Raw genomic sequence first — 144,179 nt, forward strand, 5'->3', positions numbered from 1 at the left:
TGTATTGGAATGATTTTAAAATGCCCTGTAAACCGCCCTGAGTCCTTCGGGAAAGGGCGGTATATAAATCTAATAAAATCTAAATCTAAAATCTAAATATACAGTTATATACAGTACATTAGGGACGCGGTGGCTCAGTGGGTTAGGACGCTGAGTTTGTCGATCAGAAGGTCGGCAGTTTGGCGGGTCGAATCCCGAGTGCCGCATAGCAGAGTGAGCTCCTGTTACTCGTCCCAGCTTCTGCCAACCTAGCAGTTCGAAAGTACGTAAAAATGCAAGTAGAAAAATAGGGACCACCATGGTGGGAAGGTAACAGCGTTCCGTGAGCCTTTGGCGTCTAGTCATGCCGGCCACATGACCACGGAGACGTCCTTGGACAAGCGCTGGCTCTTCGGCTTTGAAACGGAGATGAGCACCGGCCCCTAGAGTTGGAAACGACTAGCACGCATGTGCGGGGGAACCTTTACCTTTACCTTATACAGTACATTGCATACACTATAAAGTAAAGGTAAAGGTTCCCCTGCACATGTGTGCTAGTTGTTTCCGACTCTAGGGGCCAGTGCTCATCTCCGTTTCAAAGCCAAAGAGCCAGCGCTTGTCCGAGGATGTCTCTGTGGTCATGTGGCCGGCATGACTAGATGCCAAAGGCACACGGAACGCTGTTACCTTCCCACCGTAGTGGTCCCTATTTTTCTACTTGCATTTTTACTTGCTTTTGAACTTCTAGGTTGGCAGAAGCTGGGACGAGTAACAGGCGCTCACTCTGTTATGCAGCACTCGGGATTCGACCCGCCAAACTGCCGACCTTCTGATCGACAAGCTCAGCGTCCTAACCCACTGAGCCACCGCGTCCCTTATATACAATTATATACAGTACATTGCATACACTATAATATGCAATAATACATACTTTCTCTGTATCCACTCTTTCCATCCTCTATAGTCCACAGAGAAATCGCTAGGACAGATTTCTGGATGATGCAAATAAGAGAGAGGAAGACAATAATTAGCCTTTTATTAGCAAAACTAACATTTAGACTACATTAGCCCCTCTGTTTAATGTCTTTGATATACAGAATGGGTGGAATTCAATATTTTAGACATGGATACTCTGTGGCATATGCCTGTTTGCTTAAGTTACTTTTTACATAGTTTAAATAAATATGTAACACAATACATATTTCAACTTTATAATAAACAGGAGCCACTGAAGAAAGTGAATTGTAAGTTAAAGTACCTTTAAAACCAGTTTGTTAAACTTGGTAACTTTAAGAGGTGTGGACTTCAACTCTGGCTAGGGAATTCTAGGAGTTGAAGTCCATACCTCTTAAAGTTGCCAAGTTTGAAAAATGCTGCTTCAAGTTTTCTAAGAAAAATTAAGGGCTTCATACCAACCAACCAGACTTGGGGTATTTCCATATACAATATCTGTGCTGTTCCCAAATCCCCACTGTGCAACTAAGCCAGTTATAAACTAGAAATGCTGGAAATTGGTAGAGGGTTTGAGGGAGGTTCTTTTTTCACTGATGGGAACTCTTACCTTACATAGTTTTTTAGGTCCTGGCTTTTTTTTCTCCCACATAAATACCAGTTTTATTAACAAATATCTGAAAACACCGTAATAGAAATAAAATAGGAGCATCTTGGAAACGTTACAGATCCTCATAATCGAGATCATTCCGTGTTTTTCTTTTTTTACAAGGTGCCAAATAATATCCACAACTAGGATGTGAGAGAAATTCCCTCTCCCCCAATGAGCTGCTGGATTTACTGTACTAATTCCTGGGAAAATGTTACATAACAGTTTCCTTGTATGATTGTAATCATGGTAATAATCAAATTCCACTTTCTTTTCCTCTAATTGCTAACAGCTTCAAGTTTGGGCCACTATGAGAAACCCATGTTTTGGTTGAAGCGATAAGAACTCTCCTACAATCCCTAAGTCTTCTCCATGCTCCTATTTATACATGTTGGTCCATGAAAAGCAAAGCCAATGGGTTTTATTATAAACTTATTGATTCCAGTTGTGATAGACTTCTTCTCCAAGATGGTCCACTTGTTCTGTGCTCAGTATTGTCACAAATGAAATTGCGCTGCTGCTATTCTCGAAACACATCAATTCCCTAAATGTGTCATCTCAGACCATGACATTAACTCATAGCACAGCAAAACCCTTTATGCCTCAAAGGCCTGGGGAAACGGTGAGATGATTCAGTCCTGCACTTAAAAAAATAAAAGCACAGCTAATTTGAAAAAGCTAGCTAGATGAGGAAAGGAAAACAGAGACTAAGAAAAATGTTTTTGCAATGGTTTTAGATATAGGCAGAACTCTTCATCACTGCTATTTTAATACTGATAGTAAAGGAAAGATCTTAGAAGCTCTTACACCAGTTATTGCCTAAACTGAGAAGACATTTCCCCTTCTGCAAAGGAAGGGGTGAAATGCTGTGTGGAAGGAAAGGGATCTAACTGAAGCAGATAAAGGTTCTTAAGGGAAAGACTGCTTTCAGAAACCCCCCAGCAGAAAACATGCCTGTGGATTGAAGGGGGGGGGTGAGTAAGAGGCTGTCACTTTCAAGAAAGGATGGGTATTTCCTTCTGGTGACAGGGGCAGATAAGTCTGAGTTCTACTTCAAATGAATTCTGCATAAGGCTGCCTATTAAATTTCATAAAAAGTTCTTATTTTTTTTTACTTATGCCTTCCTTTCGTATCAGATCCATGCCTTGATCTGCACATTTTCTGGTGAGCTTTTCTATGTATCCATTAGCTTTCAGAATATACTACTTGTAACACCTGATTTCATTTTTTCCTAAAAGTCTTGCATCAACAGGAATAATGCATTAAGTATGCAAGAACAATGTGCTGAACATTCACCATGTCTTATGGACCTGGAATTAAGGGGTAGGAAAAGCCTTCCAGAACTTTTTCGCTTGTAAACTTTCCAGAAAGACATGATTGTAAACTGTTTGCAGCTCTTATGTCAGTGAAGAATGACAGTCCAGAAATTTAGCATTACTTGCAGGGAAAAACCAGGTCTCCAGTGCTCTTTGGAAGGCTAGGAGGATAGAGGGTTGCTAAATTTTTATTGGGGTTACAATGACAACCAGGATTGCCCAGATTGCCATTGTTAAGTGATGTGATCATGTGATATCCTACTTTATGACCTTATTTCTTAGCAATGGCGATCCTGGTCCCAATTGCTGCCGTAACTCAAGGACTACCTATATTTCTGCATATAAAAAGGTATGCTGTTGCGAGAGTCCTTGGCAGTTATAATTACTTAAACAAGCCATGATGACTTTGGTTTTCTATAAGTCTGGCTTTGGTATGTTTAACCAACATTTATTATGACAAATCCCTGCTGGTGTGACACAAAGAGGCAGCCTGAATCTCAGCAGCTGCTGGGAGCAACACATTTTTGCATTACAATTAGGCCCAGAGTTATTGAGACTAGGGTGGCATAAAGTGAAATAAATTATTATTAATCTGTGTGAAATGCTAAACGAGTGTTCTGTGTCGGTGACTAGTTGCTTCTGATACTGAAAATAATGTATTATTTATTTTATCCCCCATGAATGTGTAAAGCTCTCAAATGTCCGCTGTTCTGTCAAAAGAGGGGAAAATGTTTCTTATCTTTATATATCTACCTTTCCTTCTCCAAGCTAAAAGTCTCAAATTTTCCTTCATAAGAAAGCTGGTCTAGGTTCTTACTCTCTTTGGTTTATGAACTGCTTCTAGCTCTTCAGCATCCTTTTCAGGCATGGTGACCAGAAGTGCCGACGGGATGCTTGCTTGTTGGGCTTATGGCATTATCTGAGCTTGGTTTTCTTGTTAAGAGACATTTCATTACATCATCATCAGTGCTCTGATGGGTGCACTGGAAGTTTCTTGGCAGTTTGTACATAGGAGCATGATTTTACTAACTTTGTGGGCAGGAGGAGTGTTTTTGTTCTTGACACAATTGTGATGTTATATAGGGTGATTAGGTTTTTGGTTCCTGCTTATCTGGATGTTGGCTAATGGGTTTATGATAAAGGAGGATTTATCCTGGGTTGTTTGACTTTTCTTTGACCTTTGGTCATTCCTACTAAATGTTTTATAAATAGAATTTATCCTGTATGTCTATCGAGGGCTGCTTAGACAGAACGGCCAGCTTCTAAGAATTTTCTTGCTTTCTTAGATTTGGCTTAATCTAAAACAGTGCTTTCCAACCTCAGCGGCTTTAATGTCTGTGAACCCCTAGAATTTTTAGTGATGGCCATGTTGCTAAGGAATTCTGGGAATTGAAGTTCACAGATCTTAAGAGTTGTCATGATTGGAAAACACTGCCTCCAATTGAAATTGTGGTGTCTTCATTTTGTGAAATGAATGTTCATATGCCTTCTGATTGTCAATTGATGTTTGTGGATGTGTTCTGCTAATTTTCTACCTATTTGCAGTCCTTAAATGACTGCTGTTTTGCCTTTTTTGACTACTGGATCTTTGGATTTGCTTAGTATATTTGGAGGTGTTTTGTTGGTTTGTGGGGTAAGGTGAGGCAAGAGATTTCAATAATCTATTAGTGGTTTTTGAGGTGTTTCTGGTGCATAGAATGTGTCCTGTGACAATTATGCTGTGATTGATTGTGCATATATAGATGATTTTATAAAATTGCATGGGTATCCATTGCCGTGGACATAGGTAATCTATTTCTGCTTTTTGAAGTTCTAGTTGACTGCAACGCATGTTTGCTCTTGTGAACAAAGTTCTTATGCAACTTCTCTTGTGTGCTTTTGGATTGGTCAAATATTTGGATTGGTAAAATATTTTGACAATGTTTTCTCTGCTGAGATAATGTCCAGGAAGAATTGAATTTTTTTTGCTTCTACTAACTAACATCTCTTTTCCAAACCTGCTCAGAATACGAATATAGTTACATGTCAGTTGTGGAATCTATGAAATAAATGATTGCACACTTACTGTAGATTCAATTTGTAAATAACACACAGTACAAAGCCCTAGACAGTAATCTAATCCTTACTGTCCTTGTGAGCCAAGGCTAGGAGATCTGAGTGCTTCGGTGCAGTCTATATAGTCCAATTCAGCTTTAGAGACTTGGCAAAATAAATCTATGACTTTTCAGATTAGAAGCCAGGGGCTCTGCTCATCCAACTCTTTGTATTTTGCAAGAAAAATAACCTGAATGAAATTGAGATGTTCTCTTTGCTAGTGATTTGAAACAAAATTCATTTTATTCCATTTAATAATGCTGAGCAGAAACCATCCAGTCTTGGGATGAAAGATCATCAAGACTTTCAGGACCCCTTCTTTTTCAATTTTGCACTCCTGAACATGACACAGAACAGGAAAATAGCTGAAAGGCAAGAAATAGCATCAAGCTGTTCCTCTGCTTGATAGGGTTGTAGTAAATGCTTGTTGCCTTGACTAAGCTTCATCATTTAGTTCAGGCTATAAATCCTTCTTGACAGTTATGAAATATTTGCCAAAGGGTTAGAATGAAATTGTATACAGCAATTTAACCATTATGTGTGGATGAAAACATAAATCCAAGGAGAACTTTAATTAGTTAATATAAGAATTTCAGAGCTCCACTGATCCTGGATGAATTTAGATTGAGAAAAGATAAAGCAAGTTCACTCTATTAGTCTTAGATAGCTCTTCCATTGTTACCTTTCTAAAGATCATGAATAAATTCTGGTCCAGCATTGTTCTTTATCCCATGCCAGCTGTAACTCAGTAAATACTTTCAGTTTTATTATCATGGCATTCTTAGGCCTTTGAGGAAGGAATTCTTTCAAAGTCAGATGTTACAATTTGACTGTGATAATATCATATTATTTTGAGATAATCCAGGCCAATATATCTTTTGTAATTCTTATGTATTTGCTTTGTAATGATGAGTACTTAATAAAGATCCTAAACATGGAAGAGCTGTTTTTCAGTTCACTTTGACTTTCATATGTCAATATCTTTTTTAGAAAGTGTAACAGGGTGATGTTTTACTGTACAAAGCATTGCAGGGAAAAATGATTAATTTATATTTTGCTATTGTTTACCTACATCAAATGTACTTTCTAGCTGGAATTCCACCCACCTTGCAATAGATCTTCCACAACATATTACTTTAAACATTGATATATAGGTAATCCTCAAGTTATGACAGTTCACTTAGCGACTGTTTGAAGTTATGACATCCCCACCAAAACTAATTATGACCAGATCCCAAAGTTACATATTTTGCAGCATCACAGTGATCATTCACATTTATAAATGACAACAGAGACGCTTCATCTTGCTCCTTTGGTACTATGCCTGAAAGCCCCATGCTCGCCTCCTGTGTGGCCTTGGGTGTTAAAGTCCATGTCCAGCCAGGCAGAGAAGCGCTAGGCTGGTCTCTCCTCTTCCACGCTGAGCCCCAGGCTCTCTCACAAGTGGGCATGGCTCTGCCCCACCACTTGCTGGAGTGCCAGATCTGCCCAGATTTTACAAATTGTGCTAATGCTGAGCTGGAGAGGTTGGTGCGCCACAGCCCAGCTCCCCTCACTTGCCAAAAGCACTCCTCTAAATTGCAAGAGGGTCTCCTAAACAAACCTGCTTTCCAGCTGTGTTGCATTTCCCAGATGCTCTTCTTTCACTGAAGAAATGGAAAAGCTGCATTGCAAATGAAAGACATGTGCAGGAAAACCAAAGAAGTTCGTGGGAATACAAAAAAGGTTCAATCGAAAAAAAGATCGCGCGACATTGGAAGGTCTGATTGAACTTTTTTTTTTTTATTAAAAAGTTTTAACATACAATTTTTCCTTTAAAAATCCCCCCTCCCCCTCCCTTCTCCCTCCCCCCCTACCTCTCCCCCCTCCCCCCCTCCCCCCCCGACTTCCCAGAGCTAAATACAAGGTATATAAAAAAAAACAATCATAAACAACCATATACTAACATCCATAAACTCTAAAATCCATCACTCTCTAGCTTATATAGGATAATATATATATATATTAAATATATATAGAAAAACAAAAATAGAAAAAGAAGAAAAGAAAGAAGACTTATTCAAATGCTACATGAAACTTCTTAACCCTATACTTGTTCTGGATAAACTCAATCCATTTTCTCCATTCCATAATATAGCGTTCTTGCGAGTGATCTTTCAAATAGGCCGAAATCTTCGCCATCTCAGCCAGGTCGGAAACCTTTAAAGTCCACTCTTCTATGGTCGGCAGTTCCTCTTTCTTCCAGTACTGACCTATCAAAAGTCTTGCTGCCGTAATTAAATTCAACATCAACTTAGTGTCCACAACTGTAGCATCTGTAATTATTCCCAACAAAAAAAGTTGCGGACAAAACTTTATCCTCTGTTTAAAAATCTTCTGCATGTTCCACCAGACTTTTATCCAAAAGGCCTTAACCTTTTTACAAGTCCACCATATGTGAAAATATGTTGCGTCTTCATCACCGCACCTCCAACATTTAGGCTGATAATTCGGATACATACTTGCAAGCTTTTTAGGATCTAAATGCCATCTATAAAACATTTTGTAAAAATTCTCTCTTAGATTTTGAGCTTGTGTAAATTTTACATTCCTCACCCAAATCTTTTCCCACGTGTCCATTGTAATAACTTCCTGGATGTTTTGGGCCCATTTTATCATACAATCCTTAACAAGTTCTGTTTCTGAATCAATCTCTATCAACGCAAGATATATCCGTTTAATATGTGCTGGTCCCTGATTTCTGATTTGCTTTATCAAGTTTTCATCAGTCATTGTAAATCCATTTTTCTGGTCTTCTTTCCACCTGGCCCGTAACTGAGTATATTGAAACCAATTTTGAACAACCTTCTCTTCTCGCAAGAGGCTATATGATTTCAAACACCAAACATTTCTTTCCAAGCTTAAGATCTCCTTATACGTAGTCACATCATGTTTGAAGCCAGCATGTATATTTTCTATTGCGTGTTTTGGAATTGCCCACAATGGTATCTTGCAGTCTAACTTATGTCTATACTTCTTCCAAACTCTCAACAATGCCTGTCTTAAAATATGCACTCTAAACACATTGTCTACCTTCTTGTCATACAACAAATATGCATGCCAGCCAAACAACAAATCGTGGCCCTCAAGATTTAATAATCTCTCTTGTGACAAGTTAATCCAATCACTTATTCCTACTAATGCAGCAGCTTCATAATATAGTTTAAAATTAGGCATTTTGAGACCACCTCTCTCACGAGTATCCTGCATAATCTTAAGTTTAACTCGTGGCCTTTTCCCTGCCCAAACAAATTTATTGATACCTCGCTGCCATTCCTCCAGATTAGAATCTTTCTTAAGAATCGGTATCATTTGAAATAAAAATAAAAATTTAGGCAGGACATTCATTTTCACTGCTGCAATCCGTCCCAACAAAGACAATTGCAATTTTCCCCAACTCTCCAATTCTTTTTGAATTTTCCCCCACAATTTTTCATAATTATTTTTATATAACTTTGTATTAGAGGGCGACAAAAGCACCCCCAAATATTTAACCCTTTTAACAATCTCAAATCCAGTTAATCCTTCTAAGAGAGCCTTTTGCGAAACTGTCATATTTTTGGCCAAAATTTTAGTTTTCTGTATATTAACTTTAAATCCAGAAACCTTCCCATATTGTGTTATTATCTCCATGAGGTCCACAACAGAGTTCTCTGGCTGGGTCACTGTAACAACCAGATCATCTGCAAATGCTCTCAATCTATAATCCTGATCTCTAATTTGTATCCCCTTAATTTTTTCCGAATTCCGTATTTTAACCAATAATATCTCTAATGTTAACACAAATAACAAGGGCGATAGCGGACACCCTTGCCTTGTGCCCTTCTCAATAATACATACTTCTGTCAGACTATTATTAACTATGATTCGGGCAGTTTGTTTTTGATATAATGCCCTAATCGGTTGTAGAAAATTTTCCCCAAAATCCATTTTATCTAAAACTTTCATCAAAAATTGCCAATTCAATTGATCAAAAGCTTTTTCAGCATCTAGAAAAATTAGCGCCGCAGGGATCTGGTTGTTCCTTTCCAAAAACTCTAACACATCAACTATATGCCTCACATTATTTTTCATTTGCCTACCACTAATAAACCCCGTTTGGTCCCCATGAATCACCTGTTGCAGAACCCTCATCAATCTATTAGCCAAAACCTTAGCAAATATCTTATAATCTGTATTTAAAAGCGATATTGGTCTGTAATTTTTAACTTGAGTAGCATCTTGGTCTTCCTTCGGAATCAAAGAAATAAAAGCTGTTCTCCAAGACGGTGGCACCTTTCCCCCCCTCTGGATTGTCTGGAACAGTTCCTTTAATGGTTTCATCATCTCTAATTGTAAATTTTTGTAGTAAGCCGCAGACAAACCATCCGTGCCTGACTTCCGGTGGCTGCGCGGCGCCGGAGACAGCCTTCCCGGGCTGCCCGCGGCTCAGCTGAGTGATTTTCGCCCGAAACAGCGCCGATCAGCTGTTCGGGTGAATTTGAAGCCCCCTCCTCGGGAGAAGAGGAGGGGGTGAGGCCCCAGGTAGGGGTCGAGTTCTCCGGGGCCGCCTGAGCTTGGAGCTTGGGCGGCTGAAGGATCGAACTCCCCCGTAGCCTGGGTTGCTCCCAGCTGATCAGTGTCTCTGCTCCGGATTTCTTGGAGCAGAGCCAGGCGTCTGCGACCACCCCTGCCTGAAGGAAGGACTATGGATTAATAAGAGCAGGCAGAGCGGTACAAGAGGAAAAGGTGAAGAGGATTATTTTATTTTACTCTCGAGCTTGATGGACTTTTTAAATCTAAAGTGAAAGTGCGTCACAATTGAAAGTAAAAGATGGCGGCTAAACCTCCCCCTAAAACTCTTCGGAGCGGTGGAACTTCTCCGGTGCAACAATCATCATTGCAGGCGTTGCATCCTCCTGATGTATTGACACCGAAGGACTTACGAGATGCTCTTGAAAAACATGCCCAGGTAATTTTGGAATCAATGGGTGATAAATTTGCACAGATGGAGGAGAAATTGGAGAAATTGGAGGAGAGAATGGAAGAGAGGATGGAACAGAAGTTCAGTGTGATGAAGGTAGACATTTTGTCTTCAGTGCATAAAGTGGCGGAATGTGTGGAAGATTTGGATGAAAAAGTGGAAGATTTGACTCAAAAGAATGCCATATTAGAAGCAAAAGTATTGGAGAATGAAGATTTAAGAGACAAAATGGAAACAGAATTGAGTCTTGCTCAATATTACCAGATGCAGTTTGCTGTTAGAATCAGAGGCTTGAAAGAGAATATTAAGGAAGATTTAAAGCAGCTGGTTTCTGAGGCTCTCGAAGTGGTATTGAACCAGCCAGCATCTGAAATAAGAGGAGGTATGGATAAAGTGTTTCGTGTGAATTCATGGATTGCTAGACAGAGAAAGTTGCCTAGAGATGTGGTGGTTTACTTTGCAAAAAGGGAAATTAGAGATGAAGTTATACAAGCTGCCTATGATGCTAAAGTTGTGATTGCTGATCAAGAAGTCTTGGTTCTAAAAGAAATTCCTCCAAAGATTTTAAGGAGAAGGAAGGATTTTACATTTCTTGTGCAAGAGCTCAAGCAACGAGATATAAGGTTCAGATGGGAGATTCCAGTTGGGTTGATGGTGATGCATGAAGGTAAAAGGTACCGGCTGGTTACTGTGAAGCAAGCGCGGGATTTTTACAATAACGTTTTAAAAGCAACTCCATTAACACTTCTGGAAGCTGCAAAGGGATCTGGAGAAGGAGAACATCAAGAGGCTGAAGCAGAGGAAAACGGTGCTGGAGGAGATCAAGCTATAACTTCTTTGGATGATCCTAGAGAGCAAAGGGTAAGGCGTGCTGCTTTAAAACGATCAAAAAAAATAAAAGAACAAGACCAGCAAAAGTCTTTGGAACTTCCACAACGTACTTACAGCCAAGCAGTGGGAGGAGCACGGCCTAAAGAAGATAGTCCTATCAAAGCAGTGCTCCAAGAGCTTTGGGAGGATATGCATGGCAACTAAATTTTTAACCTGGAACGTTAATGGACTAAATTCACCACAGAAGAGGAAGAAAGTTTTTCAATATTTAAAACAATTCAAGATAGATGTTATATGTTTGCAAGAAACGCATATTAGGGTTGTGGATCAAAAGTATTTATCGAACTCAAGGTTGGGTACGCAATTTGTTGCTTCTGCAATGAATAAGAAAAATGGAGCGGTTGTTTATGTTAAAAGTGCCTTAACAGCAGACTTAATTGAAGCAGATAAGCATGGAAGATACGTTATGATAGAGCTGCTGCTAGAAGGTAAAAAGACGCTTTTAGTTGGATTATATGCTCCTAATCAACAACAAGCTGACTTTTTTAGTTTACTTCATACAAAGCTTACCCAGTTGGATTATAAATCTTTTATTTTTATGGGGGACTGGAATGGTGTTTTGGATGTACAGATGGACAAGGCTGGAGCTTTTAAGCGCGTCCCAAGTCATGCTAGACTGCCTAAATCCTTTTTTGAAATGAAGGATGACTTGGAACTGCGAGATATTTGGCGCGAGAGACATTTGCAGGAGAAGGATTATACTTTTTATTCTGACAGACATCAATCTTTTTCTAGGATTGATTTTTTTTTTGTTGACTAATGATTTTTTTTAAGGACTAAAAAGGTGAAGATTTGTGCAAGAACTATCTCTGATCATAGTCCAGTTTGGCTAGAGATTGATAAGGAGAATAGAGACAGGCGCTCGTGGCGCGTAAATGAGAATTTGTTTAGAAATCAGAGAAATGTGGAAGAATGCAAACAGCGGATGAAGGATTTTTTCGAAATTAATATGAATAAGGGTACCTCTATGGATATGGTTTGGGATGCTAGCAAGGCCTACATGAGAGGGGTGTTGATATATATGAATAATAAACATAGACGTGCTGTGGAAGCTAGGAGGGAAGAACTGGAGAATGAAATAAAGGAAAAAGAAAAGGCTTTGATTTTGAATTCAGAGGATGTGAAGACTAAGGAGGCTATTAAACTGTTAAGAGGACAATTTGATAAATTAATGGCTGACCAAGTGGCAACCAATTTGCGGTTTGCCAGGCATAATACTTTTTGCAACGCTAACAAACCAGGTAGATGGTTAGCTTATAGATTGAGGAAAAAACAAAGGGCTTCTAATATAGACAAAATTGAGTATAAAGGAAGGGTTGTGTTTCAACAGGACCTTATCAAGGGTGCTTTTGTGGATTTTTATTCTAAATTATATGCTAAGGAGAAGATTAATGAAAAAGACATTAATATATATTTGGAGAATGCTAGCATCCCGGTTCTTACGCAAGTACAAAAAGAGGAGATTAATCAATTAATTACAGAAGAAGAAATTTTTACAGCAATTAAGGAATTGAAGGTGGATAAAGCACCAGGCACGGATGGTTTGTCTGCGGCTTACTGATTGAACTTTTTTTTTTAGCAGTAAGCAGTTGGTGACTGGGTGGGGAGGAAAGGCCCAAACAGCTTGGAGCTCCAAGGGGTGGGAAGAGGAGCATGGAATATCTCAGTGGGTCAGGGGAGGCCTTGGGTGGTCAGAAGAATACCTCATGCACTTAACAAGCTGCTCATTCAATTTGTGAATGTGTGGGCAAAAGCAGGGAGTTTTCACGTTCATTTTATGCGATTCACTCCAACAAATTCTCAGGTTACAAATATAATTGTCAGGCTTCATTACATTTGTAACTTGAGGAGTACCTGTACATTAAAACTGAGACACTATAGTACAGGGGTGTCAAACTCAATTTCATTGAGGGCCGCATCAGCATTGCAGTTGCTCTCAGGGGGCCGGGTGGGTGTGACCTGGGTGGGTGTGGCCTACTGGGTGGGCGTGGCTAGAGTGCATATGGCCTACTGGGTGGGCGTGGCCAGCTCTACATCGTTGGCATCAAGGGTGCCTATCGGGGCCTGGGCAGGAGTGGGACAGATTTGAAGGTCTCTGGCAGAAGGAGGGTCTCTGGGCCAGGGCCAAGGCAGTGGGGGCCGTTCCCTCACTGTTTCCAGGATGGCTTCGCGGGCCACATGAAACCACTTCGCGGGCCGGATCCGGCCCCCGGGCCTTGTGTTTGACATGTCTGCTATAGTAATACAGTTTTATTAATTTAGAATTAAAATAACCATAAATATTCCGGCAAATTTACTAATATTTCAGTCTCTTTCAGTATTTTTATTTTCGTAATGATTTACACCATTTTACAAGCCTGTATATCTTTCCCTATCTGAAACCTTTAATTCCCTTCAGTGTCCAATTTTTGAAATCAAGAAATTATTTATCTATATTATGTCTTGTAAAAAACAAATCAGGATCTATATCCTATGAGAAGCTGTTTGTACTTTATAATTAATTCCACTTTTGGGGAAGCCTGGGAAAATTGAAGATGGCTCTGTGAGAGCAGAATCAATGACTCCTGCGGAAAGAAGAGCCAGTGAATGAATTGGCTCCCTGAACTCTCTGGATTAAGGAAAGAACTTGGGATTGCCCATAGTGCTTTCTTCAGATGCTCCCCATGACAAGACAGTAAAACAGTGGTTTCCAGCAGGTTTTAGAGCTCTAGAATTCAGGAGAATCAGCTTTGCCCAAGCTGTGGTTCGGAGTCTTCAAAGAGCCACCGGACGTGCCCAATTGCTTTCTTAATCGCTTTCATTTGAAAGGGCTTGTAAATTGCTGTATGGATATTAAAAAAACTTCAGAAGGACAGGTTTTATTATCCTGCTTGATCTTCCTTCAATTCTCAGCAAAAGAAGTTCCATGTAAATTTAAGAATTTAAAGAATCCCTTTTGTTTTTAAAACAAAATAAATAAGCAGAAAAAGGGTGATTAATACATTGATTTTAGAAAATTTTAAAGTGAACTAACAGGGCAAATTGACTGGATATAAGATTATAAAATAATTATAAGAATACTTCCTGTGATTTGTTTAAAATATATGAAGATTTTTAAATTAAGTATAAGAAACCTTTTTCTGGGAAAATATGGATTAGAGAAACTATGATAACAGGAGACTTTGATGGTTAGTTACTAACTAGAGGCAACCAAAAATAACTAAAGATTAAACTTAAAGAAGACTCACTTATACAGAATGCAGAAAAGTATTTTAACTCTTGAAGAATTCAAAGGTATTTGGCAAAAATGTACTCGGAACTTTTTGTCAGATTGTTAAGATAAACATGAGTTCAAAAGAGGAGATAGAAGAGGACACAATTTAAAATTAGGCTGTTTTGGATATGGATTTAAAATTGATAGGATACAAGAATGATGCTAAGGCAAACTAGAAACCAGAAGAGTGTGAGTTGCAGTCCTTCCTTAAGCATTAAACACTTTGAACTGTCACTCTCTTAGTCCAACCTACCTCAGAGGATTTGCGTTGTAGTGAAAATAGGAGGAGGGAGGAGTATTAGGTATGTTTGCTGCCTTGAGTTAATTTATAAAAGTAACAAAGAAGGGGTATAAATAAATAAATATATTGCAAAGATGTTATACAGGATTTATAAATGAAACCAGATGATGTTGTAATTGCTAAAAGGGGCACATACTATAATGAATCTGAAGAGTGACTTGGATGTGCAGTTTTTAACTACGAAGAGTGATTTGGACAACTTTTTTTTCTCTTAAAAAAAAAGATGTGTTACACCTATGAAGAAGTTTCTGAGAAAAGATAAAGACAGAATGAAAAGAAATCAGCTTCTAAAACAGTAGTCCTTGATTTACAAACATTTGTTTAGTGACCGAATTTACAATGGTACTGGAAAAAGGACTTAGACCATGTAAGTTTTTCATACTTACAACTGTTGCAGCATCCCTTTGGTAAACATAATCAAAATTTGGACCTTTGGCAGCTGGCATGTATCTATGATAGTTGCAGTGTCCTGGGATCATGTGATCATGTAATGAGGCCTGGTGGTGCAGTGGTTAGAATGCAGTATTGCAGGCTAACTCTGCCCACAGCTGATGGGCTCAAGGTTGACTCAGCCTTACAGGGTTGGTAAAATGAGGACCCAGATTGTTGGGGGAAATAGGCTGACATTGTAAACCAGCTATCACCTTTTGCGACTTTCTGTCAAGCAAAGTCAATAGGACAGCCAGATTTGCTTAACAACTATGTTATTAACAACAGCAGTGATTTATAGATAGATGATAGAGATAGATAGATAGATAAATCAGAGGTCCCCAACCTTTTGGGCAACAGGGACCGGTTACATGGAGAAAGGTTTTTCCGCAGACTGGAGGGGGCGGGTTTTGTATGCCATCTGAATCCTGTGGATGCGGTTTTGTTTGTGTGGACCGGTTGCTGGCATGCCACGGCCTGGTACTGGTCCACAGACTGGGGGTTGGGGATCCCTGATAGATAGATAGATAGATAGATAGATAGATAGATAGATAGATAGATAGATAGATAGATAGATAGATAGATAGATAGATAGATAGATAGATAGATAGAAAGACAGACACAGACAGACAGACAGATAGATAGATAGATAGTGTTATTTCTGGTAGGTCTTAATGGACTTTGCTGATTAAGGTTTTATTATTTGCTAATAGATAAAAGATGAGATATGGAATGAAGAGTGACATGGAATTCTAGGTTGAAATGTTAAAGTGCTAATTTACTGAAATTAATTGTACTTTTCTTCTTGACAGGGGAAGATTTTATGTGTGTGTTCATTTCTTTTACATTTTTTCACCTGGTGTCTTCAAACCTGTCCTTCCGAAGGTCTCTAATAGCTTAGTAGTAGTGAGCCTTGTGAAGTCAGTGTCTTTTAAAATTTCCTGGTGTGTTTGTGAGCAAAATGCTAATCCTGTTAGCTCCTGGTGCTCAAACCCATGAAAAGCTGTTGCCTTGCAGTCGCATCATGGAGAGCAGCCTCCAGAGCACATGGGAGCAACCTCCCATCCTCCCCTTATCCAGAGACATTCCAAGGAACTGCTCAACCCACCAGTTCCTTGGTCTTTGCTACTGTTATCGCTTTGCTTTTGCAAAGCTGTTTTCAAGTGCCCTGCCTGTCCCAAAAGCCTAATATTGTTACAATTCTGTATATTTAATTTTACTTTTAGCTTTTCTTTATATTGAACGTTAATATTCATAGTAAATATGAAAACAAATACTAGGGTGAAGTGTTTAAGATATTGACCTAGGGCTGGAGGGATCTAGGTTTAAGTCCATCCCCAGATTTAGAAATATATCCTCAGATTTAGAAATATATTGGGAAACATTTGACCAAAACTTCTCCCTCAGCTGAATTTACTTCAGAGGTTTGCTGTTGTAGGAAGGAAATGAAGAAAGATCCCCATGTAAATTACTTTGAGTTCCAGGAGAAAAAGCAGGATACCAATCTAAAGACAAATGTAAATATGAATTGGAATTCTTGAAAATAACTTTTAGAGATACAGTAAGAGAAACAGAAATGAATTGGTGCTACTAGAGCGGAAGACAGAAATTTGAGGTTTGTGTGCAGTGTAACCTTACCACAAACTTTCAAGTTACTCTGATGTGAACATACGTGTAGACTATAGACAGTGCACTATGCTGCTTCTATAGGAACTGAATAGCTAAAGTATGCATTTAGTCATTCTGCTTGTATGTCAACTTTTCATACCCCATTTATTGCACATTATAAAATTTTGTCTAGGTATAAAAATCCTCAAGGAAATTACTTTTCTTTCCCAAGAAATTAGTACACTTCAGATATTGTCATAATAGTTGAGGAAGTTGAAAGTTGATGTCAAATATCTCTGGCACGAAGCCTGCACTAGAAGCCAAATCGGATTGTGGAAACAGATCTGTCGTATCTCTGGGACCCAGGCACTTTTAACATGTGAAGGCAACTTACGTTGCAGAGGATGACATTTTTCTCCTGTCTTCTATTGAAGTACGCATTTAACCAGTAGTGTTATTGTTCAAATGTATTTTTCTAATATCATTGCCAAAGTTGGCTTTTAAATCAGAGAATGATTGCAGAATAACTGAATACTGCAATATATAATGTTTGGTGTACATGAAGTTGGCAAAAAAGAATAAGAACGTTTCTGTTTTTATCTGTGAATGTCATTCTTTGCAGATATAACCATTTATCTCAAAGAAACAAATTCTAATCACCATGTATCATGAGCTGCAAGATTTGTGTGGGAAGTGTAAGAGAAAAATAAGTGACAAATCACAGAAAGCAAGGAGTTAGTTCCACGATCACTAAAATGGTTGGGGTGTAGTTGAAGAATATCAAAAGAAAATTCTATCTTGTAAGGTGTGTTCTATCAGTAATGTTTTTTAGAGTATGTAATAACCTTTCAGAGATACTTATTTTATACTAAATTCTAGATCACCATAGCTCAAGTGCACTCATGGGCAATTCTTTGTTGAATTTATTGTAAAACCACTGAAATTGAAAGACTACATGTTTGTTAAGAAAAAAAGCCTGTACATTGTCATATATTGTATGTGTGTTTGTGTGTCTTTGTATACACCAAACAACCAGTATCTTGATCATCAACCACCCACATCAATAAGTGAATATGGTGCATTGTGATTTGAGAATAGCAACGTATCAGCTTTCACTATTAGCAAAGGAAATATGCAGTCTGATGAAGACACTTTGTCAAGCAACATGTACAAAATCAAGACTGTACAGATTTGCCCCAGGAATCCTGATAAAGCAGCTTTTGTTTCCCAAAATACTGAAGACAAGCAAGACAAGTTTTAAGATAGTATAGTATCTTAAAGCTATACAATTCCCCAAACCCTGCAACAAAGCAGAAATAATTGCCAGGAACCACGAGTCACTCAAATATACCCATGCACATGTGCACGCATACAAAATGAAAAGTACCAATCAAGAATATTTGTAGCTCAGGGTTGAAATGAGGGGACCTTGGTGGTCTCTGAGCTTGGTTGCTTTCTTGCAGATGTTTCATTACCCTAAGTAACATCATCAGAGCTAGTAAGGAGTGGGGTTTGCTGTCAGTTTATATTCTGGTGTCTTGCCTGTCTGTGTGGATGGGGTTGGTCTAAGGGATTCTTTGGTTAGGCTGTTTACTGTTGGCTTCTTTGGCAGCTTCTTGATTAGAGTATTGTTTACTTGATTGCTGGTCTGATGTTATTCTTGGAGTTAATCTATGCTCATCTGTGTGCTGATTACTGGTGGGGAAGTGCTGGAGTCTTTTTTCTTTTAGGCTGATTGATTGTCTCTTTTGCAGTCTATACCAGGGGTGTCAAACTGTTGGTCTGCGGGCTGGATGCGTCATCCAGAAGCCACACCCACCCCATTGCCGGCAATGGCAAAACTGTCCCGATACGTTGTGAGACATCACATGACGTCGTGAGTCTGACATGTCTGGTCTATACTATAGATATTAATGTCTATGTATCTATCAATGGCTGATTTGTCAGTGCCAGACTTCTAGAAATTCCCTGGCATTTTTGGATTTGGCCTGGTCTAAGATTGTCACATTTTCCCAATGGAAACTATGGTTAAATCTGTCTATATATTGTGAAATTAAAGAGTTTTTGTCAAGTCTTTTGACTGCTAGTTGGTGTTCATGGATGCATTCTACCAATCTATGGTCTGTTTGTCCTACATAGTGGTTGTTACAGTTCTTACATTGAATGTTGTAGATGACTCTTGTTTTTTCTTCTGAGGTTGCTGGGTCTTTTGGTTTGCTTAGGATGTTTTGAAGGGCTTTAGTTGGCTTGTGTGTAGTCATTAGTAAACAGCCCAACCAAAAAAATCACTAAGACAGCCCCCACCAAAACAGACAGGCAAGACACCAGAATATAAACTGACAGAAAACAGCACTCCTTACTAGCAGTGACTAGCACTAGTCAGGGTAATGAAACGTCTACAAGAAAACAAGCAAGCTCAGAGCACCAAGGACCCTTCAAAAAGTGATCTGGGTAAAAGGCACTGATCAATGCCATTTTTGTACTCTGGTCAGCTGGAAGAATGGTAATTGGTGCACCATTTTATCAGTACCGTATTTTGAGAATACCTAGCAAGGAGAACTAAAGACAACTGTAGAATAGCTTCAAACTGGTTTTGAAAAAGTCTAGAGGAGTTGCTATGTCTGCATGACATGCCCAGTTTATTTTCTGTGAAGTAATGGATTATTAAATGTGAATACTACCTCAAGAATTTCAGACAATACAGCTTATGCTCTTTTTAAAGACACTTATATTTCATTCATGTAAATACAATATTTGGAAGGATGGAGGGGAAAAGAACAACCGTCAACAAGTTGAATGGTATGTATTACAGCAATATATTAGAAGATGTGAAGGCCCGTGCTGGGAACAGATTTTCCTATAGAATAATTTATAATCAAATATAGTATTAATATATTTAATAATTAAAATATAATAATCTTCAAGCAATTTATTTGTTAAAAACATATTTTTATTGTGCAACAAGTCAGAAATATATATATTCGAATCTCAGATAAAGGGTATGACTGACTGATGAGAACATAAAGAGTTCGAAATGATCATCTCAGCCTCCCAAAATTATTAGCAATTTGAATAATTTGCATATATATATACATATATATGTTTTCTGAGGTTTTCGCGGGTGTTTGTATGTGGATGTTTGGTCATTCGGGGTTTTCCCCGCATAGAACTAAAGGTGTAGGAGCAACGTTTCGACGGAATCCCATCCGTCATCATCAGGCTAGTGGCTTCAGCTTCCTTCTTCTGGGAGAAGCATGTGGCTGTTTGTTCCTCTTTTTTAAACTGCCAGAGGGGGTGTGTTCTGTGGGTGGAGGTGTGCTCTGATTGGGTGGGGATTAAGTGTGTTCTGATTGGGTGGGAGTGTGTTTTGAATGGTGGGTGTGTTCTGATTGGGTGGGGGTGTGTTTTGAGTGGATGGGCTGGTCTCAGCTGCCAGCCTTAGACCTGAGCTGGTGAGTTGTGCTGCTTTTGTTCGGCTTCGTGTTTGTGGTGGTGCCATGTTTTTATAGTGGGTGTCAGTTTGCTTATTGTGTGGTTTGGAGGGGTTTAAAGTGGCTGATGTTGCAGCTGTAGTTAGGTTTCTGTTTTGTGGTTGTGCCTCGTTATCATTGTGGGTTCGGATTTGCTTTTTGAATAGTTGTGTGGTGGTGATGTCATGTGATGTTATCATGAGTTTGGATATATATATATATATATATATATATATATATATATATATATATATATATATATATATATATATATATATATATATATATATATATATATATATATATATATATATATTCATTCATTCATTCATTTTTAGCAATTGTCTATCTACTGGAGGATGAAGGCCACTTCTGCAATTATAGTGGCAACCCAGGCTCACCTTAGTGGAAGGTTCTTACCAAGTGATGTGGATTGGCTTACACCATTTTGTAATATGCTCAATTTATTGCTAGAAGGGTCTTTCACTTATACACATAGTTCTGGGCGATAGATGACCAACTTTGTTGTCCTTTTGTGAACCTATGCAAGATTATTCCACAATACTTTTCAGAATCTTATGCTAAATAATGCAAAATTGGCATGATACCAGATTGTATTTAATAGCACAAATAAATATTTTTAGGGCATTCTCTTGGAATAGTTTCTCAGTTGTTATCATATAATTGGAATGTGACAGCTGTCTGGAATAGGGGTTCTTTCTACTTCACAGGCTGTGTAGAGTGGTGGTGTATTGGGGTTTGGGTTTTTTTTTAGGGGGGGGTAATTCTAAAAAACCCCAAACCTTTGTAGAACATGGTTTAATAAGTCACTTTTTTGACTTGGCTTGCACTGAATTTTGAAAATTGTTACTGCTGTAACTTTCAGCATCTGGATTTATCTTGTTGCAGCGAATGGATAAAAACACGCAAAAAGCAAACAGACTCTGAAAACAATAGTTGAGAAAAAAGGCATATAAAAATAAGGTTCATACTTTAGACTGCTGGCTTCCAAAAAGCAAATTTTGTCTGCATACCCTGTGTTCTGATTTAACATGTAATACAATTCCTATTGTTGAGAATAATTAGTTCCCTTAGCATTAATTGTACCTACTGTATAGGTCATCAGGATATCTATACAGAGCAATAACTCTGATTTCAATAGAAAAGTAGCATTCACATTAACCCAGTAGTGCAAAGACAAAGTTCCTTGATCCAAGTTATGTTTACAAGTCACCAGTTGCATACAGAGAGTTTGCTGAGGTATTTAACACTTCTAAAAATATATAAAATGCAGTGATCTCTTTGTTAGGGTAACAATATTTTTTTAAGAAAAAATGATTAAAATAACTTTTTTAAAAAATGCAGTTTGCTATAATAAAGGATTTCTTTAACAAAAGATTGTGCAGTATCACCTGATTGAAACTATTTATTAATAATTTTCTGAGAAATAAAGAAATCCTGTCTTTCATACACACACACACACACACACTCCTTATCTAATAACCTAACTACCCTTTTGTTACATATATAAATAGGTAACGTAGCTATTACAGCATAACTACTTTCTAATCAAGCAACTTCAAATGCTAAGAGTACTAAATAGTGCAAAAAAAGTATCAGTGCAGAACATTTCATTCCTGAGCCTCAAAAATAAAATAATCTGAATTCAAACTAACCCTGTTTTTCTTTTATGTTGGGGTTTATCCTTTCATTATGACTCTGATATCAAGCCTTCTTATAAAAATCATTATTTCCACAGGAAGCAAACAGAGGCCACGCAATTTGAAATCTGAGTTGAAATTAACTGAAGCAGGTAAGCAAGCAGAATGGCTCAACACAGAGTGAATTTTCTTCCCTTCAATGTTATCATGAATCTAAAGAAAATCTTTATAAACCAAGGCGTTACAACCATGTGTGGTGTATATTTGTGCTTCAAATGTCCATATTATTTAAAATCAAAACAATTTTTTTGTCAAAAAGATTTTCATTGTGAAGAATATGGAGGACTCCATAATCTGTTTGGAGAACTGTTTTGTTGACTTGAAGATATAGGGCTGAAAGGAGTTGTAGGAGTAACAGGAACTCCGGTATCTGTAAATAAGTAGAATGATGAGTATGTATCAAAAAATGCTCTATGTAACTCTCTGTGAGATCTGGTTTAGAACAATTAAAATGGTAAACATATAGAAAAGCCGTGTCATTACAGTCCATGGATGAACACCCACCAAACTTTACACTAAATTGCAAACTACATTTGCTTTTAATTTGGAGAAAATGCAGATGTGGAAGGCCTGACCCAGAGCATATTTAGTATCTGAACTGGAACAATTTAATGACTTTGGGCTAAGAATTGTCCTCCACAAGGTGACCTTTGCACCCAAAGATCTGTTTGCAGTGAACAGCATTTATCAAGGACCAAAGGCTTATCTGGATTGGAATATCCACAGCTTTTACCCTTCCCAAAGTGAAGCAAAAAGATAGAGCTAGCTGTTCAAATGTGGGATTGATATTATCTGTTTAGGGTCTTCAGGTAACTAGAAGCAAGCAGTCGCTAATAAAGCATGGCAAAATGGGAGCCGTAGCTCTTGGTATACATGTATCTCTGTTGATATTTTGATATTATTCTCTCTTATTTCAGCATCCCACCAGAGATAGACAAGGCCCTTAAAAGGTGGGTCTGTTCCCAGGCCTCTGGCTGGAGTGTTGGTGGAACCCCTGTTGCGTTTTCTGATTGTTATGGCTGCTTTTTAATCTGGAGCAGTGTGTTTTGTTATTACAATAATAACTTAATAAAAATATAACAAAATAAATTTAAATAACAATAATAAGCAGTACATCTCTTTTTGAACCCATTATATGCTTGCTATCTTCACATGAGAAAGATTGAGGGCAAGAGAAGAAAGGGATGACAGAGAATGAGGTGGCTGGATGGAGTCACTGAAGCAGTAGGTGTGAGCTTAAATGGACTCCAGAAGATGGTAGAGGACAGGAAGGCCTGGAGGAACATTGTCCATGGGGTCACAATGGGTCGGACACGACTTCGCAGCTAACAGCATCTTCACATGAAATCTTTATCATTTACAAGTAGAGGGGATTTAGGTCCCCATTTGGTTCTCATTTGTTTTTCTCTTTTCCTTATACCAATTTAAGGTCACCAACTCAGGTTAGAGCTGCATATGATGATAATGCAGTTTCTTAAAATTAATTATCTTGTAAAGTACAATTATAGCATTTAGCTCCAACTTTATATGCAATATTATTAATTACCATGATACTTAAGCACAAAGTTTAATGACTATCATGCTTACGTGTTCTTTGAGGACTTGTCTTTGTGATGAAAGCTGGATGCATTTGCTGTTCGTTCGGAGAGAAAAGAGTATAGTGCACTAAAATATACAATGGAACAAATATATAAGCTTGTTTCTATTTAAATTACTGCTAATTCTTTTTTTTTTAAAAAAATGAAAGTAAATACTTCAAATTTCAGTGGATACTCTTACCTATGATCATAACAGCCATTCCAGCCAAAAGTGCAAAAGCTGTAAAAAATATAACTTGATAGGAATCAAGAAAGTGTTGGAATAAACTTGCATTATCTGAAGAATAAAAAAGAGAAAATGTTGATTTTAGTCTTTAATTTGTATTCTAGGGGCATTTTTTTGCTTTATTATTTTTTCTCATACATTTTTATCTAATCTGATTTAATCCAATCCAATCCAATCTAATTCTACATTTTCAAACAATGTTCAGAATTTGCTAATGAAAACTCAGTGCTATGAAAAATAATTGAAACTTTAGGAATTCTGAAACAGTAGACCAACATGTTGTAAAATCATTCGGTAATAATAGTAAAATTACAAATGTTAGCAAGTGGGTGTACCATAGTGGTTAAAGTGCTGGAGAGACTGGGGATCAGTTCACCTTCAGCCATGTTAGCTCACTGGCTGAGTTTGAATTAGTTACTCTTTCTTAATCTACATTATCTCACTGGATTTTTGTTGTGGGGAAGACCTGAAGAAGAGAGTATAGCCTTGAGCCTCTTAGTACAAAGTGGAATATAACAAATGAAACATATAACTGCAGATAAAATAATCCAATTCTTAAAAAAATCTCAGAATACATCAATATTTTAGAGGAATAGGAACTTACATTTCATTGACAGAGTTTTGTCAGACACATAGGTAATTGTCACTGGGATAGTGGTAGATTGGTCCGTCATTGTGCTGGATATAGTAAGTACAGTATTTAAATTTGTTTTACTTGCAATTTCTGGGTCTGATAAACTCACAGTGTAGGTTACATAACTAGGTAAGCCATAGGATCTGTCTTTCTCAAAAACCACCACCACAGGTGAGCTGGATCTCACCTGTAAGATAAATATTTGATATCATTTACCAAAAGCATAGTTTCCCCCTCAATTTATAAATGACACACTATTTCACATATCTCATTTAATTTCTTATTTATTGGCAAATTGCACAATTTGCCTCAAATTTGATCATTTTAAATGGAGTTTTTCATTTTGGTTTCATGCCATTTTTTCCCTTTAATAAAAGTTCATTTTTAAATATTAATTAATCATTTACCTGGGATAGCTAAACTGCAAGTGACAGTTAACTAATTACACATATAAAGTGTGTCTTATTTTCAAAGCTTTTAAACAGAACTAAGAGTAAATCTGTTAGATGGTATAGAACAGGCATGTTTGGGGAGGTTTGGGGAGGCGCCCAAACCTCCCCAAACGTCGGCAGGTCTCCGTTCCTCCGCGCCCTGCCTGCCTGCTTCTTTCCGCTGCGGAAAGAAGCAGGCAGGCAGGGCGCGGAGGTCCGGAGACCTGCCGACGTTTGGGGAGGTTTGGGGAGGTGCGCGCGCACCTCCCCAAACCTCCCCAAACTTCGGCAGGTCTCCGGACGGCGGTGGCTTGGGAGAGGTGCGCGCGATCCCGGAAGCACCAAAGCCTCGGCCGCGCACAAGTCCTCGGTAAGTTTTTTTGTTGACTGGAGTATAAGCCGAAGTGGAATTTTTCAGCCCAAAAAGTGGGCTGAAAAATTCGGCTTATACTCAAGTATATACGGTATATCGGCAATCATCTTACATTTGAACTCTGGATGGTTAACAACAATCAACAAAAACAATCCAATAAAATCTCTGAACACCAAGTGGAAAGAATTAAAATAATCATAATACAATAACAGAGGCACCATATAATAGATTCAACACACAAACCACACTTATACTGAAATATTAAATAATGAGATGAAAGCCAGAAGCCAAATTATTTAATGAATATTTTGATCTTATTTTAGTGGCATCTCTAGATGACTAGAATACATTCCAAAGAATTGGCAAATTTAGTTTTAATTTTTGTTCAAAGGCAGGCAATATGAATAAGTTATTACTTTTTAAAGTCTGGTTTCTATCCTTGGCCAAAATCCAATTCACTTTGAATTTTTCATCACAGATAAAATATTCATATGCTTTATTTAATCAATTTACTACCATTTATATCTCACTCACCCAGCTCTAGAGATTCTGACTCTAGAGCAGTGGTGGCGAACCTATGGCACGGGTGCCAGAGGCAGCACTCAGAGCCCTCCCTGTGGGCACCCGTGCCATGCCTTGGAGGTGGCAACTGTCCCTCTTCAACCAGCTGCCCCCCACGGGTGTCCCTCCCCACGAGCGACATTGCGGTGACCAGACCCACCTTGGCCACACCCACCCAATCTTCCATGACCACCACAGCCACACCCACCTGGCACCCAGTAATAAATAAGTGGGTTTTGGGTTGCAGTTTGGGCACTCGGTCTCTAAAAGGTTCGCCATCACTGCTCTAGAGACTACTAGGTGGTTAGTATTTAAATAAAAACTCATTAACAAACCAACAAACATATTGAAATAAATAGGAAAAACACAAAAGGTTAAAAAGAATCCACTGTGTAGCTCCATATTCTTTTAAAGAGCCAGGTCTATGCTCTATTTTTAAATGATAACAGGTCAGCTTCACAAAAATTAAAAGAGAAATTGTGTTGAAACTTACTTCAAGATTTTCAAGAACTTCAGCAGCTCCAAAGATCTTCATGTCAGAACTTGTGTAATGATTAGTTAGGATAAATTCGGTCTGATTAGCATAGAATCCTGGATTAAATGGCACTTCAGTGCTAATTTGTTCTAAGGATTGGCTGCTTTGGAGAGAAGGTGTGATGGTGATGGCCGTTTTGCTCATGGTGAGTTGTTTTAGCTGCTTGTCCGCTAGTTTGAGCACTCTGATGGAACAAGTATATTGTCCTTATAAAAGAAGACCAATGTGAATGTTAACAGCTTTCTGCTCTTTCATTTTGTAGATTATTTTGTTGCTGAACTTCTTTCATATTAGTGTTAAGCATGGTCACTTAGAGGTAAGTGGCAATTTTTATGACAACTGGACAGCATCAATAGGAAGGCACCACAAAAACAGTATTATATTTACAGTACAATTGCTAGATGACCCTATGCATTCACAGTGGCAAAAGGTGACAGACTACATTGACTTACGTACTTGCACCAGGATCAAGATACAATTACATAATGTCAATTTGATGATATATTTGTCACAATGTTGGCACCATTGTGGCTTCTTATGGCTCTGCTGCAGATAACAAATGGGACAATGTTCGTTCTTTTAAATTTCATTGAAAGATTTTTTTCAACATGCATTTTAAAAATTTATTTTAAGCAATAATGGGAGAAATGGATGTTTGTCAAGCGTCCTTATTAAGCTTGATACCAATTCCAATACTGCTTTGGGTTTACACGGTGGTTGTAGCCAATCGGCCTTATTATTAATAAACTGGTCTGGCATTTTTGTATCTTTATTTTTGCAGGCTGCTCATAATTGCTTTATTATTTACTATTTGAATTATTTTGCTCGTTCAACTAATGATCTTTTACTAACAGGAGAAATAACAAAAGATATGTATCAGGAATCCAAGACTGATTCTGAGATTCTCAACACATAAAGTCTACTTCCCTTACAATATAAGATAAACATTATAGCAATTTACTAACAAATAATCATTTACTTGGCTATGTATAGGAAAGCTGAAGCAATTTTGCTGGAAAGAATGCAAATTGTCCACAGAACTGAAATAGGTTTAACTCATCCTGGAGTTCTACTTGGAAAGGGCCAATTTCAATGCCAAATCTTTATTTTATGCAGAACTGAGAAATATTCAATTAAGTGGAAAGCATTTTCAAGGCTTACAACCATTTAAAGATTTTTAATATACCATATCAAATTGTTGCACTAGTTTGCAAGGTTTAAAAGATTTAGGCAAATTCCTGAAGGACAGCTCTATGAGTAAGCATTGCCCATTATACTCAACTGGAAACAAGCAATGCAGCAAACTCTGAATACTGTTTTTCTTCTCGTAAGATTCTCAATCCTATGACCACCATTAGAATTCATAGTTGTACTCTTACTATAGTTTTGTCCTTTTATCTTACCTAAAGCAGTATCAAACATGGTTTCAGCTGCAACAATTTCAGAAGCTTGGAAATCAAATACATTATTGTTGAAATTAAGCTGACAGTTGACCATAGACTGGGGTTTCATTTTTTCAATTACTTCATTTTGGGCACTTGAACATTCTCCTAAGAAAAATTGAACAATAGAATTGAGAAATCATATAGTTCCACAGAAAGTAGACACAGCACATATATTATCTAAATGTCACTTATAAAAGAAAGAGATCGGTATCCTAGATAAACAGCCTACTGGTATCCTTTCATTAAAACAACATACAGTATTTCATGTTCAGTCAGAATTCAAAAATTACATATATTATATGGCATTTTTATATATGGCCTTATTAATGTTATTTTATATCCTGCATTTTGATAGTGCCTAATGGCTAAAGGGACGCAGTGGCTCAGTGGGTTAGGACACTGAGCTTGTCGATCAGATGGTCGGCAGTTTGGCGGGTCGAATCCTGAGCGTAACAGAGTGAGTGCCTGTTATTCGTCCCAGCTTCTGCCTACCTAGCAGTTCGAAAGCATGCAAAAATGCAAGTAGAAAAATAGGGACCACTATGGTGGGAAGGTAACAGCGTTCCGTGCGCCTTTGGCGTCTAGTCATGCCAGCCACATGACCACGGAGACGTCCTCGGACAAGCGCTGGCTCTTTGGCTTTGAAACAGAGATGAGTTGGAAATGACTAGCACGCATGTGTGGGGGAACCTTTACCTTTTAATGGCTAATCAACAATAAACTATTGAAAAATTACAAAAAAAAAAAATCTATTCAAGAATAAGCTGTGGTAAGAAAAGTCATTTCAAGCAGCGATTTCAGAATTTTGCCGTTGATTAGAGCAATAAGACTTAAATAGACAAGCTTTTTTTCCTGTGTTCAAAGCATTTAATAAAACAACTTTTATAACAATATTTGTTGAGAATGAATTATGTATAAAGCATTGCCAAGTGATAGGTCATATTGAATGACATGTAATCTCAGTTTATTTAAACTCTGGATAAAGACATAGTAATCAAGAAATTTGATCATTCTATGGAAGTCTCATTAATGTGTTTTTCAAAGGTTGTCAAGAAGATAAATTGTGTCATTTATTATTGAATTGTAATGGGACATTAGTTCTCCTGAAAATATATTCAATAGCTCAGAAACTGCTGAGTGTTCTGCACTGTGCTGTTGAAATATACTTACTTATAAATCATTCCGTTTTTGTTATACCACAAAAGATATTATTTATGTCACAAATTGAAACATAATTTGAACATATCAAGGAAGAACTTAGACAGCGCATATACACTTAGACTTTATCTTTATCAAGCAGGCATGTTTAATCTATGGCCCTGGACAGCTACTAAGCAGTCACACAAGATCATGAACTTTTAACATTATTATGTGATTTATGTACAGTAACTATATTATTCATTTTATATGTGACCAGGATAACTCCTCTTCACTCAGTGATTCAGGCAAGCCAAAAGATTGTATACTCATGGTTTAAAGTATACATAATTGTCATTTTAATTATCTTCTCTAATATTCAGTAAGCGAAAGTGTTCAAGTAAGTAGAATTTCTGCCTACATAGGTAGCCAATTTACTGATTTCTTTAACTTATACCCATATTCTCAATATTTATTACATAGATTACAATCCTGTGATTTTCCATGGATATTAAATTCAGTGGAGACTTCTGCACAATATTAGACTCTTTGTGGCAATGCGTTGAGCTACAATATACATGGCAGTTATGCCATATTAAGGCTGGAATAAACATATGTTAACATTCATCTACAAAACATGTCCAGAAAAATATCATATAGTCTTCTTATTTCTAGTTCTTCCATACATGTTGAAGTTCAACTTCCAAAATTTCCATCTTGCTGGAACTCTTACAGTAGAAGCTAAAATTCAACCCATATGAAGATAGTAGTTTGGCAAAGACTGTTCAAATGGGTATCCATAATTAAACATTAGCAGTTATGCTGAAACACATAAATAATAGAAGACTGGAGAAAAAAATTGGTTGTAAATGTAAGCTTAAGTTTAATAAGCATACCTTTCAAATTTTTACTTCTGTGTCCAATTTGAAGTAGAACTTTTGAAATATCCTGAATATTTGTTTTGGTTCCACTTACATGTGTTGCCACAATCCTTTGAGGCTCATTAATTAACACCTAAAGGGGAAAAAAAGATTACATAATAATGACAATTGTTTGGATGGATCTAATTTTCTCTTGAGTTTAGAGATCGTAAAATCTGGCCACTTGGGTATTTTCTGAATTAGCCTGAATCTCACTTTAATCTCAGTAGTATATAAATTTAAACATGCTTATTATTTAGTTTAAACCTTTGGAAAATTTTGAATCAGAAAAATCATGTTTATCTCATAATAAAACATCAACAACAAAAAACTCCACCACTACCCACCCACCCACCCCACACACAGACACAGGATTGCCTGGACAAGACCCTGCAGTTTTCTTGCCATGATTTTTATAAGTAGTTTGCCACTGCCTTCTTCCTAGGGCTGAAACGGAGTCACTGGCACAAGGTCACCTCATAGTCTCTTCATTTCTAGCCTGGTGCTTAACCACTGTAGGAAACTAACTGTATTTTATATAGTAAGTCATGCTCTTGACTTTTTAAACTATGTTGAAATAACTAAGGATAATAGTATAAACTAGTAGTTCTTAAACTCATTGACACAATTATCTCTTTTCCTGGTGTTGGATTGGATTACTTACTGTTTCAATTAGTCTCATCAACACCTCCCTTCTCAGACTGTTGTTTTACCCAAGCATTTCAGCACTGGCAGTCCCAAACTGAATTCTTCACTCACAAACAAGCAATTACAAATTGCTGCATTACCCCAAGGATATCCCTGGATCCCCCCCCCCCGGCATAACTATCCCTGTTTAAGAACCACTGGCATAAACATTAATTTATTACAATTTTCAATATTTCTTGCTCTATGGATGTGTTCAATATATCAACTCTTGTAACATACTATCTGTCCTAACACGTCTTTATCTCACACACAAAATGAGAAGAATTTAAAAGACATAATTACGATACCGTTGGATATGCGACTGTTATACAAGTAAACCTTGATTTACTACCAGAGTTGAGCCCAAAATTTCCATTAGTAAGCAAGACAGTTGTTAAGAGAGATACACCCCATTGTACGACCTTTTTTGCCACAGTTGTTAAGTGATCACTGCACTTGTTAAACAAATACTGTAGGTTGTTAAACAAATCTGGCTTTCCTTATTGACTTTTGCTTGTCAGAAGATGTCTGGGAAGGATATAAATAGTGATCACATGACCCTAGGATAGTGCAACAGTTGCCACACATGTCTGATTTTTTTATCATGTGACCATCGGGATGCTGTAAGTATGAAAACCAGTCATAAGTCACTTTTTTCCCATGCCATTGTCATTTTGGTCATTAAATGAATGGTTATAAGTCAAGGAGTACATGTAATCTGTTCTCTATAGACCATAAACTTTATTTTTATTTAGGTTCCAATGAACAAAAATTGTAATGAAATACATGGTTTTGTGTTCCATATGCATATTTTTGCATCATCATTGTACCAAATTTATTTATTTATTTAATTTCACTTGGTATACAACTGATTATTGAAGTCTCTTAGTTTACAATAAAAACAAATTTACAATCAAAATGACTCATCCCTGAGTTGTGATCAATTTATAATAGTAGTCCAACCTTTTCAAACAATTTATATGTGGGTTCATATAGAAAGTGACACCTTAATAGGAACTGGAACCATTGCAAAGTTGTGTCCTAATTTCAAATCTGTCGGGCAACATAGTGGTACCAAAACACAGTGAGAGAATAAAAAGAATCAGCATTTGTGATATTACCTAAAGTCTTTAATAAACTCATGGCTAAAATCAAAAGCCATGTTATACAGTAAGCCAGAGGTCAAATGTGCAGTGTATTGTTTTAAGCAACCTGGCCATGTCAGCATATTTCATATTAAAATTGATCTAACCAAGCTACATAAGAGGAATTACTAGAGAGTTGATTATACATCAAGGATGGCATCTTAACTGCCCTGAATATAAAAGACTGTATCAACAAAGAATTCAAAGTGCTATAACAAATCCAGATTATTCTATGATAGATATCTGCTAGCAGGGAGCAGGATATGAAATAACTTGAGCAGCCACTGCTCTTGTGTCATAAATGTAGAAAGTAATTTCTTCTTTCCTATGCATATTGCCACAGCATTGGCCTTCAAATCGGATTGCTGTTATTGTACTAGATTATTGTCAGGTCTTTTTTCTGCTGTGCTCTTGCTGATTCATCTCCTACTGCTTAATATTGTGCAATAGGACTAGCTCTGAAGCAAGTAAAATAAGTTTAATGGTAATCATATCAATCACTCTAGTAAATTCTTTAATCCAGGTACCAACCAGGGCACTTACAGAATAACTGGTGGAACCAGTCCCAAACTCTTCAAGGCCTTTTGGCTTCCAACTGGGTCCAATAAGCATTTCAAGTAGGTCATCCTAACTTGCCCACTACCCTGAAGAGGTGATGTGCATCTATTAATCCAATCTTAACTGGATGATGAGCCATTCATGAGAATGAGAAACCTCAGGTATCTCCACTCATAGAGAACCTAACCAATTAAAACAAAACAACAAATTGAATAATTTGGATAAATCCATATTTTTCCTGATTGCTATTTCAAATAAACCAACTTCAAACTGGATTATTAAATTCCTGGTGTAGATGGTCTCCAACAAAAATTATAGGAAAATTTAGTCAGGGATTTTGGTATGCTAATGAGTTAGCAATATATTTACAGAATTCCGAATCAACTCTAAGTCTAAGATGCAGATGCATACACTCAATATGAAACAATTATCTCACAGGAATTAAGATATTGTTCTTATGTATCACAGCTACATTTCCCCATTTGCGTCCTCCAGCCAGATTGCTTACCAAAAATTAGGCAGGAAGAAATGCAGGTTATCTATGATGCTGAACCTTTCCCATAGCCTAGAAGCTGATTAGGGTGCCTTCAACCTTTAATCTTTTGCTGTAATATCTTCCTACCTATATTAAAATTTCTATTTCTCAAAACCTCTATCGTTGCCACTCTAGATTCCATATAGCAGACTCTCCCTGCCTGTTCTCCATGCAGCAACATGAACTTTTAATAGATCAAAAGGACATTTTTCCACTCAATGAACATCAATATAGGAAACTTCTTAGGATCCCTTATCTTACCATTCTTTGTACACACTGTCCTGAAATGCCAACCAAGCTCTAACTTTGAGTCCTACTTCCTGTTGGTCCAACTTTCACCAGGTGGCCAAAGTGTAGACTTAAACTTCTTGCCCAGCAATTTCTGGTTCCCACCCAACAGCATCTCTAGTCCTTGCACACATATTGAAATATTGCTATTAGGGTATTCAGCCCTTTGCATCTTTTGGCTCCAAAGTGGTTCCTCCTTGAAGTGACACCTCCCTTGAGGTTGCAACCCAAGTCATCCTGCCTTAAGCAGCCTTCCTACAGAAGCAGCAAATAATAGCTGGCTACCAAACATTCCCAGGGAGGGCCCCTCAGTGGGTTCCAAACTGGCAAGCAATAAAGCCCCTGCTTCTCAAACTCCTGTTTAGTTCCACTGGCTTATTCTACGCAGATGAAGTGACCTATGTTTTGCTGTTTGATGTTTTAGGAGATGCTGATGCAGAAATCTGAAAGATCCATGCCATGAATCAAGTACATCCTCTGCAGAGTTGTCAGGAATTGTTTGATCCATGAATATTTTGGCTTACTCTGCACAGACTGATGCAGCCTGTGATTCCACATTGGCTTTAGGTTGGTCCCAAATGAATATTAATGATCCATTCCTCTGACTTATTGCTCTGTCATGGTAGCAGCAAAAATCATTGGCAATCTATGATTAATGGGTCTTTTACAAATCATGAGGTTCCACGAGGAAGGATGATGTTTCTTCAAACAATTTGTTGCAATTCTATGATTATAAATGATACTTTCTTTTTTATTTTAGGAGCTACTGTATAAACTCTTTGGCATGAGCTTATACTCAATAATGAGTAATTTTAAGGGCTTTGCTGTAATAAAATAAAACACCTTACAGCAGTGGCATAAATGTTTCAGTTATAAGATAACATAAAAACTTTAAATATACAAACCTAAATAAAATAAAAGTATAATAATGACAAATTTCAGAAGTGACTTACCTCCCTATATGTCTTACACAATCCAGATAGGTCATAATATATTATAACATTTCCAGAGTTCCTTGCTACAGCTACTCCGGCTTTTGAATCAATCTGAAGAATACTGTTTGAAGAAGACCTCCATATTCCTGATAAACCTATGAAAAAGGTTATTTGTAAAAATAATCATACTGCAACTGCCAATCATAACAGACTTAATTATTCTCCACAAAAGTAATATCTATCATGGGTGTATCCAGGTTTTTAATAAGTAAACATTTGTAATATATTCATTTTCTACTTTTATAAATTCAGTGGTAGCATTCTGAACATTGTCTTATAAAAATCACATAGAATAGAGGCAATCTCCTCCCTACAGTGAAGTTGAAGCATTCACAGAATAGTACTTCAGGAGCTGTGTCATTCCTATTTATTTATTATTGTGCTATGGCCTATAAAAGAATTTTATCTCCTCTGCTAGAATTATCCAGTATCCTAGGAAAAGCACCTTCAGTCCATTGTTGTATTCAGCCAGCATCTCAAATCTCTCAGGTTGAACAAAAGATGCTTTGCTCATAATGACTGTGGCATTACTTTTTATTTGAGAGACTGCTTCTTTCTGATTATGTCTGCCTATGTCCTGCAGAAAGGATACATAACAGGTCCCAACTATTAATGAGTTATATGATTATATCTGGCAAGAGCCAGGAGAAATGTCTTTTCTCTCATGGCACCTACCCTCTGGAACATCATTCCCCCTCAGGTGAGATTGGCGCCCCTCTTTATCCCAAAATTCAGAAAGCCCTTAAAATAGGGCTATATCAGCAGGTTTGGCAACCTGAGGGAAGTGGAGAACTGGAGATGGCTACACTATATTAATATCAAGATGCTGTCTCCTAGTCTTGTTAATTAATGCTTTTATTTTTTTTATAATAAGTATTGATCCTTCTGAAAGCAGTATTTTTTTACATGGAAGAACCTTTCCTTCTGATAAGCTAAAACATTATTCCATATGTTTTAGAAGGTTTAGGTTTGTCCCTGTGTTGCTCAATCTGTGCTATTGCTGCTAGATTTTCAGGCTCAAGCTCAGAGGCCAGACAGCGAGATCCAATCATGTCCAATCCTTTATTTGCTTACACCTATTAGACAGATTTTTCCACAGACTAAAGCTAAAACCTTCTAGCTTTAGTCTAAAGCTAAAAACTGCCAGCCCGTGGGCTGGATGCATCATGCTGAAACCACACCCACCCCAGCTACGGTAATGGGAAAAAAGTCATGACACGTCACATGACGTGGCGAGTTTGACACCCCTGTTCTAACTTAATAACTCCTGAGAGATTGTAGGGTATGGCTTTTCTGAACCTCTTTCCATCTCATCCCCTCTAGTTTGGGACTACACACTCTCTTGATCCGGGTCTCCCTCTGGGAAAGCTCTTGAGTTGGCCAAATCCTCCCCCACTGCTGCTGCAAGTGCACATTCGATCACACAGACTGAGCAATGAGTGCATAGAATACCTTCCAAATAAGAAATCCAGTTGGGCAATGCTAAGTCTTGCTTTCATATATATTTTCATACCTGTGTATCAGTTCTTACACCAATTCTACAGAGGTTATTAAAACAAGGATAAGCAAAATATCCTTCGTATTCATAGTGATGCATTACCAAGTGCAAAAGCAAAAGTTTCCATGACAATTTAGTCTTTTTTACTCTCGGTTAATGCCAAGTATTACTCAAAATGGTCTTACCATCTTGGTTTACCAGTGAGGAGGTTAAACATATGACATCACCTACAATAATATCGGTGAGCTCAGGGGAGATGGCATGTTGGACAGGAAGAGGGACATAGTCTGCAATATTGTGCTCCGCATCCCAAACCTTAAGCAAACTTAGTCCAACATTCATTGTTCGAAGTACCAAAGTATCGTTTGAGGTCCCTTTGCCAACCTGTAAAAAATCATCTCTGTAAACAAAAACAATTTATTAAAATAAATAACGAATGAAATAAGTTATTCTTAATAGCCAAGAGGACAGAAGTGTGTGAAAGTTGTAGATACAAGACAATGAAAAGTTACATCACTTATACCTGTTCTAATGTGCTTTGGAAATGTTTTGCATTTGTTCCCAGTAGGCCAATTTTTAAGACAGTTTTTAATTCCAGTATGTACAGTGTTATACAGAAATTCAGCACACTATTACAGAATGTTTACTGTATATAAATATATACAGGATTAAATATCAGTCATGTATTAATTGCTTGTTTGAGGCCACTTACACAGGTTGTTTGTCTAGGTCCACTTACAAATCACTGATATACTTGATCATATGTGTTTTTCTTGGAAGTACTATAAAACGAATGGGATTTATTCCAGCAAAATTAGTTTAATTACTATTAAAAGAAACTGGCATGAGTTTTAAATACACAATGCTGATGCATTATCCTGATTTACAGGATTAAGCAAATAATCTTGAAAAGATGCTTTGAAGCACATGGTAGTCTGGATATAACATTTGCCTATAACTCTTGAAAGTAGCAGTAGTTTTTCTGGCATCGTGCAGCTGCCGTCATGGTTGCCAAGTGCTCCAGGCCAGTGGTGGTGAACCTATGGCATGTGTGCCAGTGGCGGCACTCAGACCCCTCTCTGTGGGCATGCGCGCCGTCGCCCCAGCCCTGCCTCCCCCTGTGGCCCCTTCCTCACCAACAGGCCCCGGGAGTAGAATCGCCCCTGAGTGTGGCCTGCGCAGAGCAGCACAGCCAAGGACATGGCAGCCGGGCAGCGGGGACAAGAGTTCGCCCTCATGCCCCATCACACGCAGTTGATGCTGTGGGGCACGGGCAGAGGGTGTGGCTGCCATGGCGCTGCTGGGCCACCTGGGTGATCTGCGGTGGGCCATGGAGGGAGTGGGTAGCCCTGCGGGTGGGCAGGGCAGGCGGGGCAAAGGATAGAGTTGGTTTTTGGGCACTCGGTCTCTAAAAGGTTTGCCATCACTGTTCTAGGTAAACATGAGCCTGCTTTAAACACTTTAATTACAAGTGCTATGTTCATGTCCCCATACTCCAAAGCACCTTTCTGAGAATAAATCTAAAGCTCTGTCTGGTATTAATAAACTGAAAATGTTTTCCACCAACCAACTATATTCTTCAGTTTCTTCATCCAACTCATGGATGTTGGCCATATGGTGATAGGACATTAGCATATATATCAATCTATTGATATGTATCACATACCTGACAATTGCCACAGAACAATCCAACTATCATCAGGTATCATAAATGATAGTCAGAATGTTCTCTTTCACTGTGCGTCAAAGAGGCTAAGTAATAGTCAATCTGAAATGCTTTAGTAATGTTCATTTCATTCATTTCATTTTATTAAATTTATATGCAGCCCTTCTCCCTGAGGACTCAGGGAGGCTCACAACAATAAAAATTAAAAAACATAGAGTAAAAAATTTAAAAGAGAATTAAACAATAAATGCAAAATTACAAGAAAATTTAACTCAGTAAAAAGCCGAATTAAAAATCGTAGTCAGTCCAGGCCCGCTTGTTGGAAAAACCATGTCTTCAGGTCACGGTGGAAGGACCGAAGGTCAGGGGCCATCCGCAGCTCCGGAGGCAACTCATTCACCTAATCTATGTTTCTAAACCAATTTATGATAATCAAATGCTGATCAAATTACCTGTTGACTGCAAAGTGAAGGATGGAATTTTGTGAGTGGAAAGTGTCCCCATAATTGTCATGGAAATGGACAGTCAAACTCAAAGTGATGCCCAAAGGTAATGCCAGTAAAGCTTCATGATTTTTTGTATTGAAAATTGGGTTCATGGATATTCTCAGGTAGGAAACAGGAGCTACCTACATGATACATTCGGTAAAAAATTGAAGGTGAAATCAGTTTTGCTATTGTTCAAAATATATGTAAGCAGTTATATTGTATATGATTATCTGGATTACTTTCCAACCTACAAATATGCATGCTTACTACATTGTTTGGGATTTTAACTATTTAATATAATAATAATAATAATAATAATAATAATAATAATAATAATAATAATAATAATAATAATAATAATAATAATAATATAAAATAATAATAATATATAATAATAATAATAATAATAATAATAATAATAATAATAATAATAATAATAATAATAATAATAATAATAATAATAATAATAAAGTTGGAAGGGACCTTGGAGGTAATCTAGTCCAACCCCCTGCTCAGGCAGGAAACCTTATATCATTTCAGGCAAATGGCTGTCTCTCAGAAGTATGAGCTGATTGAAGCCAGTCCAATTTTTCTGACTGATAGTCAGCAACAAAAGGCATCTATCCCACCCTTTATTTAGAACCCAAGGCAAAAATGTATTTCCAACTTTTGGCAGGGTACTACCACCAATGCAAATAATTATACTATTTGGTCCCTTTTTAATAACACAAGTGCCTGAGATAGCCACCTCAGACTATCCAACTGCTTCATTAGTCCATATTTTAACAATTTAGAGATGGTTATTCAAGAAGCACTCGTCAGTTTCTTCGACCGTTATCACCCCCAAACTCTAAAGAGAATAATGTCAGTGTTAATTGCACAAAATTCTAAAGTCCAGGGAGTTGCAAGTGTTTTATAAAAGGTCAAGTTTGCTTGAAGACCTGAAAGATCAGGCTAGGGACAGATTATGGAGAAAAATCTGTCTCTTTGGTTGCTAAGATTTAACACAAACTTTATGATGTATAATGAATGAATGAATCAATCAATCAGCATCATGCAATTATATTTTCTAAACTCTTCTCATCACTACATTATATATTCTAAAACCTTTATTTTTTATTTTATTTATTTTAATCCAATTTATATCCCGCCCTTCTCCGAAGACTCAGAGCGGCTTACAATTTAAGCACAAACCAATGTGCTTAGCAATAGCCTTCATTCTATGTATTTGCCTGCTTATTAGGGCTTTTGTCACCACCACCCCCCAAGCGGCATTATTACAAAGTCAGCTTATTGCCCCCAACAATCTGGGTCCTCATTTTACCTACCTCGGAAGGATGGAAGGCTGAGTCAACCTTTATATCAGAGAATAAAATGAAAACATTACTTTGTCATCCACTTTAAGTGATTCAAAGGTTCAATTATTTTCTTGAACTGGAGTAATGAAAAAAATAATTCTAAATATAGCCAAAAGCCTTGAGCAAGTTAGCATTCTATTCTCATTGAAAGGGACTGGAACATAGTACCTTGACAGCAACAACAAGGGTCTGGTTGATTCCAAATGATTCTTGGGAAATTATTTCTATTGTTGATAGTCCAATCTGAGAGTGAGAAGTAAGATGACCACTTTCATCAATTTCTACCACAGGAACGTTGTCTTGACTATCCAGTACATGATAAGTTAAAGAAGCAGCTCCATCCCTTGATTTTTAAATAAATAAATAAATAAGCAAATAAGCAGGCTGTAGATCTCTGAAACTCAAATGCGAGAATTCAAAGAATAACAATACAAGATACATTCCTATTTCTTAGCAGATTGTCTTGTTCTTATATACCTCCAAAGCATTTTTTAAGTCTAAGATGGATTTGGAATTTATTTATTCATTTAGTAGACATATTTCTGTGCTACAAGACTCAAATTTTGGGAACTTACCAAGCACAATTTAAAACACACACAGTACAAAATACATTTATTTATTTTGTACCAAGTCTCCTTGTAAGCTACTTTATCTGAGGGCCTTTCCCCATTTCCATCTAAACTTGATATTAACATGTCCTGGAAACTTCTTTATTTTGCTACATATTAACAACATTGCCTTATTTTGTCCCCTATCCATGAATTTGGCCATCCTTATCTCTCTTGATTTTAAAGTTTCCCGTTAATCTAGAAGCAATCATCATTTTTATCATGAGATGTAATACTGGCTATCAGCTTTGCTGATTTAAAAAAAGATTGGATCAATTCATGGAAGTCAAGAGGATCAGTGCCTTGGTGGCAGTATAACTGTCTCTGGAGAATTTGCTTGGAGACTAGTGGGCTTTCTTGTGCAGTTGATTGGCCACTGTGAAAACCCAGGGGTCCAATCCAGCAGAGTGCTTCTTATGTAACTTTGTCCAAGAGAGGATATTCTGATGTTTGTGGCTGATCTCTGTTGGTGGAGTAGTCTAGTAAGCCCAAGGAGAGAACTTGAGGCCTACTGCAGACATGGAGTACTCCTACTGCCTACTCCTGGACACATTTCTTTTGGCACCAGTCTGTTTTTCTTCCAGGCAGGAAGAACTGAGCAGAGCTACCAGGTACCGAGGCTTTTGTAACTAATCAGCAGCTGATTGGTTTGTTTACTTACCTGTTTGTTTGAACTTTAAAAAAGGAGTTTGTTGACATTAATATCTGCTCTACTTCTACTCCCAGAATAACTAGTTTCTCAAACACCTAAAAATCAAAAATCAGATTAGTTATCATATAAATAGGTATTAATGTTATCTTCAAATACATAATAAAAGAATGGAATGCACTAAGGCATTTATTTTAAAATGAAACACACACACACATACGTACACACACCTCTGCAGAGAGTAAATTCAGAATTACAAGGAACAAAATATATACTAGGTTTGCAGGAAAATATTTGTCCTAAACCATGATTAACCTCCCAAACTGACCATTTTTATACGTTACAAGGTTTAGTAAAATGTTTTTGGTTTTTCTTTCAAATGATGCCCAGGATTATTAGACAAGCAGTTCCCCATCTTTGGCAACAGGCTGAAAAAATATTAGGCAAAGAAAAGAAAACAATATGTGTTCTTGTGCATTTCACCTATTTTCTAATACTTATTCTGGGAAAATGTAGAAACACACTAATGTTTAAGTGAATCGGTTGGTTTCATTACATTGTGTATACCTTAAAACTTTATTTGAGCTAAATAATGAGATAACATTCAACACAATAAAAATGATGCTGCTTTGTCTTTATTTTAGATGTTACATAGGCATGAAAAGGCAACAATATGCAAGGTATACTTCCAAAATGAAACATCTGCATGGGGAACATCTACAGGTACTTGGGGAAGATTAAGCAGGAAGGGAAATAGCTAAATTGATGCCATAGTTCAAAAAGGTAATTACTAGGGAAAGATCTGTACCAGAAGTACAGGTTACTCTAGGACTGCCAGACAGTAGAGGGAAAACTGGGATAAGAATTGGATTAGTAACTGCCTAAGATAAAAAGTGCATTCTTTAAAACAATTATATTTAAACTTTTGAACGTATTTAAGACCTCAAGCTATTCTGCTCGTTCCCCTCCACACCCCTTCCTAAAGTAATTACTTCAAGAAACTTCAAGTTACTATGTATCCTCGGGAAGCCTTATTTCATCTAGATAATTCGCATGCACATGATTTAAAGCTGTGATAATGTGCACTAATTGTTCAGTTGATAGAAATCGTTCAGAATATATTTAATCTTTATAGCCAACTTTAATTATTCAAGTTCTTTAGCTCTCAGAAAATGCCATTCATTTATTTTAGGGTAATCCTAAACACAATTGCTTCAAATTAGATTCAGTGAAATCAGTAAAGTTACATTACAGTAAGTGTGCTAAATATAATTTGACTGCTTTCTTAATAGAGCTCACAATAGATAGTTTGTTTTAAAATTGGAAAGTTATTGCCAGTCTTATTGCATTAACTGTGAATATCTGAAACATATGAATTTTGCAGCAATCCTGATATAGAATGATTAAACTCTTCTCTGTGTCTACCCTATATCAAAAGAAACTAAAATTCAGTATCAAAAGAAGTAAATTTTGAAGTTTGCAGAGTATTCAATTTTTAAAATTGCATTTTTTATTTAAATTTATTTGTATTTCCTCTAATCTGAGACAAAGTCAAGGCAGGGCAGCTAACTCATCTCTAGATGTATATTGCTCTTCTGGCTTTTGATATTAGATTACATATACTTCTCAGTTTATCACTGAAACAAATCAAAAAGTTTCAGATGCTCATGACCAATACAGGTAGTCCTCAATTTATATCCATTCTTTAAGTGACCACTAAACAGCACCGAAAAATTAACTTAGGATCATTTTTCACACAACAATTGCAGCATCCCCAAGCTCACGTGATCAAAATTCAGGAGCTTGGCAAAAGGGATATATTTATTGACAGCTGCACTGTCCTGTGGTTATGTGATCACCAATTGTGACTTTCCCAGTCAGCTTCCAACAAGCAAAGTCTATGGGGGAAGCTTAATAATTGCATGATTAACTTATCAACTGCATTTGCTTAACTTCTGTGGCAAACAAAAACCATCTGTTTTTCATACTAATTTTAGCAACTTTCCATACAGGGCTAAGAATGTTTAAACCAGAAGATCGCCAACATATTACCTGTATTTGAATTTCATCTGTCAGTTCTTTTGCCATGTGAGAGAACTGTCCAGCTGAAGGATCAAGGACTGTCACAACAACTTTCAATCCCGTTTTTCCTTTCACTTTCCCGTAAACATTCACTGCAAAATTATTTTCCACTGAAAGCTGAAGGGAAGCCTGAAAGAAAAAAAGTGTTGATTTAGGTCGGGTGGAATTCCATTCGGTATCTCAGGGCTGGTAATCTCCCTTTCTGTTAAAAAAAAAAGTCTTCCAATGTTCTGAGTTCTTATAAAAGGTTTATTAGAAACCACTCTTGGTTCACATAGTGTGGTGGGATGGAGGGTTTGTTGTCACTGTGTGTTGGGGGGAGAGAGCACGGGGGGGGGGAGGCTCAGCTAATCTCAATGTACACATGTTGTACTTTGACAATAAAGGTTTATTATTATTATACTTCTAGAATGCACATAGAAATCAACCCAAGAATCACAGAACTGAAAGTAGTTTCTTGCTAATGCAGGAAAATCCTTATTACAGCAACTTTTAGGGTTAGATCCAGAGGTAGTTACATTATTTCCAAATTTCTCCTTTCTGTTATAATGTAGTGGGGGGCAGTTTCAATACCTTGAGAAGCCAAGGCGGAGAAGATTGTTTTATATCAAAGCAGATACAATGTTTTATACATCCACTGCTGAAGAAGACAACTTTTCCCCAAAATCACATTCTATGAAACATTAATTCCAGCAAAGTTGTAAAAAATTAAATCATAATATAGAATTAGCATTTACCTCACTGAATCTTGACTTGACATCCAAGATATCTCTTGTAGTGACAGACCAATAAAACCTTAAGCCTGGCACTGCATTTCCAAATGAAAAAGGGGTCTGATTGGTAGCAATGCCCATCACGTATACTGGCATCTGGAAAAAAAAGAAAAGAAACGAAGACTAACTTAAAGAAAGCTTTTCTCCTTTTCAAGGGATATGACATTTTATTTTTTAAAAAAGGAAAAGATTCAGATTAGGTGAGTATTAAAGTGGTTCAATGAGGACCAATCGTATTTGACTATTGCAGCAGCAGAAATAATGTCATACCGAAATCATGTCATACTGAAATCATGTTATACTTTGATTTACCTGAGTTCCAGTTTTCATTCGGGTAATAGGTGCATGGATTCTGACAGCTTCAAGCTGAATTACCTCAACTTCAACTTTATCCTAATGGGAACATCAGAAATTATACCAATTGAATTAATTGTGCTGTAGGTGTGCATACTCCTTCATATTTGTTCACATTCACCATCTGAACTGAACATTAGAAACTGCAGTAATTATTTATTAAAAGCCACTCCAGCTAGTTCTACATTGTCAATACATGGCACTCAAGGTGCCCCACAAAACAATTCAAAATTATAAAAATTGAATGTGTGGGACAACAGATCAGATCAACCAATCTACTAATCAATAACATAAAAATAATAAATATAAATCAAATAACACAAAGGAATAAAGAGAACAACCAAGATAATCAAATAATTTATTCTAAGCTATAGAGATGCCTGATATAAGTAAATGCCATTTTTTTCCTCTGGGATCTTGGGAATTATAATTTCCTTTTGAAATTAAAGTATTGTGTATTGTTAATCTAAAGGATGGAGTTTGATTAGATGGAATTAGCAGTTTCAGTCTAACTTTTAATTTTTTATAGCTCATTTCTGCACTGAATTAGAAAAATAGTAAAAGATTTAAAGCCTAAGTGAGTTACAACACATAATGAATAAAATTTCAGATAGGATATATAAATCAGGACACTATAAATACTCAATGACAGATCAAAGCCATGTCAACGTGTGAAATCTTTGTTCATTAAAAATCTAGCCAAGTAAAGCAATACATAAATAGAAGAGGATTTATTTGAAAAGTATATTTAAAAATGGGTAACAGATTCATGAACACAGGATTATTTAGTTTTCCATTTGTATTTAGTAGCAATGATAGTAAACAATATTTATGGGACAAAACAAGTACAGATAGATAATACATGACTGAAGATAGATCTTTGTTATGTCTGTGAGAGAGAGAAAGAGAGAGAGATGGATTAAATTTTATTAAGGTCATGGATTTATTTATCCACACTCTTCATTTTGGGAAGGGAATAAATATTGACACAAGCCAGGATGAAATGAGTAAAGAATGCAACTCACTAAGCATCCTTTTCATGAACTGCAACACAACTTACATGTTTTTTAAAAAATGTGAACATAAGCTGTACGTGGATAACCTTGCATTGTGAAAATATAAAACCTATGAGAAGTAATTATTTATCATTTATCATACTGCTAATAATAGTGCCATAACCTAATAATCAAAGTTCTCAGAACAAATTACAAAATTATTTTAAAAAGAGAAAAAAGAAAAACAAAATAAAAATAAGACTGTCTCTTGTCCATGCTCCTGGAACATATTTACCGGTTTGGTACAATTCATTATGGTTTTATGCTTTAGAGGTTTAGCATAAAAAGTCATAAGTGACACTATGGAAACTGGCAAAACAAATAATATGTTGTCTAATATAAAACAGATTGCATAAGCAAAACCCAGCAGTAACTGATACAGCTGGTAGTCCTTGCTTAATGACAATTCCTTCAGTGAACATTCAAAATCAAACAATACTGAATCAGTGGTAAATACAACCAAATCTTGAAGGTATGGCCATTTTTGCCATCCATCCATGAAAAGGTTTGCTTAAACAGCCTATCCTTAAACTGTCATTTTAAGGATTAATAGTAGTTTAATATTAAATCTGGATGGGGATCCAGCTCAGATTAAAAAGCATGGTTTTGAATTGATCATGTCTACCTTTGGCACTAAGGGACGCGGTGGCTCAGTGGGTTTGGACGCTGAGCTTGTCGATCAGATGGTTGGCAGTTTGGCGGGTCAAATCCTGAGTGCTGCGTAACAGAGTGAGCGCCTGTTACTCGTCCCAGCTTCTGCCAACCTAGCAGTTCAAAAGCACGTAAAAATGCAAGTAGAAAAATAGGGACCATTACGATGGGAAGGTAACAGCGTTCCGTGCGCCTTTGGCGTTTAGTCATGCCGGCCACATGACCACGGAGATGTCCTCGGACAAGCACTGGCTCTTCGGCTTTGAAACGGAGATGAGCACCGGCCCCTAGAGTTGGAAACGACTAGCACGCATGTGCGGGGGAACCTTTACCTTTTTACCTTTGGCACTAAGGCTTTGAACACAGTGATATACCTAACTAGTCCATGTCTGTGAGCTCATGGTTTCCCACTTATTAAGTACTGTATTTGTAAATAGCCTGCATATGTCACATCAAACCAACAATTTTCTGGAATCCATTCTTCATTTTAAAATGATAAGAGGTGCTTATAAAACCTTTCATAAGCCTACACTTCAGCTCAGAGGTATTATATATGTGTGTATCAAGATGTTACCTGGGATGCAACCACAACTTTGCCAGCTTCTGCGTGAATTGCTTGAACCATTCCCAGTATGGTACTGTTTCCCACTGCTTTGCCAGTTATAAAGCCACTGTTGTTTACGGAAGCAATGCTGGGATCATGGATGGAAAAGATTATGTTGAACTGAGGCTGTGGTCCTCCCTCAGAAGTAATCTGTGGTTAGTTATTTAAAAAATAAGAATTACTTTCTAATTTGTTTTCAATTTATAGATTGAATAAGATCTGGTAACAGGTACTTATATTTTAATAATACAACAGATGCAAACTGAGGTTTCTAGTGATACAAAGCTATTAGTCATTACGTTGCTCTTTAAAGAGGACAGAAGAGGAAAAGGCAGATTATTAAGAACATAACACAGTACAATTCACCCTTTCCCAACTGTTTGTTTTCTAGACTCCAGATCCCCACCCACCCCCACCAACATCCAAAGTTACCAAGGCCTTGGACATGCATGGGGTTATGTATGCATACAGCAAGCATTCAGTTACATCTAGCAAGGAATATTTTTATGTGATGCACTGAAAGGTTGAGAATGAGTATAAAATGCTTGTGGTTTTCTTTTATTTACCTGGATATAGACTTTCAAGAACAAAGTTATTTATTAGATTTCTCTTATGGATTTACAAAATTCCAATCTACAGATAGTCCCCAACTGCTGCAATTGGGACCAGCAACACTGTGGCTAACCAATGTGATTATAAAGTGAAGTGCCATGTGTGACTGCGCCAACTTATGATGTCCGTTCGAGCTGCAATGGTTAAGACAGTCACCTGCAGTCATTAGTGTGATGTCACAAAGGACTTGTGACTTTCTGCTGGCTTCCCCACTGACTTTTCTTGTTAGAAGCTGGTTCTGAAGGTCACAAATGGCAATCGTATGCCTGGAGGATGCTGCAAATGTGTGCTGATTGCCAAGTGCCTGAAGAGTGATCATATGAACGCAGGGACACTATGACAACCATAATTTTGAGGACTGGTTGTAAGTGTCCTTTTTCAGTGCTGTCATAACTTCCAACAGTTGTTGAGCTAGTAGTAGGTAAGTGAAGACTACCTATATATTGAATAGTTATTGGAATGGATGAAAAATGTTTTCAAGAGGTTTTTAAGTTTGATGTGTGTGGGCTCTGAGCATAAGGCAGCTAAAAATCTGGAAAATGATGATTTTTTTAGTTGTAACATTGCCTTTAGTCATCCTTATCAGGAAATTGCTCTCTACTGATCATTCAGTTTAAGAATTCTGTAACCTGTAGGAGCCAAGCCTTTGGAAGTTACCAAATTGTCAAAGTTGCTACACAGATAGATGGAAAAACCACACGTCAAGGAATAAAACTATGAATACATTATATTAATGCATACATTAATTTCCCTTTTAGGAAATAATTAGTTCAGCATAATAATTTAAAAACAACTTACTTGAATCACTGCACCTATGAGTAAGGTGACTTTTTTTGGCATCAGTTTAAAAGGAGGAAATACCTAGAAGTAGGACAAGAATAAATGTTTATCTATAAAGTTGAAATTCAACTGTTTGGAATGACATAACAATTTTCATTTGAATGCTCCTTCTTGCTCTACATGTTCATTTTTTCTTCTTATAGTGGCATTCTTTTATCTTTTTAAACCTCTGCACTCAAAGCAGCTTGCCATTCCCCCTTCTGCCCTGTCATTATCTTTCTCTTAATTTTTCCTACCTTGAAAAGCATTTTAGTGCTTTTTCCCCTTGTTTGTGGCTGTGTTCTGACAATTCCATTCCTTCTTGCCATCTTTTCTTTCATTTAAAGTTAATTTTATTATCTAGCATTTATCCCAATTCTATTGCAACAACTTTGGGGCTTGACCATTTTCACAGCATTTGTCTTATTAATCCTCAGCTTCTTTCTGAACTATTATCTCAAGTGCATTTTCCTCTACTTTCTGCTTGTCCTCTCCGCCCTCATCACTGCCCAACATTCAGTCCCATGGCCTCCTTTGTTTGGATCAGCGCAAAGCGAAGCGAAGCGAAGCAAAGCGAAGCAAAGCAAAGCAAAGCAAAAGAAGCATCCATGCTCTGATGCTTGTTAAACTAATCAATAATATCTTTCCTGATTTATCAAGCTAAGTGCATAGCATTACTACGTCCATATTTCTGCCCAATGATACTGATATTTGTGCATTAAAATAATTTTGCTTTAAATTTTTTAAAATCATTTTGAGTGATGAGCCTTTCTGGCTGAGAAGCATCATTATAAAAAGTCATCCTAAAAGCATTCATAGCTAACAGTGAATATATTTACTTCAATCTGTTGTGGAATTGAATAGATCTTTTCACCATATCTGTCAGTGACAACTCCTGTAACACTGGTTTGACCTATGGCCATGCCATGCACTAGAAAAACAGCGGTGTATTCATCAGAAGTTTCATCAAGGGCTCTGCAACAATAAAATGCATGAATAGCAGAAAACTGAATGTGCCTTTAGATGCATTAAAGAGCAATTGCCTCAATTTAATTCAATGCGGAATTTTCAGTTGTGTCCATTTGCAATGATGAGCTGATAACATAGTAAGAAATATCAACAAGACAATATGATGAGCTGTATGATGGGGGTCTTCAAACTTGGCCCTTTTATGACTTGTGGACTTTTTACTCCCAGAATTCCTTAGTCAGGCACGCTGGCTGAGGAATTCTGGGAGTTGAAGTCCACAAGTCATAAAAGGGCCAAGTTTGAAGACTCCTGATGTAAGACATGGAAAAAGATAACCAAAAATATATAGGTAGCCCTTGCTTAATAACCACAATTGGGACTGGCAACTCTGTTATTAAGTGAGACATCATGTGACTGCGATGGACATATGACCTCACTTCCGTCATATTTATGACAGTCATAAATATCCACTGCTGTTTTTCTATAGTACTTAAAGCAGAGTATAATAAATGAACGTAGCACTTACTTTAAGGAAATAATCTGAGATGCTGCTTTTAGAGTTAAGTCCATAAATTTGAAGTTTTTACTGTGAAAGTATTTCTTCGAAGCATCCAGCACTCTGACATATGCTTTAACGTTTTTGCCAATTTCTACCTACAATATATGTTTACAGAGTTTTGCATTTCAGTTCAAGCAATACATTCTGTTTATCTGTAGCTTAAAATATTGTGCACCACGATCAGTCTACTAATACAGAATTACTGCAATCAAAGTGATTTCACTATCTCTTAGCAACTGTAGATTGCAATCAGACTTGCTTCTATGTCAGCTTCCTTAGACGTACTGTCTATATCTACACTATTCACAGTCAGTATAATCCCCAGTTATCATTCTAGAATAAGCTGTGGGATAATTCAAGGCTGGGAAAGAGGTTTCTATGCAGCTCCCCAGCCATAATGTAATAAAGGCACTATTTTATTTATTTACTGTATATCCCTTTGTTATTTTTGAAGTCAAGGCAGCGAACATAGGAATACAACTTCCTTCTCCTATTTTCCCCACAACAGCAACCCTTGGAGTGATTTGGGCTGAGATAGAGTGACTGGTCCAAAGTCACCCAGCTAGCATTCATGGCTAAGGTGGAACTAGAACTCACAGTCTCCTGGTTTCTAGTCTGGTAGCTTAACCACCAGACCAAACTAGCTGAATATACTAGTTCAGAGGTCCCCAACCTTTTGAGCACCAGGGACCAGTTCCGTGGAGAGAGGTTTTTCCATGGACCAGAGGGGGCGTGGTTTCATGTACTGCCTGCATCCGGCGGATGGGGCTTTGGTTCCTTGCGCAGCCTAGTTTGTGGCATGCTATGGTGCCAGTCCATAGACTGGGGGTTGGGGACCCCTGTACTAGTTGAACTTCTGAACTGCATTTTATTTAGTTACCTTAGGCTTATCGAATACACCCCTTATGTTAAGACAAGGCCTGTTAGTTGCTTGCCATTCCCAAACTATGCTCCATGACTCAATTGTATCATTGAAATTTGGCAGCAAAATGGCAATGTTTGCTAATTATAGTTTTTCACCTCCCCTTTTCCTTTACAGAAATAAGACTATTCTCAATCCTCCAGGTCATGGTTGCCCAAAGGTGCTTTTCAAAAGGCAACTGGACTTTCTTGGTCTTTTTTCCTTGAAAATGTTTTACTTCTCATCCAAGAATTTTCCTCAGTTCTGACTGAATGATGAGGGATGCTTTTTTGAGAAAACCATTCCCATTCCCCTTTTAAAATTAACTCTAAATTGTGCTATCAAAATTCAAGAGGATGGGTTAGGGTAGAAAATGGGTTAAGTCTGCTTCAAAGAGACCCCAAACTGAAATGCGTGCTCAAGTTACATGAGATTCTTAGGCCCAGGTTCAAACAATAACTTGCCAACATTTATTAGAATTCTGACTTAGCCGTGGAAAAAAAACCATTAACACTGCTTTCATTTGCAATAAGTTAATACGTATACCTAATTAACTATAGATCTGTTACATATTTTAGACACCTTAAAAAAATCTTGGTTGCTTAACAGTAGAACCCAATATGATCTAGAAGTATTCAAAGTGCTCTCAAGTCTTTGGTGTCCACTGAGCTTGGTTGTTTTCTTGTCAGCTTTTTTATTACCAAACTGATGACGTGGTGATGTCATAAGCTGGTAATGAAATGTCTTCAAGGAAACAACCAAGCTGAGAGAGCACCAAGGACCCCACAGTTCAACCTGAGCTAAAAATATTCTTCTCTATCGGTATTCTTAAATGTATTCCTCAGAGCAAAATAAATCATAAATGAAACTCCAACCACTTGCCTATAATGAATTAATCTTGAAGAATTTTTGAGTAGAATATTTTCCCCCAGCAGTAAACAATGTATCAAATCATTCACTTAGAACTGAATACTAACCTTATCAACAATTCCAACATATACTTCTTGTATATTAGAAACATACACCTCAGTTTTAGCAATGGTGGAAGATGCAAGACACAAGTCATGTATCATTACAGATACTGACCCTGGATATAAGGGATATATCTAAAATAAACAGAAGAATATGGAATCAAATGTTGTTCTTAACTAGTTATTCTGACTACTCTTTACTTAAAGTTATTGTGCTTCAAGCAAATAATAAATGGTAAATAACAGTGACAAAAGAAAATTGTGCAGTTAAGATTAAGGAGGACATTTTTCCACCGAAGGAGATACTGCTCTTTCCAAATGAAATTTTAAAATATATCTGAGGAATAGCCTGCAGGTAACAATTGCATTCAGGTGCATCTAATGCAACTATTAGCCTCCAGTCTTGTATTCCTTTTTGGAAACAGAAAAACAAAACACAAATCTTGGCGAGAAAGGATCTTATAAATGAGTCCTTAAAAGAGAGTATTCAGACTGAATTTAAGGGGAAAACAGAAAGAAAGCATCTGTACTGCTGAGTAGTTTATTCTTAATGACACCACATAAACTGATGGCAGCTTATCTTCCTGAAGAACAATTTCACTTTTCAGTGAAAACTTTTAATCACAATGGCTTTTTGTCATATATCGCAAGGTATTACAATTTTCTGTAATGTCTTCAATCCATTTCTTATAGCTTTGGCTGTCACTCTCTTTGAGCTCACACATTTTCTGAAACCATCTAAGGCAGATATCCTATGAAAGTCTGACACTTTGTAAAGGGTTTAGTCTAATTTCATTACCTAAACTCAGGGAACTTCAAAAGCCGTACAAAGCAATGTGATTTATCAATAGATTTAGCTTTACAGTATTTCTATTTCGTGCTGCAAAATATATTATCTCCTAGAGCTGCTCACATCAGCAGAGAGCAGTGGGCAAGGCTGATCTCTGTCTTCAAACTAAAAACTCTCACACTTATCCACATATAAAGCAAGTTATATAAATAAGGAGGTAAAAACATGAAAGAACAGAAATTAATTTGAAGAATGTCAGACTGAATGGTGAATTGTTAGTTAATTAATTGCTGTTTACTCAATATGAAAATAGTCATACTCAAGACAGAATTTTACTTTGCTGAATATAAGTCTAACTTGATCAAAGTAAAATTATACAGAATATAGTTGAAGGCCCATCAGAACATTAAGAGACTGTCCCTATTCACACCCAGTAGATATTTTGTGTGTGTGTATGCTTTCAAGTCTGGCAATTGCTGCCATAGACCGTATAGTTTTCCTGGCAACATTTTGGGAGGTGATTTGTCATTGCCTTCTTCCTAGGGCTGAGAGTGTGTGACTGGCCAAAAGTCACATAACTGGCTTCAGGCCTTAGGCAGGACTAGAATTCACAATCTCCTGTTTTCTAGCCTGGTACCAACTAGAACTAACCTGTTACTTTAGCAATAGCAATAGCACTTAGACTTATATATTACTCCACAGTGCTTTACAGCCCTCTCTAAGCAGTTTAAAGAGTCAGCCTATTGCCCCCAACAATCTGGCTCCTCATTTTACCATCCTTGGAAAGATGGAAGGCTGAATCAGCCTTGAGTTGGTCAGGATCGAACTGCTGGCTTGCAATACTGCATTCTAATCATTGTGCTACCATGGGTCCTTTAAGAATGTTTCTCACAGAGCTTTCTTTAAAGAAAGCAGAACAGATTTATGTGTCTTCTTACTATCCTAACTGACATAATTAAGAGATGGTGGACTCTTATTCCATGACTTCTGTAAGTTTTTTTTATTTCTAAGATTATTTGATTTAAAGTTCTTCTAATACACTTTACAAAAACCAGAATTTCAATGGTTTTTTATAAAAAAAATTGCATAATAAATACTTACCAGAGCAATGTCTTTACCTTCTTCATATACTATTTTAACAATGTCAACGATGCTGGTGTTAATAAAAAAATATCCAGAGCCTCCATTAATAATCAGTTCAGCCTGTGAACAAAAGCACATTTTAGAATAGTCACACTGAGATATCAGTTGTTACACACATACAGATACAAACACACAGACCTACCTTAACTGCCTGATGATTATAAATAGTCACTTCTTTAGGACTCATTTTAACATCTTCCACAAGTATTAGTTCAATACCTGCATTTACAGGTAAAAGAGCTTCATACTGTAAAGAAGAAGCAAAAAACAAAGCAAAATAGATATTGAAGATGATAACAATAAGGAAGAATGATTTAGAAAAGTAAGCTAGAGTGGTACCGGTGGAGTAAGCATTTGACTAGGACTGGGGAGACTCATTCGTGTCCACCCCCAACTATGAAACCCACTGAGTAACTTAGTACCAGTAAGTAGCCCAATCTATCTCACATATTTTTGCTGTGGAAAAATAGAAGAAAGTACTGTGACCATCAGTCTGAATCCTGAAGGAAACTCTAAGAAATAAAAAAAATAATAAGAGAAACCACTCTGGAAAATGTAGATTCTAGATCATGTGGTTCTAGTAATAAGTTAATCATTCCGATACCTCTATTTTCACAAAACATGCCTTTATATATTTATATTTATGAATGCCAGTGTATTTTGATATGCTCTCCAGAACAATCCCAACCTACAGCTTATATTTCAACAGTGAACACAGCTTGCATTTTATCTAATTGTGTAAGCTAATTGAGCTCCATGAAACATTGGCTTCACACATTTCTGATATTAATTCTAATTTCTTAACCAAATTTCTTGTTTTCTCCATTTCCTTAATTTCATGATAATATCAAAACTTTACAAATGCATGGCATTACATAAGAATGAAATTCTCCTGTCTTCTCTTATATATGAATAAATGACACTGAATAAATAAATAAATAAATAAGCATACTAGCTGCATAAATTGGTTTGGTAATTAAATACATAAATACATTTATATATATATATATATATATATTAGTTAAATAAATAATTATTTAAATTTTCTGTTTATATATTTTTATTGAAAAATGCAAGTCTTGGTGGACTAGCCAAATATACTTCAGAAACAGGGGAGACAGGTAGCACATCAATTTATAAATTATTATTTTTTTAAAAAATAAATTTCTCTAAGTACTACAGTAATCATTTCCTACTAAAGTGAACTAACAATTATCTGCTTCTAGCTGAATTATCTTAGATTAAATATAAATTTTGACCTTGGAAATACCTAAACGTATATTATTTGCATTTTTTGTATAAACATATAAGAGCTCCACCACACAAAAATACAAATAATGGGGAAACTGTATGTGAACAGCGAAAGAGAAGCTTTGTTTGCAAAGTGTTTCAAATATAACCTGGAAAAATCATTTTCACCATCAACAGTACTGAGCAACATGAACTAGTCACCTGACTACTTATAAGAGCAGACATGTCAAACTTGCGATGTCACGTGACGTCATGCAACGTATTGGGACGGTTTTGCCATTGCTGACAATGGGGTGGGAGCAGCTTCCGGATGATGCGTCCGGCCCGCAGGCCGGCAGTTTGACACCCCTGGCTTAGAGGCATAACAGTAACAAATGTTACACCTTACCTTAGTTCTATAATGCCTCTTATTCCTTGTATTAAAATTGAAACTTAAATGCACTAAATATAAAGTATGTAAACATTATTAAGTCTGCAGGGTCCAATCTGGGTCAGTCCCCAGGACCAGAGGTTTATTCTTCTGAGCTTTCGGACTCATGCTTGAGCCCTTCCTCAGAGAACTTCTCTCTCACCAGAATGTTTATATTTGCCTCCATTCATTATTATGTCTATTTGTTTGCCTTGGTGGCTTTTTTTTGTTTGTTCTTAAATTTCCTCCTCTTTTCTTTAAAGTTATTATTTTGTTAATTTATATAGCATAGCTCAATACATGCCAACACTGCTTAACAAAAAGGCCCAAGAAGAGGAAGAGATAATTGCAAAGTTCACGAAATCACTTTGCAGAATGTATTTAGAAGTTTTGAGGATTATAATTAATGTGTTATATGTAAAAACTCAGACTGAACAATTTATTCTTTTCACTAATTAAAAACAACAATATTTTCTTTATCCATTTTTCACACTTCTAACCATTTCAGGATCCCCATGGTCACGTGAACAAAATTCAGACACTTGGCAACTGACTCATATTTATGACGGTTCCAGTACCCTGGGGTCATGTATATTTACGGGAGTACCTTTTGTCGGCATTAACTTCCCATCGTCCTGTGCGCTCCCACAGAGAGGGCCTCCTCAGGGTGCTGTCGGTCAGGGAATGTCGACTGGTGGCCCCCAGGGGGAGAGCATTCTCTGTGGGCGCGCCAGCCCTTTGGAATCAGCTCCCTGTTGAGCTCCGGATGGCTCCCGACCTTTGCTCTTTCCGCCGCGACCTGAAGACTTGGCTATTTGAACTTGCCGGCCTGGACTGAGGGACTGGGATTTTAGATTTTAAATTTTAAATTTTACATTTTAGAACGTGTTTTATTGTTTAGGGCTATTTGGTTTAATTTATTTTAATTTTTGAATATTATGTGTTGTATATAGTGTTTTAATTGCCCTGTACACTGCCCCAAGTCCTTTGGGAGAGGGGCGGTATATAAATCCAAATAATAAATAAATAATAAATAATGTGATGACCTTTTGCAATTTTCTGACAAGCAAGGTCAATGGGGAAGCCAGATTCACTTAAGGACTGTGTTATTAAATTAACAACTGCAATGATTCACTTAACAACGGTCTCACTTAGCAATAGAAATTTTGGGCTCCATTGTGGTCATACGTCGAGGACTATACTGCTTATGGTTAACTCTAAAACTACAGTCAGTTTTTTGACAATTGAACCTTCTTCAGGTTAAACCTGCATTCACAGTAAAATATGCGAAGAACAATTTAGGACCTACCAAAAAGAATAATGAAGAGGAAGAGGAGGATGGATTTCAAAGCTAGAAAAACCATTTTAGTATTTTGTTTTACTTCTAAGGGTCTGGATTATAATATTTTAGAATTATACTTTAAAATACAGTATACTAATATTGTGTTAGGAAATGGATATAGAAAATATATCTTATTGGGGCAGTAATCTGAGGGAAAAAGTATTACCGGTTTCTTTACTTCATTGGTAATCAAATGAACTTGCTGATAGCCAACTGCAGTAGCTGATATTATTGTTGCTCCTGGTTTATGATGAACTAAAACAGTTTGCAGACCTAAAAAAAGGATAGAGAAAATTGGAAAGCAGTATGTACTGCTGAATAAACCATCGGAACATAGGACCATAGCAATAAAGTAGCCTTCAAAATTACACAGCCTCACACCCCAGTCTCCCATTTTTTTTAATATTCTTAGAAAAATATGACACTTTTTTCAGTTTCTTGGATCTATGAACAAATTTTCATTCCAGGAACCAAGGACTGGTAGTGATGGAATAGTATCACAAGGAAACTGAATGAATATTTGGAAAAAATGTGAGGGCACGGTAGGTACCTTGCATTTTCTTCTGGCTGTTTCCATGATCTTTCATAGAAAGTTCCATAGGCATTTTGGGCTCAATGCTAGCTAGTAAATGGTCTGTTGATTCCCAGGTTATAGTAAGAGAACTGAAATTGTCAAATTTATGGCCCTGATGATTATAAACTTCTAGCTCCAATACTGGGTTGCGGAAAATTGAAATAGGAACCTAGAAGATAAATTATTTTGTTTATAAATATGAAAAATGTCTTTAAAAATACACATGCATCTGAGCTCACAAAAATGATGCACAAGATCAAAAACTGGTCATATTCTACTATATTGAACAATCTGTTAGTAGATCTTTAAATATTTCAGCAGGATTTTGGAATGCAGCTGTAGAAAGGCAGCTTTCTGGTGCTACTAAGATATCTAAAAGGCACCTAACTTGCAGGAGAATGGCTGGGGCTATACTACATATTACAGTTTCTCTCCTGCAAGATACTTCCCATTTGCTCCATACAGTTCCAGAGTAGATTTAAGATGTGAAGGTGCAGAGGGCAAGGAGAATCAGTTCCACAGATATGGCTGGAACAACTGAATACAACTATATGTGTCGAAACATTTGTTATCCCAGGTCTTGTGAAGAGGATTTTGAAAGCATCACAAAAGCTAACCCCAACCTCGTTCAAAACTATTATGGTGGTGTGTGGCCAGATCATCATGTTCATAAAGTTGCTTTTCTCAATCTCCCTGGATATTTTCTACCACAATAGCTTATTTTTCTCCAGGGAAATTGGGAGCCTTCCAACCAAAGCATTGGACAAAACCATTATCATTTTATTTCCAAAATATATGTTGAGCTCTTCTGTAGCAGTTCTTATAAAAATGTTAAAGGGTAGGAATTAGCAATGGATCTGCTTCCTCTCTGTCTTAGCACATTAAATAAATTAGGCAGATCAGAGAGGATGGTAAGCACCAAAAGAAATATTTGTAATTGCTACATTCTCTTCCCCCAATTCATACCTACCCCTTGTTTGTCCTGATGAAGAAAGGGACAGGAAACATCCAGCTCAGGATCTGCAGATACAACTGCCAAGGAAAACCGAGAGGGAATGGCACAAATCAACGTCACATCAGCTGACTCAACAGCTGGAAAAGGGTTGGTTGCAGTGGGCTTGTTGCCAATTGTTAGTGAAATTATCTGCATAAACATTGGTGAGAATAAATAATAAAAAAAAGTTTGTACAAAGCAAAACACTTCTTTTTTATGCAATACTGTTTAAGACAGATCATTAATGTTGAGTTTTTGTTTCAGAAATGTTGACATATAAAGATGTATCATTCTGGCATTTATTTTCAAAAGCATTTCTAGTCCATTATCGGAGGGCAACTTTATTGCTATTTTACCCACTTCAACACTGCAAAATAAAATAAAGTTTTTAGGATTTTGAAACAGATGGCTGATCTTTAAGAAGATAAGTGGCATGTGTACATATAAGTGATTGCTTCAAGAGACGCCAACTATCGTATTTTAATGATAGAATGTCTTTATGGGCAGAAATAATATTCTCAGATTTACTGCTTATTGCAAGTAAATTTAGATTATATGAATACTCAAGGTAGAATTTTCCATATGGTGCATTAACAATACTTAAAAAGAAGTTTAATGCAGCCGAATGAGATTGTTATGAAACTATTTTCTTTTAACTGTTGTATTCATGCCTAATCCTTGACTTTTAACATCGCAATTTATTGAATGAACCATACTGGCATGCTGAATTGTTCATAATAAGAGAGATTAATTTTTCACAAAAAAATCTTATTGATGTTATGTTTCCAGATTCTATTAAAGTTAAAGACTGTATGCTCATATAATCATCAGCTTATTCTATTAGATTTCATTTTTAGAAGGTGGAAGTGATAGTTACAGATCAGTAAGAAACAGTGAATGTCCGGTTAAAGTATTGCATTACTCTTACAGTAAGGTTAGATTATCATTGATAATGATCAGAATCTGCAATCTTGGGTTATTGTATAATGCAACTCTAGCAGCACAGGAAATGGAGGGAGAAAGATATTTCAAATACCAATGGGAAGTCAAACCTTAACAAGAGCACGAAAAACAGGATATTGATTTATGAATTGATATTATTGTTATTTGTATGATATTAGTAAAATATGATGAAGTTGCTTATACTTTACTCTGTATACATTAACCGCACCAAAACTGTAACTGTGTAATGAGGAGAAAATGGAAAAAATATGGAGAAGAAAGGAGGATCAGGGAAAAAATACTGGATTGTGTAGTAATGAACAGGTTTATATTGAAGAAGTTAATGTTAAACAATTGAACCCAGGCAACAAGTTGTTTAGTAAGCACTAAAGACTGTGATTTTTAAAAATTAATAAAACTTTTATATACTGTATATATAAAAAGCTATGTTGGCAAGATCTGGAGAACGACACAGTGTCCGACTGAACTTGAGATCTGCTGTCATAGCTTGATTTGAACCTTTAGAGTATCTTAGGCTGCTTGCCATATTTCTGTAGACATTACATTAATTCTTCATATTGTTAGTGACCAGAGTGCTCATCTAACCATCTAGTATTAGAGTTACTCTTAACTGATCTTAGAAGAGTTCAGTCCATATAGTAGTACCCAAAAAGGAAATTTAAGAATGTGTGGAACCTATTGTACAAGATCCTTGATGTCACATGCTAGCAAAATAATATTTAGGGTCATCTAAAAAGGCTTTCAATCCTACATGGAAAGAGAGATGCCAGATGTTCAGCCTGGTTTTTAAAAACGGTGATGCTGATATGCACTGGATAATTGGGAAAAAAAACCAATCAAAAAAGTTAATTTATGCTTCAGTAATTACAGAAAGATCTGTGATGGTATAAACTGTGTCAGGTAAGAGAATGTGATAGGGAAAACTAAATCCAAGAATTTCTCATTGATTGCACACGTATACACAGAATACAATTCAGGACAGAATATGGTGAAACAGACTAAGCTCACGGTTAATAATGGAGTCAGATAAGGCTGTACATTCTTTCCTTGTTTTCAACCTGTACACCAGATATGTATATTAAGAGTCTATGAATTTAAGAAGATAAGCTTGGTTTTAAAATGGAAAGAACAAACATTAAGAGCCTGCACTATGCTGATAGCAAAACTTTGATAGATAGAATAGAAAATATATTAATGCTTTTGAACTTTAGTCTTGGATAGTGAAGAAAGCAAACAAATCAATCACAGAACAAATCAACTGACACTTTTTACTAGAGGCTCAAATGACCAGACTCTCATATTTTAAACATACAAAGATCCAGCTCTTATGAGAAATCATAATGCTGGTAAAAGTAAAGGGGAAAAAAAAGAAAGGTACAATCAGCAGCAAGATAGAAGGATTCAAAGATGGTGATGTTGGGTGCACAATTAGGGAGGGCCAGGTTGGGGACAGATTCCCCTGGAAGTGTAGTTATGCAATGCCACTAAGTGTTGATAACACATAATCAATCAATCAATCAATCAATCAGTGATTGATCATGTCTTTTTGATTGCATTCACTCATATTGATTTGCAAAAGTGTGCTATTTTATCTGAAACATTAAAATTTAAAGTCATATCTGCATTTTTTTTAAAAAAATCAATGATCAATGTACAGGGATGATTTTTTGGTCCTTTGTGAAACTGTAATCATTGTTATTATTTTTATATTTGTTTAAACATCTAATAATCTGAAAGATGTTTTTCAGATTTTTTAATGCTTCTTTTTAGTCTTATGAGTCTGAGAAATAACGTGTAATATAGTAAGCAATTATATTCAGTCAATAAACACACACTGGGTTAAAGCATTAGCACTTTTCATGATATAAAAGCATTTTAAAATGTTAAAAAAATTACTTCTTATGAGTTAAATAGCATCAGTTTGCATAAGGATCAGCAAATGATTCATGCATTCTAATGTCATAATAGATATGATCACCATATGCAAGCAAGAAGCAAGAAGCTTTATTTCTTATACCGACTGTTAAAATAAACCACCTCAATTCTTGTCACCTAAAAATCTAGCAAACTTTAGAATCAAAATTTGTCTCACTCACATGGTCCCCTAAGGCTTTACAAGTTGCTCTAGCCCAATGCTGGAAAGAATTCCTAGATGTAGGTGGTCCTAGTAAATGTAAACCAACATTCTCTGGATGTTCTGTATTGGTATTTCTGAAGAATGTGTTTGGCTCTTGAATCCATGGTCTGGGTCCACCTTCAAAGAGGATATCTTTAGAAGAACCCAAAGTTACCAAAGCAGCAGAAATAGGATCAATAATCTAGGGGAGAAAATAATAATGATTCAGATCATGATAATATTATCGGCAATTTTGTCAGAAATTATTAATCTTGTTAACTAACCTATACAGCAGGGGTGTCAAACTCAATTTCATTGAGGGCCGCATCAGCATTGCGGTTGCCCTCAAGGGGCCGGGTGGGTGTGGCCTGGGTGGGCGTGGCCTGCTGGGTGGGCATGGCTAGAGTGTGTAAGGCCTACTGGGTGGGCGTGGTCAGCTCTACATCGTTCGCATCAAGGGTGCCCATGGGGGGGGCCCGGGCAGGAGTGGGACAGATCTGAGGGTCTCTGGCAGAAGGAGGGTCTCTGGGCCAGGGCCAAGGCAGTGGGGGCCATTCCCTCACTGTTTCCAGGATGGCTTTGCGGGCCAGAAAAAACCACTTTGCGGGCCGGATCCGGCCCCCGGGCCTTGTGTTTGACATGTCTGCTATACAGTTTTTTAATATTAGACCACTGCAGTATCTATAACAAACTGCACTGATGTCAAACACTAAAGCTCAGATACTTTTGATGCATGCACAATTGTTTTATTTAGGATTCTACTGTACAATACTTGTAATTCATGCAAAAAAATTTTTTTTCCAAAATAACTAATAGATTTGGTAACCTGCCTGCAGAAAAGAATCACATGAGGGGAAATTCCAACATGTTTTGTATCTTGTTCAACCTTTCTACATATGATAATATTACCTTTTTGTTAATTTACTTTGAATAATCTGCATTCAAATTAATGATAGTTATACAAAGAAAAAAAATTTTCAGCTACTTTCAATAAAGGACTTTTTCTAGTCTTTCCTGCAAACAGTATTCCACGTACTGTATATAAATAGCAGCATATGACAGTGTAGAAACAAACAAATAAAATCTAGCTATAGAAGACTTCCCATCTAATCGTACAAGAAAAATTTTAAATGCTACTCCAATATTTATGAAAAAGGCACATGCCTAAAAGTTGTGGTGTAATTTTTAATAAATATTTCTATATATTAGGATTTGTTAATGTTATTGCTCATTTGGTTATGGGGGGGTTGTTTGATTTGCTGTGCAGACTTCTAAATTTCCTAGAAGAGAGGTAATTCAGAAATATTAAGGAATAATAAATATAATAAATAAATAACCCTTACACAGTCTTTAAAAGCACATACTAAGGGTAATTCCAAATGGAAACATCAACAAATCTGATGTTTCAAGTTCATTTTATTCCAAGTGAAAGATTAGTCATTACATTTGTTTAGTTCACTTATCTTAAATCAATTCATTCTGTATAATCAAATATATTGAAGAAAGAATTTATTAGAATTAGAAAGAAAGCTTTATTAAACTAAGGCTTACTTTTATTGGCAGATAGGCTGCTATGGTAATACTGGCACTGAGGTGAATATGGTCATGGGTATAACTAACAACAAGTGAGGAATACCCTTGGGTTTCAGCTTTAATTCTGATCCCACTGCAGTATTCAGGAGTTGGCTTAAGTCTCCCTGTTTAAAAAAAAAACCACAACTGAGCATAACAATAAATAACTTTTAAATGTTTAGTTTTAAAACTTGCCCACGCTAATAAACATACTATTACAAGTCAATGTATTAATAAAACAAATAAAATGCAAAAACACCAATTACAGAGAATAAAGTTGAACCTCTGTCAAAAAGGATACTAAGTTCAGTTAGTCTGGTTAAGTCAGGAGTCTTCAAACTTGGCCCTTTTATCATTTTTGTTTTGCATCTTAGACAAATTTTATCCACCCCACAGATTCATGCTTAATTATGAGATAAATGCATATAATGTATAAACTCCAATATTAAGCATTTAAATGCAAGCACTATTAATAAAAAAGGATTAATATATCAGGAAGTGAATTTGTCCATTTATTTAAAAATTAAAATTTATTTTAAGTTACCTTGAAATGGACTGAACACACTGTGGTTTTCAATGTTGACAGCTAAATCAAATTGGGAACAATCACTCAGAGTGACCACCTCATTGGTTTCCTTGTTCATTACACCAATAATCTTCAGAGGCAGATCCAGTGTCTCGCCCACATATGCTTCAACTGGACAAGGTGTGAACTTCATATCACTGGGTTCTATCACATAGACCTTGGAAACAAAAATAAAGTAACATGCAAGATCCAGGCAGAGATGAAAACCTTGAACTGGAATTTAGAAACAAACAAACAAAAATCCAATCTAATTTCATTTTAATTGCTTAAACATTAATGGCACATGCTCATAGATTGATTTACTGATTTGGAAGCAGTGTATTTCACACTGTCAATCATACATCATATTGTGTCTAATGTCTAAAAGTTCAGAGAAGAGCAACTAAGATGATCAAAGGCCTGGAAACTAAAACATATGAAGAATGGCTTCAGGACTTGAGTTTGGTTAGTCTAAAGAAAAGAAGAAACATGGGAGACATGATAGTACTATTCCAGTGTTTCAGGGGCTGCCACAAAGAAGAGAGCATCAGACTATTGACCAAAGCAACAGAGAGCAGGACAAGAAACAATGGTTGGAAACTGACCAAAGAGAGCAACCTGGAATTAAGGAGAAACTTCCTGACAGTGAGGACAATTAACCAGTGGAACAACTTGCCTTTAGAAATCATGGGCACTCCATTACTGGAGATTTTTAAGAAGAGGCTAGTCACTTGTCTGAGATGGTATAGGTTCTCCTGCTTGAGCAGGGGGCTGGACTAGAAGACCTCAAGGTTCCTTCCAGCTCTATTCTACTCTGTCTATATGGTGCCCGTCTACATTATTTTTCCTGCCTTCAAACCAAACACTTCAGAAATGCCTGGCTTGTAAAATAATTATACAGCAAGACTGCTTATGAGTGGCAACTTACAATAGATTGTAAAGTGCAACCAATAGTGTATTTTCTGTGGCACCTGTGTGAAACTGTTATCTCAAATACAGGGGTAAATTGACACTTGGTTTGCATTGATTTCTTTATTATTGATAAAGAAAACATCACAGATGGATGGTAACATTTCATAACAACTACAGGATCAAAGATTTTCATTTGGCATGTCTAATTTTCGAAGCCATCTGCTTACTGCTTCAGGTTAAATTGTAGGCCATATGGTATGGTGTTAAAATTGTAATCCTTGTGGAACTTATACACTACTTGCATAATCTGATAATGAAGGTCAGCGGGCAGATGCTTTGTTCAAGCAGAAAATGCAATTTAAAATCTTAAACTGAAGGTGTTAGTTTAATTTAATATTTGTTCCTTACAAATTCAAGTGGGGTAAAGCGCACTCCTATTGCTATGTGCTCTGAATCATGAATCTGAAAGTAGACTTTTAGTTAAACACATCGTTTATGAATCTTCTGGAAAGAAGTCTCATTTGCTGAAAGTTTTGGAAGCACCACTCATTTATTTGAAATTTAGAAGGGGGAGACTGAATATAATATTTCAGTACTCATAAGGGTCATGTGCAGTTGTCGGGGGCATGTGCAGAAAGCATGGCATTATCGATCAGTTACTACATACACATGCAACTTCTGAATCTGAGGCAGAGGTTTGTAAGGTACATTATTTGGGAATTGTGTAAATAATTTTGTGAGTTGTCCAAATAAGATTTCAGGTAACTCCATTTACATACTTGGGGTTGGATTTTAATTCTTGGCTGTGGTATTTCACATCCTATACTCAGTTTTTCTTTTAATTCTATCCTTGTTCTCAACAGTATGACATTTTGTATGAAGTCTGTTGTGAAATACTTGTATTTACATGTAGTTTTAAAATACTAAGATTAGACTGATGCTGTTTACTCTAAATAAATAGTTCATCTAGGAAATTAAACTGTCAAAGAAGATTCATCAGTTAGGAAGTTCCCTACTTCTTGGTACTACAGGAAGTACAATAAGTCTTCTCTGGAGCTCAGAAGATGCCTTCTTACAAAATTACCTTCATTTCTCCATGGTGTAGAGGATTCTGAATATCTCTGGCGCGAATGACACTGACACCAATTTCATTCCCAGTTGTCATTGTTCCCTTAATTGTAATTGAAGCAACATTTTGCTGAGATGAGGTCCAAGTAAAATTTCCACTCCCACCATAAGCCTAGGTTCATGAAAAAAAACCAAATTAAAACATTAGCTTTATTAATCATTTTAAAACTATACTTCTGTTAGTTATTGAACTCAAATTAAAGAGAATACTTTGGAGTTAGAATGCAGTATTTCAGGCTAACTGCCTGCTAACAGGAGTTCAATCCTAATAGGCTCAAGCCTTCCATCCTTCCAAGGTTGGTAGAATGAGGACCCAGATAGTTGGGGGCAATATACTGACTCTGTAAACCCCCTCGAGAATGCTGTAAAATACTATGAAGCGATATACTAGTCTAAATACTATTGCTATTGCTACACAAATGTTAATTCCTTTCTGAGCATGAGTCAGAACAACACATATCACTGCAGTATAATTCTATTTTTCTTTTTATCAGAGGTTGTATTTGTTGATACATCTCTAAAACATCTCAGTACCCAATGTCTCCAAATATGTTGGATAATCTGAGAGATTTCAGTAATTAACAATATCTGTAGTCAACATTATTGCTTCCCTGGGCCAAAACGTAAACGATCCAGGTAATAGGATTGTCACAATTTTTAGAAGCTGATTAATTTCCTTATACTGAAAGCTGGAGGCAGCCAACTGAATTATGTTGCATCACTGCAACTAACGTGTCTACTGCTGAAAGCATTTCCTAATGACAGAAATTATTTGGAAGTATAAATGCCAAAGAGGGAGGCAGCACAGAGAAAAAGAACATTGATTTCTTCCTGACATACTATCTTTATTTTATCCCTAAGGGAAGACTAGCTACATATATACAGTACATGGCTACTAAAATTAATCAGAAGTCAGTCACTGATAACAATAAAGAGTAACTGCATTTATTATGATTCCCACAGAGACTTGAATAGTTCTGCGTGATCGTATCCTCTGTATTTCCAAAGGTCCTGTATCATAGTTTTCAAAGGCTATCAATAAAAGAAAAGTGTTAGAAAATTTACTTCTTTTCATTTTTTGTAGGCTAAAAAAGAAAATGCAATTTCTTCCACGTTATAGCCTATGAATACGGAAAGATGCATTTGCTTGCAAATTAAGCAGCAGGATAGCTCTTTCTGCTGTAGCTATCAGAGATCTTTACCATCTGTTTCAATTCTGTAGTTGCATAAAAAAAATCTAATCTGAAAAGCATCTAGTTACTAGCAGAATCAGCCTAGGTATCACATTGCCAATATGAATATAGCAGCAATCATAATAATGGATAATAATAAAATATCTCTATATCTTATGCTAGCATGACTTTCCCTCAAACTTATTTCCTATGACTCCCTTCTAATGCTTCACCTATGCAGAAGCCTATGTGTGTGGAAGGGCTGCACATGAAGGCTCATTTGTCATGGAATTATTCTTAGCAACATTAAGTTACATAAAACAAAGCACAGTAAAAACTCAAGTGGAATTTCTTTTTTAAAAATAAACTTGGCCCTTTCTTTTCCTAATTAATATAACATGCTACATCTAAAACAATAATGATGACCCAAAATTTTATTGTTTTCCAGAAAATGGCACTAATCATATCTTTCTACAGGTAATTTCTTCATCATAATGACTGACCCTGTTTCTAGCATTTGTAGCTGAAACAGAAATAAAATATTATCTTTAAAGTTGTTTTAGAATAAATTGTGGTCCACCGACTCAAGCATTGTTTCCATAAGCAAGGTTTCTCATACATACCATAGATACTAAGATGCTTAATAGACATTACTTAGAGATTTGTCTAATTCTAAGCATCTCTATGTGTTATGTATGTGTACACTTTTGAGAGCAGGCAACAGAATTTCATTTTCAATGTGTGCCAGTGTGCCCAACAATAAAAATAGGACAATAAAGAGTCAGTCAGTCTGTCTGTCTGTCTATCTACCTACCTACCTATCTTGCCAGTCCCAGTATAGTAAGTCACAAGGCTAATAATAAAGATTTACTGTGGAATTCTTTGTGGTCTTTGAGCTTGGTTGTTTGCTTGCAGACATTTCATTAACTGACCAGGTAACATTATCAATGCTAATGAGTGTGGAATTTGTTCTAGTTCTGCTTGATTGTCTAAAATCAATCCCTGTTTATTTGGATGTTGGCTATTGAAGAGACGTGTTCTGGTATTTTTGTTACCTCCTTAGGGTTTTTTATGTCTCTTTTCAATAGTATGTAAATATAGTATATCTCTATGTGACTATTGATGGCAGATTTGTCAAGCTTCCAGAAACTTCCTAGCAGTTTTGGATTTAATTAGGACATTCACAGTTTCCTAGTTGAATGGATGAGTTTATCATGGTTTCCAGTATGATTAGGTCTGTCCAAGTGTTATGAGATTAAAGTGTTTTCATCATGTCTTCTAATTGCTTGTTGGTATTCATGGATATGCTGTTAGTCTTCCACCTGCCTTTCCTCCATAGTGGCTCCTAAATGGCTTACATCTAAGTTGTAGATGACTTCTTGGGGCTGCTGGCTCTTTAAGCTTACTCAGAATGTTTTGGAGGGCTTTAATTGGTTTGTGAACTCTGGTGATACAACAGTAGTTGTAGCAGGTTGCTTAGTTGTTTCTGAGCTGTTTCTGATGTATGGCTGTGTTTTCTTTTTTATAGCTTGAGTTGGTTGTGTTTTAGTGGTTTGAGCAGTTGGCATTTTTTAATAATGTTGTACTGATATCCACTGTTGGAACATATTGTATAGGCAATCTGTTTTTCCCCCTGTTGTTCTAGATTGCTGCAGTGTATGTGTGTTTATCTATTTATATTACAACAATAGGCGTACAGTAAACAATACCCTACTGTGCTACCTCATGATGGTGGAGGGTTGTTCCTGGGAGGGATGATTGAAGAATGCTGTGAGTTATGTGCAAAGTATATATTTTCACCATATTTCACTCAGATTTGAAAATAGCTAAACCAAGCTGGTACCTATATTAGGAAGCTGTGATATAGGAAAATGCCAGAGGCAGTTGATCACTTTAGTGAGAGTGGCCGAGACATCAATTCATACTGTGTGGAAAAAGACACTGATAAACCACTGCTGTCTTTTTATCAAGAAAACCACATGGTTGGAAAATATTACATGTCTGATAATATTACACTGGATGATAGTCTTCTCAGGTCAGATGGCACTCAACATGCTACTGAGAAGAATCTGAGGATATTTTGGAATATTAATACTGTTTATGCTGGGCTGGATTAAAACCTTTGGAATATCTAGCCGATGTTGCCATACAAGAAAAGAAAATCTGAAGCTGCAACGGAAGAATTAAGGTGGGAATATGGAAGTAAGAAGTATGAGCACTGTGAAGTTCTACAGCGAAAAATGAAATGAACTCTCTTATTTCCGTTAAGGTCATCTTCTGTACTCTCTTAATCAACCCAGATTTCTCACTTAAGGTACAAAGGACACATTATGTGGAAGATGGCTGTAATGTTGGAGAAGATTGGAAGAAAGAAAAGAGAATTACCAGTAACAAAATGGTTGGCTCATTTACAATGGATTCACTGCTGGAGGACCTAGATGGCTAACTTAGGTACAGATTATTATGGAGAACATCCATGTGATCACTAAAGGTTGACCCTGACTTGATGTCATATTATCAAACAAACAAACAAAAAATTAAAGATCTGAAACAGCATAAGCTGTCTGAAAATCATAAATCATAAATAACCTTCTATCCAAATTGCAGAAAAGCATATCTTAGTTCTTCCTCCTAAGGGAATTGTCCTATTCATTCTTCCTATCTTTCCTGTGTCCATTTCTATATTACTATGTATATTTTTAAGGTGAAATCAACCAACATCACACAAACCAGCATCCCACCATGCTCAAGGTTGACTCAGCCTTCCATCCTTCCGAGGTAGGTAAAATGAGGACCCAGATTGTTGGGGGCAATTAAGCTGACTTTGTAATAATGCCGCTTGGGGTGTGTGTGAAAGCCCTAATAAGCAGGCATATACATAGAATGAAGGCTACTGCTAAGCTTGTAAGCCGCCCTGAGTCTTTGGAGAAGGGCGGGATATAAATGGAATTTAAAAGAAAAAGATTCCAGGTATATGTTTATTTTTTCCTAATTATTACCAATATAAAAATCATCTTTTTATAGTAGCCACAACTAATAACGACTACAAGCCATGGTCAATTAGAAAAACTAGTTGATGTGAAAATAGCTATATTCCTATTAATAAACTTTATATGTACTCTGAAGTACAAATATTCAACTGATCTTCACTGAGGCTTTCAAGAATGCAATGCAATGCAATCTTGTGGAATTTACTCAGAAATAAATGAGGCATTAATTACTGGGCTTATTCTCAGCTATAAATTATCCAGAACTGCATAATCTTATTCAAGATTATTTTTTACATCTTTAATTAGATAGACTAACTAGAAAAGAATCACCAGCTATTGTATCAACTAGCTTAGTACTTTTTAAAAAACATGTTTCACATAGATAACTGTTTTGAAGAAAAGCACTTCAGTCATAATCAAAGGATGAATCTTTAGAAAAAAATTCAAAGACTTTTACAACTTTAATTGAAAGTTATAAAAAAAGTTTTTAAAAAATCCTTGTATAACAGAACGTTCTTGAAAAAAAGCACTTCTATGAAATAAACTTATTCTTGAAACTGAAGAAACATGAAAAGTACAGAAGAAAAATATATAAATAATATTATACCAATAGCAGGGAAAAAAATAGAACTGCCAGGTTCTAAGGTGATTCTTCTTCCGTTGGGAGTGAATACAGTTGAAGATTCAGAGAACTAACAAGTACTTAAGCAAGTGCTTGTTTTTTTATTGTCATTTGTTTTCATTTTTTATCATTTTTATATTTGAAATTTCTTTCTATCAAAATTTCTCATTTACAACCATACTCAAGTTTAAAAAGATTTCTAAATTGTAAAATGAAGCTTTTAAGGACACAGGTGGGAAACTACAAACAAGTAATAACAAAACCGCATTTTCCAGTAGAAACATGATTACAGCCACCAAAGTTAATAACATATACTCAGGGCTTTTTTTCTCATAGAACACTCAGAACGGTGTTCCGGCACCTTTTTTTTTGAAAAAAGAAGAAGAAGAAGAAGCTATTGGCTTTCCTAAGCCTATTGCAGGGCTAGACAATCTTGGCTCTTTTTTATGACTCATGGACTTCAACTCCCAGAAATCCTGAGCCAGCCATGCTGAGAGGAAAGGGAGAGGTTTCCAAGCTGAGCCATACTGCCTCAGGAATTCAGGGAGTTGAAGTCCTTGAGTCATAAAAGAGCCAAGGTTGCCTACCCCTGCACTAGAGGAGGACATTAAAATTATTTACAGGGTTACTTCTTTAGGAACTAAACTTTTAGAATCTAAAGCAGCTAATTCAAAAAAAGCCAACAGGAAAGAACCTCAGATTTTTCATCTGCTTCTGTCTTTTGGAAGGTAAAATTAGTTAACAAAATAATCTATTTCCTACGTTAACATCTCTGCAATGATGATTTCATAAAGGTAGCAGGAAAGAAATGAGAAACATTTTTCTCAATGTAATATGTCTAATTTAGTTGATGCTAGAAAAAAGTATCTTTTGTACTATTTTGTACTATTGAAAACTATTTTGAATCTAACCATTTATTACAACTAAACCACTTTAAATTAAACAATTCTTAAGAATGAAATATTCTTAATTTGGAGTTTACTTTTACTGTTTGGACTGTTGTGTCTTTTGAAAAATAGATTGTTTAGAATCTAGTTATGTTGCACTTCAGTCTTTAAATAATTAACCTAGTATATACATAACAATATATGATGTTTTCAATGGTGAACTTAACATCAATAACAACATTTATTAAAAAGGCTAAAATAATTTTTGGTGGTATTATCTGTACATTAAAATTTTGTTTAGTCACAATCTTTCACTTTTCACATTCTGGACAAGCAGTGATCATGTATTCTAGCAAAAGATGTTACATATGTGCATAAGTGTAGTCAGTAGCATATGCCTTTTTAAAAATATCAAACATGCAAAGAAACTAAAATAAGTCCAAAATATCTGTATTACATCCAGAAATGCCAACTTTGCAACCAATATTTCTCATCCATAACTATGGCACCTGCATACATGCAAATGCTTCTCTGGGATCAGTAACGCAGCAGGGATTGCTTTTTCCTTCCAGTAATATATACCTAAAACCAGTTTATTGCATTTGGCAATTGTACTAAAAAAAATCTCATTGTCAACCAATGTTGTTGTTAGCTGCGAAGTCGTGTCCGACCCATCGCGACCCTATGGACAACGTTCCTCCAGGCCTTCCTGTCCTCTACCATCTTCTGGAGGCCATTTAAGCTCACGCTTACTGCTTCAGTGACTCCATCCAGCCACCTCATTCTCTGTCGTCCCCTTCTTCTATTGCCCTCAATCTTTCCCAGCATTAGGCTCTTCTCCAGTGAGTCCTTCCTTCTCATTATGTGGCCAAAGTATTTGAGTTTTAGCTTCAGGATCTGGCCTTCTAAAGAGCAGTCAGGGTTGAACTAGGACTGACTGGTTTGATCGCCTTGCAGTCCAAGGGACTCGCAGGAGTCTTCTCCAGCACCATAGTTCAAAGGCCTCAATTCTTTGGTGCTCAGCCTTTTTTATGGTCCAGCTTTCACTGCCATACATTGCAACTGGGAAGACCATAGCCTTGACTATACGCACTTTTGTTGACAGGGTGATGTCTCTGCTTTTTAGTGTGCTGTCTAGATTTGCCATGGCTTTATTTATTTATTTATTTTATTTATTTATTTTTATTACATTTATATCCCGCCCTTCTCCGAAGACTCAGGGCGGCTTACAAGCTTAGCAGTAGCCTTCATTCTATGTATATGCCTGCTTGTTAGGGCTTTCACACACACCCCAGGAGCAAGCATCTTTTAATTTTGTGGCTACAGTCCCCATCTGCGGTGATCTTGGAGCCCAGGAAAATAAAATCTGTCACTACCTCCATTTCTTTCCCATCTATTTGCCAGGAATTGAGAGGGCCGGATGCCATGATCTTTTGCACTCTCCTTCTTCACCCACAACAAGAGGCTCTTTAGTTCTTCTTCACTTTCTGCCATTAGAGTGATATCATCTGCATATCTTAGGTTGTTGATATTTCTTCCAGCAATCTTAATTCCAACTTTTGATTCATCTAGCCCTGCCTTTCTCATGATGTGCTCTGCATATAAGTTAAATAGGCAGGGCGACAATATACAGCCTTGCCGGACTCCTTTCCCAATTTTCAACCAATCAGTGGTTTCATGTCCAGTTCTCACTGTTGCTTCCTGGCCCACATATAGGTTTCTCAAGAGACAAATAAGATTTTCTGGTACGCCCATCTCTTTAAGAATTTGCCACAGTTTGTTATGATCCACACAATCAAAGGCTTTAGCATAGTCAATGAAGCAGAAGTAGATGTTCTTCTGGAACTCTCTAGCTTTCTCCATGATCCAGCGTATGTTGGCAATTTGAACTCTAGTTCCTCTGCCTCTTCGAAATCCTGCCTGTACTTCTGGTAGTTCTCGATTCACATACTGCTGGAGTCTAGCTTGTGGGATTTTAAGCATAACTTTACTAGCGTGGGAAATGAGTGCAATGGTGCGATAGTTTGAACATTGTTTGGCACTGCCTTTCTTTGGAATTGGAATGTAAACTGATCTTTTCCAATCCTGTGGCCACTGTTGAGTTTTCCAAATTTGCTGGCAAATTGAGTGTAGCACTTTTACTGCATCGTCTTTTAAGATTTTGAATAGCTCAGCTGGAGTACTGTCACCTCCACTAGCTTTGTTGTTGCTCAGCTTTTCTAAGGCCCACTTCACATCACATTCTAGGATGTCTGGCTCGAGGTCAGTGACCACCTCATTGTGATTATCAGGGACATTAAGCTCGTTCTTGTATAGTTCTTTTGTGTAATTTTGCCACCTCTTCTTAATCTCTTCTGCCTCTGTTAGGTCCCTGCCATTTTGGTCCTTTATCATGCCCATTTTTGCATTAAATGTTCCCTTCATCTCTCCAATTTTCTTGAAAAGATCTCTGGTCCTCCCTATTCTATTGTTTTCTTCTATTTCTTTGCACTGTTCATTTAAGAAGGCATTCTTATCTCTTCTAGCTATTCTCTGGAATTCTGCATTCAATTGGGAGTATCTTTCTTTTTCTCCCTTGCCTTTCGCTTCCCTCCTTTCCTGAGCTATTTGCAAAGCTTCCTCAGACAGCCATTTTGCTTTCTTGCATTTCTTTTTCTTTGGGATGGTTTTGGTTGCTACCTGTTGTACAATGTTGTGAACCTCTGTCCATAGTTCTTCAGGCACTCTGTCTATCAGATCTAATTCCTTAAATCTATTTGTCACCTCTACTGTATATTCAACAGGGATATGATTTAATTCATACCTGACTGGCCTAGCGCTTTTCCCTACTTTCTTCAGTTTAAGCCTAAACTTTGCAATGAGAAGCTCATGGTCTGAGCCACAGTCAGCTCCTGGTCTTGTTTTTACTGACTGTATAGAGCTTCTCCATCTTTGGCTGGAGAGCATATAGTCAATCTGATTTCTGTGTTGACCGTCTGGTGATGTCCATGTGTAGAGCCGTCTCTTGGGTTGTTGGAAAAGAGTGTTTGCTATGACCATTGTATTCTCTTGACAAAATTCTATCAGCCTGTGCCCTGCTTCATTTTGTACTCCAAGTCCAAACTTGCCTGTTATTCCGGTTATCTTTTGGCTTCCTACTTTAGCATTCCAATCCCCCATCATGATAAGGACATAATTTTTGGTGTTAGTTCTATAAGGTGCTGTAGGGCTTCATAGAACTGGTCAACTTCATCCTCTTCAGCACTGGTGGTTGGGGCATAGACTTGGACTACTGTGATATTGAATGGTTTGCCTTGGATCTGAACTGAGATCATTCTGTCATTTTGAGGATTGTATCCCAGTATTGCTTTTCCTACTCTTTTATTGACTATGAAGGCTACTCCATTTCTTCTGAGGGATTCTTGCCCACAGTAGTATACCTGATGGTCATCTGAATTAAATTCACCCATTCCTGTCCATTTTAGTTTGCTGATTCCTAAGATGTCGATGTTCAGTCTTGTCATCTCTTGTCAACCAATATAATTCATTTGATTTGAAATCAAGTGAAAAATTGATTTAAATTATTATATTAAAACAAATTAATGGCAATTCTTTTATAAGAAGTTGCCTCAAACAAAATGAGTTTGACATGCCTGCTTTAGATAGTTGAATGCTCCAAAATAAATTCTAGACCAGGCCTGTACATGTACCCTGCCAAGCACCCTTGGACAGAGCACAGACTTTTTTTTAAAAAAAAACCACCACCACTGCCCTAAAAGTCATGTTGCCTAGTGTCTCCATGGCTTACCATGACCACGAGCTACAACACTGTAGATGCTCCTCTAGTCACCAAATCATTGATTAGCCCACCAGCATTCCCTTGCAGACCACAAAGATTTTTAATTTATCAGTGTGAGCCTTTCCCTTCTATTAGTTGCACAGACCTCTTCTAGATTTTCCTCTTGCCTTTCCGAGTTAACTCCTTGGTCTGTCACTGAGCAAGAATTGTAGGGAAGCATATTATTATTTGATGTGTATTTAACATATGTTCTACCTTTATTTACCAATTATATAATATTTGTATGCAATCCACATGGCGAGGTTTGGGGCAACTTACAATAGAATTTTTTTTTAAATCATAAAACATAAAAGCAGGGTTTTTTTCTTACTGAACGCTCTGAATGGAGTTCCGGTACCTTTTTTTGCACACACAAAAAAGCTTTTGTACAAGCTATGCTACTCCCTCCCTCCCACAAGCTATGCTACTCAAAAGCCGATAGGAATTGCTGCTGAGCACGCCAAAAGACCTGGCCGGCAAACATTGCACCGGCAAGTTGTCTGCAGCGAAGGTGAGTTGGCAGAAAGTTTGCATCTCTCTCTGCTGCCCAACTCCACCATCTCAGCTAGGTAAGTGAGGACAAGGAGTGGGAGGTGGGTTCTGCGGAGTCCATGTACACTCCTTCCTTGTGCTCACCCGTGTCAGCCAAGCTGGTGGCCTACCCAGTGCTGGACCTGCGCCACCGTCGCCTTGCCCTGCATGCCTAAGTGGCCACCCTGCATCGCCTGGCCTGCCACCCCTCCGCCGCCCGCCCCGCACAGCCCCGCTGTATAGAGCGGGCCCCGCTGTTCCCACAGCTCCGGCTGTGCTAGCTCCGGCCCTGGGGGGCAGCCTGCCGCCAACACCCCTCACGCCCATGACCGCAGCAGCCCCCCCACCCCCCACCTTCTGTGCCCAAGATGAGAGTTCCGGCACCTTTTTTTTTTAGAAAAAAAGCCCTGCATATACTTGAACAGTAATGGATCCAATCGCTAAGCTTGCTGTATTTAGATGGCTTCAATACCTACCAGGATTCTGTACTGATAGGCTCCTGCTTTTGCTTGCCACGGAAAGGTCAAAATGCTTGGTTGTAGAACAATAGGAGAATAGATATCCACTTCTTGTTGATTTTGTGCAGGAACAGAAAATGTGTGAACACCTCCATCCTAAAAAAGTAAATATGCATTATGTAAATATTTAACTTCAGTGTTCTTTAAAACCTATTTTTATTGGGTAAGATGCAATAGACAGAGAAGCGTAGGACTCCTTCACATACTTTACCCTTCCCTCCCTGTCCTACCCCAACCCACCAACATTAACCTCCATTTATAAGAGGGTTCACAAGAACTTGATTCCTAGAGATTGCTCTTCTCTGTAGGGTCATAAGTACCTTTCAGAGGGTCTCTTGTAACTCTGAAAAGTCACTAAGCGACTGGTCATAAGCTCAGGACTACCATATTGGCTCCAAATGTGTAAATGAAATTGATCAAGATTTCACCTTCAAAAAAAGTTGGAAGTAGATTTTCCTGTTTGGAATGGGGAGAATGCCATCCACCATGGAACTAATTTAATGGCAAGTATACAAATACTTTTTTCAAGCATCATACCTGATCTACAATAGATGTTAGTTTAGCATTAAGAATGGTATGTCCTTCTTTTATTGCTTTTACATAGTGATATGAACCATTGAGAGAGGACTGCACAACTTCAAAATATTCTTTTGAGAAGTACATATCAATTCTGATGTTCTGAAATTAAAAAAGAAATGGTTATCAAATACATTTTGAATAAAACATATCTTAATAAAAATACCATTAATATAATCTGATGCCACAAGAAAAATATATGTTTGGGTTTTTTTTAAAAAAATCAGTCAGTTGGAATCAATCTTTCTATTGTCATTGTATTTCAAAATAAGTTGCATTATGTATGTTCCACTTGCATAAGGAAATCAGAATGGAAGAAGAGGTAGTTGTGCAAGTTCTGTTATTATCAAATCCACCCTTGTAATGATTACCATGTTGCTTTTTAATGTCCATGCAGTTAATGTTTTTATGATTTGCTCTATGATTTACCAAATATTGACGTTAGTTCACTATCAACTCCCCCTTTGGGAGATCAGACAATATTTTCCCTCCTTCAATCATCCATTCTTTAAGGTTTCTCAAGACAATGAAAAGCTTGAAAAAATATAGTAAGGAAAGTGAAAATATGGCAAATGTACAACCATTCCAACAACTGGAATAAAAAAAGCTAATGAACTGTTATGATGTTCAACATGAGGTCATGTTGCCTAAACCAGACCTTATAAGAACTACATATAAACTGCTATTAAGCACACTAAGAAATTGATATTTTTACAGGACAAGTCTCCTTATAAAAAGTTTGTGCCCTGTAGTTTTATTGAAAGACTTTTAATTAGTACTTTACTTTCAATATACATATGCGTAAACCTGTTGTCAATTCAAAACAAAGGAACTATATATATTTTTTTATTGAAAAGTTTTACAGTACATTTTATTTATAACAAAACAAAACAAAACCCCTCCCAACCCCCTCCCCTCTTCCCAACCCTCCCCAACACCTCCCTCCCTCCCCCTCCCCCCTCCCCGACTTCCCAGAGCTAAATACAAGATATAAAAGTAGAAACAATCATAATCTACCATATGCAAACAACAATAAACTATTAAATCAAAACAAAGGAACTATAAAGTGACCATTGCCATCTTGAACATTAATAAACAAGAATAAACTTCAGCATGTTACATCTGCTTAAAAAGTCTGGACTTCTGCTTCTCAACAAATGATCTATGCTCTCAATTTTCCTAGAAAATTTTACTGTTTCCATAAAAGAATGTCAAATATAGAGCTGCTGTTAAAAATGCAGATGGAAAGGCCAATTTTTAAAAAGTAGCAAAAATTACTTAAGAGGAAAGAAATAGCTTCATGTTGGCGACTGAAAGTAATAAGTTGTTTCTCATCAGTTGAGCTAATATTGGTTCCTTTATTCACACGGCATCTATGTTCTGTTTTCACTCTAATATTAACAGTACTCCTGATTGAAATTTCTCATCATTATCATTATGCTGTATACTTGATGAGATTTTTTTTTCAGAAAAATGCTTATTTGTCTTTCCCTTACCTCAGATAAATACACCTTATTGCTTGATTTGTCATACACTTCAATAGTGATTTCATAGAACCTCTCAGTTTCCAGCACCCATCTCTTACCAGGATGAATTGAAAATCCTGCAGAGCAAAAACACTGAAAGTCACACAGTTCCAGAATACTCACCTGATCAAAACACACCAGAGTGACATTAAGTGTGAAAACTTTTCTGTAATGGGGAAATATTTCAAAACCTTGCTGTTCAGCAGAAAGTTATTTTCCAAATTAAAAATTCCGTAATCTTATATATGAGTCAGTAATCACATATAGGGGACGCGGTTGCTCAGTGGGTTAGGACGCTGAGCTTGTCGATCAGAAGGTCGGCAGTTTGGCGGGTAGAATCCCGAGTGCCGCGTAACAGAGTGAGCGCATGTTACTCGTCCCAGCTTCTGCCAACCTAGCAGTTCGAAAGCATGTAAAAATGCAAGTAGAAAAATAGGGACCACTACGGTGGGAAGGTAACAGCGTTCCGTGCGCCTTTGGCATCTAGTCATGCCGGCCACATGACCACGGAGACGTCCTCGGACAAACGCTGGCTCTTTGGCTTTGAAACGGAGATGAGCACCGGCCCCTAGAGTCGGAAACGACTAGCACGCATGTGCGGGGGAACCTTTACCTTTACCTTACCTAATCACATCTAAGGGTTGTGTAGCCACTTCAAAGATTAAATATAGAAACAAAGACGGAACAAAAATAACATTGACTGCACTCTTGGACAACTTATGATGTAATTTATGATAACCTGTCTGAAACATGCAATGATAAGAGCATACAATATCTGAGTTACAGCCCTCCTCCCTCTGAAGAATATAACAATGTGAGCAATCAACTTAATAATGGTAATAATAAAACAAAGAACTGCTGAAATCATAAAAAAGAAACAAAGTTATAGAAAATGAAGAAGCTAAAGTGCTCTGTGACATTAGAATTCAAACAGACAAGCACCTGCCACATAATACCCCAGACTTAACAACTGTCAACAAGATGAACAAAAAGTCTGGATAATGAACATGGCAGTACCTGGAGACAGGAGAATAGAAAGGAAAGAACTGCAGAAAACCACAAAATACAAAGACCTGCAAATAGAAGTAAAATGACTGTGGGGGAAAAAAAGCAAAGATGGTGTAATAGTATAAGAGTATAAGAGTAATAGGAGCCTTGGATGCATTTCCAAAACATGTGGAGCACTACTCAAACACCATCAATGTTGACAAAACTGCCATCAGTCAACTGCAAAAGGCAATTTTACTTCAAACAGTTTACATCCTGTTTAATATGATCAAACAACATCTGCCTATCCCCAGGTTATTGGGAAGGCCTCAATAGCTGGATAAAAATGCCAAATCCACTCCAAACATCTGGATGACTGTGCAACCAGTCATAATAATTTAATTTATATGCCATACCAGCTCCCAGCAAGTCTACGCATTTATTAAGTACATGGCAATATAAGTATACATTTAATATGGAATTAATTAGATTTATTAAAATAATATATGAAGTTATTTATTTCCAAGGCCAATTAGCATGGTGTACTGACCTAGGTATCCTGGGTCCACAACAAAAATAGTGCCATTTGGTAATTTAGAAGCCGCTTGCATAGATACACTTACAAATCAGTTAAGGATCCAAAAGGTAGACAGTGATAACAAATTAATATTGTTATATGAGCAAAATCTGTGATTACCTAATTTTAAATACTAGAAAGAATCAAAGAAGTCACACTGAAAATTTTGTTACATTAACACCTCTTATATTCTTTGCCCTTTGAACAAGTCAAGAGTATTGCTACTTAATGAGTAGTAGCGTATCCTGGAAAGATAGTGGCATCTAAACACAGGGTGGCTAGTTTAATGATTATTCATTGTGCATAATATGTAAAACCACACACAAAAAGGATATTTTTGTGGGAAAGCACAAGGTTTGCTTGTCCCCGCTGCAATGCAGTGACTGTGCATGTTGCCTGATCCAACCTGGCAACCGGCCAGGCTGTATCTCCCCCAAGGCTGAGTGTGCTGTTCTGAAGTTGTAGCTCATACTGATCAGAAGGCATGATTAGTTCTGTCCAAAATGCAAGACAACATTAAGAAACAATCAAAGTGAAAATGGTGTGACTGAATGCTTCCAACAGAAAAAAAAGCAACATACAAAAGCTTTTGTGCTTATCAAAGTATTTTTATAAGAAAAACACAGCATAGAAATGTTTCCTTTGTACTATAAAATATCACTTTACCTATTTATTATAAAGAGTCACAGTACACAGTTACATAAGAAGGTAACAGAACGGTAACAAATATTCTTACAGCTGAAATCCTCATTGCTAAAGTCATAGGTTTTAGGAAGACAAAAATAAATGGATTCACATTTTTTTGTAAAAAAACCCAACCCTGTTTGATTTATTCAGCCTGTAAGAAAGACTTGTTTTGTTTATGTTAGCTTTCCGTTCTCCAAAGCAAATGTCTTATATCCTTTGGCACATATTAATGAGTTCATCTAAGTTTTTAGATATAACGGAATCAAAGTAAACAACAGATGCTAACTGGTGAAGTGAAGATGACCTGACATATGGTTTTATTAATAAACTAGAACAGTGTGAATATAAATTTTATATGAATATTTTATCAACGATATGGATCCAATCAAATTTGTTGTATTTTAAATCAATGGAAAATATTTTCAGTGATGGCTTATTTCTCCCACTGATTTGGGGGTAAATTAAGTGCAGTTATCCTAACCTGAATTAGTCAATATTACCTTAATTACTTTAAATTTTTAAATTTAATATTATTAATATTTTAAGTTTAACTTCTATATCTTGAAAATGGGTTTAGCTTTCTTAACATTAATTCACTGGGTTTTTTTTTTACTTTTTTCCCTCACTTAGCATATCTCCATGTAATTTATCCTTTAAGAAAGTTAAAATTTAAGAGAGATTCATGAACCATAAAAATTGGGTCCAAATACCAATGGAGTGTAATCTTATTTATTTTTTTTACAACTAAGTTGATATTTATAAACTGAATGGCATAAAGATGTTGCTAAAGATGTTGCATAAAGAACTATCTCTCCTGACATACATATTTCCTCTAAGCTCCTTTGAATAGCAGGATGGAAAAGGATTGAACATTACAGTATCAAAAAATATTCTTGAGATTAGATAGGAACTGAAGTATGAAAATGTTGCTTCACTGATTCTTTAGAATAGGCCAATAACATGGTAGAAACTTAATTCAAAGCCATAATATACAGTTCAGATGTGGGTCTACATTACCCATTTTTTTCAGGCAACCCTTCACTACCCAAAGTAATGAAGATGCAATTAATTAGCACAATATTCCTATTATTTTTGTTTCTCTTCTCTTCCCCCTCTCCCATTCCCCATACAAACCACAGACTGACATTTGCAGGAATTTACTCAGATTTATATGATGAAATTTAATTGAAACAATCTTTTAACTCTCAAAATGTGCTGATTAAATATGTGCCAAACTAAGTATTAAAAGACACAGGAATCTATCTGAGCAATGACTCGTGGACTATGTTATGATTTTATTAACTTAAACGTACCATTATATTACAATTATATAGATATGCAGGAAACATATGTAAAATATTATAGCTAGACATAAAGACAAACCTGTCATTTTCCCTCGCCTAATTTTCATGACTTTATATCGTGCTGACATTCCTACCAATAGGTAGACATCATAAGCAGGATTTAAAATGATATTTTCCAAAATAAACAATCTGACTTCAGCTCCTGGCACATTCTGTTGGTTAAAAGAAAAAAAATAATTTAAAGAAACAATCATAAACATGCATTTTTAAATATATATTTATAAATATTTAATTCACAAAAAGTGAATTTTTAAAAAACAAAGCTGCTGTATGAAGTTACTGCTTTCCTACTTCTACTATTAAGTTACCTCTTTAATAAAGAGTAAGATCAGCTCCTATTATCTTTTGAGAATAAATATTAACAAAATGAAATTAAATAATTCTGCTGTTGTTTTGCATGGCACAATGGTTATAAACTGAAAATTTCTAATCCCTTACTATAAAACAGCAGTGTGTGTTTTGTACAAAATACAACAAGTCATCTATATTACAAATTGTTTATATAAGAACAAATTTCAGTCATTATTATAAGTTGGTCTATTATTCTAATAATGATTTATTAGATGTAGTCATTATATTTGTAACTTCATTCATTGCATTTGTGGAACTTGATGCAGAATGGAGTAATTTGGGCTATTTTTTTAACTCATCTAGGGGTGACGATCCTCTCAACTTGTCCCAGTAGTGACGGCTGTCCAGAAGCGAACAGAGGTCTTGCAGAGTAATTTTTTTTAAAAAAACTGAGCTTTTGGCTTACTTAAGATGACACTATCTTGAGAATTTTTCCTTGTGTTATTAGATTTTTAGGTTGCATGTTGGTGTGCTTTTGATTTATTCTTCATACTGTAAAGTTTAAATCTTTTATTTTGGATGCTTTATATCTTACTTTATAATGTTAAGTATTTCACACCTGCAGCGGTATTTAACAAAAAAAATCAATCAATGGTCTCCAGTTCAAAATGCTCCCCAAAACTATCTTTTTGATATCTAATAAGGAGGTTCAGTATTTTTTGAAGGATGGGATAGTTTTATTTGAGCTCCTTCATTGGCTTTTGCAGCATTTTAAAGTAAACGTTTTGATAACACAAGACAATTGCAAAAGTAAAGATGCAAATTCTAAGGAAATTTACATTAGGAAAACCATACAAAGTTCCTGAAAAGATTCAAGAACAAATTACAAAATGTTTGATCAGAAAGCACCTTAGAACCAGTTGAGTTTTAGGTTTCAGCTTAGATCTGTCAAACATCAACTGTTACTAATTTTATCTTTAATTAATTTGAACAGTACTTTGAAGGAATGCAATGGACAGCTCTCCCATTTGTTCCTGCCTAGCATAATCTGTAATTTTTAGCCATTAATGACATAGGCTTCATCAATGGAACTGCTTTTTCCAAATTATAGACATCACCTTATGTACTAATCCTAGTCCTAGTCCTAGCCATTAAATGTTTAAAAAGAAAAGGACTGTAAGAAAGTCAAGAAAAATACTCAGGGATTAGAAAGTGAATGTTCAACCCAAATAGAATCCTCCTGACTATGTTGTACTAGTGGCAGAGCTGCAAAATCAATATTTATTATAGATAGCGTATTTTTATCTTGAAGTATCTGAATACTCAGAGGAACTATACTTGGAAAACAGTGCTTTTAATTTGCAATTTTTAATCCGTAAAAACCAGGAATCTCACCACTAGCTTTCATTAATGTTCTATTTACAGTATTATATAGCTTACAGAGCAAATTAATTAACAGGGAAAATAAAAAGCAGTGTTGAGAAAAAAAGCAATAGTTAAGTCTGGTGCAATTTTTGTTCTTATTTCTGGACCTCCTCTAATTCTAATAATTGGCTTGCAGGGTAAAAGGTACAGATTCAAATAGCTGGAATGAGTAAATAAATAAGCAACGTAGCTGTAATCCACCTGTGGCTGCTAAAATTCCAAAGCTAGACCACTCTGAACAAGTGACTGCAGTTTTCTGCCTGAAGGCCTCAAGTGGGTTAAAACTCAACTTTACTGTAAGAAACTGAGTACATGTTTTAAGAAGAATCGACTTTTGACTCTGGGATTTGAAGATAAAACTGGATTTGACTCAAGAAATATTGTAGCTGTTTAAGCATAAGGTTTTTTTTTACATTTGTTAATGTACTATGTCACAGCAAATTAGGAAAAGAATATTTTATGAATATTTGTGTCCCAGTATGATGATTACAAGGATTTTAAGGTATTTTAAAAACTGGTGTTAAACTTAGGGCAGGGATGGACAATTAATTCTCCCAAGGGATCACATGAGAAACTGGGACTGTTGACTCTGCTGCCAAAGCTGCACCGACATCCCTTGACCACTTGACCAGCAATGCCCCACCCCTGATGCCGACACTGCACTAACACTTCCGCCCCCCGCTAATGTCCCACCCCAACCCTGCCACCACTGCTGGCCTGATTGGGATTGCCTGTGGTCTGGTCTGGATCTGGCCCCTGGGCTGTAAAATGCCCAGATCTGTCCTTGAGGGAGGTGGTTGTATTGTTAATATCCCTGTGTTAAAAGAAAGTCTGAGGTCATTTTTGTTATGTTTTCTTGATGCATAATTCTTTTTGTCACTTTAATTTCCTTTGTTATTCCATTTTCTTTTCCCCTTTACGTTAGTTTGCATTTTAATGGATGATGTTGAAATGCAATAAATATATTTAAACAGGAAGAAAATTGGCTATATGTTTTAATACTATTGGGAAGTACTTCAAACGTTTAGGTTCAGAAAAGGCCAAAGAAATAGTTATGAACAGCGACTAGCACGCATGTGCGGGGGAACCTTTACCTTTAGAGAACTTATTATCTCCCAATTTCTAGCCTAGTACATTAACCACATCAAGTTGGCTCTTAGACCCCAATATATTTGCCATTCATGCTTACTATTGAATTATGCTGTCTTTATACTATAGGTATTGTTATGGTGCTTATATGAAAATTATTAAACATATTGTGCAAGATTGCTGACGACATGTGTTCTCTGGTTCCCTAGATCTTCACAAAGCAATGCCAGAAGTGGATCACCTGGATAGCTGAATTGGACACCCAGTTATGAGGCCATTGCCGTACCCCTGTAGAAGTTTTGTATATAATTATGTTTGTGTGTGTATGTGTTTACTTCTCTTTTGTCATGTTTTCATCACATGCTAAATAATAATAAATAAGTATAGGTATAATGCTAATGGGTAACACTTTATTTGGATCATAGTACCATAACCATAAAGGAGGAAAAATATTGGTTGGGAAATGACTATGATAAATGTACCACTTAGTAGTAACATACCTTATACACAGTTTCCTCTATTCTTGCTTTGAGTTTTGAACTCCCTGTTTTCATTCCAGATACTAAGACAATATCTCCTTGTTTTGCAACTTTCTCCATCTCTAATATATATGAAGGTGGTATATATGTTGATTCAGAAAATTTCAGAATTCTGTTAAAATGTTAATTATTTTAGATGTTAATATTAGTTATTCCTTTATAAAGTTTGTAAAACAGTTCCATAGGCTCTATGTGACTAAAATAAACATTATACAAAGCACAATAGAATAAAACATAAATACAAGCAGTAGCAAATATTAATGAAATGGGTTTTTTCCCCTAGCTGATTAATCATCAAGTAAGCCTTTCAGAAAAGCCTGGTTTAACTATTCCACGAAAGGCCATAAGAATGCAGCCATCTTTACCTCAAGTAACTGTCTTCCCAAAGAAGAGAGGCAACACACCTGGATGACCTCTCTTGTCATACCTGCTGATAAAAATGGGACATTCCACAGGCATTTCCTTTTCATCTGCGTTGGATGGACAGAATATACTCAGAAATGCAATGTCTAAGATACCTGGTTCCAAACCATGTAGTCATTATGAACAGCTGTTTTAATACCTTTATATTACACTGTCTTGTGTGTTATACTGTATATTTACCTACAACATAACAGATGTGGCAGGCTGCTTGGTGTTTCTGAAAATTCTTTTGAATATTACTTCAGGAGGAAGATGAATAGGAAAGAGAAAAAAATAGTTTGAAAACTGATCAAAACCCAAGTTATTTTAGATGTGGATGAAAATATATTTAAGACCATATCCACAGACCCAAAGTAATCTAGAAATAATCAAATGGAATTTAAAGTTCAGGGTGGCTGACATATCGCATTTATCTGGTAATTTTCTGGAATTGTTGATGAAAGTTTCAAAGATGCTGGTTTTACCCAAAAATCTCCACTGGTTGCTAGCTGACTTCCAAATAATAACTCCATAAATCCAGTATGATCTGAATGATAGCATCATTCTTCCCAAAAGTTGTTGTTGTTAGCTGCGAAGTCGTGTCCGACCCATCGAGACCCTATGGACAACGTTCCTCCAGGCCTTCCTGTCCTCAACCATCTTCTGGAGTCCATTTAAGCTCACGCCTACTGCTTCAGTGACTCCATCCAGCCACCTCATTCTCTGCCGTCCCCTTCTTCTCTTGCCCTCAAACTTTCCCAGCATTAGGCTCTTCTCCAGTGAGTCCTTCCTTCTCATAAGGTGGCCAAAGTATTTGAGTTTTAGCTTCAGGATCTGGCCTTCTAAAGAGCAGTCAGGGTTGATCTCCTCTAGGACTGACCGGTTTGATCGCCTTGCAGTCCAAGGGACTTGCAGGAGTCTTCTCCAGCACCATAGCTCAAAGGCCTCAATTCTTTGGCGCTTGGCCTTTCTTATGGTCCAACTTTCACTGCCATACATTGCAACTGGGAAGACCATAGCCTTGACTATATGCACTTTTGTTGACAGGGTGATGTCTCTGCTTTTTAGTGTGCTGTCTAGATTTGTCATGGCTTTCCTCTGGAGGAGCAAGCATCTTTTAATTTCTTGGCTACAGTCCCCATCTGCAGTGATCTTGGAGCCCAGGAAAATAAAATCTGTCACTTCCTCCATTTCTTCCCCATCTATTTGCCAGGAATTGAGAGGGCCGGATGCCATGATCTTGGTTTTCTTAATGTTTCCCAAAAGTTAAAATATCCAATATTCTCAATGCCTATTTATTTTATAATAATTAGCTTTTAAATTTTTTTATTCATCTTTTTATCCCATTTAATTCTAATACATCTCTTTTGATATTTTTGCTTTTCTTTAAAGTGTATATTAGCTAAACAAAATGTGTCCTTATGAGCTGATATTCCCCCAAGATTATTTATTAAATTAGACAATTGTATAAATGTAATTATGTTGGTAACTAACAGTACTTATTTTAAAATCTTACAACTAAAATTTCTCCAGAACTACTATAGGTGTAACAAAGCATCAGAAGGTTGAAAGGAAAAATATTAAACTAGTTAAAAATATCCAAACAGCATTTAAAACAGATGAATATAAAGATGAAGCTAAAACATTAAAAATATTATTTCTCAATACAATAAATGTTTGCCTCTTCTATGAGGGGAATGTAAAAATCCAATGGAATTTTATACAGTTTTGTACAATTAATAACCATTAACCTGATTCAAGATAGATGCATGAATAATGGGAAGGTCAACAGAGACTCCCAATTTTGCTAATTGTCTTTGTAACAATTTACCTGGCTTTGGCTGATGCATCTGTTTTGATTTTATCTGGAACAAGATGCACTCAGTATAGTCATTAATGCATTTGTCATCTCTCAACTAGACTGTAATTTGCTTTGCACAAAATTTGCCCTTGGAACATCTGGAAATTTCAGCTCCTACAGAATGCTTCTAACCATCTGATAATGGGACTATTATTGTCATATTTCACTGGTAATATATGAGCTGCACTAACTACAAGTATTTTTTTAGGTTCTATCCAGGTGCTTGTTAACACTTACAAAGCCCTATGTGGTTTAGGATTTTCAAAACATTTATTCAGAATTGAATCTGAATAAGTAGGGACCCTATTGAGATAGCTGCTAAAATCAAAATCAATAAATACAAAAAAAATCAGAAATGAATAGATCTCATTCTTATGGCGTAGAATATTATTCCGTCAATGCTGCTTCCAAAAAGATAATGACAAAAGAGATACTCTGTGGATAAGCTATTTTACAAGAGGGGAGCTCCTGCAGAGAATGGAGTGGGCATTTCATAAAAAGCCCACCAAATAAGTATATTGGGAAACATAGTTGCTTGCATAGTTTTGTGGGTGGGATATTATACTTTGTAATTGGGTAATTGTTACTTGTGTATTCAAACTTGGTTTCACTTTTGACCTGCTGATACTTTGTAACAATAAACATGTTTTTTTTAATCTTTATGTATTTGAATGGGCAAAAGAAGAAGCTAGCACAACTGTGGGAAAAGCTCACCTTTTGCAAACTGTATAGCCATTTACCTAAGTCTACATTTATGCACATATTAACAATTGAATAAATTAAACTTACTGCAATGCATTATGGAAATCTGAGAATTCATTAGTTTCCGAGCTTTTCACAATGGTCCACTCAAAAGCAAGTCCTGCCAATGTGCTAAAAGTGTTTCCTTTAAATAATTGAATATCAACACAGTTAGAATGTAAAGACAGTTTTCCTTCATTTGCAAAACTATCTGCACAACCACAATGTTTGGGAATTACAATGAAAATAAGGCAGAACAGCACACACACAAAATGATCAGGTAAATTCATTTCAGATGTAGTTGGCAACATGACTAAATGTAATGACCTGTGGAAAGAGGAATAGAGACAGAACACCATTTATCTCATAGAAAATACAAATTTGTATTAAATATTCTATAAATGTATACAAGTAGTAAAATATTAATATAAATATAATAAATGTATGTATATTAGATGCATCACATATTTGATTTTTTTAAAATGGAAAGATTTTAAACATCAACTAGGGAAAATTAAAAAGGGTAGGGAAATAATCTTCTTTTAGTAATACTGTCAATGCCTCATCAACCACAGAAAGTAAAATTGCAACTGATTATTTGCAAGCACATTTTCTTTTCATGGACACTAAATGATCAAATGCATGTAATCCTCTGCAACATACATTTGGCTTTTAAAATGCTAGCAATATCCCTATTACTGATAAACAGTTATGCAGAAATTGCATTTATTCTAAAAATAAATGTCCCTTGATATTTGTCACAGCTGTGATTCGCAAAACAAATTAGATCCCTAGGATACGTTATTTGCAAAAAAAAAAAAAAAAAAAGAAGAATTCTCTGTAAATAATTGCTTAATGTTTTTGAACACCATCAAAAACATCTTAGCATAAGTTGCCACAATAAATCTTAGGAAAATTCAAATCTTTGATTTTTTTTTATGATATAAACCATCTTCTTTCAACTGTTTGGAATAGAACACATAGAATTTCTATCTTGGAATTCTGGAAGGTAGTTTTCATATATTATTATTATTATTATTATTATTATTATTATTATTATTATTATTATTATTATTATTATTATTAAAATTTATATGATGCCCTTCTCCCTAAGGACTCAGGACGGCTCACAACAATAAAAAATTAAAAAACATAGAATACAAAGATTAAAAAAGAATTAAACAATAAATAGGGAAATAAAGGACAATTTAAACCGATAAAAACCAAATTTAAAAACCATGATGAGTCCAGGCCCGCTTGTTGGAACAACCATGTCTTCAGGTCACGGCGGAAGGATCGAAGGTCAGGGGCCGTCCGCAGCTCCGGAGGCAGTTCATTCCAGAGGGTCGGCGCGCCCACAGAGAAGGCTCTCCCCCTGGGGGTCACCGGCCGGCATTGCCTGGCCGACGGCACCCTGAGGAGGCTGACTCTGTGGGAGTGAACCGGGCGATGGGAGGTTGACATTGGCAGCAGGTGGTCTTGCAAGTACCCCGGGCCTAAGCCATGTAGGGCTTTAAAGGTAATTACCAGCACCTTGAATCGCACCCAGAGGGCAACCGGAAGCCAATGCAGCTCGCACAGGAGTAGTGTAACATGGGAGTAATGAGATACTCCCATAAGCACCTGCGCGGCTGCATTTTGCACCATTTGAAGCCTCCGGGTGCACCTCAAGGGCAGCCCCATGTAGAGAGCATTGCAATAATCTAGGCGAGAAGTGACAAGGGCATGGGTGACTGTGCATAGGGCATCTCGGTCCAAAAAGGGGCGCAACTGGTGCACCAGGCGAACCTGTGCAAAGGCCCCCCTGGTCACAGCAGTTAGATGATCCTCCAAATTAAGCCGTGAATCCAGGAGGACACCCAAGTTGCGGGCCCTTTCTGAGGAGGGCAATAGCTCCCCCCCATCAAAAGATATGAAACATGTTGGACAATACGAGATGCCGGTATCCACAGCCACTCGGTCTTGGAGGGGTTCAGCCTGAGCCTGTTCCTTCCCATCCAGACCCGCACCGCCTCCAGGCACCGGGACATCAAGTCAAGGGCATCACTGGGTTGGCTCGGGGTGGAGATAAACAACTGGGTATCATCGGCATATTGGTGATACCTCACCCCAAAGCCATGGATGATCTCACCCAGCGGCTTCATATAGATGTTAAAAAGGAGGGGGGAGAGAACTGACCCCTGAGGTACCCCACAAGAAAGGGGCCTCGGGGTAGATCTCTGCCCCCCCTGCTACTCTGAACTGCGAATGGCCCAAGAGGTAGGAGGAGAACCACCGTAAAACAGTGCCTCCCACTCCCAACCCCTCGAGCCGTCGCAGCAGGATACCATGGTAGATGGTATCAAAAGCCGCTGAGAGGTCAAGTAGGACCAGAACAGAGGAGCAACCCCTGTCCCGGGCCCGCCAGAGATCATCTACCAGTGTGACCAAATATTCTCCAATATATCTGGAGAATATTTACAAATATTCATTAAGTGTTACTTCCTGACTTGAACAAGAATTTAAAATCATTAATATTTAATAATATTGTGGAGGGGTGTCCAACCTTGACAACTTTAAGACCTTTGAACATGACTGGTTGGGGAATTCTGGGAGCTGAGGTCCATAGGTCTTAAAGTTGCCAAGGTTGGATGTCTCTCATATTGTATATCATAGAGAAAACAGATTTCTATGAGTAAGTGTAATGGACAGGTATACAAGATTGTATAACAGTATAAAAGGAATTCACTCGCTTCATAGCATATTAATACTATAAAAAGGAAGACAAATTTTCTTAAAATATTACTGAAATCTAAACAAAAGCAAATCAGCAATATACAATCATGCACATAAAAGAGAAAAATGTTGTCCTTCTAGGGATTAAAATGTTGAATTGGTGATACATTAGATACCTTCAGAATCTCGGGCTTGAATTTTCAGCTGCAGTGGTGAATCCTCAAGATACAATTCCTTTGTTGTAGATACTATGTGAATAGTATGAATAACATCAACTATAGCATCACAGCGAAGAATCTGGCCAGTCACTTGACGAAAAAGAAGAAAACATTGATACTAAACTAGTCAACACTGAACATTAATACAGTTTGCAGTTTAGTACAGCATTCTATAACTCAGTACCTAGATGTTTAGGGCTATGACTCTCCTACCAAGCTGTGCAGGAATTTTGTTCAGAATTGCTGTATAAGAAAAATCTTACATTGCAACAATTTGAACTGGAGCATGCAGGAGAGTGTTGGTAACATGGTTCCTTCAAAACTGCTTCCAGCTGCATTTTGATGCACACAATTGGAAATCACTGGCAAAGCAACCACATATCCATGCCTTTTTTACAGTTCAAAAGGGGCACTTCATATATGCTATTAGTCCAAAGCACCCTTGTGTAGTCTTAGTATAAAATCTGACTGATCTATGCTTTTAGGAAAGTTGTGAGCATTACTGTCAATCAAAGAAGACATTTGAGGTGATTTTATATAATGCTGTTTAGTGTTTGAATGCATTACAAATAACTTTCAAGATATGCAAAATTCATTTATGACTATACTGGTGCATAGCAACCTCCTGTAACAAACTTTATATCTTAAGTGACATTCATATGTACCTCCACCCTGTATGCTGTCTCATCCCCACCTGTAATAAGACCCACCACAGTAGTATCATCTGCAAACTTAATTATCACAGTAGATGGGTCGGATGATACACAGTCATATGTGTACCATCCGACCCATCTATTGCAATAATTAAGTTCGCAGATGATACTACTGTGGTGGGTCTTATTACAGGTGGGGATGAGAAAGCATACAAGGCGGAGGTACAAAAACTATCCATATGGTGTTGTAACAACAACTTGCACCTGAACATCGGCAAGATGAAAGAGATGTTGCTAGACTTCAGGAGGAAAAAGAAGGAACCTGCCCCACTTTACATCGGGGAGGACTGTGTGGAGAGACTTTCCTCCTTTAAATTTCTATCTCTGCAAAGATCTTACCTGGAAAGTTAGTACAACCCAGGTGGCCAGAAAGGCCCAACAGAGACTTCACTTTCTCAGGGTCTTGCGGAAGAACAGGGTAGAACAACGGCTAATAACCCTCTTTTACCGGTCTACTATAGAGAGCATCCTCTTGTACTGTATTGTGGTTTGGTATGCTGGTCTGACAGCAGCAGATAGGAAAACATTACAGAGAGTGGTGAGCACAGCACAAGACATTGTGGGCTGTCCCCTGACATCACTGGATGACATCACCAGGGCTCGCTGCCTTGGAAGAGTGAGGAAAATTGTCAGGGATGACTCACACCCTGGACGGTATCTCTTTACTCTCCTAACATCGGGTAGGAGATAAAGGAGTATAGCCAGCCGTACCAACAGGCTGAAGTACAGCTTTTATCCATGGGCTGTTAGGCTTTTGAACGGGATATAATTTTATAAACTTTATGCATGATTGACTTGCGAGGCCGGTGTGTTGTGCAATTAGCTCACATGGTGTAATAAGATGGAGGGTTTGTGTCACTGTAAGTTGGGGGTGGGGGCACGAAGAGAGGCTCAGCCAATCTCAATGTATACATGGTTGTACTTTGACAATAAAGGTTCATTCATTCATGTTTAAACTTAGCTCAGGCACTTAGAGATAAAGCATACTTGCACACTATTCAAAAGAGATAGTGAAACAAAAGACCAGAACACATCTTCTCCAGCAGCCAACATTAGCACCAGACAAACAATTAAGCAGTTAGGCCAAGCCACTGTATATAAACAGGGAATAAACCCCACACTCACTAGCACTGATATTACCTTTATTATCTAATCAGATAATAAAACATTTGCAAACAAACAACTGAGCTCTTGAGAGTTCCACAGTTCAACCCTGAACTACATATATTCTCTTCTATTGGAACTTAGTTCAAAATAAGTTACATATAGTTTGAAGATACTATTCTTAAACCAGGATACACTCAAGATATACAAATGTCAGCAGATATTTACCAATTACATCAGTTACCCATATTATACTTTTCAAGGCATATATCTCCACCATTCAATCTAGATCATGCAAATACAATTAAATGTCCAGTTTTAGGGCTTATCAACCAATACAGGTTCCACAAGCAGATTAAAGTTCCTTCCTTCCTTCCTTCCTTCCTTCCTTCCTTCCTTCCTTCCTTCCTTCCTTCCTTCCTTTTCTTCTCTCTTTCTTTCCCTCCTTCCCCCCCAGGAGTATTAGACATATATAAACTTTTCTCTGCCACCTATTTTTTTCTATTTTTTATTTTTCTAGCTTCCTCATATATACCCTTTCCCCTATATTCTATTTTTGTATGCAAACATAATATCCCTTTGTTCTTTCCTACCGCCTTGCCATAACTTCACCATTTTTCTACCCTCCATTCACATAGATCAAGTCATTCCTTATTTTCTATCTCCACAGGATGCCTGCCTTTGTAGTTATAAATATTTTACCTATCATATTGTAGAAAAGCTTGAAATGGGATCAGATACTGCTCTGAAAAATCAGTCAGTTTTGTAAAGAGGTGAAATCTGCCAGAAGAGATGAGCAGAAGCTATTGATGAAACTATACTCAGTTTTATGTCTTGCTATTTCAAATAGCATACACACAGAGAGAGACACACACACAACCAGGGCAGTCTGTTTCCTATGTAAAATTCTTTATATAGAAAACAGTGGACCTTACTTCTGAGTAAGCATAAACAGGTCTTTTTTATCAATGTATTTATTAAGAATTTCGTATACATGGTTTATAAAAAGCAGACAACTCATGATGCAATGGGTTACTATTTTAGAGATATTACCTTACCTAAGCAGAGAAACAGAATGACTATATTTAGGCACCGACTTTCATTGTAGGAAGCTGTCAGGGAGACTTGGAAATGATGATCCTGTGATCACAGCTGATTGCTGTAGTGCAACAACACAGCAGTACTGAATCTATCTTAACTTTCCCAAATTTCAATCCCATAGGAATCATAGCTCCCAGATTTTGAATACATTCTGTAAGGTACCCGTTTTGAAGGATGTTGATTAAAAAATGACTTCTCTATGGTTTCATCCAAATGGTTGCAAATAATCAAACAGACACAAGAGTATATAGATGTAGAAATCCTATAAGTGCTTAAAATTTAGTCCTAATAAAATCTTAATAGAGAAGAAAGAGAGAGTACTTACAAACATCTTCAGCCAAAATAATACTTGTAAGCCGTGTTATTTGTGATGATCTGGCTTGAATAACAGCCTTCTGTGAACACTGATGGTTATTTTGTTCTATAGCATCTATGCTAGCAACTTCTGGTCTGGTTGAAGTCCTATTTAAAAATATTTAAAAAAATTGGAGTTATATATCAATCATAATTGCTATGCATTTTAATCCTTATAGTGAAGAGTTTTGGAAACTGAAAATTCTGGGATGGTGAGAACAGCTATTACTGCTGGAACTAAGAGAGCAGTCAGTTATCATTTCCCCTGATTAAGCAATGAATTACAGAGACAAGATGTGCCTGTTTTTCACGTTCAGTTAACAACTGTAAAACATGAGGAATTTTATAAATTTTCTAATGCTTTGTGAAGCAGCTTTAAAAAGGTGATTGTGCAAAGTATGTTAATGAAATTACTCACTTAATAATTGCAGTGATTCACTTAACAACTATGGCAAGAAAGGTCATAAAATGGGGTAAAACTCACTTAACAACTGCCTTGTCCTGGAAATTTTGGGCTCAATTATGATTCTAAGTCGAGGGTTACCTGTAAAAATAATTTTTTTTTCTCACACACTGAAAAATCTGTTTAATTTAGAATCTCACCAACTTCCCATTCCCTTTCTGTCTTCTACTGAGATCTTATTTATTTCAGTATATAAATATTAATTTGCAGCCAATAGGCTAACAAAGAAAGAGATCACATAACCGCTTTAATATTTCTTTTATTACAGTACCAGGTTCTGCAATTCCTATTAAGTTTATTCTTTTTTGAAGTATTTTCTGGCCAATATACCTATATGTTTTAACACACCATTTATTCAGCAAATTTAAACAACAGAATTGACATGTTTTATTTTTAAATGAGCCTCTTTAACAAGCACAGCAAAAATAGCTATGTTGATTTGCTAATGGTTTTGCTTGCACATTATGGTGATGCTGAGTGCAAAACATGGCTGCTAATGCTTCTTAATCTTACTAGCATTACAATGACAAAAAATGAATGTGCACCAGTCCAATCATTATAGTCTTCTCCATGTTAAAATGCAACTTGAAGTTCAAAATTAACACAAGAAAGTTTTTTTTAAAAACCCACTAAACCAACATTATACTAGTGCTCTTTAGAGCTACTCAGCAGCATTAGTATATGAATACAATATATGCAAATACTACCTATGCATAAAATAAATCATAGCACAACTTACTTGCAATCCATATCAATAGCAATTAAGAAGACAACAATAATAGGCAGGCTGGCAGCCAAGAACCATAACCTTTTGCCTAGTCATGTTCTTAGCTTTTTTTCTTCTCTTCTTAATATCTTATTCCTGTATGACATCATTGATGCAAATCAATAATAGCAAAGACATGATGATCCCTTTATTAGCTTGGATAGAAGTAATTTGGAACAGCAATCTAATATTAAGTCTCAAAGTAACCATCGAATAAAACTGCTCAGAATAATTGGAATGTATGTATATAGCATGTATATTTGTGTGTTATGTATGTGTAAACCTTTGAGAGCAGGCAACGGAATTTCATTTTTAATGTGTGCCAGTGGGCCCACAGTAAAAAAAATGACAATAAAGGTTATCTATCTATCTATGTTGCAAATGATGCTATTTCACACTCAGAACAAGTAATACCAGTGTCTACAAGAAAAGGAGACAGCTTCCCATTTATGTTACAGGAAAAAAGTGGCAAGTGGCAAAAGTGGAAACAAATAGAAACCAGAAATAGTTATTCTCAGCCCTAATTTGATTACTTGAGTTTAAAATTCTGAGTGCAGTGTCTTTCAGTGATTTAGCTGTGCATACCTATAACAAGTTTGAATTGGGATCAAGGAGGCTTATCATTTTTTTCCTTAACCTGGTTGGCCAGAAAGAAATGTTTTCTATATGTAGTTTGTAGATCATAAAGTTATATTTACTTGTCTTCTGTCTGGCTTCTATTTCATGGGCACATTCAGCATTTATTTATTGATTTAGCTTGATTGCTAATTTCAGGTAACCATTAACTAAGACAGCAAAGACTGGAAAAATTGCAACAATTCTGAATGCTGATTATTACAAGCATTTGTAATAAACCTGCACACTTTTCAGGTGTCTTCCTTGCAAGAATGGATTTTAACCCAGTCAGGTTGTACAGGGAATATTTCATTTACAGCATCCAAAAGACTGTTGATATTAATCAATATTTGTCACTGACAGCATCTGGGCTGACCATTGACCCAAATACTTGATTCAAGAACAAAGCTTTCATTAAAATAGCCCCTAGATTTACATCTGCCCATACAGAATCAAGAACATCAATGCTAGCTTTCAGTTTAAAATGCTAAGTGTCCTGATTCTTGGAAATCATAAAACCACAAGTCATAAAGAATTTCTTAAGTCTTTATGGAACATGCTAAATAATGAATTTCTTCAGTTGGATCCAGGACTTCCTGTATAGGATACATCTGGAAATTCATTTGGAAGATGTTTTTGAGGAGACTGACCTGGCAATATTAATTTAACATTTTCTCAGGGTAAGCAGATACTGGGACTGGTAGTGGAATATCTAGACCAGGTCAGGAAACAAACACCACAAAAATTACCGAAATATTATTATATGGTATAACAATAGAATCTTGAAAGCTGGACAGAGATTTACCGTCCATTAAAGTAGGAAAATCTTGATTTCTTCCCCTTATCATTCCTGTCTATATGGTTAAATTGATGCTGATATAATGGTCATTGAATCCCTTCTTCAAAGCTACAGTATGTCCATACTCCTCTACCTACATAAGGAGGTGCTGGAGGGAGGGGAAGGTGAGACAGCCTCATTTGTTTATCAAGAATGGCCAATTACAGTATTTCAAAATACATTCATTCAGATCGTGTGCATTCACAAAAATAATCCTTTCCCCTTTGTTCATTTGATAATTGTAGATAAATGGAAGAATGTGAAGGTGCCAAAGATTGTTTCAATTCAAGTCAAGTGTTAAGTCAACTAGTAGCATCCTGTAGATTTGTAAGACTCAGGTTTTCTAATAAATAATACACTTCTCACATTGTTTCACCCACTATGACACTTACCAAATATTCACTTAAGTATATAATCTTTTTCTTGCTAAAGGGGCCTGCATCTGGAACCTGCCTGGAAAAGTCTTTGTACGTGTGACAGCTCCTGAAGGCAATCTGCTGAGAAGCTAATGGGCTTCCTTGTACAAATGGTTGGTCACTGTGAGAATAAATTGCTAGACCAGATGGGCTGTGAGCCTGATCCAGAAGGGCACTGCATATATTCTTCAGTTCTTAGGAAACTGAAGAAGCTTCTTGGATGACAAGCTAAATGTTTTCAAAGAACAAAAAAAAAGTCCAGTTGCCTTTTGGAAAAGCACCATTGGGATAAAACAAGAGACCAACGAAATAAGGATGAAACCATTTGCTTTTCGAGTGGGAGCTGAAGAACTGAAAAGCCCCTACAATGAGAAAATAGGGAAGGATCTTGGTCCCCTCTAACCCAGATGGGTGAGAGCCAGATAGGAACTGGAGAGATGGAAGAAAGAGAGGGTGAGGGGGAAAAAGAGAGGGGCTATTTCAGTGGTAAATGTTGGAAAAAATGTTAATTAGGTGTACCTATAATTGAATCTTTTTTGGGTGCTGTTATTTGATACTGGGTGATAGGAAATAGGAGTAGATGGCTAGGGAGGGCAAAGATGAAAGGAAGAATGGCAATGGGAGGCCGTGAAAATATGCATTTCAAGAGAAGAGAGATTGACACAAAATTTTGAACCTTTAATTAAGGTACCCCAATTTTTAAGAGAGGCACATGGATTGATGCAAGCCTGACTCAGATGCTTCCAAATATCACATCTGTCTATAATGACTTTAATCTCATTTCCAATGAAATCATGGAGAGCAAACTTGGCACACATCCCTGAAACTTGGCTGGATGAACAAAAGGAAATATGGCTCACCAAGATCCGCATGTTCCGGCAAGATAATAGGGATGTAGGATACCATCTTACAGTACATTGGTTCCATTCCTACATGAGTGAGTGGATTCAATTGGAAGCGACAGTGGGAGAAAGTTGATAGTTCCATTGTAGGGTGCTACAGTGTTCAACACTGTCTCCTGTGTTGCATAGTATCTAAATGCAGTCACTGGAAGAAGTCATCTGAAGGCTTGGGGTGAGACATCTTCAATATGCTGATGATATCTAGCTTCTTGTCCATTCCTGGTCTGGAAATTATTTATGTGGTTTGTCAGATTTTTATTTATAAGAACCCAGTCAGTTATAAATGGTTCAATAAGCTACTGCTTAGCAAAGCATGCCTTAGTCTTATATGGTGAATTCAGATAAAGTAAAAAGAATCCCACCATCTATATGTCTTTCTTGTCAGCAGTTATTTTGTGGACCTGATATTTTGAAGCACAAATGGCATGTCAAATAAATGCATTTATACCTATTTAAAACTAAAGAAAGCAGATCTCTGTATGCATCAGGATTAAGGATCCCTAATAAAATAAGCCCAAATTACATCTCCAATAGATTTAGATTTGTGATAGATTGACAAGAAATGTTACTTTAATGGTATCCTCTGTAGCTGTCTTACTCATGTGCTGATCAGTTGGCAAAACCAGCTTGTTTTCTATTTCTTAGGTGCAATGAAAATATAATTGCATTATAAACATGGACTGGTAGACTACATACTTTCATTAGGGAATAAATTCAATTGAACATTCAAGAGTTATTTCTTTTTTTATTGCAAATTTTATTATTTAAAACTTTGGACAAAGTGTTAACAGTCTGACATTCCTTCTTGTCTACATCATTTTTTTTGTATTTTATACACATATATACATTTTATGTACATATCATTTATATACAATTATACAATATTCGATCTTATCAATCATCTTATTCTAATAATGTGTGAGATCAGCATTCTGTGTATCTCTATTTAGACCTTCCTTTCTGTTCCCACCATAGGTAAAACTTATTCCAAATTTTGTAATAATCTGACTGATCTTTATTTTTAATTTCCATAGTTAACTTGTCCATTTCTGCGCATGCCCAAATTTTATTTATCACTTCACTCTCATCAGGTATTTCACGATTTTTCCATTTCTGGGTGAACGTCATTTTCACTGCCGTGATGATGTGTAATCATTATATATAACTCTTCTTTGGTATATTTCTCTGTTATTATGCCAAATAGGAAAAATTCTGGTCTATAATCTACTCTCCATCCTGATATTTCTTCTATCCATATCCATATCCTTTGCCAATACTTTTGTGTTTTATTGCAGGACCATCAAACATGAAAATAAGTACCTATTTCTTTGGAACATTTCCAACAGCTAGGGGATATAGTTTTGTACATCTTAGCTAATACAGCTGGAAGGAGATGCCACCGGTAGAACATTTCATATAAATTTTCTTTATAAGCTGAGGCCAGCATTATCTTTTTATTTCTATCCCAGAGAGTTTGCCATATATCAAGATTGATACCATGTCCCAAATTTTTAGCCCATATCAGCATTGGTTCTTTAACTTGTTCCTCAATCATTTTATACCCCACTAGCAGACTATACAATTTCCTTATTTGTTTCTCATCTGGCCCCAATAAGATTTTATCCAATGCAGTTTCTTGAATATTTATCCCCCACTCTTTCTTATCTTTCCCATATCGTGTTTGTATCTGTAAGTAAGCCCACCATTCCAATTTTATCCCTTGTTGTTCTAGTTCCTGTCTGGATTTCAATTCTCCCACATCGTTCATAATATCTTTGTACGAGATGCTATTTTTCAAATTGAACAAGTTTGGATAAACTATCGCCTCGAGGGTGGACAGCCAGACTGGTACTTTAATGTAATTTTGTTTTCTAATTTTATTCCAAATTTTGAGTAGCGCTTGTCTAATCCGATGTTTTTGAAAATGTTGATATAGCCATTGTTTTTCATTCCACCGGAATGCATGCCAGCTTAATTGCAAGTCATGGCCTTTTAAAATTAATAATCTTTTATTCTTTAAAATTATCCATTCTCTAATCCAGGCTAGGGCCGCTGCATGGTAGTATGTTTCCCAGTCCGGTAGTCCTAAACCCCCATTTTCTTTGGCATCCTGCAAATGTTTCACTTTAATCCTTGGTTTTTTCCCTTGCCATATAAAATTTAGTGTCAGTTTGTTCAGGTTCCCGAAATTTTTTTGATCTAGTTGTATAGGAATATTTTGGAACAGGAATAGGATTTTAGGTATTACATTCATTTTTATGACAGCAATTCTCCCTAACAGTGAAAGACTCAAGTTTCCCCATCTTTCCAGGTCTTCTTTTATTTGTTTCACTATTTTATCATAATTGTCTTCTTTGATTGAAGTACATCTGGCCGTAATAGTAATTCCTAGATATTTTATCTTCTTAACTATTTTTATTTTATCTTCTTAACTATTTGTATATCCATAATTCTAGCCAAATTTTCTTTCTGTTTATTCATCATATTTTTAACAATCATTTTAGTTTTACCCTTATTTATTTTCAGCCCAGCAGCTTCACCATATTTATCTAGTTCTTCAAACAGTTGTTGTGGATCCTCCATAATAAAGACCAAATCATCTGCAAATGCTTGAAGTTTAAAAATTTCTTTTTTAATTTCTAATCCTTTTATATGTGGTTCATTTCTAATCATCCTCGTTAGGACCTCTAGTGTCAGTATAAATAATAATGGGGATAGAGGGCATCCTTGTTGTGTTCCTTTTTGTATTTGAAATTTCCTGGTTACTTCCCCATTTATTATTTTGGCTTCCTGATTAGAATATATTGCCCTAATTATGTTTATAAATTTTTCACCCATGTCCATATACCTAAGCTGTTGATATATAAATGACCACTTAACATTATCAAAGGCCTTCTGAGCATCTAAAAATAGTAACACCATTTGTTGTCCACTATGAATTTCATAGTATTCTAGCGTGTCCAATATTATCCTAATGTTGTGTTTTGTCTGTCTTTTGGGTAAAAATCCGTTCTGATCCACGTGTATAAAATCTTTTAAAAATCTTTTTAATAGCTTAGCTATAATTGTTGTAAATATCTTGTAATCAGAGTTAAGAAAGGATATAGGTCTATAATTTTGGATTGATGTATGGTCCGTGTTATCTTTTGGGATCAGAACAATATTCGCCTCTGACCATGACTTTGGAATTTTTGCTTCATCCAGGACTGCATTGAACACATTCAATAAAGGTTGTCCTAAGATGTTTTGTTGTTCCTTGTAGATTTCTGTCGGAAGACCATCAGGGCCTGATTTGTTTATTAATGGCCGTAATCACCTCTGTCATCCTAATTTCTTCATTCAACATATTTTTGATTTCATCTGTAACTTTTGGTAGTATTGCTTTTTTGAAACATTCTTCCGCTTTCTCATTTTCCTGGTTATCTTCCTTGTATAATTTCTCATAGAATTCCTGGGCTATAATTTTTTTCTCCTCTTCTTGATAGTGTATTCTCTCTTTGTCATCTCTTAATTTACTAATCCAACTTTTCTCCTTTTGTTTTTTTCAATTTGTGTGCAAGCCATCGACCAGGTTTGTTTGCATTTTTGAAGAAGTTCTGTTTTATACGTCTTATCTGTTGTGCTAATTTTTCTTTTTCTAAAATGTTAAGTTTGTGTTTAATTAAGTCCATTTGTCATTTTACATTCTTTTTTGCAGTTCTTGTTGGAGTATTGTTACTAATCTTTTGTATTCCCCTTCTAACATTTTCTGTTGTTTTTTCTTCTTATTCTTTTTTGCCATATATGCTATAGCTACTCCTCTCATAATTGCCTTAGCAGTGTCCCAATGATTTTGGACAGAGGTCTCTTCAGTTTTATTTTCTTTAAAAAAGAAGTCCAATTCCCTCTCCATCTTTAGTCTGAAGTCATCTTCTTTTAATATTGATCTTTGTATAGTCCATCTAGATGTTTTTTTGGACCCTTTCCAGCTAAATTTCACAGGATTGTGGTCTGCCCAGGTGCATGTCTCTATACACACATCTTCAACTTCAGAGTTAATTTCCCTTGACATCCACACCATGTCGATCCTAGACCACGAGCTATGTCGATTAGAGTAGTATGTATACTGCCTTGCCTCACGATTCCTTTCTCTCCATATATCCTGAATGTTTAGTTCTTTGACCAATTTGAAAAAGGATCTTGGTAGTGTTCTTCTTTTCCTTTTCCTAGTCTTATTACCTTTATAATCCAAATTATTATCGATAATAGCATTGAAATCTCCTAGCACACAGATCTCATTGTAAACTATATCACGTATCTTATTATGTAACATTTTGAAAAACTGTTCTTGATTTCCATTCGGGGCATATCTTTCTACTATCACTACTTTCCTATGGTTTATTTCTACCTCTACTATCAATATTCTACCTTCTTTATCTTTATAAACTTGTTTAGCTACCAGTTGCTCATTCACATATAATACCACCCCCCTCTTTTTTGTTGATCTAATGATACAAATATATTTCCTAGTTTTGGCTGATCTAACAAATGTTTTTGTTCTTTTATATGAACTTCATGAATTGCTATTATATCTAGTTTTTCACGAATAAGTTTATTAAAAATTTTCTGTCTTTTCATTGGCAAATTTAAATCATTGATATTCAGTGACAGAATCCTCCATTCTTCTCCCTTTATTTTACTTATATCTGGGTCTTGTGCTTCTCGTTGTGCGGATCTCTTTTGTTTCTTTGTCTCTGCCTTCATATTTCTCTGTAGTCTCTCCAGATTTGTTTCCTCTATCCTCTGTTCCTAGTACCTTCCCTTCAAGAATTATTTCTGAATTAACATACTGATGATTAAACTGTTTGGGCTGAGTCTTGACACATTCCATAAAGACTTAAAAATGTAAGAATCATCTATACATATTTTAAAACTTATTTTGCATATACAGAGGCGGGAAGTGTCATACTCAGAACTGCAAAATACTGATCTAGAGAATAAATTGTTAGATTCAAAGAGAATAAACTTACTATGGTGGAATGAAGGCAAATATACATGTCCCTGAATAATATTGCAGGATACAATCTGGGTCCCGGTGACAGACCCAGATTGGATTACTGTGGCGGGTTCCTGGCCAATTAGCTCTAAACATCTGTTTTATAAATGATTGCTTAAATTACTAAAACCTTCTCTGACCAGCTATTGCTGGCCACATTAACTAAGATTTATATGAACTGAAAACTATCAATCCATCTGAACAATAGGTTAGTAGTAAATCTAAATTCCCCTTCATGGATTACTGCCTTGTCGTGGCGAAGGGGCTTGCATAATTCAATGAAGCTATGAGCTATGCCGTGCAGGGCCACCCAAGACGGAAAGGTCATAGCAGAGAGTTCTGACAAAACGTGATCCACTGGAGAAGGAAATGGCAACCCACTCCAGTATCTTTGCCATGAAAACCCTATGGACAGTACCAAAAGGCAAAACGATATGACGCTGGAAGATGAGCCCCTCAGGTCGGAAGGCGTCCAATATGCTACTGGGGAAGAGCAGAGGGTTAGTACTAGTAGCGCCAGAAAGAATGAAGCGACTGGGCCAAAGCCGAAAGGACGCTCAGCTGTGGATGTGTCTGGTGGTGAAAGGAAAGTCCGATGCTGTAAAGATTTTTTCTCCATAGGAACCTGGAATGTAAGATCCATGAATCAAGGAAAGCTGGACGTGGTCAAACAAGAGATGACAAGACTGAACATCGACATCTTAGGTATCAGCGAACTAAAATGGACAGGAATGGGTGAATTTAATTCAGATGACCATCAGGTATACTACTGCGGGCAAGAATCCCTCAGAAGAAATGGAGTAGCCTTCATAGTCAATAAAAGAGTAGGAAAAGCAATACTGGGATACAATCCTCAAAATGACAGAATGATCTCAGTTCAGATCCAAGGCAAACCATTCAATATCACAGTAGTCCAAGTCTATGCCCCAACCACCAATGCTGAAGAGGATGAAATTGACCGGTTCTATGAAGCCCTACAGCACCTTATAGAACTAACACCAAAAAACAATGTCCTTATCATCATGGGGGATTGGAATGCTAAAGTAGGAAGCCAAAAGATAACTGGAATAACAGGCAAGTTTGGCCTTGGAGTACAAAATGAAGCAGGGCACAGGCTGATAGAATTTTGTCAAGAGAATACGATGGTCATAGCAAACACTCTTTTCCAACAACCCAAGAGACGGCTCTACACATGGACATCACCAGACGGTCAACACAGAAATCAGATTGACTATATGCTCTGCAGCCAAAGATGGAGAAGCTCTATACAGTCAGTAAAAACAAGACCAGGAGCTGACTGTGGCTCAGACCATGAGCTTCTCCTTGCAAAGTTTAGGCTTAAACTGAAGAAAGTAGGGAAAAGCACTAGGCCACTCAGGTATGAATTAAATCATATCCCTGTCGAATATACAGTAGAGGTGACAAATAGATTTAAGGAATTAGATCTGATAGACAGAGTGCCTGAGGAACTATGGACAGAGGTTCGCGACATTGTACAACAGGTAGCAACCAAAACCATCCCAAAGAAAAAGAAATGCAAGAAAGCAAAATGGCTGTCTGAGGAAGCTTTGCAAATAGCTGAGAAAAGGAGGGAAGCGAAAGGCAAGGGAGAAAAAGAAAGATACGCCCAATTGAATGCAGAATTCCAGAGAATAGCTAGAAGAGATAAGAATGCCTTCTTAAATGAACAGTGCAAAGAAATAGAAGAAAACAATAGAATAGGGAGGACCAGAGATCTTTTCAAGAAAATTGGAGAGATGAAGGGAACGTTTAATGCAAAAATGGGCATGATAAAGGACCAAAATGGCAGGGACCTAACAGAGGCAGTAGAGATTAAGAAGAGGTGGCAAAATTACACAGAAGAACTATACAAGAATGAGCTTAACGTCCCTGATAATCACAATGAGGTGGTCACTGACCTCGAGCCAGACATCCTAGAATGTGAAGTGAAGTGGGCCTTAGAAAAGCTGAGCAACAACAAAGCTAGTGGAGGTGACAGTATTCCAGCTGAGCTATTCAAAATCTTAAAAGACAATGCAGTAAAAGTGCTACACTCAATTTGCCAGCAAATTTGGAAAACTCAACAGTGGCCACAGGATTGGAAAAGATCAGTTTACATTCCAATTCCAAAAAAAGGCAATGCCAAAGAATGTTCAAACTATCGCACCATTGCACTCATTTCTCATGCTAGCAAAGTCATGCTTAAAATCCTACAAGCTAGACTTCAGCAGTATGTGGATCGAGAACTACCAGAAGTACAGGCAGGATTTCGAAGAGGCAGAGGAACTAGAGATCAAATTGCCAACATACGCTGGATCATGGAGAAAGCTAGAGAGTTCCAGAAAAACATCTACTTCTGCTTCATTGACTATGCTAAAGCCTTTGATTGTGTGGATCATAACAAACTGTGGCAAGTTCTTAAAGAGATGGGAGTACCAGACCATATTATTTGTCTCTTGAGAAACCTATATGCGGGTCAAGAAGCAACAGTGAGAACTGGACACGGAACCACTGATTGGTTCAAAATTGGGAAAGGAGTCCGGCAAGGCTGTATACTGTCACCCTGCCTATTTAACTTATATGCAGAGCACATCATGAGAAAGGCAGGGCTAGATGAATCAAAAGTTGGAATTAAGATTGCCGGAAGAAATATCAACAACCTAAGATACGCAGATGATACCACTCTAATGGCAGAAAGTGAAGAAGAACTAAAGAGCCTCTTGTTGCAGGTGAAGAAGGAGAGTGCAAAACTTGGGTTGAAACTTAACATTAAGAAAACCAAGATCATGGCATCTGGCCCTCTCAATTCCTGGCAAATAGATGGGGAAGAAATGGAGGTAGTGACAGATTTTATTTTCCTGGGCTCCAAGATCACTGCAGATGGGGACTGTAGCCAAGAAATTAAAAGACGCTTGCTCCTTGGGAGGAAAGCCATGGCAAATCTAGACAGCACACTAAAAAGCAGAGACATCACCCTGTCAACAAAAGTGCGTATAGTCAAGGCTATGGTCTTCCCAGTTGCAATGTATGGCTGTGAAAGCTGGACCATAAGAAAGGCTGAGCGCCAAAGAATTGAGGCCTTTGAACTATGGTGCTGGAGAAGACTCCTGCGAGTCCCTTGGACTGCAAGGCGATCAAACCGGTCAGTCCTAGAGGAGATCAATCCTGACTGCTCTTTAGAAGGCCAGATCCTGAAGCTAAAACTCAAATACTTTGGCCACCTAATGAGAAGGAAGGATTCACTGGAGAAGAGCCTAATGCTGGGAAAGATCGAGGGCAATAGAAGAAGGGGACGACAGAGAATGAGGTGGCTGGATGGAGTCACTGAAGCAGTAGGCGTGAGCTTAAATGGACTCCAGAAGATGGTAGAGGACAGGAAGGCCTGGAGGAATGTTGTCCATAGGGTCGCGATGGGTCGGACACGACTTCGCAGCTAACAACAACAACAAATCTAAATTACTGAAAACTACTTGCCAAAATATATTTTCAAGTGCCTAAACTCATTTGGATCTTTGAAGAAACATAAACATAGAATAGAATAGAATAGAATAGAATAGAATAGAATAGAATAGAATAGAATAGAATCTGGAAGGGACCTTGGAGGTCTTCTAGTCCAGCCCCCTGCTCAAGCAGGAAAACCTATACCATCTCAGACAAGTGACTGTCTAGCCCAGGGGTGTCAAACTCAATTTCATTGAGGGCCACATCAGCATTGCGGTTTCCCTCAGGGGGCCGAGTGGGGGTGGCCAGGGTGGGTGTGGCCTACTGGGTGGGTGTGGCTAGAGTGTGTATGGCCTACTGGGTGGGCATGGCCAGCTCTACATTGTTCGCATCAAGGGTGCCTATGGGGGCCTGGGCAGGAGTGGGACAGAACTGAGGGTCTCTGGCAGAAGGAGGGTCTCTGGGCCAGGGCCAAGGCAGTGGGGGCCGTTCCCTCACTGTTTCCAGTATGGCTTCGTGGGCCACATGAAACCACTTCGCGGGCCGGATCCGGCCCCCGGGCCTTGTGTTTGACATGTCTGGTCTAGCCTCTTAGAAATCTCCAGTGATGGAGTGCCCATGATTTCTGAAGGCAAGCTATTCTACTGGTTAATTGTCCTCACTGTCAGGAAGTTTCCCCTTAATTCCAGGTTGCTTCCCTTTTTAATCAGTTTCTAACCATTGTTTCTTGTCCTGCCCTCTGGAGCATGACCCCCTCATCTTTGTGGCAGCCCCTCAAATACTGGAATACTGCTATCATGTCTCCCCTATTTCTTCTTTTCTTTAGACTGGCCAAACCCAATCTCAGTACAGCATGATATATTTGAATCTTCTGAAATACATACACAATTTAATAACATATTTAGATAAATACTGTAATCCAAAATCTACTTTGCAAATCATCCACTAAACATAACTTTTGGCTGCATCCATATACGTATTATTTAAAAATTACCCTAGTTGTACAATCCCTACTCCTCAAACTGGAAGACTGAAAAATCTAATGTCATGTGAAGTAAGTAGATAATTATACCCATGGCACATCTGCAAATTTCTCATTTCCAATCTGTAATACAGACTTTCAGATAGTATTAATGATTAGTAATCCTGAGAATATGTATGCATGTCTGTGTGCATTTATAACTCTCTACTGTCAGATTGCTTTTTCAGCAGACTCTACAGAACAGAACCACAAATAGTACAAATGGAAATGTAAAGAAGCCTACTTTGGTAACTACAAATAAAAACTTTACTCTCAAAAGTTTATTTCCGTTCCTTGCTTTACACATGGAATTTGAGATTAAATAGAGGCCTGGTGCAATAGTTCTTCCTGTTTTGTTGGTTTCTACTCTACATAAAAAAGGAACCTATTTCAAACATGCACACACATATATACATGCTCAAAGTTACTGACACATTGAATTAATGCTAATACTTGTTCTCATTTTTAAAAAGTCTGTTGAATTAACTGATCCTAATTATACTTCCTGAATTCTCTAAATATTCTCACTAATTGTACTGTGCATTCAAGACAAATGATCAATAACATGTAGCCAATAAAGCTAGTCTTTGATGGATAACAGTTTAGTGACTGTTCAAAATTACAATGGCACTGAAAAATGTGACATGTCTGTTTTTCACAGTTACAACTTTTGCAGCATCCCCACAGTCATGTGATCAAAATTAAGACATTTGGCAACTGGTTCAAATTTATGCTATGTCCCAGAGTCATGTGATCACTTTTTGTGACCTTCTGACAAGCAAAGTCAATGAGGAAGCCAGATTTACTTAACAACTTAAAAACTCACTTAACAAATCTCACTGAACAACAGAAATTTTGGGCTCAATCGTGGTTGTAAGTCGACCACTCATAGTACAAGACTAACTGTACTCAGCAAGAACTAGCACCAACATTATATATATAGGCAGATAGCACATTAAAAGTCAGTTGTCCAACCGTTCTAATGGGAGAAACTCTGAACCCTATTGTAAGATAGTTGTTAACATCTCACAAGCACTGGCCTGTTGAACTCTGAAAGATGATTTGGAGCACACAGGGGTATGTCTAATGCACCTGCTGTTATCTCTAGAAATCAAGCATGTCTTTTTGTACTCGCTTTTTAAGCTGTTAACAGGTACAACTGGGGTATTTCTGCACAGTCCTTCAAATCTGGATCATTGCACAGCCCCAGTGAGCAGTGCTCTGCTGTATGAATGTGATTATGTCAGTCAGTCATGGGTGGTTAACAGCTTAAACATGCATGCTTTATTAGATTACAATATCAGGGCTCTAAATCACAGGAACAGCCTGCAGGAACAAAGGAGTCCTTCTGGTGCACTCTATTTTCATTTAGGACGACAATATGTTAAACAATAGAGGAGCAACCAATTCTCCTTCCTCGTTGCATGTAGAAGCTAAAAGCATCTGAATGTCTGAAGAAACCCTACTGTGATTTTATGGCCACAGTAGTACAACATTTATATAGGTTCTACACTTTTTTCACAAAATTTACCCAAATTATATTATCTCCTTAGCATTATTCCTGCAAGTTCAGGGTCCGCTTACGTGAAAATAAATTACATGGGCAAATTAACTATCATAATTGCAACATAGGTACAAGTGGTTAAATAGTGTCATTGGCAAGACTGCATAAAGAATATGAAAAAATATCTCACATCACTTTTAAATTTAATTATTATTTCTATCTTATCAAGATTTATAGAAAATGATTGATCTAACTTACACAGGAAAAATCAAAGAACCAGGCCTCATTTAATTTTTTCACAAATTATTCACCCAGAACATCAGAGATGGACAGCTGAATATATATACATCTAAATTTGATTTCACCTACTCTATTGTAACAATCACTTCAATATGAGCCAGCAGTGTGCTGTAGCTGCCAAAAAAGCCAACACAGTGCTAGGCTGCATTAACAGAGGGATAGAATCAAGATCACGTGAAGTGTTAACACCACTTTACAATGCCTTGGTAATGCCACACTTGGAATACTGCATCCAGTTTTGGTCACCACGATGTAAAAAAGATGTTGAGACTCTAGAAAGAGTACAGAGAAGAGCAACTAAGATGATCAGGGGACTGGAGGCTTAAACATATGAAGAACGGTTGCTGGAATTGGGTATGTCTAGTTCAGGGGTCGGCAACCTAAAAAAGGAAAAGAGCCACCGGGAACCGGTTCCATCACAAATTAAAAAAACTGGGAGCCGCGTGCGTGTGTCCATGCACGCGCATGCGAAAAAAATGTTTTGCGCATGCGCGGACGCACGCGGTTGCCATTTTTTAAAAAAGTGAGATGGAACCGGTTCCCGGTTGCCCGACGGCGACGGCCCGTCTGCAAAGCTGCCGCTTTCGGCAGCTTTGCAGACGGGCCGCGGCAGCTTCCTCAAAGAGCAGCACCGCTGCCCGTTCGCCCGGAGGTACGCGCGCACATCTCCAAAGGTTTGGGGAGGTGCGCGCGCACCTCCGGTCGTTCGGAGAGGTGCGCGCGCAGCTCCGTCCATTCGGGGAGGTGCGCGCGCACCTCTCGGAACGGGCCGCGGCATCGCTCTTTGAGGAAGCTGCCGTGGCCCATCTGCAAAGCTGCCGCTTTCAGCAGCTTTGCAGACGGGCCGCGGCAGCTTCCTCAAAGAGCGACGCCGCGGCCCGTTCGCGCGGAGGTACGCGCGCACCTCTCCAAAGGTTTGGGGAGGTGCGCGCGCACCTCTTGGAACGGGCCGCGGCATCGCTCTTTGAGGAAGCTGCCGTGGCCCATCTGCAAAGCTGCCGCTTTTGGCAGCTTTGCAGACGGGCCGCGGCAGCTTCCTCAAAGAGCGACGCCGCGGCCCATTCGCGCGGAGGTACGCGCGCACCTCTCCAAAGGTTTGGGGAGGTGCACGCGCAGCTCCGCCCATTCGGGGAGGTGCGCGCGCACCTCTCCAAAGGTTTGGGGAGGTGCGCGCGCACCTCCGCCCATTCAGGGAGGTGCGCGCGCACCTCTCCAAACGGGCGGTGCCACTTTCCATTTGGAGAGGTGCGCGCGCACCACTGCCCGTTCGAAGAGGTGCGCGCGCACCGGGCGGCTGGGAGCCGCAGTAGACGGCCCAAAGAGCCGCATGCGGCTCCGGAGCCGCGGGTTGCCGACCCGTGGTCTAGTTTATCGAAGAGAAGGACGAGGGGGGACATGATAGCAGTGTTCCAATATCTCAGGGGCTGCCACAAGGAAGAGGAAGTCAAGCTATTCTCCAAAGCACCTGAGGGCAGGACAAGAAGCAATGGATGGAAACTAACCAAAGAGAGAAGCAACCTAGAACTAAGGAGAAACTTCCTGACAGTTAGAACAATTAACCAGTGGAACAACCTGCCTCCAGAAGCTGTGAATGCTCCAACACTGGAAATTTTTAAGAAGAGACTGGACAGCCATTTGTCTGAAATGGTATAGGGTTTCCTGCCTGAGCAGGAAGTTGGACTAGATGACCTCCAAGGTGCCTTCCAACTTAATAATAATGATAATAACAGCAATAATAATAATAATAATAATAATAATAATAATAATAATAATTATTATTATTATTATTATTATTATTATTTATGATTCATTTTAATCTTTTTTGATGGAAAAATCATGGTTGTCTAGTTTTTTGGGTTACTAGATCTGCAACGGCTAGGTTTAGCATATCATTTAAGTTGGATTCATGGTTGAAATTATGTTTAAAAATACAGACCCCTGCATGTTTTAGATGCCGCTTATTGGTCTGATCATAATTTCAATGTCATCTGGAATGGGATAAAGGGTGTCCATTATTTCTGAACTGTTTTTTTACCACTAAAACTAACCAAAGCAGAGAGAGAGAGAGAGAGAGAGAGAGAGAGAGAGAGAGAGAGAGAGAGAGACCAGGCGCACAATGAAGGAGGTCTTGTTGACATGCGTTTTTTAAAACTACCGTAAATGTTTACACAACAGGCTTATTCAACTCAATTTTTTTAACACTGCATGATATACCAAACCATATTCCATGTTAACATAAAATACATAAAATACGAGGCTAAGATGTGATTAGCTCATCAATAGGGCAGTGTGTCATTGGAATACAGTGAATGACTGGTACCTCTGCCCTCAAATCAGGCTGTCATGGCTCTTTTCTGCAAAATGAAAACCCAGAAGCACCAGCCACTTCCTACAAAGAAGGGCAACTATCAGCCAGGGAGCATAAAAACAAGAAACCATTGGAGCACTTTTTCTCCTGCTGTTTGGAACATCATCCATAGATAAATAACCACTGGCAATAATAAGCACAATTTAGAATTTTAAATGTTAGGTTAAATGTTATTGTTAACATTAAAGGTTAAGTATGCCTAGACTATAACTTTAGTTTCATACACCATGCTAAATCAATCCAAGATTAATTATTCTTAAAGCCAACATGAACTAATTAATTCTTAGTGCAATTTTGCAAAGAAGTTTCAGTTAATTCTTTGGAATTTATTTTAATGATGTGCATGATCAAACTGGCAGTTAAACTGACCGACAGTTCTTTTTTGGACTAAAGAGTACAATTACAATGTTACCTGATCTGCATTTTAAGCAGCTTTGTTCCTGTTATGCTTCCCAAATTTTAACACTACCATCTTATTGCTATCTGATCTAATTATGTAAATACATTTAAATTGAAATTTTCAAAAATGAATACATTTGCTAATCTTGGTTTAGCATAGCTTCTGACACAGAAAGAAATATGATGAAGATAGCAATATATTAACTTCTGTTGCATATGTGACACTAGATAGAAAGTAACTCAATAGTGAATTATGAGAGAAGGTTAATTCATCTTTATAGACATTGTAGTTATTAAACTATGAAAGATCCTGGAGATTTTCATAACTGAATAATTCAAAATATTGTTTGAGTAAGAAGTATATAAATACTACCATACCTGCACATTCTATACAATTAAGGCCATATTTTAAACCCAAATAAATAGCTATGAATATTTAAGATTACGCTATGCACTAGTCACTAAAGTTCTAACCCTATAAATCTTAACTATACACTAACTGAACACAATTAGGCTTACTTCTGATAAAATCTGTGCATTGGTATTGATATTTCAAATATTCTTTATAATTACCAATACACAGGAAATCTATTAATATTACAAGAAGTTATTTTTACTGTTAAAATAAGTAGACTTGGACAGCAGCATGTAAATATCTTACCTAAATAAAATGCATGAAAAGATCAAGATGAATAAAAAGATCTCTCTCTCTCTCTCACACACACACACACACACAGAGTTAGGGTGGAATAATAGTTTTGGAAATAATCTGAATTTTTCCTTGTCCTGAGAGCAAGATCATACTCTGAAGAATAAAAAGATGTTTCTTTTATAATTAAGAAAAATGATTATTATACTACCCAGGCTTTTATTTGAGACTTGCAAAAGAACTGTCCATTTCAATAGCTCTTGTTCTGTACTAACCCCCCCCCAAACCACAGGTTAATAAAACACAGGAAAAAGATGAATACAGAATCAACCAGTTTTACTACTTTTAAGTCTTGACTAAACGAGCAAGGACTTGCACAATTTCCTTTTTATTCCATATAAAATTTCCCTTTCCAACAGCAGTCCATCCTAAGTTCTTAAGAAAACCAATACATTAGCATACAATTCATTCTGTTCCAGAAAGTTTTGAATTCTGATGAGGCCACAACCGCGCATACTGTATTCCTGTACTCAGAATAATTCTGGCGCTCGTCCGGAAGAAACAAAACTTTTAACACCCCCAACAGCGTTGAAGCGAAGAACCGGGGATCCCCGAACGGTAAATGTGAATATCTGTGGTTCAAAAGAAAGCCACAAAAGAAAAACAACTCTCCCGATTTACGGGCTGATTTTTCTGAAGGTTGGAAGCAAGGTGTGCGTTACGCGCCCGAGTCTCAGGCAGTGCGCAAGCGCCTTAGAGACTTACTAATTAGTTTGAAAGCAAAGTAAGAGTTGTTCTAGTCCAGGGGTCTTCAAACTTGGCCCTTTTATGACTTGTGGGCTTCAACTCCCAGAATTCCTCAGCCAGCAAAGCTGGCTGAGGAATTCTGGGAGTTGAAGTCCACAAGTCATAAAAGGGCCAAGTTTGAAGACCCCTGTTCTAGTCTACTGTGGAACCCACTCAAGAATACCAACTCCTTTAAAATATATATATATATATATATATATATATATATATATATATATATATATATATATATATATATATATATATATATATATATATATATATATATATATATATATATATATATATATATATATATATATATATATATATATATATATATATATATATATATATATATATATATATATATATATATATATATATATATATATATATATATATATATATATATATATATATATATATATATATATATATATATATATATATCTTGCCAATTGACTCGTTCGGCGTAGGTCCAAAGAGGAGCTCGCTTTTTCGAGCACCCAACTAAACCCCAGCTTCTTTTTTCCCCTCCGTGTTGCGCCAGCGGTTGCTGCACCTGCGCCATGTGCTTCAGCTCTGAGGGCCCGGCGCGCTCAAACGCAGCAGCTTTCCTCCCCCTCCCTCGCTTACCAACGGTAGCAGCCTTCGCTTGCCTCCAGAGTGAAGTTAACCTTTGCGCTCCGAGAGAAGGGCAACAACACTTTAGGGATGTTGAGCTTGGAAGGCACCGCGGCCAAAGGCAGGAGCCAAAGGAGCCAAAGCGACGCTCGGGGCGCAGAGACGGCAGCTGTCATCCTGTTGGGAAGTGGCTACGGAATCCCCTTCACCGTCTTCAGCGCCTTTCTCCGGGGAGCGTTTTTTTTCTTTTCTTCTTCTTCTTCAGCCCGAGCACAAAAAAGGGCGAGCCGCCTTAAGTTGCAGCGCTTTACTCCGCCGGGGGTCCTGGCGGGAATTGCCCGCTTCGACTTACTCTTCGAGGGACGTCACAGCGCGGGCAAAGCAAAGCGCGGCCCCCCTCGTAGTTAAGAGGCGGAGTGAGAAGGACCTTGGCTGCGAGGCGGGAGAACGAAAGCCAGCAGCCTCAGGTGCCAAACTTGACTTCGCTTAACAGCCGCTGGGGACACTGCAGCCGCTCTTCCGGACCTCATGGGAAGGAAGGGTTCTTGGTTTTTTTTCCTCCTGTTTATTTTCGGTACCGCTAATGAAGCGGGGACTTGTTTTTTTTTCTTTTTCTTTTCCCCTCCAGAGACCGCGATCTGAAGGAGTGGAAAACAGGGAGTGTAGAAGAAACCTGTCGAAACAGTTTCCTGGGCCTGCCTTTCCGTGCTGAACCGAATCATTTTTATTTTATTTTTTTGTTGAAAGGTGGCGCAAAAAAGTTGGTTACAATGTATCAACACTGAAACTGGCTTGGATTGATTATATATATAAAAAAAGCTGTTAAGCCTATCTGAATGGGGTAATTGGATTTCTCTTAATCACCTCGCCCGCAGCTATGATTTTTATCTCCTAGTAATATTGAACTGTAAACTTAATTTGTGTAATTCTGGCTTCATGTGTTGATATTTATGAACTATGGATTAGGGTAAGATAAGCAAATTGCAATGGCCGGACCAAATCCGCTGGATCCCCTTTCTTTGGTGCAGCTACCCTGTTGAATTTTGACAGCAAAAATTGGTGGCAGGTTCAAAGTTCCCCTTCCAAGCCCCCTCAAATAGAAATAACGGAACAAATATCTTGTTCTTCCTCTTTTGCGTTGTTGCATTACTCTTACCTCCCTCAAATGCTAAATGCAATCCTAATAAAATTGTCTATGTTTTATGATTCTTGCCAATTTTGCCTTAATTCAGCAAAATGTGATTTAGCAAAATGTATCCACCTGACCATTGCTAAATTCTTTATTAGGCTGAGGTTTTCCTTGTCACTTAAAGGGACCATAAAGGAACAGAGGTTCTCAATAAATAAACAGTTGTGGTAGAAGATAACTAAGGAATTCAGTGCTTAAATAGGATAAACTTTGTCTTGCAGCCTGTTGCCTGACAGTGATCTATTTTCTGATGCATTTTTTTAATTCCCATTTATATCCCGCCCTTCTCCGAAGATTCAGGGCGGCTTACAATCTAAAGCACAAATCAATGTGCTTAGCAATAGCCTTCATTCTATGTATATGCCTGCTTATTAGGGCTTTCGCCCCCCCCCCAGCGGCATTATTACAAAGTCAGCTTATTGCCCCCAACAATCTGGGTCCTCATTTTACTTACCTCGGAAGGATGGAAGGCTGAGTCAACCTTGAGCCTGGTGGGACTCGAACCTGCACTAATTGCAGGCAGCTGGTGTTACTTAAGGAGGCATTAGCCCACTGCTCCACCAAGGCATCTGATCAGAGCTCCAGTGAAACACTTCAGAGTAGCAAAAACCCCCCCTATTAAATCTTGATCTGTAAGAAAGAAGAAAAGAAACACTTGATTCATTGTGACCTATTTGCAAGGCACTTTATTGATAGATACCTCTATATGGGGGTGAGGTATTACCCCCCCCGTAGATAGGGCTCACAACTTCGGTGTCTTCCTAGATTCACAGCTCTCCCTGGAAGATCATATAGGAGCTGTGACTAGGGGGGGCTTTGCCCAGGTTTGCCTGGTGCGCCAGTTGCGGCCCTATCTGGACCGGGATGCCTTGCGCACAGTCACTCATGCACTCGTGACCTCTTGTTTAGACTACTGCAATGCTCTCTACATGGGGCTGCCCTTGAGGACTACTCGGAGGCTTCAGCTGGTGCAGAATGCGGTCGCGTGAGTGGTGTTGGGGGTTTCCCGATACTCCCATGTAACACCTCTACTCCGCGAGCTGCATTGGCTTCCGGTTGCCCTCCGGGTGAGATTCAAGGTGCTGGTAATGACCTATAAAGCCCTAAATGGCATGGGTCCGGATTACTTACGGGAGCACCTGCTGCCGGCATCAACTTCGTCCAGTGCGCTCCCACAGAGAGGGCCTCCTCAGGGTGCCGTTGGTCAAAGAGTGTCGACTGGCGACCCCCAGGGGGAGGGCGTTCTCTGTGGGCACCCCAGACCTTTGGAACCGTTTACCGGTTGAGCTCCGGATGGCTCCTGACCTTCGCTCCTTCCGCCGTGACCTAAAGACTTATTTATTTGAACAAGCCGGCCTTGTCTGATGGGTTTGGGGTATTTTAATATTAATTTTATTAATTTTTACTGTAATTGGGCTACATTATTAATTCTTTCTTAACTTTTGTACATTGTATTTTTATTGTATTTATTGCCCTGTACACCACCCTGAGTCCTTCGGGAGAAGGGCGGTATAGAAATTAAATTATTATTATTATTATTGTTATTGTTATTGTTATTGTTATTATATCAGAATATATGGGATCTTCCTTGTATTGGAACACGTCCAGCCTGCTTTCAATATATCAAGCAGTTTCTGGGCAATTTCAAATATATCATTCGGAGCTGAGATGTTGATTGAAGAATAGATTCTCAAAGTCCCAGTCCCTCTGGATTATGTGGGCTGTTCCACCTTAGGGATCTGGATCCCATGAAAGCACAGAAATGCTGAAATGGCAAATTTTCTAGGGAGGGAGATTAAACTTTTTTAAACAGTCTGAAATAGGCATGTTATGAACCTAATGGGCTTAATTTGCTTTTTTTTTGGTGGACCCCCCCCAGTAATTGAAATGGCATCCCTTGTCACTGTCATGTTCCCTTCAGCCTATAAACATTTTAAAAGTGTAATCTTTCCTTGCATCCTTCAATGTATCATCAGCGCTAATTTATTGTTTGAGCAATTTGTTCAAACCCTAAATAAAGTTAATTTTCAGGTTTGGCAGACAGCATTGGGACTTTACTATCTGATTCTGGACCCATTCTTTCCTAAATTCTAGAAGATAGTACTGGAGGATTTTTGTTTCTCCTACCTACAATGTAGCACTAGAGATATCTTCCAGGTGACTTTTCAAATCCTGTGTGCATGTACACAGACACATACAAGAATGTATTATACCATAATCCATATCTTTCCATATTTCAAGGTGCTTTGAGCTCTACTATCTCTCCATTTACATTTACATGAAGCTGTTGGGAAAGGTCATCCATCAGAATAGTACATAATGTAATGTATTGGGCCTGTTTCATTTGACATGTTTCTTTGAATGCTGTTGAGATTGCTTAATCAGGGAGTCTGTGTAACGGTCGCTGGCTTCTCAAACAGGCAGTCTCCAGGACGACTATTGGTTGGCTCTAGGGCGGCAATAGGCTCCTTCAAACCTATTGGCCGCCACCTAGTGGCCAGCAGTATAAATAGCTGCATAGAAGCCTTGGTTACTAGTTCAGTTCCTGTTATTCAATAAAACATGTTCCTGCCTGAACTCTCTCGCCTCGTCTCCTGCTTGCAAAGAATCCAGTACACAACACATAGTTTCATCAATATACTGGTGATCTCAATGTATATCTTTGCCCCTGACTGACCAAGTAATGTAACTGAGCCTTTGTCCTAGGATCTGGAGACTCTGTGGTCTGAATGAGGGAATACTGGAAATCTGCACACCCAAAGCTGGAGAATGCCGGAATAAAATGCTTTCCCCCCCCCTTCAAATGGAACTTGAAGGTTATTTTATTCTACAGGCTGATAGTGACTGTAATCCCTTGAGAAAGTCTGGAAGGCAAAAAACCTGTAATAACTTCCCTTCCAGAGAAATTTTAATTTGTGTCTTGAAGATTTATAAAATATCTACAACTGATGTTTACAAAAAGTTCAGACATCATTAAATCAGCACTGCAAAGTGCCAGCAGGATGAAAAAGACAAGCTATTATTATTAGAATTTGATTGCAGGCAAGGGATTCTAGCAGTCATTAGAAAACATGAAGCAAGCAACATAAATATAAGTTTTGCTGTCTAAGGAAGAAAAGATGTAATTGACAAAGCAAATAGAAGTGTGTAAATCAAGGCTTTGAAGATCAGATGAGTTGAGCTGCAAAATAACTAACCCAACAGTTATCCAGATTCAAGGTTATTTTACCTGAAAATGTTAATATCATGAACTTCTCTTCATATAATATCATGCTCGTAGGGTAGACAAACCCTCTCTGCCTAAACCCATGATGATACATGAAAGAAAACATTGCTAAGAGAAATCTCATTTGTTTCACTACAAGGATACAAAATTTACTTCTACAACATTGAAAGGGTTTGGTTTCTTTTTTTGGTAGGCTGTACTTTTTCATTTTTTAAAAAAATATTCAAAATACAGTAGGTGTTCTTAAACTATATGTTTTGAGGCTTATTTTCCTGAGAAAAGCCGTATGTATGTAAAATTTAGCTACACAATTTTTGAACTTCAAAAATGAGATTGAAACTTGCATGTATATACTTGAGTATAAGCCGACTCGAGTATAAGCCGAGACCCCTAATTTTACCCCAAAACTGAAAAAAGTTATTGACTTGAGTATAAGCCGAGGCTGGGATCCGCCGTTCTGCAAGCCTCCGCCGCCGGCAGAGGCTCGATCCGCCGTTCTGCAAGCCTCCGCCGCCGGCAGAGGCTCGATCCGCCGTTCTGCAAGCCTCCGCCGCCCCATTCTCTCAATGGGAGGCTTGCTTCGGCTGCTTTTCTTTCGGCAGAGCCATCCATACTGGAGGTGGATGGGGGCAGGGCTGGTGCATGTTTTGCCTCTCTCGCCTGGTGGAGAAAAGGGGGCAGCGGGAGCCTCTGGGTGCCCAAGCCACGTCGGAGGGTCTCCAACCTGTGTGTGTGTGTGTGTGTGTGGCGGGGGGAAAAAATCAAATTGGATCTTTTTATTGATGTATCGTACTTTTATTCGGTATTAGGTTTTTATGGATCAATTATGAACACCCGGGGTCCCTCTGCGACTTACAGGCGGAATATCTACCTTCAGAGCCGTCCTCTCCGGCTGCGGTGGCCCGGGGGAGGGCAGCGCGGGGCTCTAGGAGGTACTCAAGATAGTTGGGGGGGATCCAACCTGCCGCGGGGGGTGGGAGTGGGACTTTAGTCACGGACGGCGAGAGGAACCTTCGGAAGGGGAAGCGGGAACGAAGAGAAGATGAGGGTGGAGCGATCGGGGAGCCGGTAACTCAAGTTCCCCGAGTGGCTTTCAGCACTGGAGAAAATGCAAAATCGCTCAAGACCAAACTCGAAGGAATCAGCTGCCGGTGGGAGCGAGACGATCCGTGCGGTCCCGTGACAGCCAGTTGGGCAAGCAACGCGAAGAGCGGCAGGGCTTTATTTTTGCACCGTGGAGCTCCCCCTCCCCCTCCTCCCAAACTCCCCCTCTCTCCCCCTTCCCCCCACTTCCCAGAGCTGAATACAGGGTATTAACCGGCGGCGGAGGCTTGCAGAATGGCGGATCGAGCCTCTGCCGGCGGCAGAGGCTCGATCCGCGCTCCGCAAGCTTCTGCCACCAGCAGAGGCTCGATCCGCGCTCCGCAAGCCTCTGCCGCCGGCAGAGGCTCGATCCGCCATTTTGCAAGCCTGAATACACAGGAATACCCTGTGTGGCCGCGGCTCTCGGGGAAGCCCTGGCTGTCCGCTTCCTCGCTCCACGCTGCCATTCGGGGCCCACGCGTTCCCCGGGCAAATCGCGGCGCCCAGCAGGCGAGGAAACATGCCCGCTCCAGTTGCCCCCCCTTCCCTCAGGAGACGCGAAGCAAGTGACCGCCCGAAGCGCGGGCTCTCCGGGAGCCGCCTCCGCTGCCCCAGTCCTTGCGGTTCCCGCTTGCTCGGTAGGGATCTTTCCCGGGACTGGCTCACTGGCTTTTCCCTCTTAGCCAGACATTGTGGAACCGCTTTCCTCAACCTCCCCTCCCTCGGTTCTGCTCTCTCCATGCCTTCTCTGGAGAAAGTGAGGGGAGGGGAGCATCTAACCTTAAATCCTTAACCCTCCCCATTGAATCCACCCAATAAGACCCCCGATCGGGGGAGGGAGGGAGCCGGCCAGAAACCAGGAGCTCATAAAATAATAATTTCCAAAATTTTTTTTTTAAAAAAGGGGGAGAAACACCCTTTATAGTACAAGCGAGTCAGTCAGCCAGTCCTCCCGCCGTCCCTCCCCGAGTGAAGGACAATAGCTCTCTCCTTCACCAAAACCACTACCCGCAGCCCCTTGACACCAGAGCCCCGGGAAGGAGGGGGGGAAGTCCATTGTGTATGCCCGGGCTCGACAATTTACGAAACAAAAACAAAACCACACACACACACACAAAAAAAATACAAGAGAGGGAAACGAGAGTGGCTTCTCCTCCTCCTCCTCTTCTCCAAAAAGGCCTGTTGGAAAACTGCACAGAGCAGAAGCGGCAGCCAGGAGCCCACCATCTCTCCTCTGCCGCTCGCTCTCGCCGCTCCAGCCCTGGCGAGCCAAAGAGACGAAAGGCCCCGAGCGATAGGAAGGGGATCTCTGCCCTAGAGCGGGAGGGGGGAGGGAAAGGGGGGGAGGAAAGGCCCGATCGCTTTGTGTTACCTGCCGTGAAACCAGTCCTTGCAGGCGTCGCACTCGATCATGAAGCGGGTTACATCGTAGGGCAGCCAGGCAGCGGAAAGAAGCAGGCAGGCAGGGCGCGGAGGTCCGGAGACCTGCCGACGTTTGGGGAGGTTTGGGGAGGTGCGCGCGCACCTCCCCAAACTTCGGCAGGTCTCCGGACGACGGCGGCTTGGGAGAGGTGCGCGCGATCCCGGAAGCACCGAAGCCTCGGCCGCGCACAAGTCCTCGGTAAGTTCTTTTTTTTGTTCACTGGAGTATATGCCGAAGTGGATTTTTCAGCCCCAAAAGTGGGCTGAAAAATTCGGCTTATACTCAAGTATATACGGTATATTGCTAAGGATTGTTTATTCCTGTTTTGCTAAGAAAATTTCTCCTTATCATAATCTAGAACGGGTTTCAAACTGCCGGCCTGCAGGCTGGATGCGCCATCCAGAAGCTGCACCTAGCCCATTGCCCGCAATGGCAAAAAGTCTCCGATACGTTGCGTGATGTCATGTGACATTGTGAGTTTGACATGTCTGATCTAGAATATAGTTTATATTTTGTGGAATTTTGCAACAGCTGACTTTCAATTATCACCATATCACAAGAATAGTGAAGTTATTAAGTCTGAAATTAGAAAAAAATGTTAAGTAAAATAATTCCACAGGTTTATTTACAGAATCCATTTTTAATTTTTGCAAGCTGTCCAGATGAGCCCTTAGAAGGCCTTGTTACAAAGAGATACAATATGTGCCATTCAATTACAACCATTAGAATAATAACCGTTTTTTTTTAAAGTTGTTTTACTTAGCTGCTATTGTAGGCTTCATTCTTGACCATAATACTGCATATCTGAGAATTGCTCTTTCAAAGAAGAAAAAAATTGTTCAATTTTAGCAAAGATATTTTCATATGAAATTGGCTTATGCAGAATACTTGTTGCCCAGTCAAATGTCAAATTAAGAAAATTGAATTAAACCCTGAAGCTCCTCTGGAAAGTGCATGGCTCCAAATTGTACAGAATCTATTCAGTGAATACACATTTTCATTGCTACATATCTAATAGAGGAATTGGACTGATGCACTTTTGAAATACAGTTATGTATCCCTGACTTTATTCATGTAACAAAGAAGGCCAAGTCAATATTCCATACTGGTAATCCAATAGTGGATGTAGTCTGCTGTTAACAAGTAGCTCAAAACAATCTGAGGGACTGTAAGTAAATGAAGATCTCTCCTACCAATTGGCAAATATCAGTGTAACTATCACACTATTTACCTGGTACTGTCCCTTGTATAGTATTCTTTCCTTCCCAATGATTTTGTTGTTGTTGTTAGCTGCGAAGTCGTGTCCGACCCATCGCGACCCTATGGACAACATTCCTCCAGGCCTTCCTGTCCTCTACCATCTTCTGGAGTCCATTTAAGCTCGCGCCTACTGCTTCAGTGACTCCATCCAGCCACCTCATTCTCTGTCGTCCCCTTCTTCTATTGCCTTCAATCTTTCCCAGCATTAGGCTCTTCTCCAATGAGTCCTTCCTTCTCATTAGGTGGCCAAAGTATTTGAGTTTTAGCTTCAGGATCTGGCCTTCTAAAGAGCAGTCAGGATTGATCTCCTCTAGGACTGACCGGTTTGATCGCCTTGCAGTCCAAGGAACTCGCAGGAGTCTTCTCCAGCACCATAGTTCAAAGGCCTCAATTCTTTGGCGCTCAGCCTTTCTTATGGTCCAACTTTCACTGCCATACGTTGCAACTGGGAAGACCATAGCCTTGACTATACGCACTTTTGTTGACAGGGTGATGTCTCTGCTTTTTAGTGTGCTGTCTAGATTTGCCATGGCTTTCCTCCCCAGGAGCAAGCGTCTTTTAATTTCTTGGCTACAGTCCCCATCTGCAGTGATCTTGGAGCCCAGGAAAATAAAATCTGTCACTACCTCCATTTCTTCCCCATCTATTTGCCAGGAATTGAGAGGGCCAGATGCCATGATCTTGGTTTTCTTAATGTTAAGTTTCAACCCAAGTTTTGCACTCTCCTTCTTCACCCGCAACAAGAGGCTCTTTAGTTCTTCTTCACTTTCTGCCATTAGAGTGGTATCCCAATGATTACAGCATGATTATTTTCTTAACTACAATGACAATATCTTCAAATTGGTGATGAGCTGGTTTCAGAGCATTGCATTTAGAGAAGATTTACATGTAGTACATGTTGGTACTACATCCAGGAACTTGTTGGAATATTAATGATAATTCAGGCAAGAGCAGCCTATCTGGGGAAATTATAATCTACAAATCTACCTAAAGCAGGGGTGTCAAACTGCTGGCCCACAGGCCGGACGCATCACCGGGAAACCACGCCCACCCCATTGCCGGCAATGGCGAAAAAGCTCTGATACATTTGACATGTCTGACCTAAAGTCACAACTGACTTGCTTATAAGGACAAACTTTTCATTAATAGTCGTCGTAGTAATAAAAGCCAGGCAAGGCAAGCAGAATAAGTCAAGTACCAGTCTTTTATTATTCAACTCATCTCTTTTCTTCCCCAACATGCTGTGGAGGATTGGAACTAATCAGAACAGAATTAGTTCACTATTCAGTGGCTTCCTGACGCAGAAAGTTACATATTGAAATGTTTCCTTAGGTAGGAACTGAAGTATCTCCTCTTTGCTAATATTTTTCTTCTAGTGGTATGTACTGTACAGATGGGTATAATGCATGGAGCAGTTTTCCATTTGAAAAGCAATAAATATAGAAACAGATGGCATATGAGCATGGAAGCATGGGCCAAGCTTCCCCAATGTGATTCATTCCTGCTGTGCTGGACTTCCAAAGACATACTTCTTAGCCAGAATGGGGGGAAAAAGCAAGACTTTCTGATTTGGTCCTGGAAAAAGCTGATAACTCCAAGTCAGGACATAAGACACAAACTGTTCAACAGTGTAATCTGATCTACACAGGGGTTTTTTTGTAGAACCTATATTAAAGTTTTTATACACTAGCAAGGAAGCATACTGTATTTATATGTATTCTTTTTAACTTGGAAGAGTCTTATAAATATCGGTCTGTACGTTTCACATCCAATCAATCAGTACAGGTAGTCCTCGACTTAGAACAGTTCATTTAGTGACCATTTGAAGTTACAAGGTACTGGAAAAAAGTGACTTATGGCTATTTTTCACATTTATGACTTGCAGCATCCCAGTGGTCACCTGATCAATATTTGGATGGTTTGCAATTGGTATGTACTTATGACAGTTGCAGGGTCATGTGATCACTTTTTGTGACCTTCTGACAAACAGAGTCAATGGGGAAGACAGAATCACTTAACAACCATGTTGCCAAGTTAACAGCGGCAGTGATTCACTTAACAACTGTGGCAAGAAGGGTCCTTAAATGGGGCAGGACTTACTTAACAAATATCTCACTTAGCAACAGAACTTTGGGGCTGTTGTGATTGTAAGTCAAGGACTGCCTGTAATCCTTTAAAGAAAATCTCCTTTTGTGGTTCCCCAATGTAGATTGTTTGAAAGAATATACAATAGGTGTATTCATTCAAGTTTGAAACAGTTGTTTTTCATATATTTTTCAAGTGTTTTTTTAAAAAAAGATCATGCTTGCACTGAAATAGCTGTTTATGATAAAACCAAACTTTGAAGTCCTGTATATGCACTTCCATGGTTGAACAGCTTTTATTACGTCTAAGACTTACACTATTTCTCTCATGTCAGATTATTGTAATCACTTGCAGTGTCATTTGAGTGTCTGAAGCAATCTGGCTCTGCAATTTTCACATTCCTCTCTCTTCTATTTGAATGGAACTTTGTAACTTGTATTTTAGTATTTATATATGATTCCATTTAGTGATATGCACCCACGCATCTGCTGAAATATAAGTAAGAATGTTCAGTTGTTTCCAAGATATCACTCTATAAATAAATGTTTTTCATTACTGTAGCCAAGGGATTGCATCTTTGAATTTTCTATTTTTATTTTTTTCACTGCTGTGCATAACCAGCTGGATGTTAGTTACACTATTTTTTATATTCCATTTAAAGATTTTAATTGACAGACTTTATAGGAAACAAAAGCACATATTCAACATCTGTTTTTTATTTATTATTTCTTACTTCTAAATTGACCATTTATATATTTTTAATACATTTATAACCCTTTATAACTCATTTCATCGCATATATGTGCAAGTAAATAGAGTTAACCTGAACAATCAAAGACTGTGAAAAGAAGCCGATAAAATGGATCAAATTGGCTAAATGGGACACCTTTCTTATACTAATTAGAGGTTTAACATGGGTAATTATTTATATATTTCTTTCATGATATTTCTAGCTCCTATAGGCAGCACACATTAAAGTTTTAATGTTATCAAAACAATTATTACAGTAACATTTCTAACGAAGAACAAAATCATTGTGGTACCCCCATTCTGTATGGGTGTAGTGAAATAAAACTCTTAGCTTGTTTGCAGAAAAAGCCAGAACGGTGAAAATACTACTGAGAAATCTTATCCATAGCGCACTTTAACAAAACCCTATGACCCTCCCAAAGAAGCAGGACTCTAGCAAACCTGTTTGTAATGATCAAAATGAATGGCCGGATTTTGTTCTGGCAAGGAATTGCCTGATACAGCCTGGTGCTGCTCTTTGTAGAACTGTAAAGACACTTTAATTTGAGCCCAGAAGTAAACTGATTTCAACGCAGTAATTTTACAATAGATGCTCTTCTGCAGTGGCAGCATTCAGTTCCTGCGCTTTGTACTTAATTTAGCTTCCAGATTGCTCCCAAAGGCGAAGTGGAGATTAAGGGATGAATTGCTGTCACTAAAGCAGTAACTTACACCTTAATTACCACTCAGTTGGACTATTCACTACCATTGAACAATGGGCTTGTACTTGTTTGCAGAGGTATTCTTAAAAATCCTGTCCACAATATAATATGTGTAGAGGCTCTAAAGATAGCAGGGTGATAAAGATGCCTAGCCCCCAATATTACAGTTCCTAATAGCATCATTCAGCCACAGGGGAGCATACAGTGGTTCATCTAATATGCCATTTGTCATTATCAGTGGTGCCTTATTATACTTTACACTGGAAGAACTGGCCAATTTCAATGCTAAACATCGGATATAAATTTTATATCAAAAGCAATAATATACTTAATTGTTAGGAAAATGCTTCAGTCTGCCAGGATGGCAAGCCTCCAGCTTTGAGTCTGCCAAACGTACTGGTGAAGGTGGTGGCCCAGAAACTAGGAGACCTTGAGTTCTAGTCCCACCTTAGCCATGAAAACCAGCTGGGTGACTTTGGGCCAGTCATTTTCTCTTAGACCGGGGGTAGGAAACCTTGGCTCTTTTATGACTCGTGGACTTCAACTCCCAGAATTCCTGAGCCAGCCATGCTGAGGGGAAAGGGAGAGTTTCCAAGTTGAGCCATGCCACCTCAGGAATTCTGGGAGTTGAAGTCCATGAGCCATAAAAGAGCCAAGGTTGCCTACCCCTGTCTTAGACCAACCCACCTCACAGGGTTGTCATTGTGGGGAAAATAGGAGGAGGAAGGAGTACCGTATATGTTTTCCACCTTCAGTTAAGTAATAAATGTGGAATTAAAAAAATTGAAATACAGGTTTTATTGGGAAATAGTCTGTACATTTTTTTCACTATTAAACAAAGATCAGATCCTTTTCTCATACAGCCTATGTTTACCAACTAAACATTGGCACAGTAATTGGCAAAGAGTTGTCTTTCGTGAGATGGGCAGTATACAAGTTTGATAAATGAAATACTTAGTAAGGTCTAAACACATCTATTTTCATTCCCACTTCATTTTTGCTTTGGGTAATTTTGTTTTGTTTTAGACATTGTTCTGATTTATCTGTTACACTTCCCCCCCCTTTTTTTAGATTGTACCTTGTCCAGAATCCTTGGGATTGAAGTGTATACATTCATGCATACACATCAAGTCCTTATATGTGATTCTTTCTAAAGCTGTTTTGTCTTTCCCATTCCAAGAAACAGTCACGTTACATATTCTTGTCACAGAACTGGACTCTGTTCATCTGAGTGGCTTGTGATCTATGAAACTGTGGGCTATAATAAATCAAAGGTGCTATACGATTGTTCATTCCAGTGAGTTTTCAGAATGCAAGATTCAGTCTTTTGTCCCACCTAATAAAAGGGTGGGGTAACCTGAGTGGGAGACAAGAGGTGTCCTCCAAGCTATCTGCAATAAATCCTATGGCTTTCTGATTGTCCTAAATTTCTGAGAAGAAAAAAGGGTCTGCTGGAATGGTAATGCTTTGTGTGTACGTCCCATATCAGCTCTAATCCTTGATGCTATGGATCCTAAAGCAAGGTATAGACAGAAAAAAAATATTAAACTCTAACCACCTTCCTCCCATCCTCTTTATTCATTTTATCATAACCATTTGTTGTTACCATTTTAATAGCATGCTAGGCAAGCAATATCATTTGTTTTAACTCTTTGCAATTAAAAGATAATGGCATAAGATGGTATCTGAAATGCTAATTCAAGAAGGAAAAATTGAGTTTTCAGAGAAAATCGGCAGCGTGTGATTTCCATTTGTTCATTTTTCTTCATCTCTTTTATGCCTCAGTTTCACAGATTAATTGCTACAGAAGATTTCTCTTTTAGCCCTGCATTTGTAGAATAAAATCTCATATTTGGCTTCTAATGAAAAATACTTTCCATGTAAGTCTGTTTCTTTTAAATAAAAAGTCACAGTTATAAAAATATGTCTAGGTTTTGTATTTCATTCACAAACTCTGTCACTAGTTCTCATTTAGAAGTACATTATGACATTGTTCATAGCCCCCCATTATCAGTTTGGTAATACTTGAAATGTGTTATTTGATTATGTGTTCCCCTTCTGGATACTCACCAATAGACATAAAAGATTATCATTTACATTTGGATGAGATTTACTCCAAATAATTTAATAATAATGATGATGATGATGATGATGATGATGATGATGATGATGATGATAAAAGACTTCAGAATTCAAACAGACAAGCACCTGCAACATAACACCCTGGACCTAACAATTGTCGATAAGAAAGACAAAAAAGTCTGCATAGTGGACACAGCAGTGCCTGGAGACAGCAGAATAGACGAGAAAGACAAGAAAGAACTGGAGAAGATAACAAAATACAAAGACCTACAAATAGAAATAGAAAGACTGTGGCAAAGGCAAGCAAGGGTAGTACCAATAGTAATAGGCACCTTGGGTGCAATCCCAAAACAACTGGAGCAACACTTGAACACCATTGGCATTGACAAATTCACCATTAGTCAATTGCAAAAGGTGGCCTTTCTAGGAATTGCTTCCATCCTGCGACAATATCTATAATACCATCAACCATCCACATCTGCCTATCCCAGGTCCTTGGGATAGGTAGACAAAAATGCCAAATCCAGACTGAACATCTGGCTGACTGTGTGATGGTCAATGATGATGATGATGATGATGATGATGATGATGATGATGATGATGATGAAAGGGACCTTGGAGGTCTTCTAGTCCAACCCCATTATTTTAAAATAATAATTGGAAACAAACTGAGATAAAATCAGTAGCTAAAATGACAGGATTTTTAAATCACTCAGAAACACACTTCCAACTTGTACCATCATGTGCAGAATTAATATAAAATATGATATCTTATTTATGGCACCTTCTAATGTGCAGTACAGTATGAGGACAATAAATGACATTTGCATTAGAAGGATTGTTTTTACAGTACCGTATTTTCCGGCGTATAAGACGACTTTTTAACCCATGAAAATCACCTCAAAAGTTGGGGGGTCGTCTTATACGCCCAGTCATCTTATATGCCGGAAAAAAATCAGCGATCGGGCGGGAGCCGGCAGGACTGCCCTGCGCACGCGCGCGCTCCCCAGCTGTTAAGGAGCACTCCTTAGCAGCCGGGGAGTGCGCGCGTGTGCAGGACTGTCCTGCCGACTCCTGCTCGACGCTCTTCCCTCTTCAGGCAGCATCCCTGAGGACTCCTTAGGAGCCGGGGAGCGAGCGAGTGGGAGAGCCAGCCAGCGAGCGAGCGCGCAGGCAGGCGGGCGAGCAGCACCTGCTTTCGCGCTGCACCGGAATTTCTCCCGTGCTCGTGCGCCGGCCTCCCAGATGCCCCTCGCGCAAGCTCCGGATGCTGCAGCGCGCCGCAAGGGAAATAGCGCAAAATAGCGCGGCTTCGTCTCTTTCGCGCTGTCTTGCGAGCGGGAGAGCCAGCCAGCGAGCGAGCACGCAGGCAGGCGGGCGAGCAGCACCTGCTTTCACGCCGCGCCAGAATTTCTCCCGCGCTCGCGCGCCGGCCTCCCAGATGCCCCTCGCGCAAGCTCCGGATGCTGCTGCGCGCCGCCCGCCGAAAGGGAAATAGCGCGGCTTCGTCTCTTTCGCGCTGTCTTGCGGGTGCCGCCACTGCCGCCCCTCAACGTGCGTCCCCCCCCTCCGCAAGAGGGTGTCATTTGTCGTGAAAAAAAAATGGAAGGGGAGAAAGCGCCCGACGTACGTGTGGGCTATAGGTAACCCAACCCTAGACCGTGGCAGCAGACGGCGTTGGGATAGGGGAGGCGAGGCGCGCGTTCTTCCTTCCCTCTGAAGAGGCAGCCCCGGCAGTTCTTCTTCCACCGGGCTTACTCCGTTTGCTGAATCTTTGTAGTTACTTAAGTGAGTGCTAGGCATTTTTAATAGGTCGCATCCTTTCTTTTCTCCACGTATTGGCACCTCGCCTTTCTACGCTATTACCTCTCTGGCGCTGTGTTTGAATACACCTACATGCTGCACACACCGGTAACTTTAACAAGCCAAGATGACGTCAAAATGATTGTACCACTGATACGACAAAATCTTTGTACCATTGATATGAGGGTTTGGTCATTAGCATTCCTCCACATGCCTCCCTTTCCCCGACCCGTGAATCCTTTGCAAACACACATGATAACCATCAAAATCCCTTTTCAGGGCAAACCATATTATGAATTCTCTTTCCCCCCCCCCCAGCATTTTCTTACATGAGAGATTATAAATTAGTCCTAAGGAGTGCTTGTTAACAGCTGGGGAGCGTGCGTGTGCGTAGGACTGCCCTGCTGGCTCCCGCCAAACGCTCTTCCCTCTTGAGGCAGCATCGCTCCCCGGCTCCTAAGGAGTCCTCGGGGATGCTGCCTCAAGAGGGAAGAGCGTCGGGCGGGAGCCGGCAGGACAGTCCTGCACACGCGCGCACTCCCCAGCTGCTAAGGAGTGCTCCTTAACAGCTGGGGAGCGCGCGCGTGCGCAGGACTGCCCTGCCGGCTCCCGCCAGACGCCAGCCTGCCCTGCTTCCTCCACAGTTAGAGGGGAGTGCGTGCCTTCCCGGGCTCGCTGGTTTTCCGGCGTATAAGACGAAAAATCTTGAAAATCATCTCAAAAGTTGGGGGGTCGTCTTATACGCCCAGTCGTCTTATACTCTGGAAAATACGGTATTTTATACTAAATAAAATGCATTTTAGAAAACAAAAAAATCTCTTTCCTTTGTTGGGGTATTTGGAAGATATTAGAAGCAGTACTATTGTTGTCTAGTCTCTACTACATATATTAAAATGCTGTGTTTATTGTAATTATCTATTCAGGGCATTCTTTTAAATACATTTTTTGTAGAAGCTAACAAATAACTTAGCTAGCTAATGGCTCTACTATTCCTCTTTTATGTGTGAGTCTTTTGCCATCTTCTAAATTTTTTGCTTTTAAGGTAAAGGTAAAGGTTCCCCTGCACATGCGTGCTAGTCGTTTCCAACTCTAGGGGCCAGTGCTCATCTCCGTTTCAAAGCCGAAGAGCCAGCGTTTGTCTGAGGACGTCTCCGTGGTCATGTGGCCGGCATGACTAGACGCCAAAGGCACACGGAACGCTGTTACCTTCCCACTGTAGTGGTCCCTATTTTTCTACTTGCATTTTTATGTGCTTTCGAACTGCTAGGTTGGCAGAAGCTGGGACGAGTAACAGGCGCTCACTCTGCTACGCGGCACTCGGGATTCGACCTGCCAAACTGCCGACCATCTGGTCGACAAGCTTTTAATACCATATATTTTTATAGGCTGTTGACTGTTGTGACTCATGCAAAATACAAAACACATGTCCAGAGCAAATGACCATCATTTCACAAATCAAACAACCCAAAAGGGACCCATCATCCACTTTAACCTAAGGCTGGGAAAAGACCCAACCCTTAGGGTCTTTTCTAAATGTAGTCAGGGTATGGATCATATAAATCAGGGTGGGGGATATCGTTCCAAAGGGCAGGGCAGGGGCTACAAGAGGCTACGAGAGGGAAAGCCAGATGGCATTTAGAAGAAACCTGTGGTTAGTGGTATCACCAAGAGATCAAGCAGGATCAGGAGAGTAGCACTCTACATGGAGCTCCCTTTAAAAACTACCTGGAAACTACACTTGGTACAAAAAACAGCAGCTGAAATAGCGGTGGAATTGTTTATTTTTATTTATTTATTAAATTTTAAATCCACTGCTATAATGACTTTGGGCAGCTTACAATATAATAAAGAGGTAAAAAATAATGTAATATGATCAAAATTAAGAGGATTAAATAGGAAGCTAAAAACCAAAAGGCCATCCTCAATTATAGTGCACTCTTATCAGGGCCACAGGCCAGGTTTTCAGTTAGCCACCAAGAACAGCACACGTGTTTGAGGCCCTACGTGGGTTACTAAAAGCATTATAGTTTACTGGTTTTAAACTATAAAACTTCCATCTCTGCAGGGACTCCCTTCTCCCATCAGCCCATTCAGTGTGTTCTTCTTGGGACAAGCTTTTGGTCACCCACCACTTTTTTTCTGCAGTTGATGCTCTGAGATAGTCCACCCTTGGAGCTAAGACTTTCAAAACCTTTTTAGCTTTCCAGAAGCTACTAAAGATGGCACTTTTCTGAAGAATATTTGGTTTAATAGTTTGTTGTCACCATATTAAATTTATTTCTCTTTAAGCCATTTGTATTAGTTAATTGTCGATGTTTTACTTAATTTTGTTACAATTGTTTTTTAATAAAATAATAGTGATAAAAAATAAAACTAATTCTGAAACATAGGCACGGAGGCTGTAACAAACAAACAAAAAAGTGATTCTAATTAAAAGTGAAATCCAAAAGAGTTAAATAAATTTGGAGGATAATTTTCTCTTTTCTAAATAAGCATCAAGGTGAAGTCCAGATACACAATGAAAGAAGCCTAGAATAGTAGCACATAAGAAAGATTTTAGATTGATAGCCTTTTATCTGGTGCTTCTGTGGTGAAGTATATTTTTTGTTCTCCAGAAGATTATAAAGCCTTCCTATCATTGGTTTGATTGATGTTGTCAGTCACTGTTCTTTATAGAATACTTCTATTGATCAGCTATGCTGCCAAAAGATTTTTTTTTATTTTGGACGTATGACACAGTTTTTAAACAAAGGTTTAAAGCTGCTGACAAAATGTTAATCTTGCTGTTTTAATATATTAAGACAAGTAAAGCTAAATGCCATTCAGGCTAGTAACCGCTTGGAATTGAAATCCAATACATGAAAAGCATACTTTAGGGAAGGATGCCTTAATAGATTATAAAATATGTTCTGCATAAAGAGAAATTGGTAGCAAAAATCTAATACAATAGGTAATTTTTATGAAGACCTGAAAAAAAACTACCTCCTGACTGAGTCTAAAGATATTTGAGACTGCCAGAGAAAAACTAAGTTTTATGGCAATCTTATTCCTTATCCAAAAAAACAAACAAACAAATTTATGGGTAAGTTAAAATACATATCAAGATTTATATTTCAAATGAAAATAGGGTTGTGTAGTAGTTTGGACTGAATGGCAAAATATAAACAATACTTCAAAGCATTCAGGAATACGCAGGTAACACTTTTTGCCAGACATGCTGAAGCTGGTGAAGCTAGGCATGGGTCTTCAAACTTGGCCCTTTTATGACTTATGGACTTCAACTTCCAGAATTCCTCAGCCAGTATCACTGGCTGAGGAATTCTGGGAGTTGAAGTCCACAAATCATAAAAGGGCCAAGTCTGAAGACCCCTGGGCTAGAGCCTAAGGTTCTTAGGTTAGACAAGCCTGTTCTTAAACCTTTTCTACTTTTTAGGTTGGGGAAAGAATGGTCAAATTTCCATGGCCTTGTGAGGGATGGAAAAAGTCTGCAATTTAAACTGTGGAGCTGACACTTAACACTATACTCAACAGCACAGTATCAGCAGTAGAATCCTTCAAGTGTTTGGGTTCTATAATCCCCCAGGATTTGAAATGGAAACCTAGCATTAGAACCACCATTAAAAAGGCACAACTACAGCAATTATTCAGATGAAGTTTCCCTCAATTTTAGTTTAAAGCCCTCCTGATGAGTTGGGCCAGTCTTTTTCCAAGTACATGTTTCCCTGTTTTCGTGAGGTGCAGTCTGTTAAATAGTGGGTTCTTTGGTGCAGGAATGACGATGCGAAGCTGAGTACAGGATAACTCATTGTTTATTTATTGCTGGAACTGTACTGAGGCAAAGGCTGCAACCAGCCGCAATATATAGTCTAGCCCCTAGGCGGCAGCCAATAGGTTTGAATCAACCATTGCCGCCTGGGGATAGCCAATTGCAGCACAGGAGACTGGTAGTCTGCGTTGCTGGAGAGCCATTAGCTGCTCCAGCAACCCACGTGATGTTTCACAAGAGCCCAGTACATAACACCCCTCCCCTGTTAGATCAAACTATGACAACAACAATTAGTCTCAACAGTTGTCAAGACTCGTTAATCAAACACACACAAAGTAAAGTGATAATAATAAAAATAATAAAAACAATGTGGATTACAATGAGATTAAACAACGTCTCAATGATCAGGCTTCCATTTACAGTAATAGGCAGTTACACATAGCACTAGTTTCTGTAGTCTAGTGGCAACAGGTTTTACAACAATATATAGCTCTTTATTTTACAACGTAATCTGCAAGGTACAAAGGAGGTTTGTGTGCCATAGAGGAACGTCTCGGAGTTCCCATCACTTTGTGGTCTACCAGCTTACCCAGTGAGCTGGATAGATTTGTGTCCCTTTGTGCTCCTAAGTAAAGGGGATTGGATGCACTCTGGCTGGCCTCACCAGGTTGGCCCACCCCAGAGTCAGTCTGTTTGGCAGAGTAGGCACAGCGGTTGCTGACGTTCGGTTGGCTCGCTTTGTCAGGGGGTCTATGTTGCACTCCCGAGCTCCCCAGTTCTCCCTCTTGTTCCATCTCCACTGAGAAGGAAAAGTCCTGGTAGTCCATGTGAGGGCTGGCTTGGCCGCAAGTTTGAGGACCTTGGGAGGGACCTATGATGCAGTCCTCGCTTAGTGGCCATTCTGGAAACCTTTTCCTGAGCTGATCAATGTGTCTTCTGACAACTCGCCCTCCCTCCAACCCCACTTCATAAGATAGGGGTCCGGATGCCTTGGTGATTTGACCAGGAACCCACAGATTCCCATGACCATAATTCCTGGCCCAAACCCAATCGCCCATGTGCAGCCCCCTCGGGGATTTTGGTCGAGAGGCTTCTCCTGCCACTCTGTCTGGATGCAACCTGTCCAGTTTAGTAATCAAATGCCTCCCCCAATGTAGTTCAGCAGGATTTTTACCTGTGGCAGTGCAGGGCGTAGAATGCTGGCAGAGTAAAAAATCTGCCAATCTGTGATGCCAGTCACCTGTGACAATGCGCTTGAGTGCCTCCTTGTTGTCCTCACCATGCGTTCAGCTTGACTATTAGAAGATGGATGAAAAGGCGCAGACATTGCATGTCTGATGAAATTAGCTCTGAAGAAAGCCTGAAATTCAGCAGCAGTGAATTGGGCCCCATTGTCTGAAACTAAGACATCTGGCAACCCATGTGTGGCAAAGAGTTTTCTCAGCACCTGGATAGTCCTAGAAGTAGTCATGTTAGGAACTGGAATTACTTCCAGCCATTTTGAGTGGCTATCCACTACTATCAGGAAGAGCTGCCCCTGAAAGGGCCCAACGTAGTCTATGTGAACCCTAGACCAGAGAGTGTGCATTTCCTCCCACCTGTGAACTGGAGCCTGTGGCATTTCAGGCCTAGATTGCTGGCATGTATAACAACCATGGACTTGACCCTCAATGGCCTTATCAAGGCCAGGCCACCAGAGGTAGCTTCTAGCTAAAGCTTTCATTCTGACAAAGCCTGGATGGCCTTCATGTAATGATTGTAAAACCCTTTCTCTTCGGGAAGTGGAAATTATGACTCTGTTCCCCCATAATATGCACCATTTTATGTGCAGATAGCTCATGCCTCCTGACAAAATAGGTTTGAAATTCTGAGCCTGGACTTTTTTCCAACCAGCCCATGTATACCCATGACAACACTCTACTGAGTATTTTATCTGTGGCAGTTTCAGCAGCAATGTCCCCTGCATGGAGGGGAAGCTCAGGTATGTCCTGTATGGACAATATTCTAGCAGCAGGAGCTGGAGCTGGATCCATTAGTGGCAGTGGTAGTCTACTGAGGCCATCAGCATAGCCCATTTCCTTGCCCGGTTTGTGAATTAATTTAAAATTGTATTCAGATAGGAAAATACACCATCTCAACATTTTTGGAGATAGCATGTGGGTGGTTTGTTTGTCTGTTGTGAACAGTCCCAACAGAGGTTTGTGGTCAGTGTAGACTGTGAAATCCCTGCCATATAAATAATCATGGAATTTTTTTATTCCAGCAACGATGGCCAGGGCCTCTTTGTCAATCTGAGCATAGTTGCGCTCAGCAGAGGACAATGTCCATGAGTAAAATGCTATAGGAACCTGTTTCCCATTTTTTTCTATGTGTCTTAAAACTGCCCTGAATACCCTTAAGTGTACGTTCCATGATCCCTTGGAAAATACCCGGTGCAACACTGACTCCAAACTGTAAGTGTTTAACCTTGAATGCCCCTTTGTGAGTCATGACCATTTGAGCCGTGGCTGTGGCCTCATCAACCAGCAATTGCTGATAGGCCTGTGCTAAATCAAGTTTAGCAAAAATAGTACCCCCTTGCAAGGAGGCTAAAATATGGTTGACCACTGGGACCGGGTAAGCATGTTGCTTGAGGGCCTTATTTAATGTGCATTTATAGTCAGCACAAATGCAAATTTCCCCGTTGGCTTTAAGTGGAGTGACAATAGGAGTTTCCCACTCCCCCCATCAACAGGCTGTAACACGCCCTGTTCTACAAGCTTATCAATTTCAGAATCAATTTTATGTTTTAAAGCAAAGGGGACCCTGCGAGGCTTAACCCTGATTGGGACTACGTTGGGATCTAACTTAAATGAGATAGGCGGGCCTGTGTATGTGCCTAGGGTTGAATCAAAAACATCCGCATATTCCTCACATACTGACGTGAGGTCTGCAGTTTGTGTCCAGTTTATGTCAGTAATCTGAATACCTAAGGCATCAAACCAATCAAGTCCAATGAGACTCGTTCTCTGGCCCCCTACTACTATTACATCCAGGTCCCCCCAAACCCCTTTAAACTTTACCAACAAAGTGGCTTCTCCCTTAACTTTAATGTGAGCATTTTGAAAATTTGTTAAAATGATATCTGAGGGTCTTAGTTTGGCCCAATTGTTACTGCACCTACACAAGAAGTTAAAAGTGTCTTGAGAAATGATGGAGACTGCAGAGCCGGAGTCTAATTACATCTTACATGGAACTCCTTGTAGCTCTACCAAGAGCTTATGTTTGGGTTTGAGGGGGCGTCAAGCCCCAGTGTGGCATATGCTTCTATGGCTCCTGAAGAATCCCACACTAACTGGACCCTGGGCCCCAGTACCTCTCCTAGTTGGTTCTTCCGAGTGGTGTTTGGATGGCCGGTCTCTCTGGTGGGCTCTGCAAACCACTGCGATGTGGCCTGTCCTTCCGCAAGCTCTACACGTGGCTGAATGAAATCTGCGAAGATGGTTGGTGACGTACCCCTTATATCTCGGTAAGAGAACTGCCTTATAACTGTCTTCTCGCTGTTGGCTGTTGCGGTGTTGTGCATTGGCTTGCCTTTGAAGTCGGTTGATTTCAGGTTCTTCTTCCTCTGACAATTCTCTCGTGCATTTCGTGACCTCAAGATGGACCGATTCTTCAACTTTTGAAGATTTGGCGGGCTGAACTATCTGCACTGTGCCCCCAGCGGCTTCGTCGGCCATCACCTTGTCCTGTGCTTCAGAAAACATTAAATTGGGCCTAGCAAACAGTCTCTGCTGAAGCATTCTGTCCCATAGGCTGCAGACGAGCCTGTCTCTTAGTCGTTCTTTTAAATTTGAGAATTTGCATAGGCGTGCGGCCTGTCTTAGGCCCGCTATGAACTCCGAAGCTGTCTCCCCAGGTAGCTGCATTCTTTGGTTGAACTTGAACTGCCAAGCCATCTCAGACATCTTGGGCTGGAAGTGCCCGGTTAGCTTCATTTTTAGATCTGCCTAGGAGACCGCCTCAATTGGTGTCGGCGCGAAAAGATTCTCAGCCAAATCAAAGGTTGCTGGGCCGCACACGCAAAGTAGCGTTGCGGCCTTCAGTCCTTCTTCCATGATCTGATTGGCTCTGAGGTAGTTTTCTACTTGCGAAAGATAAGATGGCCATTCCTCTGGGTGTTTCACGTCAAATTCTCTTAGTTTGCTGACCTTCGGCATTCTTCTTTCGGGTTCCTGCGATCTTCCGGATCCTGCTTCAAGGCTCAGGGAATAAGTCCACTGAGCTAGTGTAGCTTGCTAGCCGGCCTTGAAAGGGGGGGGGAAATGCCTCTTCCCTCTGGCGTGTGCTGCCTTTCCCTCGTGGACTTCAGCTCTTTAATCAGCGAAGCAAGATCCCACCCTTGTCGCCACTGTTAAATAGTGGGTTCTTTGGTGCAGGAATGACGATGCGAAGCTGAGTACAGGATAACTCATTGTTTATTTATTGCTGGAACTGTACTGAGGCAAAGGCTGCAACCAGCTGCAATATATAGTCTAGCCCCTAGGCGGCAGCCAATAGGTTTGAATCAACCATTGCTGCCTGGGGATAGCCAATTGCAGCACAGGAGACTGGTAGACTGGGTTGCTGGAGAGCCGTTAGCTGCTCCAGCAACCCACGTGGTGTATCAGAAGAGCCCAGTACATAACACCGCCTATCCCTTGCCAAGAGTCCTTCGCATAGGAAATGTAGTCCATGATCCAGAAAACCAAAGTTTTCTTTGCAGCTCCAACCCTTTAACCAATGGTTTATTTCAAAAATTCTTTTTCCCCCTCAATGGGTGATGGTCTTTCGTTGGGAGTATTGATGAGAACACTACTTGTTCTCCTAGCTTCTTAACTTTATTGCCTAGTTGTTTGTAATCTCTCACTATTGTACTCAGTTGTTATGTCATTTGTCCCAATGTGGAGGAGGAGGCCTAATTATTTTGGTTAGGTTCTCAGCCCCATCTTTGATTTTTGCTCCAGGGAGACAGCATACCTCTCTGGATTGTGTGTCCGGTCTGCAGATGGATGATTCTGTTCCTTTGCGGATAGAATCTCCTATTACCAATACTTGCTTTGTTTTTTGGGGGGTGGGTGGGCTGCAGTCTGGGGTGCTTTTCTGTTTATCTCAGGTGTGTTTGTTAATGTGGCGTTTTAAGGGATATTTGAAGTTGTTTCTTTGCTAGGGGTCTGCATGTTTTCTTTAAGAGGGAGGCTGTGGGTCTGCATGTTTCCATCTAAGGGGAGATATCGATTGCTCAGTTTTAATGGGGCTGCTTCTGGCTGGGTTGGGTTGGGCAGAAGGGGTTTGTTAGTGGTATGCTGCTTCTGTCTTTGAGTATTGTGTTTCCTTCTATGTGTGACGTACCTCCATTTGTCTTCTTCCAAGGGTTTATCGGTAGGGTCAAATCCTCTGGGAGTTATTTGTTCATTATTTGGTTTGGTTTGGGTACAGCTTTCTTTTGTTCATCGGGGTTTGGCTAGGGCTGCCTCTAAGTTCCTTACTTTTTCCTGTAATAGTTCACATAGTTTACATCCAATGCATGTATAGTTCGGGTGTTCTTTGGGGCTAAACACATACTTGGAACATGTATTGCATACCACAATAGTATCAGTTGCCTGTTCCATGAGTTTGATGTTTGAAAATCCCTCTTTTTGGTTGGTGGATGTGCTTTGCAGTTAGCCTTGATTCTAGCTTCTCTGTTCTAGGTAATTGTGCCTGGTTTTTCCCCCTATCCTTTTATCTGCCTGTTTGTGTTTGTTTTTCTATCTTGTTATTTATTTAATCTTCTTACTATTATGTTAGTTTTAATTATCCTTTTCTTCCCTCTACTTTTTTTTAGGTTTTTGAGCTCCAATTCCTTTTTTATTCTTTACTGGGTGGTGGTGGTCTTTCCTCCCTTCCTATTGGGACCTCAAACTTAATTGTTGCCTTCACTTCTGTTGCTTGCTGCTCCGGCCTCTTGTTTTCTCTGCTGGCTCCCTTCTGTCCTTCGGAGCTCATCTCTGCTCTCGTCAGGCCTCCGTTCAGTTGGCTGGCTCATCTGCTCTGGTTGGCTCAGTTGCTCTGTCTGGTCTGCTCCTCTCAGCTGGCCTCTCAGCTTCAGGGATCGGAGAACACTGGCTTTTGAAACCTCTCTGTTGCTGCTGCTGCTGCTGCTGTGTTTCTCCCACTTCCCCTTCAGGTTTTACCACCTCCAATTCCTCACAGTTGAGGGATTGCTGTAGGCCAGAGATCCCCAACCATTTGGGTACCAGGGACCAGTTCCATGGAGAAAGGTGCATGGTTTTGTGTGCTAACTGCATCCCATGGATAGGGCTTTGCTTGTTGGTGTGGTCTGGTTGCTGGCATGCTGCGGCCCAGTACTGGTCCATGGACCGGGGGTTAGGGACCCCTGCTGTAGGCCTTTTGTCCTCTGCCAGGCCAGGTTAGCAGGAGGTGGGGGAGGGAGCTTCTGATCTCGCTGATCCAGTGCTCTACCTGAGGCAAGTCTCCCCTGGGGAATGCTGTGGGGCTGGAAGGAGGCAGGGAGAGGGCTGTGGGAGTTGGGCTGTTTCTGCTTTGTTGGGCCCTGGGTTGACCTGCCTGGCTGTCCCATCAAGCTGGCCTGCCTTGATTGGGTTGTAGGCAATCAATAAATGCTGTGGCCCACTGGTTCACTGCTTCCAATGGCCTCCCTCCTTGTCTGCTGTTCGCTGCTCTCCGTTGCCTTTTTTTTTTTGCCAATGTTGGGCTGCTTAGCTATGCTCCAGAGTTGGCTCTCTTATTCTCTGTTGCCGGCTGCCTCCGACTCCACGTGCAGCCATTCATTCTCTGTGCTCCTGTTTGATGTTGTTTTCCTCCTTGCCCCAATTTCTTCTTTGCCTTTATCCTTTCTATCTTCCTTGTCTAACTTTCTGCTTCTTTTTCCTCCCTTCCCCCCTCCTAGTACCTTCCTACTTAGTTTGGTTATTTCTCTTCCCGTGATCCGATACTGCTTCCTAAGCTGCATCCATCTTAATATAATAGCACAATAGTTGAGGTTTTAAAATAAGCTTATTAAAACAAGTGGACTTATTTCTGAAAAGACTTTTATGCAATTGCTTTCTAGTTTCTTGTATGCTACTACTTCATCAAAGTTAGGTCCATTTGAACATAATTAAAAATAGATATAAATCACTTTTATCCTCTGTGTGGCCATTATTCTTTCCTCACTTGTAATAACTACTTTAGACAACAGTGAATTATTCTGGTAAATAGCTAGGTAACTGCAACATTAACTTTCACCTCTGCATGAAGATACAGAGCATCTATCATCTTGAAATACTTCGTATTCTATCAACTCTGTACAGAAGACATTTAATCTTTTAGAAAATGGGATGCAGAAGCTGCTTAAAGTGTTCAACAGCATTGCACAGCAATTTTAGTACATATGAAGAGAATACTATGTTGTCAGTTTAAAGTACACAATAATAGGTCATGGGAAAGTATCTATCACTTTTTGATATTGCAAAATATGGTATTCTATGCCTGAGTTCAAACAATCTTTTCTAAAGTATGAATACTTCAATGAAAAACAAAGCCATAATGTGCATACAACTATCAACCTTTTCCTTTGTCATTAATATTAATTCTCATTATAAACTTTTACTTTACTCAATCCTAATAATGTTTGCTTGAAATGAAATCCTGCTTAATTCAAAGGAGCATATTCTCAGTAGAGCATTTAGGTAGTTTTGACACAAGAAAAAAAAGGTGAATTAGGAAAACTAGAATTAGAACTGTTCAACTTCTTTAATAAAGTTTTTCTTTATTTGAAGTCATCTGCTGATGCTTACATGGATACTTCTAGTTTTATGGAGGGGGTCTACAATTTCCATCTTCTAGAACAGAGGTCCCCAACCTTCTAAGCACCAGGGACTGGTTCCATGGGGAGAGGTTTTTCTGTGGACCGGAGTGGGTGTGGTTTCATGTACTGCCTGGATCCTGTGGATGGGGCTTTGATTGTTTGTGCAAACTGGTTTCTGGCATGCTGTGGCCCGGTGCCGGTCCATGGGCCGGGGATTGGGGACCCCTGTTCTAGAATGTTTTTACAACTTTTTAGTCTAAGTCTATGACTCTGGGATTTCAGGATTCCAATTTAGCAAAATGGACCCAATTTCCCATCTGCTGTTCTCTGACTTCCACTTTTATTGCAACATAGTTCGCAGTTCTAGGTTATAGTATCTTACTATGAGGGGAATTTTAGCATGATAAGAGCTGCCAATGACTGGCTGATTTCTGGCAGAAGCACACTTGTCATAGTCCTTAGTATGTTTTGACTGAGACTCAGTATCTCCATGCTAAAGTTCAAAATATCAAGGAGAGTCAGGATAGATGTATCACCCCTATCCTGAGCTAATCAAAGGTCATCAACAAGTGCAACAAAAGCCATCTCTCTGTTTGAAAAGCTGATGCTGTCTAGGTCTGACTCCTGACTGGAAGGGGTCCAGATAATCCACTTCCTCCAAGGTCCTCTGAAGCTAGAAGTCAATCACCTTCTCTACATCCTTCCCTAAAAAGAGAAGGTTAGAGATTGGACAAAAAGTTGCCAAATTGAATAGATTTAAGGATGATAATTTGGAAGAGGTGGTGCCAGAAGCACTATTCCTTTTCAAAAAGGCATTTCCTTTATGCATTTACCCACATGTTCTTGCTCTTCCAGTCTTGACCAGCCATGAAGGGCATGAATCTATTACATACCTGGCTGCCCCACAGCTCCAAGAACCATGTTCATGTCCCCCAGAATAATAGTCTTGAACTCCTCCCAGAGGAAGAGAGATTGTGCCTCTGTTTCCTGCGCCTCTGTCACCTCCATAGCTGGAGGTGACTCTGAAACTGGAGTCCAACTCTCAACAGATTTGAGTAATTTTATCTACCAGGTAGTGAGAAAAGTCCTCATAGTGATCCCACAGAAGATCCATTTTTTCCTCTTAATCCAGAAGGGACTGGCTTTTCCTGTGGTACATTAGATGCCTAAAGTGGGCCACTGAATAGGGTTAGGGTTTCAAATTCATGCAGCGTTAACAATAATTTATTTACTCAAGACTAAGTAGATAAACAGCAGATGAGGAAAGTAATGAAAAGTGTCCTTGTTTAGTTTTCTTTTCAATAGGAACACATAGGAGACAAGTCAAAATCTCATCCATACTTTGCAGAGAGAAGCCAGGTTCCTCAGCCAGTGTCAATGTCAGAGTTTCGGGTTTTTTTTTTTTACATATGAAAAAAACAGAACATGGATCAGGAATGTCTCTTAAATTAACTGCTTTGATTAGAGATAATGGATTGGACAGCTTTATAAGAGACTGGAAACCGTTTATAGACTTCCTATGTGTTAAATATAAAACAGATGGTTAACAGAAGTATTTAAAGATTAGTATAATGTTTAGCTCAACCTGTTGACTGCTTTTTCATATGTGTGTGTGTGTGTGTGTGTGTGTGTGTAAATTTTTTGGCTTGCTAACAAAGAATAAAGGGAGACAGATATTATCATTTCAAACTTATTTGTTCTCATCAGTCAGCCATACCCTTCTGAGATACCCTTCTAAATATTTAACAAACATTTAACACACACACACACATACATATGAAAAAGCAGTCAACAGGTTGAGCTAAACATTATACTAATCTTTAAATACTTCTGTTAACCAATTTCTTCTGTTAAATTTCTTCTGTCAAATTTCTTCTGTTAAAGAAAATAGTGTACAAAAAAAGTGGTCAAATGTAACATTTAACATGTAGGATCCACCACACACACACACACACACACACACACACACACACACACGTGTTTGTGTGTGTGTATGTGTGTGTGTGTGGTGGATCCTACATGTTAAATGTTACATTTGACCACTTTTTTTGTACACTATTTTCTTTTTTGTTGCTGTGAGAGTTGAATGTATGCTTTTGTTTTGTTTCATTTTGTTTGTTTTATTTGTTTTGTATTTTATTCTCTATGATAAACCAATAAATAATAATAATAATAGGAATGTCTCTTAAATCAGGCTGCAGCCAGCTGTCTTTAATTTTAATTTATTTTAATTAATCTTTAAGATAGTTACTCCCTTACTTGACAAGAAGCGTCAGTGAGCATCTGCTCTGCTCTCTACTTTGAGACTGCACTATATCATCTGACTATCCAGCTGTTCTCATGGCTTGATGTCTCCTGAGGCTAACAGTTCATCATTTCAGATGACGCGGCATCTTCAAAGTCAGAATCTGAGTCCTGGGCCATAACACTGGTTCCCTGCAGAAGGGAGTTGCTGTGATAATCTCTAGTCACCAAGTAGTGCTCTGTCCACGATAAGAGGGGGCAGACAACATCCTCCAACTCCAGAACATGTAGCCACTGCCCCCAAACAAAAGCTAGGTCCAACACGTGGCTCCCTCTGTGGGTTGGACCTACTAACAAGCTGGATCATGTCTATGGTTATCATGGTACCCATGAACCATCCTGCCATCTCTGAGAGCATCCCAAGGATTTCCAGTCTCCCCAGAACCATGACACTGGGGGATTCCACTGCCAGCTTGGAGACAACCTAAAGCAGGGTAGCAGGGAGGCTAGTATAGTAGTCCCAACTGAATCCTCAGGCTCAGCCTCATACATAAGGTCTTATACCTAGTATTTGCAAAGCAGCACCATCAGTGATCTTCAGTCTTTGGATGGTAGCATCTTACCCATGCCCCAGCCTTGGAGCTGCAGTTGGTACCTCATCTGAAACCGCATAGGCATTTTTTCTGAGAGAGTCACTTCCCTCCTTTGCTCAGCCAGGTCTCAGTAATACACACCAGTCCCCTCAAGTAGAATCAAACCCTGAGATGACCTTTATTAGAGGCCAACCTGGCATTAACACAAGCCAAAGTTCAACACTGTCTAAGGTTCAGTGGCTAGTAACCTGGTTTGTGGACAGGGGGTGTGAGATAAATACAAGAAATTGCCCCTGTGTTGCCCATAAGTAGCCTGTCTGCTGTTTTCCACCACATCTTCCATTGTCCATCACCACCACAATCCTATCCCTTTATTCCTCCAACTGCTCCATTCCTTTGTCTTCCAACCCAGCTCCCAAGGATCCCATATACTGTACAATCACCTTTAAATCTTTCCTCTCAATGGTAGGTTGGTCCCAGGGCACTTGTGACCACCCAATCACCAAGCCTAAACCAGCTCCCTACCCACTCAGCTGTCCACAAAACTCAGCCATCCTCTCTCTCTCTCTCTCTCTCTCTCTCTCTCTCTCTCTCTCTCTCTCTCTCTCTCTCTCTCTCTCTCTCCCTCCCTCCCTCCCTCCCTCCCTCCTTCCCTCCCCCTCTCTCTCCCTCCCTCTCCCTCCCTCTCTCTCTCTCTCTCTCTCTCTCTCTCTCTCCTATTCACTAGTGGCAGGGTCAGCTAACCCTTTCTGTCTTCTACTCATGGGGAAAATTAATGGCCAAAACTCAGCCCTTCCTCCAATGCTCTACTTTCCAATCCATCTTCACTCCCATCACAATCCTCTTCCTACCATCTGTCCCAAGTCTACATACTTTCCTAGGAAGGATAGTGACATAGTCTCCAAAAGTCTGTAAACATCCTTCAGGCCAGGCCAGTCCATCTCAGCAGCTCTGACCAGCCTTTCAGGACTTGGACCAAATGAAATGCTCCCTTTTCCATCTGGATACAAAGAGTGCAAAGTGGCAAAATGATCCATTACTGCAACTGCTGCAATGGTGCTGAAAAAGTGACTTATGACCAATCCTCACACACCAAA

General features: G+C 38.5%; 1 protein-coding gene across 1 annotated transcript; it reads right to left on the reverse strand.

Annotated features, from left to right (window-relative positions):
- Positions 1 to 20,261: 20,261 nt before the first annotated feature.
- On the reverse strand, positions 20,262 to 113,922 carry NUP210 (nucleoporin 210). Its single transcript, XM_081318633.1, has 40 exons — positions 113,059 to 113,922; positions 92,888 to 93,024; positions 89,603 to 89,734; positions 86,760 to 86,856; positions 83,669 to 83,819; positions 80,383 to 80,515; positions 78,633 to 78,806; positions 78,286 to 78,339; positions 76,719 to 76,825; positions 75,184 to 75,324; positions 74,605 to 74,742; positions 64,066 to 64,221; positions 62,049 to 62,247; positions 61,484 to 61,629; positions 59,913 to 60,134; positions 56,830 to 57,003; positions 55,836 to 56,028; positions 55,452 to 55,558; positions 52,426 to 52,530; positions 52,242 to 52,343; positions 50,357 to 50,485; positions 48,446 to 48,573; positions 47,790 to 47,925; positions 46,930 to 46,992; positions 45,490 to 45,669; positions 43,168 to 43,248; positions 42,820 to 42,951; positions 42,053 to 42,211; positions 40,013 to 40,098; positions 38,912 to 39,086; positions 37,350 to 37,525; positions 35,417 to 35,631; positions 33,692 to 33,828; positions 29,502 to 29,619; positions 27,427 to 27,573; positions 25,982 to 26,229; positions 24,094 to 24,310; positions 23,445 to 23,540; positions 23,253 to 23,330; positions 20,262 to 22,035 (listed from the first exon to the last, which is right to left on the reverse strand). Exons 1-40 carry the CDS (start codon positions 113,220 to 113,222, stop codon positions 21,929 to 21,931), a joined length of 5,640 nt encoding a protein of 1,879 aa, XP_081174759.1. The 5' UTR covers positions 113,223 to 113,922; the 3' UTR covers positions 20,262 to 21,928.
- Between the last annotated feature and the right edge of the window lie 30,257 nt (positions 113,923 to 144,179).

Source organism: Vipera berus (assembly GCF_964194415.1).
Source record: "Vipera berus genome assembly, chromosome: 2".
Taxonomy (NCBI): Eukaryota; Metazoa; Chordata; class Lepidosauria; order Squamata; family Viperidae; genus Vipera; species Vipera berus.

Bases quoted from the DNA above. Each gene is read 5' to 3' on its own strand.
- NUP210 (XM_081318633.1), bottom strand. From the start codon at position 113,222: ATGACAGCTGCCGTCTCTGCGCCCCGAGCGTCGCTTTGGCTCCTTTGG. The intron at 80,516-83,668 runs GTATGTTACTAC...TTTAACCAACAG, and splicing joins TAGAGGAAACTGTGTATAAG to AATGTGCCAGGAGCTGAAGT. The intron at 75,325-76,718 runs GTAAGGGAAAGA...TTTTAATTTCAG, and splicing joins ATAAGGTGTATTTATCTGAG to AACATCAGAATTGATATGTA.